The sequence below is a fragment of the Lemur catta genome, chromosome 16 (assembly GCF_020740605.2).
Source record: "Lemur catta isolate mLemCat1 chromosome 16, mLemCat1.pri, whole genome shotgun sequence".
Classification (NCBI taxonomy): Eukaryota; Metazoa; Chordata; class Mammalia; order Primates; family Lemuridae; genus Lemur; species Lemur catta.
The window spans coordinates 18,550,975-18,695,153 of record NC_059143.1 but is presented as its reverse complement, the minus strand read 5'-3'; the positions used below and the strand labels follow the sequence as shown (position 1 = coordinate 18,695,153).

At 36.6% G+C, this 144,179-nt stretch overlaps 2 protein-coding genes and 1 non-coding gene across 9 annotated transcripts; 1 reads left to right on the top strand and 2 right to left on the bottom strand.

Moving 5' to 3' along the window:
• Positions 1-11,650: 11,650 nt before the first annotated feature.
• LOC123622023 lies at positions 11,651-11,758 on the bottom strand. Its single transcript, XR_006729387.1, has one exon. It is a non-coding gene; the product is annotated as a U6 spliceosomal RNA (small nuclear RNA).
• Positions 11,759-24,539: 12,781 nt separating this feature from the next.
• PSMA8 (proteasome 20S subunit alpha 8) lies at positions 24,540-49,363 on the bottom strand. Of its 3 annotated transcripts, none has more exons than XM_045527366.1 (7): positions 49,154-49,363; positions 43,571-43,697; positions 40,789-40,913; positions 33,051-33,173; positions 31,327-31,446; positions 31,148-31,210; positions 24,540-25,034 (listed from the first exon to the last, which is right to left on the bottom strand). In XM_045527366.1, the coding sequence occupies exons 1-7, from the start codon at positions 49,253-49,255 to the stop codon at positions 24,942-24,944; spliced, it is 753 nt and encodes a 250-aa protein (XP_045383322.1). In that variant the 5' UTR covers positions 49,256-49,363; the 3' UTR covers positions 24,540-24,941. The 3 variants fall into 3 exon arrangements, with proteins under 3 accessions (XP_045383322.1, XP_045383321.1, XP_045383323.1); XM_045527365.1 differs by having other exon boundaries at positions 24,942-25,034; positions 40,789-40,931; positions 49,154-49,255; XM_045527367.1 differs by having other exon boundaries at positions 24,942-25,034; positions 43,685-43,697; positions 49,154-49,255.
• A 14,806-nt stretch (positions 49,364-64,169) lies between these two features.
• Positions 64,170-129,270, top strand: SS18 (SS18 subunit of BAF chromatin remodeling complex). 5 transcript variants are annotated; one of them, XM_045527968.1, is made up of 11 exons: positions 64,170-64,571; positions 67,409-67,485; positions 75,879-75,963; positions 93,235-93,388; positions 99,187-99,408; positions 112,994-113,161; positions 113,809-113,913; positions 116,716-116,808; positions 117,516-117,638; positions 119,845-119,978; positions 127,474-129,270. In XM_045527968.1, exons 1-11 carry the CDS (start codon positions 64,503-64,505, stop codon positions 127,498-127,500), a joined length of 1,257 nt encoding a protein of 418 aa, XP_045383924.1. In that variant the 5' UTR covers positions 64,170-64,502; the 3' UTR covers positions 127,501-129,270. The 5 variants fall into 5 exon arrangements, with proteins under 5 accessions (XP_045383924.1, XP_045383925.1, XP_045383927.1 ...); XM_045527969.1 differs by lacking the exon at positions 116,716-116,808; XM_045527970.1 differs by lacking the exons at positions 64,170-64,571; positions 67,409-67,485 and adding an exon at positions 68,704-68,754.
• The last annotated feature ends 14,909 nt before the right edge of the window (positions 129,271-144,179 follow it).

Sequence of the window (144,179 nt, the reverse complement as noted above, 5' to 3'; positions counted from 1 at the left end):
TATTTTCCTTTTAAGTACTTCATGAAGTGGTTCTGTTAAGTTGAACAGTTATGGTTCTTCTTGAAAGAGGCAGTTGTCTGTACTTTGAAATGTTATTGGTGTCTAAACATCCTACAACTTCGATAATTCATTCTTTCACAATTTCTACATCACTGAACAGCTTCCCTTTTTTCTATAAATTGCTTCAGTGGCATTATTTCCAGGTCTTACTGCTGCTTCAAAGAATTGTCTTTGCTTTTGCTTTGCATCTTTTAATTTCTGCAATACAACCTTTCGTGCCTCTCCCTCCAATTTAAAATATTTATGGTCCTTATGAGTGTTATAATGCTGATGAGCAACTGAATTTCTTTAATGTTGATGTCATAGTACCACAAAGCAAGCAAATCATCTTATCTTTAGCAGAAACATGATAATATTGCAATTCCCAATCCTCATTAAAAAATCTGTTTTCTTCCTTCAGCATTCTCTGTCTTCTTTGACACGATAGGCTGTTAAGCAGGAAAAATTAAAAAATACCGTTGAGCTGTGCAACTAGTCATACATATCACTTCAAACAGAACACAGTGCACCACTGTCAAAAGCTGATAACAGACTGGCATACTTGACCCCCATAAACTCTCACCAACCAGCCTAGAGCAGTACTGGCACCAGTCAGGTGGGGGAAATTAGAACTAAATCATGAGCATAGCAGCCATCAATTTAGCCCTTATGGCTTACTAATGTTCTAATTGTGCCAGTCAGTCTGGGAGGATTATTTCATTGAAATTATTTTATTCTTTGGTATTTTAAATATGTCATTTTAAAAATAAAGATATAAAAGAAACAAAAACATATTAATAAAAATAAAAGGATTTATTCTGTAAAATTTGGATTTAGTCAAAAGGCCACATGGCTTCAAAAATTTGGATTTAGACTTCAGGACCTAGAAGGCCACAAGTTCCCCACGCCTGACCTGGTCCTTATTCTGTGGCCTTGGACTGAAACTTCCAGGCTACAAAATACTATATACCTAGTTGACATTGAGCTAATGAAAGCCCTCTTAGGCATAGTTACTCAATAAGTAACAAATCCACATGTCAGAATTATCATCCAGCCTACATTTCTCTATATTCAAAGTCTAACTTCCCCAACTCAATTATGAGGCTCATCTACTCTTACTATTAATTAAAGTCTATAACGTGACTTCTTAGATTCCATAGGTAGTTTTCTAAAATTACGTATTAACATGGTTGGTCATGTATTTAAATAATATTTGGGGGGTATAATTTTTCTTGAGACAGAGTCTCACTCTGTTGCCTGGGCTAGAGTGCTGTGGCATCAGCCTAACTCGCAGCAACCTCAAACTCCTGGGGGGCTCAAGGAATCCTCCTGCCTCAGCCTCCCGAGTAACTGGGACTACAGGCATGTGCCACCAGGTTTGGCTAATTTTTTCTATATATTTTTATTTGTCCAGTTAATTTCTTTCTATTTTTAGTAGAGACAGGGTCTCGCTCTTGCTCAGGCTGGTCTCGAACTCCTGGGCTCAAATGATTCACCCGCCTCCACCTCCCAGAGTGCTAGGATTACAGATGTGAGCCACCACTCCTGGCCTTGGGGTTATAATTTGGCAAAACCTATCGAAATGTTACTATTTAAGCCAACAATTTCACTTCCAGCAATTTATCCTATAAAAACTCATGTTTACAATATTGCACAGAAGACGTTTATTATAGGTCGGTCGTGGTGGCTCACACCTGTAATCCTAGCAATCTGGGAGGCCAAGGTGGGAGGATCATTTGAGTTCAGGAGTTCAAGACCTCCTTGAGCAAGAGCAAGACCCCATTTCTACTAAAAAAAAATAGAAACAAATTAGCTGGACAACTAAAAATATACAGAAAAAAATTAGCCAGTCATGGTAGCGCATGCCTGTAGTCCCAGCTATTCGGGAGGCTGAGGCAGCAGGATCGCTTGAGCTCCAGAGTCTGAAGTTGCTGTGAGCTAGGCTGATGCCACAGCACTCTAGCCCAGGCAGCAGAGCAAGACTCTGTCTCAAAAAAAAATGATGTTTATTATAAAGCATCATTTGTAACAGTAGAAAGTACTGCAAACAGTATCAATACCCATGAATAGGAAAGTGGTCAAAAAAGGACCACATGTAGTTGAAAAATGAGGAAAATTTACAGGTACTAACATGAAAAGGATACCATAAAATTCTTACTACTCTGAAGTGGGGATTACATTTTAGTAATTTTTTACATGAGATTTTTACTGCTTTTATAAGCAGAATAAGTAAAGAAATCAAAACTCAACACACTAATAGGGGTGATGGCCCTCAGAATCCCTTAGGAGCTGCAGTCCTATTGCCCCCTACTCTCCACACATTTGCCTGCATTCAAATACTTAAGGGCCTTCTCTGTGCCAAACAATTTACTAGGCCCTAGGAATAACAAAGTTAGTGACATAGCGTCCCTGCCTCTGTGGAACTTATAATCAAAAAGAAAAACGACAATGATAAAATGTGAGAGTACTATGGGGGAGAGTACAGCATGCAAGTGGGAACACATAATAGGAGAACCTAACCTAGCCTTTGAGGGACAGCAGCAGGAAAGGACCACCAGCACTTTCTCCTGAGGGATGACTGTCAATAGAATAATGCCACTGCCACTCCATTGCTGACTCCACAGCTTTTGGAATCCAAACAATGGATGATGTATGGTGAGCAATGAAGAGAACAGCCTCTCATTTCAGGAAGCCCAGCAGCAAGCACTGTGACAACTGTGGAGCTGATGATCACATACATTGTATCCCTTTGCTAAATAAAGCTAGAGTGGAAACAAAGAATTTATCCAGGGAGCGGTTCAGGAGTTTGAGGAGGAGAATGCAAATCTATGCCCTGTCTCAGAATGAAAAACAACCTCAACTGCTTCATAAGTAACTTTTACACACTTTTTTTTTTCTTTTTTTTTGAGACAGAGTCTCGCTCTGTTGCCAGGGCTAGAGTGAGTGCCTTGGCGTCAGCCTAGCTCACAGCAACCTCAAACTCCTGAGCTCAAGCGATCCTCCTGTCTCAGCCTCCTGAGTAGCTGGGACTACAAGCATGGGCCACCATGCCTGGCTAATTTTTTCTATGTATATTTTTAGCTGTCCATATAATTTCTTTCTATTTTTAGTAGAGACGGGGTCTCGCTCTTGCTCAGGCTGGTCTCGAACTCCTGAACTCAAACAATCCGCCCATAATGCGCCCACCTCGGCCTCCCAGAGTGCTAGGATTACAGGCCTGAGCCACTGCGCCTGGCCAACTTTCACACACTTTTGTACAGTATGACAGTCATGGAGAATTTATCCAATTTATGATATAAAAGTCCTTGCTCTTCATTCTCAAATGAGTAGCAGAAGAGATGAAGAATACCAAAAATAGAAAGGAACACAGTTTGGTCTAAAATCCCATGTTTACAAAAAAGATTGAATAAATTACCAAAAACCCTTCATTTCCTCACAGTGCCCCCTCGACCCAGTTCTTATTTCAAGCCCCTGCTCCCTAGAAAAACCTGTCATGCATATGTATTATTTTTTAAAAAAATCAGTTCTGTTCATAGAGAAAACTAAAGAGAAGTAAAATATTTAAAAGTATTCATTACCTTGGAAAATGAAGAACATATGTAATGTAAGCACTCTTAAGTAATCAACTGCTAATCCAAAGTACACAAAAGAAATAGTACAAGATTCATAACCTTTTTTAAAAAGTTACTTTGATCAGTGTTTCCATTTCATTCTTTAATTACTGGTTCTCTTTTCTGCACCAGCAAGGGCACAAATGTCTTAGTATACTCTTCTGCCATACATCAGCTGAAATTCCTCAAAGCAGCCTCTTTACAACACCTTCCCACCTCCTCTGTAACTAACAATTCCTAAAAACAAATTATCTTCTCTCTTTTGTGCGGATTTCTCTGTAGTTAACAACATAACATGTTTCAGTATAGTGCTACAAACTAACTTAGGCTGTGGTTCTAGTTTGCTGCTATTTAACTTCTGCAAATTTCAGTTTTTGTTTCTTGGTACATAAAATGAAAGATTAGGCACTAAAATTCTCTAAGTAATCTTTTAGCACTGATATTCAAAGGGGCATTTTGTACACACACAAGTAAATGGTAAGCACAGTGCTGTGGAAAGAGTTAAAACAGACCTGGATTCAAATCTCCTCTGACACCTATGGGTTGCCTGGTATTTGGCAAATTACTTACCCTTGGAGACCTCTTTCCTAATTTGCTACCTGCCTATTATGACCAATGAATAAAAGAACATATAAAAAGTGCCTACCACAGTAAGTCCTCACTCAGTAAGTGATTCATTCCCACTTAACAGCAAGTTTTCACTCTTGTCAGTTCTATCTTAACACTTTGTTTCTAGACAAAGTTCAGCGGCTAGACAGTAGGGGGTAATTTCAAACACATTTATAACTACTTTATAAGAATATATGCAGAATGACAACTTAGAACTGTCCACAATGTTCATGACCAAATACATTAGTTACAAAAAGAGCCCCTGTCATTTTGCTAGGGAATAACAATCTTTTGAACCAATGCTTCTACCTCTTTACCATCTTTGTAGGTCAGAGGTCCAATTACTGCTAAGCAAAATTATAATAGAAGACAGATTCCAAGAGACTTTCAGTTGAGAAAAGAAGGTAGAACACTCAAAAATCATCCTGCATATTTACAACATGTGAATTATTACAAAACAAGACCTTTACGTAAATCATGAAAAACAGTCCAAGAGAGGAGTAAGCCCTAGGATAGGTAGTTAAGTAATTGAGGACTCACTAACAGTAGCATTCACACATAGATTCAATTGCAAATATAACAACTGCATGGCTCTGATCTATTCGTGAACTCTGGCAATTGTTCCCAGTGAGAGGGATTCTTCTAATTGAAAGTTCCAATCATTACATATCTCAAGATTGCGCAGGAAGCAGCATTATTCGTTTCTGATACTAGAAAGCAGTAGACTTATTCTGGCTTGCTTACATTTTAAAATCTCTGAGTTTTAACACACAAGAACTTTCAAAATACACTTTTTTAAAACCATCATAATCTAAATGTGTGGAAATAACACTGTATAAACTGGTCCATTCTCCGCAGGAAAATAGACTTCAGCTATACCCTATCTCCCCCAAGTAGGAGCCAGTGCCTCAAAGGCCCTCCTGAATATGCGGCTCCAGCTTTCAATGTGTCCTTTAGGTGAAATGATGCTTTCCTTAAATACGAAAAGAAAAACTATGCAGTGATGACACAAAAATTGTAAAGCCAAATCACTGCACAATACGCTGCTTCCTGAAAGCTTAATGCAAAATCAAGATTATGAAAGGTTCCCCTGGCTCAGTGTTTTAGAGCTACCAGCAAGGAGCAAGCCGGGGCTGCGACGTTTCCCGTCACCACTGGCTGGACCGACAGATAGGGCTGGAAGTGTGATCAACATACCTGGAGGAAGCTGCAAATTAGCAGGCAAATGGATTGTTGTGGCGTTGGGGGTTTTCACGGTGACTATCTGAGGAGCAGGCAGCCTGGGGCCGCTGCTGAGTTTAGGAGGAGCACTGACAGGAGCCACTTTGGTCACCAGGGTCCCCACGGGGGACCGCAGGGGCTGGGAAGCCGTGGACTCCACGCAGACGCCGACAGGCGCCTTAGTCACGGCGCCCAGGGCCACCGGAGCGCTCTCCACCCGCGCCGGCAGAGCCCCGGCGGGGGCCATGGTCACGGTCCCAGGGGCGCTCACGCCAGCGCGCGGAGCGGTGCCGGCCGGGTCGGTGAGGCCGGCGGGCATCCCCCGGGGGATCAGCGGCAGCTGCGGCGCTGCCGTTCCGGGGGCAGAGGTGAGGAGAGGCTTGGGAAACGGCAGCCGACTCCAGTGCACTTCGGGCTCCACAGCATCGCTGGGGAAAGGCGCAAGGACCGCGGCAGGGAAGTCAGTGCAGGGCGCCGGCTGGACGGCAGGACCCGCACGTCCCGGACCGTCCTCCCATCCGCGCGAGCCGGGGCTGCCCCCGGCGGCTTCCTCAGAGGCGCTCACACGTGCGCCGGCTCAGCCCGGCGCCTCAGCCTGGGGTCCCGCTGCGGGGGAGTCTGGCCGCTGGGCTCCCGAAAACGCGTCGCTCCCAACCTCGGAGCCTAACTCTACGCAGCGCCTCCCCCGCCAGAAATTTCAAAACTACAAACCTAGGGCGCCCAAAGACCCCTACGCGCGCTCTGCACAGCCCCGCCGCGCGGCCACGCCAGCCATGTTTATATAGCCACGCGGAGACCTCGCGCACGCGCACAGGCCGCCGCCGCCGCCCCGGGCTTCCCCGGAATCCGGCCGTCTGATTGGCCACGGAGCGGAACTGTACCCGTGACGTCACTAGGGATGGCGCCAGAGGGCATTAAAATATTCCCCAGAATGGGGAGGAAGGAGAAGCGGATTACCAAAACCTATCACGCGGGGAAGGGGATAGACTGCACTTGGAGAACTGCAGCATCCGCGTTCGTGTCCTTGGTATCCCCAGTTGTGTGTTCTTCGGCAAGCTGGGACTAGACTGTCTCCAGGCTTCTTTTATTTGTTGAGTCTCACTGTGTTGTCCCAGGTAGAGTGCAGTGGCGTCATCGTAGCTCACCACCACCTCCAACTCCTGGGCTCAAGCGTCCTCCTGCCTCAGCCTCCCGAGTAGCTGGGACTACAGATGGTACTACGCGCGCACCTCCACGTCCGCGAGTTTTTTTCTCTTTTTAGTAGAGGTGGGGTCTCGCTCTTGCTCATGCTGGTCTCAAACTCCTGACCTCGAGTGATCCTCCCGTCTCAGCCTCCCACAGTGCTCGATTACAGGCGTGAGCCACTGCGCCCGGTCCAGGCTTCTATTTTTTAAGGAACAATGGGGAGAACTGATTTGGGGGGAGGGTCACTCAGTAATAATTCAATCACAGTTTTTCACTGTTCTTCTGTGGGCTTCCCTCCAAAGTGTCGCTAAAATTACCATTGATTGCAGTTGACATTGTGAAAATCAGAATGGTGTATATTTTGTATTCTGCCAAATATGCCTATTTTCATATTTTAGAGTTGAACTGCCTAAAATCATAAGGGGAAAATTGTTTCTTCAGTGCTGCTATAAATGTCTCTGTCTCTTCTAAACTTATTAAAATTGTCTGCATGACTATCTTCTTCCAAACTAGGGCAGTGCCTTTTGATAACATACCAACATCCTCCAATTCTGGTACTGAGATCTTAAGTGCGATCCTGGGTATTCTTTGAATAAATGAAACGTGTTGAACGAATAAGTAACACAGTGCAATATGGAAAGCTTGCCGGTTGGTGAGCTAGTCAGAAAAGACGCCTTGATTTCAGGTTAATGTCACAATATTGTATATTTTTGTAGGAGCCAACAGTAAACTGAAGGAGATTTTACAAGTAGGCAGGTGTAATGGTCTGAATGTTTGTGTTCCCTCAAAGTTTGTATGTTGAAATCTTCGTCCCCACGTTGATAGTATTAGGAGGTGGGGCCTTTGGGATGTGATTAGACCATAAGGGCGGTGCCCTCATGAATGTGATTAGCCCTTATAAAAGAGACCCCACTCACCACCAAAAATAACTACGTGAGATGTTAATTAGCCTGATTTAATCATCCCAATCATCCATGATATATATTAAAATATCACATTGTACTTCATAAGTATATACAATTTTTTTTCAGTTAAAAATAAATAATATTTTTTTTAAAAGAAAGCAAGCCCGGGTCCTAGTTCATGGAGAGGCCACTGTGTTGGTGCTCTGGGACTTGGACCCTAGCTCGAGCTAGCCAAAAAAAAAAAGGAAAGCAAGCCCAGAGAGATCCCACTCTCTGTCCACTGTGTGACTTCACAACCTCTGTAACTGTGAGAAATAAATTTCCATTGTTTATAAGGTACCTGGCCTGTAGTACTTTGTCAGAGCAGCCCAAATGGACTGAGACAGCAGGCAACTTGACCTTCACAGCCCTTACTTTTCTCCCTCCCTGTAAACTACAAGTGACAGGATCTAGGGAAGTCCCGGTACTCGCTACCTATGCCGTCTTCCATTCTCAACCAGTCCAAATAAATCGAAAACCCATCTCATGACCCAAATCGATTGCAGCCTCTCCTTTTCTATGATGACTTCTCTGATTATTTACCTTCTAGTCAATGCCTCAAAATGGAGTTGGGGAGAGGAAAACTAAATTTATTGAGCACCTCCTGTGTGCTAGTCACTAAGAAATGCATTTCATTTTTCCTTTTCTGTTCTTTTTTTTTTTTCCAAACAACCCCTTCGTGTTACTCACTTAAAAACTGCAGTTTAAAAAGTAATTTATCCAACAGGCTGGAATTCAGACCAGTCAGTATGTTGCCAAAGTACATCTCTTTCTTTAATTCCACAAATGTCTGATTTATCATATACCCCACTCTGCCCCTGGCAAAAATGCCTTGAGCATAAAAGATATCTAATGAGTATTTGCTAAGTGGATGAATTGATTTCAGCTATGCAGCATTTTCAGTGAAGCAACATGGTGTAGTGGATTTGAATCTTAGATCTGCTCTTCACCAGCTGGGCAAATTGTTTAGTCTTGATTTTTCTCTCTCCATATAGTATAGTTCAATAAATACTAGTGGAAGGAAAGCTCAAAGTTTGTTCTGAGAACTCTCCCTTTCTAAATTTCCATTAGACCCCACCCCCAACTCACATTCTTTGTTTGGATATGTAATTAACTTCAATCAAGTTACTAAGAGGCTTGGTTGGGGAACTATACTTTCTCGTTAAGTTAACCTTGTACATTTTTCTTATAAACATTTACGTTTGCTGTATAATTTGTCTCACCGATGGGAATTTTAATTTTCTAGTTCTAAAGAATGTACTCCTCCCTCTCAGCACTGGTAACCACTGTGAATTTGGAGTTTAGTAATAATTATGTTTACATTAAAAACTTAATAAAACAGGATATGCATGGGGGGCAAAATAATGTGTTTTATCTCACTGTAAAAAAAAAGGGAAAATGAAGGAAGCAAGTAATAATTTGATTTTATGTTTATTTGTTAAAATATTTATAAAATTAAAGATGTTGAAAAATACACACTTACCTGCTAAATAAAGGAATGTCATTAAATATGCCATTACATTTCCAAATATTTGGTCCACCAATTCAGGTAATGAAACAAAACTGTGAACAAATATAAAATTTATATTTCTAATATTTCACTATTTTGCATACACAAGAACACAATTTAACTTGGCCAAAACCAAAGGCTAAAGTTACAGATATTGAATGCACAATGTAAATTATTCTTGTTGTCCTTCTGATTGTCTAAGTACTCAAAGTCTCTTCAGAAAATGAATCAGAGTACTACTCTGTAGAATTTGAAAAGGAAGACTGTGAAAAGATTTGCTGAAAAAAAAAATCTGCTTAGGCTAAGATGGCTATCACCTCAGTTTCAAAGTAATTCAGAAACAAATGCCTTCAAGTTCTGTACTCTTGAACATGGTCCACTAATTGAGTGTTTTTACATCAGAGCATTTAAATACTGTTTTTGCTATAAAACACTCCTACAATATAAGATTCACTCTCTGTCTTTCCTTTTCTCCTAAAGGAATGTGGCTTAAATTCTTCAAAAGTTTTGACTTCATAAGTGCTTTCCATTTTTTATGTCTCCATTAAAGGTTTAATAAAGTCTGTGTTACTTCTTAAAATTTTTAGTATTTAAAAAAAATACTCAGGCCGGGCATGGTGCTCACACCTGTATTATGAGCCCTTTGGGAGGCTGAAGCAGGAGGGTTACTTGAGACCAGGAGTTCAAGACCAGGCTGGGCAACATAGCCCCCACCCCCCACCCCATCTCTACAAAAATGGAAAAATGCCAAATGTGGTAGTAGTCCCAGCTACTGGGGAGGCTGAACCAGGAGAATTGTGTGTGCACAGGAGTTCAAGGCTGCAGTTCAAGTGTGCCACTGCACTCCAGTCTTGGCAACAGAGTGAGACCCTGTCTATTAAAAAGAAAAAAAGTAATACTCAGAAAAAATGCATACAACTGAAAGGTCCAGTCCAAATATAAGAGATCCATTCTCACTATGAAATACTAATCAGCCAGTAAGATTTACATTTTTGGAGGTACATATATCGACGTGGAAAAAAAGATGTTACAAGATTGGATGTAAAGTATGATTCCATTTTTGGGAAATAAAACACTTTTAAACCAATTAATAGATAAATGCTCAGAAGAAAATTAGAAGACTATACACAAAACTATTAACAAAGGGCATCTCTATTTGGAGACATTCTAAGTGATAATTTTCTATTTGTGTCTCTGTATTTTCTAACTTTTCTGCAATGAATGTGTACTATTTGAATAATCCATAATTAACTCCAGCTTTTCCTTAAAATATGTATTCTTAGTGACAACTGAAATCTGTGTCCCAGTCTTTTCTACGTAGCACCCAAGAAACTTCACTGGACATCATGAAGCTGAGCAAATATGGTAGCCTGCCAAAGCTATGCCAAGCAGAAGCTTATTACAAACACTGCTTTAACCTAAGAAGATAGGCTGTTTTCTAAGTGTGAATAATCATTTCCTTTCATTTCATACTAAGTGTAGAAAATGTATTAGGGCTGACCAAGCAGCCGTAATCCCAGAAATAATATTTAATTTCTATAAGATTCTGCAAATACTGAACTTTGTATTATAGTACTCATTTCCTTAAATTATATATTTTCAAAAGCTCTTCCTCCCCACCTCCCTTAAGTCATTCATTCACATAACATGTATTTATTGAGTGCTAACTATGTGCTTGGCAGTAAAGAATACATAAAATTAAAAAAGACAAAAATCTCCATCCAAGTGAATCATACATTCCATTGGAAAGAGACAAAATGAAAAACTAAATTATGTGCTGTATTAGGTGATTATAAGTGTCATGGAAAAAGGAGATAAACTATACCACAGAAAATACCGTTGATGTGTGGAGGAAGGAAGAAATGGAAGGCAGCAAAATTATTAATACAAAGGCCCCTCTAGGCCTCTATAAGGATTTTGTCTTTTACCCTGAGTGAAATAAAGGCATTGGGAGATTTTGAGCAGCAAAGAGACATTATTTAACTTTTTGGTTTTTGGGTTTTTTTTGAGACAATGTTTCGCTCTGTCATCTTAGGTAGAGTGTTGAGGCATCATCATAGCTCACTGCAACCTCAAACTCCTGAGCTCAAGCAATCCTCCTGCCTCAGCTTCCCGAGTAGCTATGACTTCCAGGCATGTGCCCCCATGCCCAGCTAATTTTTCTATTTTTTGTTGTGACAAGGTCTCACTCTTGTGTGAATAGCCCAAGAGAGCAAGGATAGTAGTAGCAAGACCATTTAAGGAGACTACAGGAAAATCTAGGTGAGAAATAATAGTGACTTAGACCAAGATGATAGTGGTGGAAGTGATGAAAAATGGTCCAATTCTGGGGATATTTTGACAGTAGAGCCAACAGATTTTCCTGATACATTGAGCATGAGATATGAAAGAGAGGAGTTAAGGATGACTGAAAGGTTTTGGGCCAGAGCAAACTGGAAGAATGAGATGCAATTAATTGAAATAGGAAAGACTGCTGTGGGGGTTGGAAAATCAGGTGCTCAATTTAGGATTTTTTTTTTCCATCTTAAGGAAAAAATATGCAACACTTCATGGATTGTCATGTCATCCTTGCGCAGGGGCCATGCTAATCTTCTCTGTATCATTCCACTTTTTAGTATATGTGCTTCAGAAGCGAGCACGAGGATATTTTGATTTGAAATGCTTACTTGATATCCAAATATGTGTGGAGTAGGCAGCTGGATATATAAGCCTCGAGTTCAATAAAGAGTTGCAGGCTGTTTATATACATATATATAAACATATATATATACACACACACATATATTTGCCAGCATACAGATAGTTTAGAGTGCCATGGTACGATCATAGCTTACTGTAGCTTGAACTCCTGGACTCAAACAATCCTCCCATGTCACCCTCCAGAGGTGTTGGGATTACAGCCATGAACCACTGCACCCTGCGCTGTAGGTGGTATTTTTTTTTTTTTTTTTTTGAGACAGAGTCTCCCTGTGTTGCCCGGGCTAGAGTGAGTGCCGTGGCATCAGCCTAGCCCACAGCAACCTCAAACTCCTGGGCTTAAGCGATCCTACTGCCTCAGCCTCCCGAGTAGCTGGGACTACAGGCATGTGCCACCATGCCCGGCTAATTTTTTCTATATAGATTTTTAGCTGTCCAAATCATTTCTTTCTATTTTTGGTAGAGACGGGGTCTCACTCTTGCTCAGGCTGGTCTCGAACTCCTGACCTCGAGTGATCCACCCGCCTGGGCCTCCCGGAGTGCTAGGATTACAGGCGTGAGCCACCGCGCCCGGCCTGTAGGTGGTATTTTTAAAGCCACTGACGGCTCAAAAAGCTCATGGAGGAAAGGAGTATAAGTGGGGAATGGAAAAGACCAGCATGCTGGGTACTGTCATGTTAAAGGTCAGGTTGATAAGGAGGACCCAGCACTCAAAGATAGTGAAAATACCCTCATTGATAAGAGGAAAATCAGGAGAGCGTGGCATCCTGGAAGCCCAAAAGTGACTGAAATTCAGATGGAGAGAGTGATCCACTGTATCAAATGCAGCGGATAGGGCAAGTAAAATGAAGATTGGTGAGTGCCCATTAGAGATAGCAACACAATGTGGAGGTTATTGGTAACCTTGACAAGAGAAGTCAGTGAAATGTGGTGTAAGGTTTTTTGGATTGGCTGGCGCCAGAGAAAGAAAGACAAGCAGAGCTGAATGGGGTAAGCGACGAGGCTTTATTGGGGCGCTCCCGGGCGAGGATCATGGGCCCTGAGAGAGGCCTGAGAAGTCGCATTGCCCAGAAGTTTTGAGTGGGCTTATATACGTTTTTAGGACTGGGGGTGGGGGTTTTTTTGGCAGGAAGATTTATGGTGGGGAGAGCAAGGAATTTTCCGTTGCAGTTTTAGGGTGGGTATTGAGAAATAGGAGGGGCCCATGGTACGTGTGGACTCTAGGAACTGAGACCCTTATCAGAGTGACTATCCGGGTGTGGTCATCCTTTAACTTAGCTGGGCCTTGCAGGCATTGTTCTCGGAAGGTCTGGTGGGCTTCTTCTTTATCCATTAGGGAGGGGAGGGGTGCCTGCCACCACTCTTACATGTGGGGCTTAATTAGAGTATATTCAAGAAAGAATAAGAGGTAAGGGTTTTTGAAGACTGTGAAGTTGTAATGCAAAGAAGAGTAGAAAAATGTTGCAGTAACGGGAAGGGATGAGGTCAAGAAAGAGATCTTCTTTACAGTAACAGCATACTTAAATGCTGATGGCAGTGATTCAGTAGGTAGGGAAAATTGCTGATAAAGGAATTAAGAGGGGAGATTTGTTGGAGCCATGTCCTTGAAGGTAAAAAGGGATGGGATCTAGTGCACACGTAAGGGGGCTGAGCTTTGATAAGAGCCATAGGCCATTCACCTATGGCAACAGAAGGGAAGGGGGAGTTCTCGGCCACAGATACAAGTAGGTGGATATTTGTGGTAGTGGGAACTTGTGTAAATTCTCTTCTAATCATTCTCCCTTCCTCCAATCCAATCCGTGTCCCTCACTATTTCTAAGACAATCTTTCTAATATGCAAATCTAATTATGTAAACTCTCTCACCACTTTTTATTAATAATATCCTCCCATTACCCACAGGATATAATCTCAGATAGTTAGCATGGGATACAAGATTCATTATGAACTGGCAGCTGCTAAATTGTCCATGCAGTCCTACTCTGCCATGTACTCATTGTCATCATTAGGAACTATAGGAATTTCCCAAATGTCCCAAGCTCTCTTTCTCAATTTCATGTCTTTGATTTTTTTTTTTTTTTTTTTTTTTTGAGACAGAATCTCGCTCTGTTGCCTGGGCTAGAGTGCCCTGGCATCAGCCCAGCTCACAGCAACCTCAAACTCCTGGGCTCAAGTGATTCTCCTGCCTCAGCCTCCTGAGAAGCTGGGACTACAGGCGTGCACCACCACACCCAGCTAATTTTCCTATTTCTAGTAAAGATAGAGTCTCACTCTTGCTCAGGCTGGTCTTGAACTCCTGAACTCAAGTGATGGTCCCACCTCAGCCTCCCAGAGTGCTAGGACTGTAGGTGTGAGCCACCACACCCGGACTGAAACCCATGGATTTGGAGGGCAGACGGTATCTCATCTTCAAACCTGCTTTTCTTTCTCTAATCCCTATTTCAATGATTTACATCAACCTCTTTCCAGTTACCCAAGATGTAAAATTAAGAATTTTTCAACCTCCTTCCAGTTACCCAAGATGTAAAATTAAGAATTGATCTTGGCCAGGCGCAGTGGCTCACGCCTATAATCCTAGCACTCTGGGAAGCTAAGGTGGGGGGATTGCTTGCACTCAGGAGTTGAACAGCCTGAGCAAGAGCGAGACCTTGTCTCTACCAAAAATATTAGTAGAAAAATTAGTCGGGCATCTTGGCGCATGCCTGTAGTCCCAGCTACTTGGGAGGCTGAGGCAGGAGGATCACTTGAGCCCAGGAGTTTGAGGTTGCAGTAAGCTGTGATGATGACACTTCACTCTACCCAGGGTGACAGAGGGAGATCTTGTTTCAAACAACAACAAAAAAACTGACCTTGAGTTTTCCCTGTTTTTTTATTTTATTTTATTTTATTCATTTATTTATTTTTTTGAGACAGAGTCTCACTTTGTTTCCCGAGCTAGAGTGCTGTGGCATCAGCCTAGCTCACAGCAACCTCAAACTCCTGGGCTCAAGCAATCCTCCTGCCTCAGCCTCCCAAGTAGCTGGGATTACAGGCATGCACCACCATGCCCGGCTAATTTTTCTATATATATTTTTAGATGTCCATATAATTTCTTTCTATTTTTAGTAGAAACGGGGTCTCGCTCTTGCTCAGGCTGGTCTCAAACTCCTGAGCTCAAATGATTCACCCGCCTTGGCCTTCCAGAGTGCTAGGATTACAGGCATGAGCCACCACACCCAGCCTTGTTTTTTTTTTCTTTTTCTTTTTCTTTTCTTTTAATTTTTTTTCTAGTTGATTCAGCAGGTGAGTTGTTGCACACTGAGTTTTCCCGATTTTTTACCTGTTCCAGTCAGTCATTAGATTCTGTCAATCCTGTAATCAAATCTATAATAGCCCTGGAATCCATCAGCCTCTCTCATTGCCATTGTCACTCTCTTAATTCACACCCCAGTGCTCACTTTAGTTATCCTAACTGGGCTCCCTCCATGCCTCCAGCTTTGCTCCTCTTCTGTTCTATTCTCTAGTCTACAATCAGAGAGATTTTTATTTAAAATGTTTCTTTAACATTAATATTGTAATTATTATCATAATTCTTTGACCTGGGATTATTATTCTTTCTTATTGAAAGGGGCCTAAAAAAATTCTAATTTTTAGAAATTGGAATCTTATTATAATTCCATCATTGTGGCTGAATTCTGACTGTTGCATATTACTTTCTAATTCTTGTCTATTATATGCTTGTAAAGTGCATGAAGAAGTTTGTATATAATTTAGAACTTAATTTTACCTAAATAATTTTCCATATCTAAACATTTAAATCAGGCTGCTAGGTAGATAGCGAGGGATTCCGGTTCTCCTAAGGACGAAAATGGGTGCTGTTGCCTTGTTGCAATTGCGCCACCTGGGAAGAAGGACAAGGGTGGGCCTCAGGCCCCCACCTTGGTCCTGCACCACCCTAATCCTCTCCTGAGAGACTGCCATACCTGGGGGAGGAGGGAATACCCTAGGAATCTGCCAATCAATTTAGTCTGCACCAGCTGCAAAAGAGGACACTCTAGGCCATGGGCCATGCCACGTAGGTACCATAGAGTCTAGAAATTGACCTAGAACAGCCCACTTGTGTAGTAAGACTCAGGTCATGCAAATCCCAACTGCCCAATCAAAGTGGTTCCATGGTGACGTCTAAGCCACAGGGAGGTTCCAATCTGATCACTACAAAAGAAGACTCAGACCATAACCAATCTCCTTTATTCGCCCCTTCCTTTTGCTTTTCTTTTTCTGGGACAATGGGTCGGTCGTCATCTGTGACATATTGCCATGCTCTGTAAACCTATATCTTGCTCTTGTTTTATAATCCTATCTTTATCCCCTCAATAAATCTCATTTTTGTGCTCACCTTACTTTGGTGCGTCTGGTCATTCTGCCATGAGTGTGCAAAGAACTGACATTTCAGACTGAAACCTGACAAGGTTGCTTGTATAATTCCATATCTCTAAAACGTCTTCATAATTATAATTTTATACATAACATTTATTAAACAAGAATACATAATTGTTTGCATATGTAATTGCAAATTGTGATAAATGCTATGAATGAAAAGAAGAAGAATAATGAAGGAACTAATTTAGATACGGAGCTAGGGAAATGTTCTGGGAATTTCAAAAATACTTCTGAGACTGGTTAGAGTAAGCTAGGGGGACAGTGGCCTGAAGAATATCGGAGGGGCAGAGAGGGGCCTGATTCTTCAGGCTTAAAGCAGGTGTGATGTGCAAATGAAAACAATTGAAAAATTTTAAGCAGGAGTAATGTGAATTTATTTACATTTTTCAGCTTTTAATTTTGAAATAATTTCAAATTTAGGGAAGAGTTGCAAGGAATACTACTTACAACTTTCATTTACCCTTCATCCAGATTCACTGATTTTTAACATTTTGATTTGTTTCATCATTTACTCTAGCTCTCTTTCTGTGTATGTATGTATATAAATACAAACATATATGTATGTATGTACTCATGTATGTACTCATACACATACACATGCTTGATCCTCATTATTTGCAGATTCTGTATTTGTGAATCCCCCTACTTGCTAAAATTTATTTGTAACCCCCAAATCAATACTTGAAGCACTTTTGCTTTCATAGACATGAGAAGAGCAACAAAAATTTGAGTGGCCCAACCTGCACCTTTCCAGCTGAGTTTGACTAAGGAACACTCTGCCTCTTGTTTCAGCTCTCCTGCTGTAAACAAGTGTTCTTTTTGCAGTCTAATTAGTGCCACATTCTTCACATTTTTGTGCCTTTTGTTGGTGATTTTCCTGTTTACAATGGCCCCCAGACATGGTGCTCAAGAGCTGTCTAGTGTATAAGAAAGGGGCACTTAGAGAGAAAATACACACTTTAGAGAAGATTTTTTTCAGGCAGGAGTTACAGTGCTGTTGGCTGTGAGTCCAATGTTAATGAATTAACAATATATATTACATAAGATGGTTTTTTTTTTTTTTTTTGAGACAGAGTCTCACTCTGTTGCCCAGGCTAGAGTGAGTGCCGTGGCGTCAGCCTAACTCACAGCAACCTCATACTCCTGGGCTTAAGTGATCCTACTGCCTCAGCCTCCCAAGTAGCTGGGACAACAGACATGTGCCACCATGCCCGGCTAATTTTTTCTATATATTTTTAGTTGACCAGATAATTTCTTTCTATTTTTAGTAGAGACGGGGTCTCGCTCTTGCTCAGGCTGGTTTCGAACTCCTGACCTCGAGTGATCCACCCGCCTCAGCCTCCCAGAGTGCTAGGATTACAGGCGTGAGCCACCGCGCCCGGCCATAAGATGGTTTTAAACAGAAATAAGGTTTCGTATTGATAGATGGACAAAACTGTTATGACTAGAGGCTCGTAGGAACCTAACCTTGTATTTCCTCTACGAGCAATGGGTCAGTATTTGCTAACTCAGTGTTGGCGGCAAATTTATGGAATATAACTACCTCAAGTAATGAGAACTAACTATATATACACTTTTTTTCCTGAACAATTTTTAAGTAAGTTGCAGACACGCCCCTAAATATTTCAATGTATACTTAAAATAAGGACATTCACTTTCATAATCACAGTACAATTAACAAAATTAGGAAATTTAATATTGATACAGCAATTTAGTCAATAGATCTTAAATCAAAGATCTTTTTCAATTTTTGCCAATTGTCCCAATAATGTCCTTTATAGAAAATTTTTTCTAGTCCAGGGACCAATTCAGAATCATGCATTGCATATAGATATAGATGCTCTTTAGTTTCCTGTAATCTTGAACATTTCCTCAGCCTATATTCCCTTTTCATGATATTGGCATTTTTTTTCACTTTTTTTTTTTTTGAGACAGAGTCTCCCTTTGTTGTCCAGGCTAGAGTGAGTGCCATGGCATCAGCCTAGCTCACAGCAACCTCAAACTCCTGGGCTTAAGCGATCCTCCTGCCTCAGCCTCCTGAGTAGCTGGGACTACAGGCATGTGCCACCATGCCCGGCTAATTTTTCTATATATATTTTTAGCTGTCCAGATAATTTCTTTCTATTTTTAGTAGAGATGGGATCTTGCTCTTGCTCAGGATGGTCTTGAACTCCTGAGCTCAAATGATCCACCGTTTCAGCCTCCCAGAGAGCTAGGATTACAGGCGTGAGCCACCGCACCTGGCCCCATCTCTATTTATCAGTATGGATTCACATGTTCTTTTTTAATCAGTGGGTTATAAGCAAATATTATCATGATTTATTTTGATTCTCAAATTGTCCCTGATTTGGACAGTAGACTCTCCTTTAAGTTGTCTCCTGTATCCTTTTGACGTAGCCACATCATTTTCTGAGTGACTTAACATTCTAAAAGATCATTCTAATTCTAATTGTTATATGGAGAATGGACTTAAGGAGGCGAAAAAAAAAAAAAGAAAGAAAGAGACTAGTTAGATGGCTCTTTCAGCAGGACAATTGAGAGATGAGGGTGGCTTGAAATTAAGTGGTAAAGATAGATACGGAAAAAGTGGGCAGATTTGATGTATTTTAGAGGTAAAATCTGTGGATCTTAGTGGCAGATTGAGTAAAGTAACTGAGGGAGTGAAGTGTTATGAATCTTTCTCACATTTCTAGCTTAAGAACTTGGGTAGATGGTGATTTCATTGATTTCATTCACAGTAATGGGAAAGATTGGAGATAGAACAGTTCTGATGGGAAAGATCAAGAAAGAGTTCAAGTTTAAGAAAGATCAAATAGACCTTGAAAGTGAAATGTGGTCTAGGTTTTATGTTACCTTTATACTTGGACTTCCTGGCACGGAAAGATTATACCTGAAGTAATGGAACTGGGTATTAACACTGATGATGAGAAGGTACGGTAAAGACAGAAGAACCCATATTAAACCTCAGCCCTTAGCAGTACTATAGGAAAAGAAGTCAATAAGGGGAACTAGAGAAGTAGCAGAGGCCGCAGAGATAGTTAAAAACAACCAAAAGGGGAGCAGTCAGGAAGCCAAGATAAAAATGCTTGACTAGATGAAATGCTGACAGATCAGTAAGATTTCAATTTTGTCTCTTCTGGAATGATTATGATGACAGGGATCTTTTATTGTTTTTCACTCTATATCCCTATAGCCTGGAACAGGGCCTGGCCTATAGTAGGTGCTTAATAAATGTTTGTTGACTAAATTAATGAATTAGTAGATCATGTGTTTTGTAGTATTGTTGCATTGATTAGATATAATGCCAGAAAGATGTTGAAAAATAACAGTGATATGCTTTCTCTTCTTGATATAATAGTTCCTCAAACGGTTTAATTGTTTGATGTTTGCCTCTCTAAAAGAAAAATTTGATGTTTCTTTCATGAGCAAAAACTTTCTATGGCCCCACTCAACCCCCCACCCTATCCCCGTAATGCCTCAAGAGTAAAACCCTAATGTAGAAGTCCTGTCATGATGTGGCCCTACTTGGTGTCACTCTGGCTACCCCTCTTCCCACGCCAATCTCCTTGTGATACCATGCTTCTCTTGTAAGGCAAAGAAGTAGAGGAAGTTTTTCGCAGAGAAGGCTTCTTTGACCCTCTATCCAACAAAAGTCTTCCACTTATATTTCTATTTTTCTCCTTGCATATTCATTACTTCCCTGTCTTCCAAGAGACTCTAAGTTCCTTGACATAACAACTTTTTATTTTACCATTTAATTTGCAGTTTCCTGGGCAACATAGCAAGATCCCATTTCTAGAAAAAACAAAAGAGAAAAATTAGCCAGGCAAGGTAGGAGTATCTCTTGAGCTCAGGAGTTTGAAGCTGCAGTGAGCTGTGATTGCACCATTGTACTCCAGCCTGGGCAACAGAGCAAGACCCTGTCTCCTAAAAACAAAACAAAACCAAAAAAAAAAAAACAAAAGATGAGAGAGTAAGAAAGAGAATTTTAGGTGTTAGGGGATGCTCAAATAGTTGGTAAAGCATTGTTTCTGGGTTGTGTATGTGAGTGTTTTTCCAGAAGAGATTGGGATATGAGTCAGCGGATTGAGTAAGAAAGATTCACTCTCACCCAATGTGGGTGGATCATCTCAGGACCATTGCCCTGATTTGTCATGAAACTTCAGCAGGATTACCCACCATTGCTTTTGCACCATCAGTGGAAATGTCCATAAAATGAAAAAAGCAAACATCTTAGTATTATGTAATAAAGACCTCCATGTACCTCATAAATGGACTCAGATACCCAGGGGTAGACAGAGCACATGTTGATAACCACTACAGTAAACACAACTGCTTTACTTTGTTTTTTTTTTTTTTGTTTGTTTGTTTGTTCATTTTTAGAGACAGGGTCACACTCTGTTGCCCAAGCTAGAGTTCAGTGGCATGATCATAGCTCGCTGTAATCTTCAACTCCTGGGCTCAAATGTTATTTTACTGTTTAACTTGCAGTTTCTGACTCAATATTGTGAGGTTTTGTGGTAACTAGGTGAAAACCTCTCACCCACCATCACCTCTCTTTTATTTTTTCCCAAGTATTCCTCCCCAGAGATGCTTCTGTATTTTCTAAGTATGAACAAGTTTTTAATTATGCCTTCTCTTTATTGTCAAGTAATTCCAGCAAATGTATTACATTTATTTAATTACATTGTTAGCTGATAAAGTGTGATCAATTCCTTCCTTCCTTCCTTCCCTCCCTCCCCCACTCTCTTTTTCCTTTCTTTCCTTACTTTCTTCTTCTTTTTTTTCTTCTTCTTCTTTTTCTTCTTCTTCTTTTTTTTTTTTTGAGACAGAGTCTCACTCTGTTGCCTGGGCTAGAGTGAGTGCCGTGGCGTCAGCCTAGCTCACAGCAATCTCAAACTCCTGGGCTTAAGCGATCCTCCTGCCTCAGCCTCCCGAGTAGCTGGGATTACAGGCATGCACCACCATGCCCGGCTAATTTTTTCTATATATATTTTAGTTGTCCAGATAATTTCTTTCTATTTTTAGTAGAGACAGGGTCTCGCTCTTGCTCAGGTTGGTCTCAAACTCCTGACCTCGAGCGATCCACCCTCCTCGGCCTCCCAGAGTGCTAGGATTACAGGTGTGAGCCACCGCGCCGGCCTGATTTTTTAATTTTTATTTTTAGTAGAGACAGGGTCTTGCTATGTTGCCCAGGCTGGTCTTGAACTCCTGGCCTCAAGTGAACCTCCCACCTCAGCCCCCCAAAGTGCTGGGATTATAGGTATAAGCCACTGCACTTGGCTGAAGAGGGAAATTTTACTATAAAGAATTGTTAGCTAGTATAAGATGGTTAATGACTAAAAAGAGTAGGACTCTAAGGCATCCACAAGTAGCAGGTGCAAAAAGGCACATACTCCCTCTAAATGGAGAGTGGACAATAAAAGAACCAAGGTCAAAGAGAGGGTCATTTCCCAGGGCTGAGATTCAGACCTCTCAAAGACAGCAGGGGACTTGCACTGGCTGTCAATGTGAAGAAACTTGCCAGAGAGAACAGCTCATTGCCATAGATAAAGCCACTGAATGTGGGGAAAGCGTGGCCTGAGGGGTAAGTGCACTGAGTGATAATAACGGAGTACCGGAATCCAGAAGCCAAGTACCTGCTGCTGAGCTCTACAGAATCACTTCGGCGCCCTCTATTGACCAAGTTTAGCATTTCACCAGCGAGTCAAAGAGAAACGTTTTCAGGTCAGGGTCCAGCTCTGATACGACTCTTTCACTTTTTTTGGAAATTATAGTTATTTTTCATTTTTCAAAATGAAATGTTTTTCATACTTAAAAAAATTTATGAAATATTATAAAATGTTGGTAACGTGTGCTAGTTATGACGTTTTTATCTCTCAGTTACAAATCTACCTCCTTTTGCCCTCCTTTGTGCTGTCAAGGTATCTGTTTCAGCAGGGGTCAAAGGTCTGCTCCCAGCTTCTAGGCAAAGCTGCCAGGGAGGGGTTGTAGTGGCCTCACCCAATCACACATCTGCCCTCCTTGGCCCTGAGCAATGTGATTGAGACCTGGGGGTACAGGATCTGGCCTGTGGGCCTGTCCCTGGGTCCCCAAAGATCAATCCCTGACCATGCCGGGGAGAAGCGTGCTGGTCCTGAGTTGCCCACGGGGTGCCCCAGCAGGTTTGATGTCCCTCCGCCTTGGGGCATGCCTGCATCAGGGAGCAGCACCCGGGAGGGCCAGTGGGCAGGGAGCTCACAGCCTGAGCATCCCTCAGTCCGCTGGAGGACCCCCAGAGGAAAGGTCTGAGTTCCATTCTCTGTGGAAGCCGTGGTGTGGTGGCTCTGTTACCTCTCTCGCTGCAGGTGGGGGAGCGGAAGGGGAGGAAAAGAGTCTGGGTGGAGGAAAGCTAGCACTCTGGTCATTTCTGGCTCTCTCTCCAGAAGGCAGCCCTTCCAGAATGTCAAGACTCTGGGGTCATGCAGATCCCGCGGACCCACCGAACCCCTGTGTCTCCTGCAGTCTGGGCTGGAGTTGGGAAATGTTGGTGTGGGAACAATCGAGATGAAAACTTGGGAGGACAAAGGTGCCTGGTGGGTGGAGAATTGGCACCTCCTGTCTTGGCTCAGGTCTGCGGTAATGGGAAGTGACCCCGAGGGCACTGGCTGCCTGGTGCTTGGTCCCCATGAAGCTCCCAGTTCACTGGCGGCAGCAACTTTCCAGCTTGTGAGGGTAGAACTCTCCGGCAGCTCGGGAGCCCCCTGACTGCCACAGACTTCGGGGAGGGAGAAACAAGCCGCTCCACCTACCCTGCTCGCTGGACTCTGAGCCTCTTGGGGCTGTATCTCTCCCAGTATCCTGCTCCTTCATGTTCTGGGCGCTTTCTTCCCACACTCGAGGACTCAGGAACCTCCTGGAACCATCACTGTGGTTGCTCCACTGGCTGCTCTGTTGGAGTTTCTCCAGGCCCTGGTTTTCATCTCGTTTAAATTTTTCTTTTTTTGGAGAAAAGAGTCTCACTCCATCACTCTGGCTACAGTGCAGTGGCATCATCATAGCTCACTGCAACCTCAAATTCCTGGGCTCAAGCGATCCTTCTGCCTCAGCCTCCTGAGTAGTTGGGATTACAGGCAGGTACCACTGCACCTGGCCACAACCACATGCTTTAGATGATGTGTCCCTTTTCCCCCTAGATAGGAAATATGGAGATCCACAGAGCTGGGCTGTGATTTTGAAGAAAGCTATTAACATTATATCTTTTTTTAGCCAAATCCATCCAGAGGTGTAGAATGTCCTGTCCTTAGGATCTGAGGTGGAGATTGGGAGGCAGGGAGGTCTCACTCCCTTCTTTTGCTTCTGGAAAGCTAAGCAGGGCCAGCCCAGGATCAGGGAACAAGTATTTGGCTTTGATTCTAAGCTTTAGAAAGAAGAGGTATGGGGAGTCACAAAATTCCATGGCTCCAGTGAAACTAGGAAGGCAATTAGAGCTGTACATTCAGGCCGAGAAAATGCCCATAGTCTCTACATATGAGGAAACGAAGTGCAGCAGCAGCAGGCCAGGAATTTGATCCAAGATGAACACCAGTGCGGCAGCCCTGTAAAGACTTTATATCTCTTAAAACTCTGACTCTGCTCTTTCCTTTACCCTCTCGTCAAAGCGCTACAACTATCAGTGGCTGAGAGCCTCTTATGATAGCTGCTAACCCATGCTGATTGTTTTCTTTACCATCTCCCTAAGCTTTCCATTCCTCTGCAAAAACTCAACCTCTCTCCTCCTTTTCAAAAAGAACATTAGAAAAAGAAAGACAAAGCTCTAAAATAATAAAGTATATGGGCTTTTGTTTTTATGCCTATTAATGTCCTCTGTTTTCAAAAACATAAACTCATTACAGGCATGAAGCACGTCCCTTTCATGGGCCATTTGTATTAAATTCTCTCTGTGGGCAGGGATCACTTTTTCTATTTCCCTTGTTCCTCCCAGTAAGCCTAGCACAATGTCAAGCACTCAGATATTTCATGGAACATGTAACAAAGCTAACATTCTGGACATATCTGAGATAAAATAAAAACTCTAAACTAAAAATTACATGTATTTATTTCCTTGTTTTCATATAGCATCCTTGTAATATGCCCTTATAAGCTCTTACCACACTGTAATAGCCTGTTTGGATTAGCCTTTAATATTTGTTCTGTAAACAAAACATTTCAATTTACAAAATGAAAAAGGTAAAATAAATATGACAAAATATTTAAACATGAAGGCAGCTCTAACAAAATTTTGAGAATTCACCAGTACAAGGATGTTTCTGTTATTCATCGAGAAATGCAGCTCAATATTATATTTGGTTTATTTTGGAATAGTTATCTCTTTGACAGTCAATACTCAAGCCACCAAATTATTAATTTTTTAAAATTAAAATTTTTTTCTTAATTAAATGTGCATATATGAAGAAAAGTAACACATTGGTCAAGTTATATAGTCTCAGGCTTATGTGGAATTATGACTGCTTTCAACAATTACTGAAATCTCCTTTCAAAGAAAATCTGCACACTAACCCATGTTTGACTATGTAACAGAATGAAGACAGATGCAAATCTGACATTCTCAAAACAGCGCACAACTAATAAATGTAATGCTGCAAAGTAACTTACTTCCTCCAAAACTTCACTAAACAATTCCAAGCAGTACAACAAAACACTAAAACTCCCAGTGGTCATCTTAAGAATTAGATAGACTTCTTTGATTTTTTCTTCTCTGCTTCTTCCTTTTCCTTTTCTATTTTAGTTACTTGTAATTCAATTTCTTTAGCGCTGAACATCTGAAAAGAGAAAAAATTTTAAAGAACAAATTTTCATTACACCAATAACATTGAAATATTTACAATACGAAGAAATCTAATATTTTATTCTATTTTTTTAAGGCTGGTCAAGTGAAGTAGTGGGAGTGTTAATATTTTATAAGTTTATATTTTCTGTCTATAACTTTATATTTTATAGCTTCAAATATACAATGCAATGTTTTAAAAGGTTCAAAAGCAACATGCTTGTAACACTTATGGTCAAAACCAGACCTCCGAAATGTCCACTATCATTGTGCTAAAAAGGAAAGCAGGACAAAATGTGATACTGCATTGTATTAATATATCCTATATATGCATATAACTCTAAAAACATTTTTTAATGCAAAGCCTATTTCTATTCATGAGCAAATAATCCATCACTGAACTCCTCTGATCCCATCATACTGTGTGATTCTCTGACAGGGTTTAACTGTTTTATTGGCCCATAGAACAGTCAAAAGAGGTGGGAAGGATGATTTACACTGCTTTGTTTATGTCTCCTTCACTAAGTAGGAAGCAAAAAGAGTTTTTATTTTCTAGGAATTGGCTATGTATTTTGCTTTTCTGTTGTACTGCTTACAACTATGTCCAAGATTACATGATTGCGGCTATAAGACTATTTCATTGAAGTTAAGATGTATATAGGGACACCTAAGTTTAATGATCTTAATACTGAAAAGAGATATCTATGAACCTGATAAATGAATAACCAACTTTATGGGAAGGCATATTTTCAATGATGTTAGAGATAGACGGGATTTTAGCAATTAGTCCATCACCAGATTTTACATATAAGGAAACTGAGATTCACAGAGTTAAATTATTTGGCCGAAGATTAAAGAGGGATTGAAAATTAGGAGCTCTGACTCTTGTTTCAACTCCAGAATTCTTATTTCACTAATAAGATGTGTGTCAGAAAATCTGTATTTGTCAACAATCTATGTAAAAGATACCTGAACATTTTATGAAGTGAATTTACCCATCAAGCAATTACTGGGAGTGCCGTGGGCTCTGAAAATAAAATGGAATAATATAGCTCTTGCCTGCCATTAGGGAGTCCACAGCTTAGTGGAAAAAACAGACATATAAATAGATTGTTACATTATAACAAAAACCTGAATAAAGTGATGTGACATTACCTGGGGAAGAGTCAAAGAGCCTTCTTAAAATTAGGTCCAGTGTAGTGAACATGTTGAAATTAAGGAGATAGCCAACTACATCAAACTAACTCCAGTGCTACATGCACATAATTATGAAAAATCAAATGGCACTAAAAGCTTATAATGAAATATAGTGGTCCCTTGCTCTACCCACCCCACATCACCTCCAATCCTTAATTTACTATTCACAAGCAACCACATTCAACTATTCTAACTGTTCCCTTTGGTGTCACCTTTATATTTCAAAGTATTAGGCTTTTACTGCTATTTCTTTCTTTATTTCATTTCAGATATTATCCACTGACTTCCTAGTATTACGTGTCTTCCTGATCCCCACCCTACTCCATCTCTGCTGTTTTGAAACTTCTTGATGAAACACCTATATGCACCCTGCTGAGTACTTGGTGATTCGTGTCCTACAGTTCTAGGAAATTTTCTTATATTATTTCCTTGATAATTTTTATTCTCATATGTTTTCTTTCTTCATTACAGGCTGGGCCTTATATGCTGATCTTCCAACTGATTTTTTTCTTTTTTCTTTTTTTTAGGGGCTGGCAACAACTGATCTTTTTTTATTGTTCATCTCTAGACATCATGTTTTTTTTTTTTTTTTCTGGGTGATTTCCTTATTTTCTTTTCTTTTTTTTTTTTTTTTTGAGACAGTGTGTCGCTTTGTTGCCCTGGCTAGAGTGAGTGCCATGGCGTCAGCCTAGCTCACAGCAACCTCAAACTCCTGGGCTTAAGCGATCCTACTGCCTCAGCCTCCCGAGTAGCTGGGACTACAGGCATGCGCCACCATGCCCGGATAATTTTTTCTATATATATTTTAGTTGGCCAGATAATTTCTTTCTATTTTTAGTAGAGACGGGGTCTCGCTCTTGCTCAGGCTGGTCTCGAACTCCTGACCTCGAGCGATCCACCCACCTCGGCCTCCCAGAGTGCTAGGATTACAGGCGTGAGCCACCACGCCCGGCCCTTATTTTCTTTTTAATTCTAAACTTTTAATTCTGGACATTATATTCTGGATTTCCAAGAGCACTTTGGATTCTCTGAATGTCTCATTTTTTATATTCCTCTCATCTCTCTGAGGTTATTAATCACAAGTTTTACTGTTGTTTTAGATTTCCTCTGGGTTCTGTAATGCTGCAATGTCTCTATAATTGTTAAGTCCTTTTTTTTGTGTGTGTTGAGACAGGGTCTTGCTATGTTGCCCGGGTAGACTGCAGTGGTGTCATCAAAGTGATCCTCCTACCTCAGCCTCCCAAGTAGCTGGGACTACAGGCATGTGCCACCACACTTGGCTAATTTTTTATTTTTTTTAGAGATAGGGTCTCACTGTGTTGCTCAGGCTGGTCTTCAACTCTTAGCCTCAAGTGATCCTTCTGCCTCAACCTCCCAAAGTGCTAAGATTATAGGCCTGAACCACCATGCCTGGTCTATTGTTAAGTCCTTTTTCTCTCTGTTTTAGTTTACTTTTCATAATATCTAGAGATCCTTGGTGAAACTTTTATAGTTATATTTAAGAGTAAGGCACTGAAAAGTCAATTGAAAGCTCTACATATATAGCAGGGGAAACTTACCCTTGTACAACACGGGAGTTAGGGACAGTGACTCCTATGTAGTCAAAAATCTGAGGATAACTTTTGACTCCCCCAAAACTTAAGTACTAACAACTCACTTCTGACCAGAGGCCTTACTGATAACAATAAATTTTGTATTAACACATATTTTGTATGTTGTATGTATTACATACTGTATTCTTACAATAAAGCTAGAGAAAAATATTAAGAAAATCATAAGGAAGAGAAAATACATTTATAGTACTATACTATATTTATCAATACTGTAAGTTTTATGTTATCTGTTTACAAGATGAATTGTCTCTCTGAAATGATGGGTGACTGCAGACCTCAACCTACAGTACATATCAAGCAATTCACCTTTTTCTTGTAATGTCATGACTTTTCTCTGCTTCTTGGGAGCACTTTCAGGATCACTAGTGGAACTTTGTATGGGTCTCATGGCGTTATTCAAGGTTTATGGTATTGTATTAAACATGATGAAAAAGACATTAGAACTCTAAGAGATCGCTTTTGACTGTGATACACAATTTACTGGAGAGATGAACTGTTCACACAGAGATGATCAGCGTCACATGGTGTTTTAAGTGGATAATCATAACAGTTGAGCTCACTGCAATAGCAACAGAAGGTGGCTATGAAATTATTTAATATTATGTATTGTATTATTATAGTTAATTTTATGTAGCTATGACTTAATACTGCATCTTTACACTTGTTTATATTTGTCTCAATTGCAAATCGTATCATGTATTGTCTGTTAAGTGTTTGTATGTGTAAGTTTTCACAAATTTTCAACTTTGCTTAATAGGTCTGTGTATATTTTCTGGTAGTAAATGATAAAACAGACTAGTATCTACATTTTTTTGCATTCATGACATATTTTTTTTTCTTTTTTTTTTTAGACAGAGTCTCACTCTATTGCCCGGGATAGAGTGCCGTGGCATCAGCCTAGCTCATAGCAAGCTCAAACTCCTGAGCTCAAGCGATCCTACTGCCTCAGCCTCCTGAGCAGCTGGGACTACAGGCATGCACCATCATGCCCGGCTAACTTTATATATATATATTTTTAGCTGTCCATATAATTTCTTTCTATTTTTAGTAGAGATGGGGTCTCACTCTTGCTCAGGGTGGTCTCGAACTCTTGAGCTCAAACGATCTGCCCGCTTTGGCCTCCCAGAGTGCTAGGATTACAGGCATGAGCCACCACACCCGGCCTCATCTTGAAATTTGATCCCCAGTATTGGAGGTGGGCCTGGGTGGAGGTATTTTGGTTATGGGGGAAGATCCCTCGTGAATGGCTTGGTGTCATTCTCAAGGGAATGAGTGAGTTCTCACTCGTAGCTCCCATGAGAACTGGTTGTTGAAAAGAGCCTGGCATCTCCTCCTCTTTCTCTTGCTTCTGGTTTCTCACCCTGTGATCTCTGCACACACGGGCTCCCCTTTGCCTTCTGCCATGAGTGGAAGTAACCTGAATTCCTCCCCAGAAACAGATGCTGGTGTCATGCTTCTTGGACAGCCTGGAGAACTATGAGCCAAATAAACCTCTTCTCTTTATAAATTACTCAGCCTCAGGTATTCCTTTATAACACCACAAATGGACTCAGACAGCGGACCCCAAACCTTTTGGTACCAGGGACTGGTTTCATGGAAGACAATTTTTCCATGGACTGGTGGGGGGGGATGGTTTCGGGATGATTCAAACACATTACATTTATTGTGTACTTTATTACATTGTAATATCTCATGGCTATTTCATATACTTATTACAACAGCCCTTTGATGTAGTTATTGTCAGCTTCATTTTGTACACAAGAAAACTGAAAACTGAATATAAGAATAACTTGCTCAAGGTCATGCTGTTAAACAAATATATCTGTGGGAACTTAAAAGCCAGGTCTACGCAAATCTAAACTTAAAACACAGGTCTACTATTTCCAAAGCATGTGTCCTATTCACTACCCAGACTACCCTGAAAGACTATGTGGAATGATAATATAACACTGCTGCCAGTACACATACCATTCTACCACTCGTAAGTAAAAATATACCTATAACTCTGTGTTTGTGTGTATTTATGTCTATACATGTGTGTACATGTGTATGTGATGGGTCTAAAGAAGCACTTGTGGCCTCAGTGGTTTCTGTGCCCCTATGGTGTTGCTGCCTCTGTCCCTGGGCCCTCGGCAGCTGGCCTAGTACCCCTCTCCACACTCCATGCTTAGCACCCTATTATTTATGTGGGGTTGGCAGAGGCAGACTCTATTGCCCTGTCCCCATTTCTCTTATTTATTATTCTGCTGCTATCTTATCCTCATATCATATCTGTTGGTTAAATAATAAAAGCCAAGAAGTGGTGTCAAAACAACGATGACCAAAAACAAAAACAAAAAAACCCGCATTGTTCCACAAAGCATTAATTTTGGCACTATTTCTCCTTGAAATATTTTCCTTCAAACCAAAGAAAAGGTAAATGTAAAACAATCTTTTAAATATATTTTTAATATAGTTTCTCATGCTTTGAGTGATTGCGCACAATCTCAGCTAAAGAAAGCTAGTGGCAAACTATACTTTACAGTTGTACCTGATGAACAATAGTGAAGCACATTTCAAATGCTCTGTCAACGAGCAATGAGTCCTCTAACAAAATTATTTCGAATAATTTATTTTTTGGTCCAGCCGTGTTAACCCGTAATGGCTGACAAAAGGTATGCAAATCAGAGTTAGACTTGCCAGAAAGAAATATAGAAAGGCTATCGTGCTAGGAATTAAAGTTTAAGCCTTAGAGAAGCTCAAAGCACATTCAAAAGAAAAGTAAAGAAAATAGATAAAAACCAGTAGACAAACAGAAACGGAGAGGTCCTTTGACATAATGAAGGATAACATTATGTCAGAAGCCTGGAGGGCCACCATTATTTAAAAATGGCAGCTGAATGACACTAGCTGAAAGCATATCTTGATTTTAGAAGATCTGCAAAGACAAGAAGAGTAAGTGCTCTCTATATAATGCCAGGAATGAAATTCCACAGAGAATATGCTATACTGAGCACCCTCTAGGACTGACTCAGTAGGGATTCCTACTAAGAGAAATGTATACAAAATGGGTACACCTATATAGAAATCTCAGCACCTGTAGGTCTTTACAAAAGGATAGGATTTATTAACTGCTAACCATAAGCACATATAAATGAATATTAGCTTACAGAAATAAAATAGAAATAATCATGGTGTCAACTGATGCCAATGGATGTTTCATGGTTATAATGAAGATTCACAGGTATTATCAACATTTTAACTTTTGTCAAAACACTTTGTAATACAGATAGTTTTTCTGCTTTGGATAATGACTTACCTTCAAAGGTTGATTTCTTCTTATTATAGCAAGTTCAATGTTTTTTCCACCAGACTGGACAACCTAATGTAGAACAAGTACAATGTGAGAATTACTTTAGCAGATTTTGTGTTTAATAAACAAAAATGGATGAGAAAAAAAATCATGCTCTTCTGTATATGCTTTATTAGATCACTTACTTCTAGCAAAGCTCTTATTGCTAATTTGATAGCTTCATCGTCATCTGCTATCGCATCTTCTGTGTAATTCTTTTCCAGAAATTCTCGAACAGTTTTAGCACTTCGGCCTATTGCATTTGCCTTCAAAAATTAAAGATAATTATTAAAATCATTGCAATATGGATGAATTTATGGTTACTAAGTGAAGTTTAGGGGTTTGGGGTTTACTCCAGTATTCCTTAACAGAATTACAAAATGAAAATTGTAGATTTGAAAACTTAGCAAACATTTCATCAGCTCATTTGGTTACTGTATGAATAATTTATAATGGTGGCATGATTTAAACATTTTTTTATTTCAATATATTTAGGGGGTACAAGTGGTTTTTTGATACATGGATGACTGCACAGTGCTGAAGTCAGGGCTTTCAGTGTAACTGTTACTAAATGGCATACATTGTACCCAATTGGTAATTTTTGATTCTTTACCCTTCCACCTTCTGACTCTCCACAGTCTATTATACCACTCTGTATGACTTAGCTCCCATTTATAAGTGAGTATATGTGGTATTTGTTTTTCCATTCCTGAGATACTTCACTGAGGATTATGGCTTCCAGTTCTATCCAAGTTCTGTGAAAGACATTATTTCATCCTCTTATGGCTGAGTAGTATTCCACGGTATACATATACCACATTTTCTTTATCCACTCATCAGCTGACTCATCAGCTGATTCCTTATCTTTCCAATTGTGAACTGTGTTGCAATAAATATATAAGTGCATGTGTCTTTTTGATATAATGACTTCTTTACCTTTAGGTAGAAACTCATAGTGGGATGGCTAGATCGAATGGTAGGTCTACTTTTAGTTCTCTGAGGAGTCTTCATACTGTTTTCCATAGAGGCTGTACTAGTTGACATTTCCACCAACAGCATGTAAGCATTCCCTTTTCACTGCATTTGTGTCAGCATCTACTGCTTTTTAAATTTTTAATAATGGCCATTCTGACAGGGCCTTACCCCTGTCTCATTGTGGTTTTAATTTACATTTCCCTGATAATTAGTGATGATGACTATTTTTTCATATGTTCCATGGCCATTTACATATCTTCTTTTGAAGAATGTTCATGTTTTTTGCTCTCTTTTTAATGGAGTTGTTTTTTTCTTGCTGATTTGTTTGAGTTCCTTGTAGATCCTGAATATTAGTCTTTTGTCAGATATATAATTTGCAAATATTTTCTCCCATTCTGTAGGCTATTTTCTTTCTTTTTTGTTTTTGAGACAGAGTCTCGCTCTATTCCCCGGACTAGAGTGCCGTGGCATCAGCCTAGCTCACAGCAACCTCAAACTCCTGGAGTTAAGCGATCCTACTGTCTCAGCCTCCCGAGTAGCTGGGATTACAGGCATGTGCCACCACGCCCTGCTAATTTTTTCTCTGTATATTTTTAGTTGTCTAGTTGTCCAGATAATTACTTTCTACTTTTAGTAGAGATGGGGTCTCGCTCTTGCTCAGGCTGGTTTTGAACTCCTGAGCTCAAATGATCCAACGACCTCGGCCTCCCAGAGTGCTAGGACTATAGGCGTGAGCCACTGCACCCGGCCCATGATCAGTATTTTATGAGGATGGCGGTGATCAGTATTTTAATGCAACAAAATTTTGTCATGTGCCTGACAGCAATAAAGAATTTGCTGTGAATACATTTACTCAACTTCTAAAAATATACATATTAACAAATTTCTGACTCACCTTCCAAGCATGATAAGTACCAGAAGGATCTGTCTGATATAATCTTGGGATACCATCATCATCAAAACCTACAATTAAGGCAGAAATACCAAAAGGTCTTCGTCCATTGCTCTGGGTATATTTCTGAAAAATAAAATATATTTTTAGTATAACACTATTATTAGGTTGGTTCAAAAGTAATTGTGGTTTTAGCATTGCTGACATTTGCCGTTTGATATAGGAATACATTCTTAAATAAATGTGGTTATGTTATGCATCATTTTAATGCACATTTCTCACTTTACATTTTTTTTTTGCTAATGACATATTATTTGCTACTTTATATTTATTTTAGACTATGGAAATGATGTTAGACAAAAAGCAAATTCGAGTGATTTTCTTATTTGAGTTCAAAATGGATCGTAAAGTAGCAGAGACAACTTGCAACACCAACGCATTCGGCCCAGGAACTGCTAACGAATGTACAGTGCAGTGGTGGTTCAAGAATTTTTGCGAAGGAGACGAGACGCTTGAAGATGAGGAGTGCAGTGGCCGGCCATCAAAAGTTGACAATGACCAATTGAGAGCAATCATTGAAGCTGATCCTCTTATAACTACATGAGCAATTGCCAAAGAACTCAGCGTTGACCATCCTAAGGTCATTTGGCATTTGAAACAAATTGGAAAGGTAAAAAAGCTCAGTAAGTGGGTGCCTCATGAGCTGTCTGAAAATCAAAAAAATCATGGTTTTGAAGCGTCATCTTCTCTTATTGTATGCAATAACAACAAATCATTTCTCGACCAAATTGTGACGTGCGACAAAAAGTGTATTTTATGCGACAACAAGTGATGACCAGCTCAGTGGCTGGACTGAGAAGAAGCTCCAAAGCACTTCCCAAAGCCAAACTTGCACCAAAAAAAGGTCATGGTCACTGTTTGGTGGTCTGCTGCCAGTCTGATCCACTACAGCTTTCTGAACCTCGGAGAAACCATTCCGACTGAGAAGTATGCCCAGCAAATCCACGAGATGCACTGAAAACTTCAAAGCCTGCAGCTGGCATTGCTCAATAGAAAGGGCCCAATTCTTCTCCATGACAACGTCCATCCACAGGTCACACAACGGCTTCAAAAGTTGAACGAATTGAGCTATGAAGTTTTGCCTCATCCGCCATATTCACCTGACCTCTTGCCAGCTGACCGCCACTTCTTCATGCATCTTGACAACTTTTTGCAGGGAAAACGCTTCCACAACCAGTGGGATGCAGAATATGCTTTCCAAGAGTTCGTCGAATCCCAAAGCATGGATTTTTACGCTATAGGAATAAACAAACTTATCTCTCATTGACAAAAATGTGTTGATTGTAATGGTTCCTCTTTTGATTAATAAAAATGTGTTTAAACCTGGCTATAATGATTTAAAATTCACAGTCCAAAACTGCAATTACTTTTGCACCAACCTAATACTTATCAAATGAAAGCTTCTAATGATAAATGAAGCATTGCTGCCAAAATGATCTACTTTCCTGATTCTTATTCTATGTATATTAAAGACTTTTTTCCTGACCCTTTCTGGACTAGCCTCAATTCATCATGAAAATTTTTAAAACTTAAGCTGTACAGTCTATAAAATAATATCACAAGTTTGTTTATACATGGTCTCAAAATTGTTTTCTTGTTGCTTTGTATATATTTTGGTAATATAACTAGATCATAATCTCCCTAATATAGCAGAGAACTGTATATTTATGCCATACCATTTTTGTTCTCAGTAAAGGTGATTTCAATGAGCTATGCTTTGGAAACATGTCCTTGGCTTACCTTGAGGGACACTGCAATTATTACTACTATTATCAAGTATTCTTACTTGATACTATTATTATCAAGTATATTATGTTAATTATATACTAAGTTATCTCTATTTAAAAACTCAAGTAAGACAATTCTTTCGGCCGGGCAAGGGGCTAAAGCCTGTAATTCTAGCAATCTGGGAGGCTGAGGCAGGAGGATTGCTTGAGGTCAGGTGTTGGAGAGCAGCCTGAACAAGAATGACATCCCATTTCTACCAAAACCAGAAAAAATTAGCAAGGTGTGGTGGTATGTGACTGTAGTCCCAGCTACTTGGGAGGTAGAGGCAGGAGGATCACTTGAGCCTAGGAGTTTGAGGTTGCAGTAATCTGTGGTGATGCCACTGCATCCTAGCCAGGTGACAGAACAATACTGTCTCAAAAAAAAAAAAAAAAAAAAAGACAATTTTTTCAATCCCAAGACAGGACAACTTTTCTTTCTCTTGAAGAAAAACATGCTTTTTCCTCACAGACAATGGGTCAGTAGAAACCAAATGTATGGCTTTTTGCTTTAGTACCAGGGAACTTCCTGGATTTGTGCTCCAAGAAGTGGAATTCACACTGAGTCTGGTACCCCTAGAAGTCATCCAAAGTAGCAACCCCAACAGAAAGGCAAGGACGAAATTTGTAGGCAATTTTATATGGCTGTACATAACTTTGTATATAACTCTGTGGCTTAAAGTAACTTTATACTAGCTTTCTTCCTGGTCTTATCTATGTATCATATCTATTTTATTTTTCAATTTTATTATATGCATTTTTAAAAGTTCATATATGTTTTTAATTGACACAATTATTGTATATATTTATGAAGCACAGAGTGCTATTTTGATAAATGTATACAAGGTGTAATGATTAATTAAGAGTAAGTAGCACATTTATCACCTCAGACATTTATCATTTCTTTGTGTTGGGAACATTCAAAATTCTCTCTTCTAGTTTGAAAACATATGATAAAAAAATTGTTAACTATAGTCATCCTACAGTGCTATACAGAACACTAGAACTTATTCCTCTTATCTAGGTATAATTTTATATCCTTTAACAGTTCTTTCCCTATTCTCCCTCTACCCTCCCATCCCAGCCTATAACCAGTAAGTACTCTATTCTCTACTTCTACAAGCACAACTTTTTTAGCTCCCACATATGAGTGAGAACATGAGGCATTGGTCTTTCTGTGGCTGACTTATTTCACTTAACATAATGCCCTCCAAGTTTATCCATGTTGTTGCAAATAGTAGGATTTTTTTTTTTTTTTTTGAGATAAGCTCTCACCCTGTTATCTAGGCTGGAGTGTAGTGGCAAGATCATAGCTCACAGCAGCCTAAAACTTCTGGGCTTAAGCAATCCTCCTGCCTCAGCCTCCCAAGTAGCTGGAACTACAGGCAGGTACCACCATGCCTGGCTATTTAAACTTTTTTTTTTTGCAGAGACACAGTCTCACTGTGTTGCCCAGGGTGGTCTCAATCCCCTGGTCTCAGGTCATACTCCTGCCTCGGCCTCCCAAAGTACTGGGATTACATGCATGAGCCACCATGTCCTGCTGGGATTTCATTCTTTTTTCATGGCTGAATAGCATTCTATTTTTATCTATGTCACAATTTCTTTATCCATTTATCTGTTGATGCTCACTTAGGTTGATTCCATATCTTGGCTTTTGTGAATAGTGCTGTGATAATTATGAGGATGCATACATCTCTTTGATATACTGATTTCCTTTCCTTTTAACACATACCCAGTTTATCTATGTCACAATTTCTTTATCCATTTATCTGTTGATGCTCACTTAGGTTGATTCCATATCTTGGCTATTGTGAATAGTGCTGTGATAATTATGAGGATGCATACATCTCTTTGATATACTGATTTCCTTTCCTTTTAACACATACCCAGTAGTAGAATTGCTGAATCTTATGGTCGTTTTATTTTTAGTTTGTTAAGGAACTTCCATACTGTTTTCCATAAAGGCCGTACTAATTTACATTTCTATCAACAGTGTATAAGAGTTCCTCTTTCCCTGCATCCTTGCCACTGTTGATTTAAATCTGATGCAAGAACAAGTCTTGTGGGATAGTCATTTTTACAATTTTATGGAATAGCTTTTTAAGACTTTTTGCTACAGATGAGTCTTTAGGGTGTTGGGTGGGTATGGTGCATTGGCTTTAGTTATGGGTGGATTCAGTATTGTGGCCTCCATCCAGTTTATTCAGCTATAATCCTCATCAGTGAGGTCCACAATTGCCTCAGTGGCCTAAGCTGTGGGAGTTTGTGATGGCAGTGGCATGGTATTACTGGGAGCACCGAGCTGGTTGTCTGGCTAATCACATGCAACTGTGGAGGATGATCAAGAGGCTGCCCACTGGTCTCTCTAGAAAGGTAGTGGCTGCTGCCAAATGGATACAAGACTGGGTGTGCATGGGGCCAGTAGTGAGGGGCAGCCCTGCAGTGATCTGTCTAGGGAGAATAGGTCACTGGTGGATCTGCTATTGGGCCTGCTGTGAATGTGCATGGGTGAGGCAAATCTAGGCGACTCTGCAGTAGTACATGGTTGGGGAGCGGCACCATAGAACCAGATGTGAGGACGAATGTGGTATGCAAGGGTGCGGTGGTGCCAGTAGGCTCTGCAGAAATGTGTGAGGCAGTCAGGGCCCTTGCAGCACTGGCTTTTGGGCTATGTGAGCAGGATCGGTGAGCTGACAGGTTGTACAACATAGGTGCATGCAACCAAGATGGCCAGCTGGACACTGGTTGGCTTCTTTGCTATTCAGGTCCACACATCCCGTGAGTGGGTAGTTTCCCATGTGGGTTCTGACACTGGGGTCTCAGTCATTCCATCTGGCCTAGGCTCCAGGCAGCTGAGATCATAGTGCTGTAGGCACCAGTGTAAATCTGGCTGAATGAGGGCAGGGCCTCATGGATGGGGAGGTTAAGCCATTAATGACTATTCCCAGGGCAGGACACATTCCAGTAGTGGGTCCAACTACAAGATGGCATTGAGCCATAGCAGCTTAGGTTGCAGGGGTGAGGGGTGTTCAAGGTGGGCTCCTACTCTTGACACAATGCAGCTGTGTAAACTCCCACCTAGTCTCCAAACTGGACTTGTGGCTTGTGAGGACTGGGAAACGCTCCTTGCAGTGAGGACTGCTGGCATTTGTGGCAGCACTGGGGGCTTCTGAGAATCTCCTGTTTACTCCAAGCTGATGATCCTGGAGGGGAGTCAGCGTGGCAGAGGCAGAATGCCTCACTCTCCTCTCTACTGTGTTATTCTGGGCTTCCATATTCCATAGAAATTCCACCACTCTGCTGGTGCTCTCCAGTATATTTCTTCCACCACTCTAGTCAAAATATAGCTGTTCATTGATTTTTTTCAGTTCCTTTTTGTGGGTAGGACGAGTGCCAGGCAACTCCTAGTCATCTTGCTGATATAACTCTATTATATTATACGTATTTTTATCAGTCACTTCAAAATTTGAATGCAAATAGGCTATGAACATAAACTCTTAAAGAATATGGTTTATGTCTCAATTTCTTTGTTCTTCCTAATATTCCTCATTCACACATAGGTATGAAGTAAATGCTTTGTAAATATACCTTAGAGGAGAGACCATTTTATTTCACTTGCTTAATTAACCATGTTCTTTTTTAAATAAAAAAGTAATACATGGACAGGATTAAAATAATTTAAAAGCATAAAAGGTGCACATGAGATATCTATAGTGGACCCCATAGCCCCAGGTCCCCCACTGCAATGGCAATCCCAATGTCACAGACTTATGACTATGTTTCTATAAACAGCCTTGATATTTCTAGAAGGAAATCTAAAAACTACAATTGGGACCCTTACATATACAATGTTCTGCACCTTATTTTTTGGTGGATGACTTTTTAACAAATGGGAAAATCAAAGCAAATAAAATAGAAAAAGAGAATAATATCAAAATATTGGGCTTTCTTGCAACATGAATTAACAAATTTTTTAAAAAAGGGTAATTTTGTTATAACACAATCAGTTAAAACTTTAATATATAGAATATATAATGGGTTTAAACAAATGGTAAAATCTGTGCCAACAAGTGTTCTACCTGGTTGCAATATCTTACTCCATAATGCAAATCAACAAAGTAGGTATTATTTTAATGCTGATTTTATAAATAAGAAAACTGAAGCTAAAATAGGTGAAATAGTTTGCCCAAGGTGCTAAGAAGTAGCAAAATCAGGATTCAAACCCCCAAAATCTGGCTCCTGCAGGCACACTCTTAACCATTCGAGTGCCTGTCAAAAGAAAAGATAGTTTATACTAGGAGAAATGAAAACAGCAAACAAACGTGGAAAAAAATTCAACCTCACTGCTAATTATAAAACACAAATTAAAACAACTATTATAGTACTATGTGATACTTATTTGTAAAATAAAAGAAAAATGAAAAACCCTATATTGATGATTCTTCAGGGATACATTTATGCATTGCTAGTTGCACAATAAAAATTGGCTCAATCTTTCTAAGCAATTTAGCTACATATAAAGAGTCTTAACACCAATTATAATCTTTAATCCAGTAAGCCAATACTAAAAATTAATTTAACAACATAATTCAAAAAATAAAAACAAAAGCTGTGACAAAGATAGAATAATATTATTAGATTTCCAGAGAGAAAGAGAGAGAAAGGAAAAATAAAAGAAACTGGAAACAATGTAACTAAATTATCAGATAGCAACTAGAAATAGTATTATAGAGCTAGTAAGAATAACTCTAAAGACAACATTGCCATATGCAAAGTACATAAGTGAAAAAATAATAAATGTATACAAGATTACAACTTAATGTTAAGCCATGTATCTATGCAGGGATTAAGAAGAAACCATAGCTAAACCTGATCAGTTATGTTTAGGTTTTGCCTTAGTCTATTTTGTGCTGTTATACCAGAATACCTGAGACTGGGTAATTTATAAAGAACAGAGGTTTATTTCTTACAGTTAGGGAGGTTAGGAAGTCCAAGATCAAGAAGCCCACACCTAGCTAGGGCTTTGGTGCTGTGTCATCCTAGCACCAAAAGGCAAGAGAGCAGGTGTAAAGGCAAGAGAGTGTGACAGAGAGCAAGAGATTGAATTTGTAGCCTCAAGTCCTTTTATCATCAGTATTAATCCATTCAAGAGGGTGGATCTCTCATGACCTAAACACTTCCAATTAGGTACCACCTCCCACCACTGTGGCATTAGGGATTAAGTTTCCAACACATGCTTTTTGGCGGACATATTCAAACCATAGCAGATTTGTAGGTAAAAGAATAATTGGTGTATCTTTGGAAAACATTTAAAGAGTGTTTCTTATTAATGTATCTCCAGAAAACCCCTTTAAAAGATTAGATTTATCAGCCTGGCATGATAGCTCATATCTGCAATCCCAGCACTTTGGGAGGCCTAGGCATGAGGATTGCTTGAGGCCGGGAGTTCAAGACCAGCCTCATGTCTATAAGAAACCAATTAAAAAAAAAAATTAGCTGAACATGGTGTTGTGTGTCTGTAGTCCCAGCTACTTGGGAGGCTGAGCCTAGGAGATAATCTGAGCCCAGGATTTGGAGGTCACAGTGAGCTGTGATCACACCACTGCACTCCAGCCCAGGCAACACAACGAGATGCTGTCTCAAAGATTAAAAAAAAAAAAAAAAATTAGACCTACTGTTCTTTTAAATTTAAATATAATTCCTAGAATTAATACTGATCGAGATTTCTAGTAGTTAAATCAATACATTCTACTGGAATAAGAGTGTGAGTATAAAATAAGTGTGAGAAATAATAAGAAATTTAATAGATTTAATAGACCAAATAGTTGGAGTAATTGTAGTATTTCTATGGTGGGACTTATAATGATGAAAAATGAGAAAACTCGAAGAAGTCTATTAGACTATGAGCTTACCTGCTTTAAAGTTGCTATGAAGCGAGTTATATATTCTACAGTAACCGGGTCCTCCACTGTAAGCTTATGGCTCTGACACTCCACTCGGGCTCTGTTTATTACTACTCTGGCATCAGCAGTCAGTCCTATAAAAATAATCAAAATTTTACAAAAATGTATTTTTTCAATACATTTTTCTTTGTCAAATGGGTTTTAGTCCCCATGAAATATTTCTTATTGAACCTTTTTTTTCTCAATACATGCTCATTATACAGGATTTGTAAAATTAAGTGTCACTTGTCCTACCTTCTGATTTATTTCATGTAAGACTTCATTTGATGCATTCTTACTTAATTTTTAAAGAAAATGATTTTAAAGAATAATGGTTTAAGGCCGGGCGTGGTGGGCCATGCCTGTAATCCTAGCATTTTGGGAGGCCAAGGCAGGCGGATTGTTTGAGCTCAGGAGTTCGAGACCAGCCTCAGCAAGAGCGAGACCCTGTCTCTACTAAAAATAGAGAGAAATTATATGGACAGCTAAAAATATATATAGAAAAATTAGCTGGGCATGGTGGCACATGCCTGTAGTCCCAGCTACTTGGGAGGCTGAGGCAGTAGGATCACTTGAGCCCAGGAGTTTGAGGTCGCTGTGAGCTAGGCTGATGCCACGGCACTCTAGCCTGGGCAACAGAGCGAGACTCTGTCTCAAAAAAAATTAAAATAAAAAAATAAAGAATAATGGTTTAAACACTAATAGTAAGCTGGATTTCTTATGAAAACAGAACCATTACTTCATTATTAAACATATCCACTGAATTCAAACTGCATTCGACACAACTGTGAAATGTCACTTCTCAGTTTTTTGTCTAAAATTAAGGGTTTGAAAATCAAGTCCGTTTACTTTAAGTAGTTAAAAGTAGCCATGTAGCAGCCTGCTTTGCTGCTTAGATATTTCTTCCACTAGATAACCTAATTTGTCATCCTTAAATTCTGCCTTCCGTAAATCCCTAGAGCATGAATACAGTTCAGCCAAGTTTTTTCTTGCTTTATAACAAGGATAACCTTTGCTCTAGTGTCCAAAACTTTATTCCTCAGTTCCATTAGAGACCTAATCAGAATGGCCTTTATTGTCCATATCAACGTTCTGGTCACAACCACTTAAGTAATCTCTAAGAAGATTTAGAATTGCCCCACAGCACTCCTCTTCTGCGTCTTTACCAGAATTGCCCTCAGTGCTCCATTTATGGCTTTTTCCAGTATTCACTTCAACACTGTTCCAGCCTCTACCTATTACCCAGTTCCAAGCCACTTTCACATTTTTAGTTATTTGTTACACAAACAGCTCCACTTCTTGGCAACAATTTTCTGTCTTATTCCATTTTATGTTGCTATAACAGAATCCTATAACAAACAGGATAATATATGCAGAAGTTTATTGAGCTCATGGTTCTGAGGGCTGGGAAGCCCAAAAGCATCACACTGGCAACTGACGAGGATCAAGTGATCCTCTCGCCTCAGCCTCCTGAGTAGCTGGGACTATAGTCACATACCATTGTATTGGCTTGATTGAGGTTTTTAAGCTACAATATAAAATTTTAGTTTAAAAAAAACACAATTAGAAAATGAGCAAAAAAATGACATGAGACATGTTTTATTCACTGTACAGATGCAAATAAGTACCTGAAAATGTGTTCAACATCACCAGTCAGGAAGAAAATATAAATTATATCCACAATTAGATATCACTATATACCTATAAGAATGTCTAAAATAAAAAATAGTAACAACACCAAATGCTGCTGAGGATGCAGAGAAAATGAATTGCTCATACATTTCTAGAGGGAATTTAAAATAGCATAACCACTCTGGAATACAATTTGGCAGTGTTTCATAAAACTAAATATGGATTACCATACAATCCAGCAATGGCACTCTTAGAAATTTATCCCAGAGAAAGGAAATCGTATGTTCACACAAAAACCTATATACAAAAGTTCACAGAAGCTTTATTTGTAATAGCCAAATGTCCTTCAATGAGAGAGTTAACAAACTGTGGTGTACTCATAACATGGAATACTACTCAGCAATTAAAAAAATGGGCTGCTGATACTTGAAACAATTTGGATAAACTGTAAGGGAATTATGCTGAATAAAAAAGGCCATTCTGAAAAGGTTATATATCATACGACTTTATCCATATAACATTCTCAAAATGTTATAGACAGAGAGAATAGATACTGGTTTCCAGAGATTAAAGATGGGGAGAAGGAATAGTATGAAGTAGCCTTGTCATGATGGAAGAGTTGTATATCCTGACTGTAGTGATGGCTACATGAATCTGCACGAGATAAATGAAATAAAACCAAACACATGCACATACACATGCATGAATGCATGTAAAACTGGTAAAATTTGGACTACATGAATGTCAATTTACTGGTTTTGAAGATGTTACCATTAAGGGAAAGTTGGTAAAAGCAGACTTCCCCGTATTTTGGTAACTTCTGAATCTATAATTATTTCAAATAAAAAGTTTTTAAAAGAAAACAGCTACCTAAAGTTTTAAGTAAGGTAATGTAATATATATCTTTTAACATTTATGCTTTATCAAAAGCTCATTATCAGAAATTATAGTTTACAAATTTGAGATTTTCCTTTAAAAAAATAGGGTACATACTGCTTTTAGTAAGAAATGAAGTATAACTACACGTTGTATAAATATAGCACAACTGCAGCAGTGAGGCCAGTTGTATCGCCCTACCACACTAAGATACTACGCATCATTATTGTAGGTCCATAAGTACCTGCAAAAGCCATGCAGACGTGGTCATCAAGGGCACAAATCTTCCTTACAGTTCTTTCATCTTGAAGCTTCGCAACAGATTTTTTTTCTACTCCAAGCACAACTATATTGGTACCTCGAATTCCAACCTGTCAAGTCATTTAAGAAAACATAATCAGTTGTCAGTTTAAAGTATAAAATCAAGTTATTCTAAAATTCTAAAATCAAGTTATTCATGACTTAGAGGAAAAGGCTCATCTTTAAACATTCAATAAAAATGAGAAAAGTAGACATCTAGGGAAACAGCTGCATAGGTACGGGCATGCTGGAAGTTCATTCCCCAAACTCAAAGCAGAAAAGACAAATAGAAATTACAAAGAAAATACCAGTGCTGAAACTACATGAGTGTCCTAATCTCACATAACATACCTGAAAAAGTGCTATCTACAACAGTAAGTCCTCACTTAATGTCATTGATAGGTTCTTGGAAACTGTGGCTATAGGTGAAACAACATATAACAAAATCAATTTTACCACAGGCAAATCGATATAAATAAGAGTTAAGTTCCTATGAAATATTTCTGGTCACAAAAACATCACCTAACATCTAAATAAAGACCCCAAACACTTCTAATATTAAACATTGAAATAAATGTGAACTATACATACATTTGAGCAAGATTAATAAAAACAAGTAAGATAATTATTTACCCAATTTTTGGTGAATCAGTGAGTGACGGCTGTCACAGTGGTGGTGGGTTAAACCAAGGAAGGTTTTCAAAGCAAAATAGTAAGGAGCACATCCTACCACCATGCAGTTCAAAAACCAAATATGATGAGCTCCCTGAGTGCTTTTGTACTGCATTGTTTATTGTTCTCATTTGTATTATACTTTATTTTATTATACAATTATTTGTATTCATTCATTCATTTTCCAGCCTGCTTATCCCAGTTCAGGGTTGTGGGTGGCCAAAGCCTATCCCAAAAGCTCAGGGTATAAGGTGGAAACCAACCCTGGATAGGACACCATTCCATTGTAGGGTGGGTTCACACACCCACACCCACAATCACTCAGATTGGGACAATTCAGCCATGTCAATTATCCTAACATATATATCTTTAGTATGTGGGAGGAAGTTGGAGTACTCGAAAAAACTCCTACAGACATGGGGAGAACAGCAAACTCCATAAAGACAGGGGTCTTGAATGGGAATTGATTTTTTTCCATCATAAACATTATAACAAAATGACGTTAAATAAAATGACATTATTTGAGGATCTGCTGTGCAGTATGATATGAACCAAAATGGAAGAATATGCTAGGAATCCATGTGGTTTCCTCATAGCATGGGTAGTACTTGGATTTTCTAACCTTTAGAACTGTGAGAAACAAACTTCTGTTGTTTATAAGGTATCAGTGGTCAAATCCAGAAACAGAGGCATCATCTTTGATTCCTCCCTCTGCAGTACCTCTTACTCACTCTGCCATCACCATCCAATAATCATCAAATTGTATAAACTCTATTGCTAACGTTTCTCTGGAATCTGCCTTATTTCCATTTCTGCCCCAACGCCTGGTAAAATCTATTAATAGTATCATATTTTCACAGACTCCTAACTGTTCTCCCTGCTTCTACTCTTGACTTCATCCAATTTGCTGACCACAATGTAGCCTGAGAAATCTTTGGAAAATAAAAAAAGACAATCTGAATGTGGCATACTCCTACTTAAAACTTGAATAGGTAGGGACAATTTCTCACCAAGCAAACCAACACAGCCCAGGGCTATATGTGGGACAATGGATGGAGGGACTGTAATATTCACTCTTCGTCCTTCTGCAGAGAGGCTAAGGCACAGAGGCTTTCTCTGTACAGAAAAAGTATGGCCACCATGAACTCTGGACTCACATCTCAACAGTTCTCTCAGAGTAGTAGGAAAGCTACCACTGTCTCATTAGAAAAGTCTTAAGGGTAGACTTATATCAGCTAGATTTGAGTTACATGCTCATTGAAGTGGCCAGGCGAATAGAAACTATGAATGATCCTACCTGGGTCATGTGAGTACCTCCGTGGTTGGACGTATGAATGACGACAGTCAAAACTCTTCAAGGCCTCTTACTCCCTCGGGACAAAGTATATTCTCATTTACATGGTTTAAAGGCATTCCATACGATCTGGCACCAGTTTCTAACTTCACCTCTTCCTATTTTTCCATTGCTTCAGCAATGCCAAATGCCTTTCAGTTCATAGAATATAGCTGTCTTTTGCTACTTGTCTTCCCATAAGCTACTTCCTTTGTTTAAAATACTCTTCACTCCTTCCTCTTCTTCACTAGACTATCTTTCATCTTTCAGGTGTCCACTTAAATATTACTTTTTCACGGGGACTTCACTGACACCTAGAGTTCCCACAATGCTCCATGTCTTCCCATTATAATACTCATTTAGGCCTTGTTAGGACTATTTACTTAATCATCTAACTTTCTTGCTATATAGGTAAGCTCTCTGTGGACAGGGATTGGGTCTATCTTGTTCATAATGAAACCGTATGGCCCATCACCATGTTTGGCATATGTAAGTGTTCGACAAAAATGTCTTGAAATGACAAATGAATGCACAGGAAGAACCATAGATGAAATTGAAGGAAAATGAGAAAACAATAGAATAGTAAGCAATAATAGCTACAAAGCATTAAGTACTTTCTGCGAACCAGATTCTGTGTAAGATGCTTAACATGTACCATTACCTCATTTGACTCTCACATCAACCCCATGAAGCAGGTGTTTTTTGATGACCATTTTACCACTAAAGAAATCGAAGCTTAGAGAAGTTAATTGTCTTAATGACACATATCTGGTTTCCACATTCATGATAATGACAGCTAACTAATATACAAATATTTACTGAACAAATTTCCTGGTACAATGCAAACAACAGAGGCTTTGGAACTAGAAAAATCTGAGCATGAATATGGATTCCATCACTTTCTAGCTAGGTACTTTTAGCAAGTATGAAAGCTTTCGAATCATAGTTTCACATATATAAAAAGGGGATTAAATATTGTCTTTGATGCTAGATAATCTACATAAAATGCTTGGTAAAAGTAGTACTTAAATGTTACTTCTTCCCTAGGTCCCTCCATTATATACCGTGTGCTAGAAATACAAGAAAGAATTATGCCATCTAAATCCTCAAAGATCTTACTATCCTGTTGGTACAAGAGGATTTATTTATTTATTTACTTATTTTTGGCAGGACTACAAGTAATTTTTATTTTATTCTACTTTCTGTATTTTCCATGTTGGTTTGAGATTATGAAATATGCTTGAAATTAAAGAGAATATGAGGCTAAATAGTAAATACTATACAATACTCTGTGGTACAGATTATGAATTCAGAAGAAAAAGATCCATGATGACTGGAATGGATCAGAGAAGGCTCTGTGATAAAGAAAAAATGTGCAGAGATTCTTAAAGCCTAAATAAGATGTAAAGTAGCAGAAAGAAAGGTGTTGTCCCCTCTCCCATGTCAATAGGCAGAAGCTTCTATTAGTGAAACTAGGAAGCCATATACATGGAAGACTGATGCTAGACTGTGGAGCTGAGATTTGATAAAGTAGGAAATATGGAGCCAATAACAGTTTGGGGTCAGGGAAAGGACAGAATGAGGAATGATAACAAATCTTATCTTTTTCATGGGAATATTGTAAAGGATTCAGCTTTTTCTCTAAGAAGAAAGGTATTGCATCTCCAAAATGTTATTCAAACATATTTTGCATTTATAGAAAAGGGAACTAAAGCAAAAAAATAACAGACCTCTTGTCTCACTTCATGCTATAAGATAATCAAGAAGGAAGCAGAACTTAAGGCCTCTAACTGTGGCCCATATAACTTTTTATATTACTAAATAATATCACAGCTACATATTGGTCAAAACTGGCCAACTTTGGCTTATTTATAATTCATCATATCAATGGCCATTTATATACAGACTATTTGGTGACATATTTTAATAAGTGCCATTAAAAACTTTACCCTATGTAAAAGGTCATAACACCCTCAAGGAAACACAATGAATAACTCCATGCAAACATGCAAATTATAATTTCAGAATCCTGAGACAAAAGTGTCTCATCTTTCCAATGTATCTTTAAAAATGCCCACTATAGGTATTTTTATATCCTTACCCTGTTACCGCTCATTACAAAGGAACTATCAATCAGTTCTATAGCACTCTTAAAACATGTTAAATGAGCCAATGTGGTTTCTTATTACACCCCAGTCTTCTCCCATTACTCCCTTTATTTTAGGCTCTAAAACTTGGGCATTATTTTCTAACCATATGCTACATGCCATGCTGGGGATTATATAACTTTTTGTTTTTATCAAAATGGTACCCTTTTGGTTTAAGCTACATCAGGCTTTCCTTAAATTTATAATTCTAAAAAAATTACCTATAAAACAGAAATGAAACAAATGGGCCCAGTTAAATAGAAAAATACTTTAAAAATGATCTTTCTAGTTTTTTTTAACCACTTTACATTTGATAGATTTATAATGAAAGTGAATTATTTCCTACCATAACAAAGTTGGTAAGGAAAGTGAGAGAAAATACAGACACTGCTAGACTTAAAAATGTATGGTGTATTCTCATAGCTACTGTCTCAATTTCCAAAATACACAACAAACATGCTCATGAAATTTGAGAGATAAAAAAATAACTTGGATCCTTTTGAATTCACAGGCTACGACTTGGAAGATCTGGGGTAACAGATCTTGGGTCACTAGGGCACTTTTGTCCTTTTAAATTTTTAAAAATCACTAGGATTATTGAATGTAGTTAAAATTTGGCAGCAGTATTACTGCTACCCTGAGTATTTAAAAGTTTTTCTGTAATGTGGATACATAAGTCTATAAAGTAGGTTATAATCTCTCAAGGAACTTTGAGTATTACTTAAAGACAAAAAAAGTGGCAAAAAAGTGGAAATTCTTGGGCTTTTGAGTCTCTAAAAGGCTGTCAAATACTGGGACAATTATTTTGAATGGGAGTGTTTGAATTAGCATTTTTAATCGTTTCTTTGTCAACAAGGATTTAATTTTATATTAATTTAGTCCATACTTCAGGGGCAGGCATGATCAGTTTTATCATAACTGTTATTAAACAATAGTTCTCCACATGAAGAAACTCTTAACTTTTCATGAGTCTGTGAACTCCTGAAGAACTGGGCCATGAGCATTCGAATAGGCTGTTACAGGTTAGAAGTCTTTTCTTTCCCTACTGTCAGACACAGCATTAATATCTCTTGTGGAGTCAAGGCTACAACACTTTCTTCCCGCCACGCCCCGCCACGCCCCGTTTTGTGTCTGTAGCTGTTGTTAAAACAACGGCGATTGTACAGTAGAAACCGATGAAACCTACCAACTTTTACTCCACCACTTCCAGCCCAAATCTCAAAAGCAGCATTTCCCTAAATAAAAGGGACGGAGCAATTTTCACAAGTGGGGGACTCTCCTGGCTCCCCAGGCTGAAGCGGTGAGCTGGGGCAGTACGGTAACAACTGAAACCTGCCAAGGAACAGGGGCGATAGTCTGGAAGTTGCTCGCTCACCGCAGTGGATCCTTTTTTCACCGCCTCCTGTGCATATTCCACCTGAAAAAGGTGTCCGTCTGGGGAGAAGACAGTGATAGCTCTGTCGTACCGAGACGCCATGCCGCAGGACTACGAGGATTCCCACCGAGCCTCCAACTACCACAGCTGAGGCCGCTGATAGGGCCGCTTACGCCACCACGTGCTGCCGCCCGGAAGTGCCAGCACACGTGGTGCAAGCTGCCTCCCGGAAGTGCTCGCGCCTGTCTGACCCCAGTGGTGCATCCCAGTTTTCCCACCGCGGTGTTCCCCCAGGGGCGATGTCAGGTCACTCGGGTTAAAAAAATGATATCACAGATTAGGGCTTCAGGATGAAGTCTTAGTAGGATATTTTTGTTATGGCATACCTGTTAGAAAAACTGTGGTAAGTTAAATTTCCATTCCTTCCCTTTGCTTTCACATTCTAAATTTTCGTACTCTCTCTCTTCAGGTTATCTTTTCTTATTTGAAGCTAAAGAAGGAAAATTACAATTATGAAAGTAGTATTGCTTTCTCCATTTTCTACCTTGTAAGCAAAATAGAGCAGATGAGTAAATGGTCCATCAAACTAATGCTAATGATGTGAATTAAGATAATAGTGTTTTAATTGAAGATATTTTGTAAAAGCCCATATTATGAAACTTAAAAGATGTCTGATAATTTAGGTATACCAGAAACTCTGTGTAACCTGGTACATTACTACCTGTGAAATGAGTCTGTCTCTTTGTCCTCATCAATAAAATGGGAATATTTAAAAATCTGCAGCAGGCTGGGCAGGGTGGCTTACGCCTGTAATCCTAGCACTCTGGGAGGCCGAGGTGGGCGGATTGTTTGAGCTCAGGAGTTTGAGACTAGCTTGAGCAAGAGCGAGACCCTGTCTCTACTAAAAATAGAAAGAAATTATATGGACAGCTAAAAAATACATGTGTAGAAAAATTAGCCGGGCATGGTGGCGCATGCCTGTAGTCCCAGCTACTCGGGAGGCTGAGGCAGGAGGATTGCTTGAGCCCAGGAGTTTGAGGTTGCTGTGAGCTGGGCTGACACCACGGCACTCTAGCCTGGGCAACAGAGTGAGACTCTGTCTCAAAAAAAAAAAAAAAAAGTCTGTAGCAAAGTGTTCTGAGGTTAAAATGTGTTTATAGGCACAATAACTTAAAATGGTGCCTGGTGGGTATGAATGGCCAGGTAAATTTAGCTATTATTACTTTCCATGTATTGTTTAATATACGCTGTTTTCCACTGGGGAACATTTTTTTAGCTGTTTAAAAATTTATATGTAATAATTATATTTGTGGGAAACATAATACTGTTTTGATACATACAATGTATAGTGATCAGATCAGGGTAATTAACATATCCATCATTTCAAACATTTATCATTTCTTTGTGTTGGGAACATTGAATATCTTCCTTCTAGCTATTTGAAACGACGTAATACATTACTGTTAACTATAGTCATCCTACAGTGGTATAGAACACTAGAACTTATTCCTCCTATCTAGCTGTAATTTTGTATCCTTTAACAAATATCTCCCTGTTCATTCCCCTCTACCATTCCCAACCTCTAGTATCATCTGTTCTACTTTTTACTTCTATGACATCAACTTTTCTAAGCTTCCACATATGAATGAGAACATGTGGTGTTTAACTTTCTGTTCTGGCTTATTGTACTTAACGTAATGTCTTCCAGTTCCATCCATGTTGCTGTGAATGACAGGATTTTGTTCTTTTTTATGGTTGAATAGTCTTGCATTGGATATGTAAACCACATTTCCTTTGTCCATTCATCTCTTATTGGACACCAAGGTTGATTCCATATCTTGGCTATTGTGAATAGTGCTGCAATAAACATAGGGATACAGATGTCTCTTTGATAAAATGATTTCATTTTCCTTGGATAAATTACCAATAGTGTCATTGTTGGATCTTATGGTAGTCCTGTTTGTAGTTTTTAACGAACGTCTATATGATTCTCCATAGTGACTATACTAGTTTATATTCCCAGCAACAATGTGAAGAGTTCCCTTTTCTCCACAATTTCACCAGCATTTATTTTTTGTCTTCTTAATAATAGCCATCCTAACTGGGATAAGAGGATACCTGATTGTGGTTTTGATTTACATTTCCCTGATGATTAGTAATGTTGAGCTTTTTAAAAAATATATTTGTTGGCCATTTGTATGTCTTCTGAGAAATGTGTCTATTCAGATTGCCCATTCTTCAATTGGATTGTTTGTCCTTTTGCTGTTGGGATGTTTGAGTTTCTTATATATTCTGGATACAAATCCCCTGTCAGATGAATACTTTGCAAATATTTTCGCCCATTCTGGGGTTTTCTTTTCACTTTGTTGATTATTTCCTTTGCTGTGGAGAAGCATTTTAGTTTGATTATAATCCCATTTGTTTATTTTCGCTTTTGTTGCCTCTGCTTTTGAGGTCTTATGTATATAGCCTTTTTCTAGACCATTGTCCTGAAGTGTTTCTCATGTTTTCTTCTAAGTAGAGTTATAGTTTGGGGTCTTACAATTAGGTTTTTGGTCCATTTTGAGTTGATTTCTATATAGGGTGAGAGGTGTGGGTTGAGTTTTATTTTACTGCATATGGAAATCTAGTTTTCCCAGCACCATTTATTGAACCGTCATTTCCCCAATGAGTGTTCTTAGCATCTTTGTCAAAAATCAGTTGGCTGTAGATATGTGGATTAATTTCTGGGTTCTATATTCTGTTCCTTTGGTCTATGTCTGTTTTTATGCCAGTACCATGCTGTTTTGGTTACTATAGCTTTGTAGTATATTTTGAAATCAGGCAGTGTACTGCCTCCAGCTTTGTTCTTTTTTTTTTTTTTTTTTTTGAGACAGAGTCTCACTTTGTTGCACAGGCTAGAGTGAGTGCCGTGGCATCAGCCTAGCTCACAGCAACCTCAAACTGCTGGGCTGAAGCGATCCTACTGCCTCAGCCTCCCTAGTAGCTGGGACTACAGGCATGTGTCACCATGCCCGGCTAATTTTTTCTATATATATATTTTTAGTTGTCCAGATAATTTATTTCTATTTTTTTTAGTAGGATGGGGTCTCGCTCAGGCTGGTCTCGAACTCCCGACCTCGAGCGATCCACCTGCCTCGGCCTCCCAGAGAGCTAGGATTACAGGCATGAGCCACTGCGCCCGGCCCAGCTTTGTTCTTTTTGCTTAGGATTGCTTTTGATATTTGGAGTATTTTGTGGTTCCATACAAATTTTAAGATTTTTTTCCTATTTTTGTGAAGAATGTCATTGCTATTTTGATAGGGATTACATAGAATCTGTAGATGCTTTGGATGGTCTGGTTACTTTAATATTATTTCTTCATATCCTTAAATATGGGGTGTCTTTTCATTTGTTTATATTCTCTTCAATTTCTTTGATCAGTGTTTTGTAGTTTTCCTTGTAGAGGTCTTTCACCTCCTTCATTAAATTTATTCCTAAGTATAGCTATTCTAAATGGGATTCCCTTCTTGATTTCTTCTTCAGCTAGTTCATTGTTCGTGTATAGAAACACTACAGATTTTTGTGTGTTTATTTGTATCTTGCAGCTTTACTATATTCATTTATCAGTTTTAAGAGTTTTTTTTTGTTTTTTTTTTTGAGACAGAGTCTCGCTCTGTTGCCCAGGCTAAAGTGCTGTGGCGTCAGCCTAGCTCACAGCAACCTCAAACTCCTGGGCTCAAGCAATCCTCCTGCCTCAGCCTCCTGTGTAGCTGGGACTACAGGCATATGCTGTCATGCCCGGCTAATATTTTCTATATATATTTTTAGTTGTCCATATAATTTCTTTCTATTTTTAGTAGAGATGGGGTCTTGCTCTTGCTCAGGCTGGTCTCGAACTCCTGACCTCGAGTGATCCTCCTGCCTCAGCCTCCCAGAGTGCTAGGATTACAGGCGTGAGCCACTGTGCCCGGCCTAAACCAATTGTCATTGTTATATTAATAATACTAAGACAGTACTTGCCTATTTGACTGTGTGGACATTTGCATTGACAGTGCAAAGGTGATGGTGGGTAAAACTACTAAAGCATTAGCATGAATCAAGGCAGTAGCACCAAACTTGTACTATGGGTGATTGGGACCGGAAGTGTTTCAGATTTCATTTTTTTCCCCAGATTTTGGGATATTTGCATGTACATAATGAGATGTCTTGGGAATGAGGACCCAAGTCTAAACATGAAATTCACTTATGTTTCATTACACCTGATACACATAGCCTGAATGTAATTTCATATATTTTTGATAATTTTGTGCATGAAACAAAGTTTGTGTACACTGAGCCATCAGAAAGCAAAGGTGTCACTACCTCAGCCACCCATGTGGACAATCTATGGTTGTTTGGCACCACCGTCATTCCTGACTCTGATTTTATAGGCTGCCAATAAACAATCTTTTCCTTACACTTATTCACAATGAGTACTTAACAGTAAAAAGTATGACATATCATTAATACAGTGAAAAAATACTGTGTTCAGGGTAACTACGCAGCACAGTAGCATCATCAGAATGCCTGTATCAGCTGTTAAACAACAAAAACAAGCAACAGCACACTTTTCAGTCTCCATCTATGATGCTGTGTTTTCATTAAAACATTACTATGACTACATTTTATTTTATTAGGTGAGCATAAACATAAGAAGCAGTTGAGGGACCAGAAAGGGGGTCCTCTGGGGATGAGGAAGCTTTTTAAAATGTTTCCTCCAGAGTCATCTGTCTCATTAACAACCATTTTGTCTTAGAAGTCTCTCTGATTTTATAAACTGACATGCTATTCTAGTCCTTAAGTAAGCCCCTCACACATTTTCACCATGTCGTCTATAGGCACTTTTTTTGCAGTGTTAACAACGTTATCTTCATTGTTGGTATTATCCTGATTACCTTGATTCAAAACCATTTTGGCTATTTTACCATCAGTCAATGAATGAACAACTGGAGCTTCATTATCAATGTTAAAAATTTCTTCAGTATCCATTTCTTCCAGCTTAGTGACAGAGTCTGAAGGTATAAGGAGGTCTGACATCTTTTCTTTTCTCACTTGACCTGTGGAATCCTTCAAAGTCACCACCTTGTTCATCATTATCATTGAGTCACAGGCCAGAGGTTGTGCCAGGCATGCGTAACTGTGCTTTTAGTCCCTATGTTCCTACCACTGGCAATAGCACATATGGCATCTTTCATGCTAAAGTTCTTTTGAAAACCTTCCACACCCACATCTCTGTTCATTATTGTTGGCATGCTGTTCAAGAAGGTGTTTTCATATTTAATCTTCATTAATGTAAAGATACCCTTGTCAGATGGCTGGATTAATGAAGTCATATTTGGGGGAAAGTACATGGCATAAACATTATTTTGATGAGAACTTCACCTGGAGGATGAGCAGAACAGTTATCAAGGAGTGACAAAATCTTGCAATCATCATCCAGTCCAACTTCCCTGTAGTGAACACAAGCCATAGTACAAAATATTTGTGAAACCAATCAGAAAATATGTCCCTGGTGATCTATGCCTTTTTGTTAACATAACAATGGACTGGTGAGAATTCACTCCTTGAAAACAGCAAGGACGCAAACTTTTGCCTATCACAGCAAGTTTTCACTTAATGTGTGCTACATTAGCACATCCTAGCACGGTTATTCTGTCCTTGGCATCCTTAATTCCTGTAGGGGCTATCTCATCAGCTGTAGTCAGTGTCTTTCTGGGGCAATAACGCCAAAACAGTAATGTTTCATGAGCATTATAGACTTGTTCTTGCATCAGATTTAAATCAACAGTGACCTTGGCAAACTCATCAATGACTTTCTCGGCTGCTTTGCGATCAGCAGATACTTTATCAATACAAATCTTTAAACATTTAATGCCATGTCTCTTCTTGAATTTCTTCAACAGGCCTGTTGAATATTCACAGTTCCTTTCAATGTTCATTTCATCCTGATAGATCTTTGCTTGTTTCTTGATCACCATACCAAGAGACATGTGTTCAGTACACTCTTTCAGTATACAACTGAGATCTTCATTTTTAGCTTTATGCAGTGTTTTTCTATTTTTATTAACTTCTGTTCATCGCTTCTAGCAGCATAGAACTTCAACAGTGTATTCTTCTGTCTCTTCAGATTATGTATGGTGGTTATTCTAATGCCATACTCTTTTGTAATACATTTCACACTTACACTACTGTCCAGTTTTTTTTCAAAACTTTTTGGACTGTAGATAAACATAAATGCCTCCTCTTCTTGACATTTTCAATACTATCTTTACACTACAGAGCAGAGAATAAGCAAAAAAAAAATATATATATATATAGTCGTGCACATAGATCTTGTCCCCATGTGAGGCATTGTGGGGAACCTGCTGTTAGCGCATCTGGCCTGCACATGTGCAACTTTATTCTTTGTGGGCGTGCTGGTGTGGGAGTCTGGGTGTGCACAGAAAAGATATGTCACAGCTGAAGGTGGGTGAGAGGACCTTTTTTTGCTTGGGGATGCTGAATAGACTAAATGTGGTACGTCTTTGTTTTGACTGTGACATGAGGTCAGGTGTGGAATTTTCTACTTATGTCAGTGCTCAAAAAGTTTTGGATTTTGGAGCGTTTAAGATTTTGGATTTTTGTATTAGGGAGTTCAATCTGTAGTCACTAGGCACTCATGAAAAAAGAGCCAATTTAATTTTAGCGTGTCATTGGATAAGCAGTAAATTATTAATTATATTAAGTTTTGACACTTGAGTGCCTATTTTTTTGTTATTCAGAATGACAAAATGGAAAGTAAACACAAAGCACCTTTATTGTATGCAAAGTAAGATGATTAGCTTGAAACAAAGCATTGATGTAAATCTGAAAGCTGAACCAGACCACTTTCTCATGGAACACCGTCTGTACTTGAAAGAATGACTGACAAACTGTGGTTATTTAGAGTTAGATATTTCTGCAGGCATTTGAAAATATTTCAAACAAAAAAACCCGACAACAGATAACAGATTTTATTTGTTTCCAAGGAGAAAATTCAAGCTTTTAAGTAAAAATTAGAATTTTTGAAGACCTTTATTCATCACCATGAACATGACAACTTCTAAATAATTAAAGACTTTACTGATGAGATTGATGGTGATATTAACAAATTTGGTTTTTGATATAGTACATTTGGAAGATATGTGTAACTCCATAAACCAGTCAATAAATAACCAAAGCATGGTAGAGAATTATGAATCAGTAAAGAAGATGTTCAAATATATAGACCAATGTATTTTAATGTAACTCCTAAAATTTCACTGATATGATTTTAGATTACACATTTTAACTTTAAGAAACTATCATTTTTGGCCAGGCACGGTGGCTCATGCCTGTAATCCTAGCACTCTGGGAGGCTGAGGCAGGCGAATCGTTTGAGCTCAGGAGTTCGAGACCAGCCTGAGCAAGAGCGAGACCCCGTCTCTACTAAAAATAGAAAGAAATTAGCTGGACAACTAAAAATATGTAGAAAAAGTTAGTTGGGCGTGATAGCCCATGCCTGTAGTCCCAGCTACTCGGGAGGCTGAGGCAGAAGGATTGCTTGAGCCCAGGAGTTTGAGGTTGCTGTGAGCTAGGCTGATGCCACGGCACTCTAGTCTGGGCAACAGAGTGAGACTCTCTCAAAAAAAACAAACTATCATTTTTGAGTGTTGGTCTAGTATGAAAGACTATCCAATGATTTGCAATCATTGAATGATTGATCTGAAGTGATCTAAAAAGGCTATTTAAATAATACTTTTCTCTTTCCTAATATATATCTTTGGGAGGCTAGATCTTTTCCCCCTATGTTTCAACTAAAATAGCATATGGCAACAGTTCGAATGTAGAAGCAGCTATGAGAATCTAGCTGTATTCCATTAAGCCAGACATTGAAGAGATTTGTAATGTCTCTGTTCACTATTTTTCTTTAATTTTAGAAAATACAGGTTTTTTAAAATAAAAATATATTAAATGTGTCAGTATGTAATAAGTTTATTTCTTCATAAATTAATAAGTAATTTCTCATATAGTAAGTATTGATAGATGTAACCCACATAAAAAGAAAAGCTCTGTGAGGTCTTTTTCTATAAAAAGTTTTGGGTTGGAGATTTTTCAATGAGTATACTTTTAAGCCAAATAAAGACACGTCCTATGAATCTGGCCTTTTCAGAGATCTGCCTAACAGGTCAAATAGTGAGACATCTCTAGGGATGCAGCTTTCTTGTTGTTAATTCCCAACCTGTTCTTTCCCGTCTAGTGACTGGTATACTGCTGATTTTTACAAATACTATGGTTGTGTGTCTGCTAGTTTTGAAGCATCCCATGGAGCTTGGGAGAGGTGGATGGGTGTAGGGCAAGTTAAAAAGCCACAGAGCTCTCTGTGCTTACTGAGCTTCAGCCATTTTCTTAAATATACACTGCCTTTTCAGGCCTTTGGTTAATTTTGGATTTCTGTAAAAATTTATTTCAACTTTTTTTCCCCAGTTTTCTTGTTGCTTTTATGGATGATTGGATTTTCCGAAGTGAAATGAAATCCTGACCTTCACCATTTAGGAAGTGCTTCTCAATTTCTGCCTTCTTCTTTTTTTTCTTTTTCTTTCTTTTTTTTTTTTTTTTTGTGAGACAGGGTCTCACTCTGACACTCAGGCTAGAGTGCAGTGGCATCATCAATCATAGCTCACTGCAAACTCTAATTCTTAGGCTCAAGCAATCCTCCTGCCTTAGGCTCTTGAGTTGGTGGGACTATAGGCACACACCACCACGCCTGGTTAATTTTTCTGTTTTTTGTAGAGATGAGGTGAGGTCTCACTCTTGCTCAAGCTGGTCTTGAACTCCTGTCCTGAAGCAATCCTCCTGCCTCAGCCTCCCAAAGTGCTGTGGTTACAGGTGTGAGCCACAGTGCCTGGCCTTAATTTCTGCCAGTTGTATTTAGTGTAATTGTCAATATGCTTGGCTTGAAATCTGTTATCTTATTTTTCATGTGTCTGTCTCATTTTTTCTTAATTTTTTTATTTTCCTACCTTTTCTTGAGTTATTTGAATACTTTTTTAGCATTTTGTTTTATTTTCCATATCTAATTAATAGCTATATCAGTTTTATTTTTAAGTATGATTTCTTTCTTTTATTATATTGATGTCATCTTTTTGTCCCTGGAGGTCCCTTGCACCTTTTTAGAAGTCTAGGAGGTTAAAGGTATTTTTGTGATGATAATAGGTTTTTCTTTGTCTTTTTAATTCCATTTTCTCTTATTAATAGACAGTGGAGTTTTCTAAAGGCTACACGATGTGTGATGATATCATTGTCCTTACAAGTAATGGAGTCTCTGCTTGTGTTTAAGTTTCCAAGTTTTAATTTTTAATTAGGTAAATATTGAGAGCTGTAACTCACTTATACAAAGGGTCTTTGAGACACACAATAATTTTTTAGAGTGCAAAGAGTTTCTGAGACATGTTTGACAACCAAAGCTCTTGGGATTTGTAATATGCAATATTTGTCTCATCATAGTATATTTATAAATAGCATTCTACCATTTTATTTAAGATATAAGAACCTTACAACAGTGCAATTTTTCCTCAGTCCTTTGTGCTGGTTTTATCATATATTTTATCATTTATCATATATTTTATCTCTATATAATCTGTTATATATATCATATATTTTATCTCTACATAACTGTTATAATCTCTAAAATATTGTGGTATTATTTTTCTTTTAAAGAAAACATATAAATGTGATTGTTAGGTTATTTTTAATATTATTATGTGTACATATATATTTTGGTTTGTCATTTATTTAATAATTTATCACTATTTTATTGCATATTGTCTACTTCAAACATAAATGTTATATTAGAGAACAACATTATATTCATTTCCTATTGTTCTTCTAACAAATTACCACAAATTTAGTGGCTTATAAGAACAAATATTTATTGTCTTGTAGTTTTGGAGGTTAAAAGTCTGAAATAGGTCTCATTGCACTAAAATCAAGGTGTTAGCAAAGCTAGCAATGGCTGCTGGTCGAGTCTTTCTCAAGATGGTATTTTTCTGATTTCTGACTCTTCAGCTGTACTGTTTCCCATTTAAGGAAGGACCCTTGTGATTTCACTGGGCCCATCTGGATAATTCAGGTTAATATTCATATCTTAAAGTCAGTTGATTAACCACCTTAGTTCCATATAAAACCTTAATTCCACTTTGCCAGTGTAACCTAACATAATCAGAGGTTCCAGTGATTAGGAGGTGGGTCATCTTGGTGAGGATGAAAACATTCTGCTTACCACAGATAGTAGTAAGCAGATAGTGTATTATAATCCTCTCTAAAATAAATTGTGAAATAGTTCAAGATCATTTATATTCTTTTACCAAGGGCAGAGTATCTGCACATCATGCACAAGGGCAGAGAACATGCTAAATGAGAAAAAAGAACATTTGATATCTAAATTATGGCCAGAAATTTTTCCAAGGGTAGGCTTCACTATCTAGTACTTTTGATCATTTCCAGTCTTGAAATGTGCATTTTCTCCTTATTATATTATTATATACAAATCTTATCCTCGTTTAGTAATTTATAATATCCCATGTGTTTTAAAATATTTTATCTGTTAAAATTAGGGCAATCTTAATTAAAGAATCTAATGTAAGATAATCACTAGCACAGTGGCTAGTGCATAATAAATACTAAATAAATAATTAAACACCTTATTATTTCTAATAGCTTTTTAGATAGGGCAGCTGTTTTTCAGGAAGGCAAGCGAGGTATAGAAATGACCTGTCTAGTGTTATGCTATCAATAGGTAGAAGAGTTGGGAGCTCCAAACCTGTGCATTTTTCCTAGTGAGGTAAGTTTGGATAGAGCTTTTTCCATAGGAACTAATTTTTTTTTCTCTACAACTTCCAAGTCATACATAAGGAACTAATTTTTTTTAAAAAGCAATACTTTTCTATATCACTAAACTCCAAAATATAACTCATTTAGTTCATTCTTACTCAATGTTTGATTCTGTAAGAAGAGATGAAAATGCCTCGGATAGGCTTTAATATACTCTACTTTGAATATAATCTTTTAGAGTATCAAAAATAAAAGTCTTTTATGAAGAATTGGCAAAGGTGATTTGTTTTTGCCTAGAATGATGATTATATAAATATATAGATGTATGCTGCTGTCTTTATAGTCTTGAAATCTGTGGAAGCCACAACTCAAATTGACTCATCAAATGCCACAGAGACCGTGAGCAGAAATATTTTGAAAGATATTACCTGAGGGGTTTTGCTTTGAGCCCAATTATGAGCAGACAGACTTGGTCTACGCCTTACCAATGTATTCTAAGAATTTATGGCAGCACAGGGGCTTAAAATATCAGTAGGCTTGGTAGTAAAGATATTTTATTAATTATAAAACAATAAGTTTTAAAGAATTGCTTGTATGAAAGCAAAGTTATCTCAGTTATCTGTACATGCATGATATATATCTGTGGGTTAAGAGAATTTTTAATGCCATGGTTACATAGTTTCACTAAATATTTAACATGCAAAGGGTTGTCCGGAAAGTATCCAGCCATTGTTAATATAACGAGAATGGTTACATGGCTGGATACTTTCCAGAGAGCCCCGGTATTTCAGAAGCATTTGAATTTATCAGTTCATTAATATATATTTAAAGAATACAAACAAATTACTATGAAACAATTTAAAAATGAAAGCATTTGGAAATCAAACATGGATAGCTTTCTTATTTTATTTTTTAACCTTTTATTTTTGGTTAGATCCATCTACTTTACATTTAATAGTGTGACTAATCAAAAATTTACTGTTCACACAGATTATTTTACTTATTCTGAGCCACTGTATATATTCTATTAGGATTATTCCAGAAAACCTTCCATCTCTTGGTTGTGTGACCTCCGTTTCTTGTTTAGATGTCTCAATCCAAGAGCAGTGTAAATAATGCGACTGATTTTTCTGGTTGGAGAGATGGTTGCCTGAGTAGCTTATTTTTAAATCCCAGAGTCATTTCACAGACTTAGGCCAACTGTCCATATTCATTCTCCATTTCTTCCTTAACTAAATGCTGGGGACTCTATTCTCCTTTCCTTCCAACTCTGCTACCATTCAACCATTCAACCTACCTTGGGATTCCTCTCAAAACTAATGGTGAAGTAAGATTATGTTCCTCTAAATACCACCTAGCTTAGGATTCTTAAAGTTAGAAAGGCTCCAACATTTTAAGAAAGTTCCTCCAGGCTTCCTTCTTCCTTCTGAATTGTCTACTTTTCCAGATCAGGTTAAGTGAGTTTTAGCAAGTGCTATAGTTTGGATATTTGTCGTTCCCCACCCCCTCCCCCCCACCTTCCCCGCCTCAGACCTCATGTTGAAATTTGATCCTCAGTGTTGGACGTGGGACCTAATTTGAGGTGTTTGGGTCTTTGGGGCAGATCCCTCATAAGTAGATTAATGCCCTCCCTGATGGTGAGGAAGAGTGAGTTCTTATTAGTTCCCTCCAGAGCCAGTTCTTAGAAAGAGCTTAGCACTTCCCCTTTGGTGCTCTCTTCCCCTCCTCTCTCACCATGTGACCTGTGCACATGGCAGCTCCCCTTTGCCTTCTGCTGTGAGTGGAAGCAGCCTGAAGCCCTCACCAGATACAGGTGCCAGTGTCATCCTTCTTGTACTGTCTGCGGAACTGTGAGCTAAATAAACTTTTCTTTATAAATTATACAGCCTCGGGTATTCCTTCATAGAAACACAAATGGACTAAGGCAGCAAGGAAGCTTGAGGGTGAGGTAGGGTTCTTTTTACGTGTTTTCTCTCAGAGAGATCATTTGTATTTCTGGCTGGTCCTTTAGATCAGTGCTTTCTTTCTTTTGAGACAGAGTCTCACTCTGTTGCCTGGGCTAGAGTGCCATGGCATCAGCCTAGCTCACAGCAACCTCAAACTCCTGGGCTCAAGCAATCCTGCCTCAGCCTCCCAAGTAGCTGGGACTACAGGCATGCACCACCATGCCCGGCTAATTTTTTCTATATATTTTTAGTTGTCCAGCTAATTTCTTTCTATTTTTTTAGTAGACGGGGTCTTGCTCTTGCTCAGGCTGGTCTCAAACTCCTGAGCTCAAATGATCCACCCGCCTCGGCCTCCCAGGTGTAAGATCAGTGCTTTCTGATTTTATGTGATGGAAAACAGATACATAGAAAATAATAGTATTTTTATGGTGTTCATGGTATTACAGAAAGACTGTGGTTATCCATGCCTGAAGGCTTTGGCTACCTTAGGCCCCACCATGCTAGTCTGTAGGAATAAACATCTCAGGCAGACCTGTAACCTATTCTCAGTGGATTTCCCTTTCCCACTACTGGGAAGCTGCAATTTAAACAAAGGGAGCTATCTTCTGGTGCTTTCCTGGAATGGGAGTCCTCTTAGACTACTTTTGTTTTTTCTCTGGGATATGGAAATTCAGACAACTATTCCTATTGGTTCATGTTGTTCTTTAAGATTTCTGTACTGTCTGCCAAGTGGACAGAACTGGAACAGTAGGACTATTTAAGATTCATTTTTCTTACTGAAATATTGTTCTTAACTGCTGAGTACTAAGGTACTTTTGTATAAACATCAAGACATGCCTGTGCATGCCAGGTGGTGGATACATAGTTTTAGTGGACAAGAATTGGTTTCTGTTCTGAATTCAATGTTTTTCCAATTTGATGCAATTACATTGAGTCCAAATATACCAGAGTGTTTTCTTTTAGGCTTAGGATAGTAAAAGACAAATGCCTAAGAATAACTACTATTAGTAGAAGTATTAACTGTCTTCCTTTATTCTTAGGATGGTTTGAGTCTTTCTATCCTTTAGGTCTCAGTTTAAATATAATTGAGACTTTCCATGCTAACTCATGTAAGTGCCCTTGTCATCCTCTCTTAGTCCCTTGCTTGCTAGTCTTTCTTAGGACTTTACATACATACATATTTATTTGTTTCTAGTATGTAAACCCTATTAGAATATAAGCTCCTTAAGAGCAGGTTTCATGTCCAGCTTGTTGCCTAGCACAAAGAATGTATCCAAATTTGCTTAATGAATGAAACTCATGACCTTTTTGTACAAATCATTTATTTGAAACAAATTTTAAAAGTATGTATTTTTCTTTTTCTAATTTATTTTATATCTAAACTGAGGTATTCAGTTTTGAGTCTCATTAATGTTGAGTAACATTTTATGTAAACTTTCCGTGTTATATGGAAGTCTAAATTTACATAATCATTAAAAACCGCACAGCAGCACATTACCTACATTTGCCTATGTTCCTTTCATAATTTTGAAACTTTGGCTTTTTCCCTTACTTGAAGTCTGGCAGCTTGGGCCTAATTTACATGCCACCAAGTATCTAACTGGAAAAGAAGAAAGTGAGGGTGCCCTGTATCAAAACTTAATTCCGAAGATCCAAATTGAAGAAATCGACCCACTTTTCTGCTAAGGGTTTGTCCTAAGAGGCGAGCTCTTCTCCTCTGGCGGCTCTGGCCAAGTTGGCCGACGGCCCCTGAGTAGTGGACACAGCTTTCGTGTCCCGAATTTTGGGTCACAGTTACTTTCCGATTGTGAGGCACGATTTAGTGTGCGTTCGGGACCGCGGACTCGGAGGTGCGCATGTGGGGCGTAGCCGAGCCATTTAAACCAGCGAATCCGCGTTCATCCTTCGCCTCCTGCCTTTTCTCGGTAGATGCTCCACGGATTTGCGCGAACTCCCGAGTCTTGACCTTCCTCCTCCTCTCTCCAGGCTGCTCGGGCAACTCGGGGCAGCCGCTTCCCAGGAGGCGTGAGGATGAAGTTGGGAAAACTGAACTAGGTCGACGACAGAGCGCCGAAACTCGGTTCCAGGGGCGCTTCCGAGCGCCGGGGAGCGGGGCAAGTTGCACCGCGCGGAGGGGGCGGGCGGCTCGGGCCGCTCGCATTTCCTGTGACAGGGGCTGCCCCAGCCTCTCCCTCTCCCGCGGCGGCGGGACCATTTCCTGAATCGCCGAAGCGGAGGGAGGACGGGGCGCGGCGCTACCATTAGCGTAAAGGGACGGGGGGTGCAGATAAGGAGAGTGGGAGCGTTCCCGGGGCAGACAAGTACGAGGAAGCTCTACCGAGGCTGGGCTCCCCCCCACCCAGGCCGAAACGAGACTTCTGTGGGCCGGAATTCCTCCTTGAGGCCAGGCCAGCCGACTGTCCGCCCGGCCCTGGAGCATCCCCCCTGCCCGCATTCCCGAGGTGGTTCCGCCCGAGAGGCCGGCGTCTTTCCCCCAGTGCGCCGTTCACCCGGAGCGCCCGGGACTTGCCGATAGTGGGGACGGCGGCAACATGTCCGTGGCGTTCGCAGCCCCGAGGCAGCGAGGCAAGGGGGAGATCACTCCCGCTGCGATCCAGAAGGTGAACCCTCGCGGGCCCGGGGATGCCAGGCCCATCCCGCCTCCGGGCGAGACTCCGGGGGCAGGGCCGGGCGCGGAGGCGGAGGCGGGCCTGCTGGGAAGCGGCCGTGGGGGAACCCAAGCCGCGGGCTGTGCCTGAGTGGGTGGCGGAAGAGGACGAACCGGTTTTTTCACGGAGTCCTTCGCGCGTTTAGGCTTTTTCCTAATAGGCACAAAAGCCCAAACAACCGCCGCCTGATTTCTCTAGGGATGGGGCGGCGTTCGGGCGGCGGCCGCGCGGGGCAGGGCCGTGGGTCAGGGCCCGGGGCCCCGCGCGCCGCTCCCGAGTGACTTTGGCGGCGCCGCGCCCCGCCCCGCCCCGCCCCGCGCGCGGCGGCTGCTCGGGGCAGTCCCGACCTCGCGCCCTGGCAGACGGAGGGAAGTCCCAGCGCCGGTCGCCGCCCCGAAAACTCTGGCCGAGTTGGGGAGCTCTCGGGAGAACTTGGGGGACGCTACAGGGAACCTCAGTAGAGTCTGAGGGTCGGTGAGGAAGAACCCCATTGACTTAGACGTTCCACCCGGACCCCCCTTCGGCATCACTCCTTACTCATTTACATCTGCAGCAAGCATTTATTGAGCACCTATGCTAGGCGCTGAGGCTGCTGTGATGAGCCACGGCCCCGCCTTCCTGGAGCTTGCAGTCTAGTGGTGGAGACAGTCGTCACCAATTCTATAAGTCCCCACACACAGGGCGCAGCGTCCTTTTCAGAGGGTAGTGCTGCCGCGGTCGTTGCCAGTGGGAACACAAAGGTTCTTTATTGACCTCTACCCCTTGTTGCCTACGAGCAAGGCAGTATTCTAAAAGTTACTTGTTAAATTTAGCAATTTAAGTATTTTTGCTTTGTTTTACGCACAGGAGCAAGGACGAAAATAGAAAAAAAGTCAACTTTTAGTACCACTCAGGGCATCTAGATTATGTTAATCGGTTTCTGTTTACTGTCAGGTTCTTTGGAGTGTGGCATTTGACATTTGCCCAACTGTTGCTTTATTTTATGAACAAACGGGCTTGGCAGTGCCTGGAAATGCAGTGTTTTCATGTAGTGCACTGGACTAAGTCTGCAGCCTGGCAAACAGTTCCTAGTACACACGAACGCAAAACATGTTTCTGGAGGGGTTCACTGTTTTTATTTCTGAGCTAGAGAAAAGTCCTGAGTTTTTCTTCTTTTCTATAAAGTTTTTCTTACATAAGTCCTAAAATATTTATCATGGGTGATTAATTCAGAGAATGCTGATCAGTTATTTTTCATCCTCAGATGAGAAGAGAAAAATGGATTCCACATTAGGGGCCTCATTCTACAGTGTGAGAGATTGGTAGTAGATATGAGACATATTCTATTGGCGAATTTCGTTAGGTTGAGAAGATGCGTTGTGAAATCGTTAGGTTGGAGATTGGATTAATGCATTTTAAGGACAATTTCTTTTTGTCCTCTGATGACTATATTTAAGAAATAAGTGTACTAATTAGAAGGGCATGCTAATATTTTTTCCCAGCAAGTGAGAATTACGATTCATGTGCAGAAAAATAGTCATAGTTAATGTTAAGTGGATCTTCGTTTTTCATTAAGAATTAATTAACTAAATTTATTGGGATAGGATGATTATGGTATTGTGCCCAATACTTTTATTGAATACTGGTAGGGTAAGGCAGATGCAGGAGGAGCATCTCCTGTCCTTTGATCTTACGGCCAAATCTGAGCCCCTGAAAACTTTAAGTGGTTTGCTCAGGCTAGCAAAGCTAAGACTAACTGACCTTTTAATTGCTACGATCAGTATTCTTTCCTTAGTGCCACTTTACTTAGATGAATTATTTAACCCTTAAAGCCAAGATTGCTTTGAAGTATTATAAGATGATAGAATGATCAATGTTTTTATTTTTAAACTTTTGAGACAATTGTGAGGTAAACTCAATGTCTGTGATTATTATACATGCATAGAAATTATCGTATTTTATTATTATGCTATATTTGTAGAACCACAAAACCATACTGTTGGAAACTTGGCAGCCACCTCATCAAGCCTCCTGGGGTGCAGTTTTCATGTATTTACTGGATAAGGACAGAATTTTTCTTTATTACTACAAAGTGTTAGAATGATGCACACAATTTGGACTCTTAACTTTTAGTCTTAACTGGCTAAAGCATCTATTACAGATATCAGAGGTAATTATATGTTTGAATATAAAAGAAATTCAAATTTTCCCTTCTGGGTCTCAGATAATAATTCAGAGAAAGAATAAATGGAATAGAGATATTATAAGATTGTTGATTAAACATGGTGTCATTTCAAAGGTATAAAATAAGATTTTCCATGGTAAGCTGTAGTATGTATAAAAAAGACCCAAGTAGATTGAGTTTTTGTGTAGCTGAAACATTTCTAGAAATGTGAAGGAAGAAAAATGTTAATTATTGAAAGTATGGTCCATATGAACTGTGCATGGCATATTTTTATAATATAAGAGATTTAAACAGTTTAGTATGTAATAAAGTTTTTTGTGAGAGAACTAAGTCACTAATCTTCCTTTAAATTATGTTTGTTATTAAAATGAATTTAAATATATTTTGTAGCAGCAGGTAGCAACATTAACAAAGTAATTTTAAGGGAATTTTATTTTTTATGTTTCTGTGTTTTGTGTAATGATTTCATAATATGCAATGATTGATTTGGGGTAACAGTATTTTGTTAGGGGATCCACTTTAGGGTTCTTCTACAAGCAGCATTTACTAATGCCGTTCCTCCTTGTTTTCTAGTTTTTTATTTGATAAATTAGATTTACAATAAACTTTTTCTAATTTTTTTCAGATGTTGGATGAAAATAACCATCTTATTCAGTGTATAATGGACTATCAGAATAAAGGAAAGACCTCAGAGTGTTCTCAGTAAGACTGATATGAAATTTTTTTTTGTATTCATTTTTTCTGTATTTCTTAAATTTTTTATTTTTTAATAGCAGCTTTATTAAGATATAATTTATATACCGTACAATTCATCTCTTTTAAAGTATACAATTCCGTGTTTTTAGTATATTCATAGAGTTGTGCTATCAACTTAATCAATTTTAGAACATTTTTTATCATCCTAAAAAGAAACCATACCCATTAGCAGTCACTCCTCACCCCTTCATCCCTCACCCCCTGACAACCACTAATCTACTTTCTGTGTAGATTTGCCTATCGTGATGTTTCATATAAATAAATTCATACAGTATGTGGTCTGTTTTGACTGACTTTTTTTTTCCACTTAGCATAATGTTTCCAAGGTTCATACGTGTTGAAGCATGTATCAGTACTGCATTCCTTTTTATTGCCAAGTAATCTGCCATTGTACAGCTATACCACATTTTATTTATCCATCAGTTACGGACATTTGGGTTGTTTGTATGTCTCGGGTATTATGGATGATACTTCTATGAACATTTGTGTACAAGTTTTTGTGTGACTTTTCTCGATTTTCAGATTTTCAAAAGGAAAATTGGGAGGGAGGTGGGTGTCATTTTTTTTCTTATACTTCTCACCTTGCATTGTAAAATAATGACTTCCAATTTGTGTATAATCTGATCTGTGGAAAAGTTAGCTTTTCATATATTAGGATATTTAGTAGCATTCATATATGTGGTTGAGAAAGCAAAGTTTATATCTAATACATGGAGAATTGATTATCATTCTTAGGGACCAGACTTTCTTATTTTGAAGTGATGTGTCTGATGTAGTAGAATAAGTTCACTATTTTATCAAAAGTCTTTAGGACAGCACTGTCCAGTAGAAATACAAATGTGAGCCATATATATAATTTTAAATTTTCTAGTAGACACAGTAAACAAGTAAAAAGAAGCAGGTGAAATTAATATTGTGTTTTATTTAACCCATTATTTCCAAAACAGTATCATTTCAATATATAACAAATATAAAAATATTAATGAGATATTCTGCATTTCTTTTTTTTATACTAAGTCTTCAAAGTCTATTGTGTGTCTTAGTATAATAACACATCTCATTTTGGATTAGCCACATTTCATTGCGTCCAGTGGCTGCTGTTTGGACAATGCAGCTCTAGAATATAGTCATCTCTTGGTATCCATGGGAGATTGGTTCTGGGACCCACCTGGGTATACCAAAATCCACAGATGCTCAAGTTCCTGATATACAATGGTATAGTATTTGCATATCACCTACATATATCCTTCTGTATACTTTCAATCATCTTTGGATTACTTATATTACCAAATACAATGTTAATGCTATGTAAATAGTTGTTACACTGTATTGTTGAGGGAATAATGACAAGAGAAAAGTGTACATGTTCAATATAGATTGCAACCACCCTTTTTTTATTTTTTTGTATTTTTGATTGGTGGTTGGTTGAACCCATAGATAGAGAGGACCAGCTGTATTTTATCCTCACTGTTGTTTTGGGCACCTCTATCTTTCCTAGAGATCTCACTGGTCTATTCTCAGGCAGATAATTCCCAGCAACCCTGGCTCTTGCTTTGCTTAGTTTTCATGCTGTGCTGGTCTCTTGCTATCATTTGAGTTACTCTTTATTTAACTTCAAGTCTCCATTACTTTTTCTTTTTTCCTTTATTAAAAATTATTCTTTTAAATTAAAACAGTCATATGGTTATTGTAAAAAAAAAAAAGTCATAAAGTATAAAAGTCTGTAGAGATAAGTCACATTTTATATCCTACTATCTTATATCCTTTCCCTCTACAGGGGTAACTGCTTTTAATGCTTTAAGTATGTATCTTTTCAAACGTTTTTTGGGTACATTTACATATATACATTCATACCTTTGTAAATACATGTATATAGATATTGTTTTTTTTTTTTTTTTTTTTTTTTTGAGACAGAGTGTCACTTTGTTGCCCGGGCTAGAGTGAGTGCCGTGGCATCAGCCTAGCTCACAGCAACCTCAGACTCCTGGGCTTAAGCGATCCTACTGCCTCAGCCTCCCTAGTAGCTGGGACTACAGGCATGAGCCACCATGCCCGGCTAATTTTTTTGTATATATATTTTTAGTTGGCCAGATAATTTCTTTCTATTTTTAGTAGAGACGGGGTCTCACTCTTGCTCAGGCTGGTCTCGAACTCCTGACCTCGAGCGATCCACCCGCCTCGGCCTCCCAGAGCTAGGATTACAGGCGTGAGCCACCGCGCCCGGCCTGTGGCAGTTTTTATATATGGAATTAATGGGTCAGAAATCATGCTGAATTGCCAAATTATCCTGCAAAAAGATTGCATTGGTTTGCTTTCCCCCAACCAACCAGATTTTCAGAGTCCTGGTTTTCAACCACCTCTGCCATAGTAGCCATCTTTAAAAAATTTTTGCACATCTGATTGGTGAAAAGTGGTATCTTTTTAAAAAACTTTTTGTTTTGAAATAATTTCACACTTAACAAAAAAGTTTCAAAGATAGTACAAGAAATCGCTGTGTACCCGTCATTGAAATTTCTCAAATGAAAATCATCATATTAGCCCACTTGCTTTATCATTCATTTCTTCCCCATATTGTTTTTCTGAAACATTTGAGAATAATTGTAGATACGATTCCCTCTTGCTTCTAATAAGCTCAGTGTGTATTTCCTAAAAACAAGCACATATTCTTAAATTACCAGAGTATTATTGTTAAAATTAAGAATGCAATACTATTATCTAATCTTTAGAGTGTTTTGAATGTTGCCAGTTGTCCTGTTAGTGTGTGTTTTCTGGTCCAGGGTCCAATACAGAATCTAATGTTGCATTTAGTTGTCATGTCTCTTCAGTATAATTTAATCTGGAACTGTTCCTTGGTATTTTGTTTCTTTTGTTTTTTATTTTTCACCTTTCATGATGTTGACATTGTTGAAGAGTACAGACCAGTTATTTTGTGGAATGTCCCTCATTTAGAATTTCACTGGCATTTCCCCATGATTAAGTTCATGTAATGCACTTTTGGCAGGAGTACCACAGATGTGATGTTGTATCCTTCTCAATGCTTCCTTAGTAGGCATACAATAGCAGTTTGTCCCAATTTTGGTGATAACTTTGATCACTTAAAGTGGTGCCTGCCAGTTTGTCCACCATAAAGTTACTTTTTTTCCCCTTTATAATTCATATGTATCTTATAGGGAAGATACCTTGAAACACACATATGCTGTTTCTCACATTTCAACACATTGGTTTAACATCTACCAATGATTTTTGCATGAAATAGTTATTACTGTGGTGGTTGCCAAATGGTGACTAAATCCATCATTCCTTCTACTTTAATTTGAATCCTACCGTAAGGAAGAAATTTCTCCTCCTCTGCCCTCATTCATTCTTTCATTCATTTTTATATCTGAATGGACTTTCACATTCTTACTATATTCTCTGGGTTACACTGTTACCCTATTACTTATTTTCTTTCTCTAATTGACCTAGATTTGGCCACTGGGAGCCCCTCAAGCTGGCTTCTTAGTATGTCTTCATTATTTTTGAGCATTTTCTTATTTTCTTGTACCACAAAATGTTCCAGGTTCATTTTGACTTTTTCCTGTGCAAGTCTGGAATCGCCCATGTCTCCAAGCCCTAGTTCTTTTTTTGAAGAGAAAAGATATATATATAGAGAGATATTTAGAAACTATATCTGAGTGTTAGGTTCTTATTGTCTAATCTCTCGTATGTTTGCATTTTATATGACCATTTCCATTTATGTATATTGTTTCTTTGATAAATCTTGTCTATATATTTGGAAATATTCTTTAAAAAAAGTAACTAGCTGGTCTATTTCTTCAGTTTAACTATGAATAATTGTCAGTGATAGGGAAATCATTACCTCAAGTCAGCCATGGAATGACAGAACTTAGAGGCACTGATTATTATAGAATGCAGTCATTTACCACATAACAGCCTTTTGGTCAACAATGGACTGCAGTGGTGGTCCCATAAGATTATAATACCATATTTTTACTGTACCTTTTCAGTGTTTAGATAATTTTAGATACACAAATACTTACCATTATATTATAGTTGCCAACAACATTAAGTACAGTAATAAGCTGTACAGGTTTGTAGTTTAGGAGCAGTAGGCTATAGGTGTTTAGTAGGCTATACCATCTAGGTTTGTGTAAGTACTCTTGATGATGTTTGCACGATGAGGATGATGTGCCTGATGATGCATCTCTCAGAAAGTATCCCCATCATTAAGCAATATGACCGTTAATTATTTTCACCTATGGCTTTTAAGAACCCTGGATAGAGTGAAGGTGTTTTATAGCATAGGACAGATTCAGTTTCTTATAGCACCCAGTAAGCAGTACGTGTCACGGATAGTAGATGTTCAACTCTGGAACCAACTTTTCCAACTTGAATCAGCAAAAGTTTATATTCTTTTGTTCTTTATATTTTTAACTTTTTAATGTATATATGATCATTTCCCCCATTCTCTGCATGTTGAATCTGCATAGATCTCATTTTCTCTTATATTTGGTACAAGTGAGGCTTAAATTGACTTAGGTAGAATCTTAAATTTCGCCCTTTATGATGGATTTAATTTCATTCTTAATGTTTTTCAGATATCTTTTCTTTCTCAAGTTATCAGGATTTGTTTGCGAGTAAAAAGAAAAAAATTCCTCCTCTCAATCTTAATGGTCTTGTTTCTCATAGTAGGAGAAGCAAAAGGAAAACAGAGAAACATTAGTAAATGACAGCAATCTGGGAATTGATAGTCTAATATTAATTAAACAATACCTTAAGATGTGATAACTTTGCCTGAAACAGTGTTTTTTAAATTAAAAGTAATTTTATATTCTATATGAAAGCAGTATGTGCATTGTAGAAAATTAGAAAACATAAATATGTAAAAAGAAGAGAATTAGTACTATATTCTTACCACCCAAAGACTTTTCACTGGTAATGCTTTTGTGTATATTGCTCTATCTGCAGACACACCCAGATGCACTCATATATTACACTCATAAAGTCAGTGGTCTGAATCACTTGTAGAGCCTGTGTGCCCAGATCCTGGCTCTTTCCTTTAAATTCTGGTACCATACTTGTGAGAATGTGTTATTGCTCTACTGTGGTGTTTGGTTTGAGCATTTTCTGAATCAATCTATGTTTGCTTAAATCAGCCCTTATTTTTTTTATTTTAAGATGGGTTATTTTAAGGTGGGTTTTATGTATAAAACACTCTGCATAAACATTTTTATTCAGAGTGTTTTATACATAATTCGCAAGCAAAAGTAAGTATTCATTGTAATTTAAGGGAATTTAGGATTAAATTTCTAGTTAGGAAGGTAATTTTGTTCTATAAAAAGTTGTTCCTGATGTGTAACAAATGTACTCTTCATAGCTTCTGGGTAAAGATTTCTTTTTAAAAACGAAATCTGACTTTTTCAGATTAATTGTGTAATTATGTCAATATTATTTAATAGAGGTTATTTGACCTTATTCAAAGTAATTGATGTAGTGACTCTTAGTGAAATCTTTGGGAGGTGAACTGTTTCTTATTTTATAGTTTAATAATCATGGGTATTTGGGAATATATGTCAGTATTTATTAGGACAGTACCATCATCAAACATAAAATACTGAATATATTTTATATCTGCTGCTAGCTTGTAAGACAGTTACCATCATCAAACATAAGATGTTGAGTATGTTTTAATATCTGCCCTTAGGTCATATACTCTTCTTTAATTAAAATATACTATTTTAGAAATAGTAATACATTAAGAAAGTAAACTATTTCAGTGACAAATATAACAATATTTATAGAGTGAAACAATTAAGTTTCTCAGGAAAATATGTATTTAATAACATTTTTATTTCAGTAGGCTCAGCTTAGTCTAGATTCTTCTGGAATATTTGCTGATACCTTTTTAGGTGACCTATGTACACAAACATAAGAGAATATGAATATTTACTACTTTTTTTATTAATGTTCACTTTTGAGCCTGGAATCATCTTAGAATAAGCTTATTTGATGAATGCTGTAAACAAATGCAGTTTTATGGAAAAGAATACCTATTGAAATTAGAAAAGGCCAATTATAATTTTTCATTTTTTACCTACCCTTTTTATATTAGGGAAAATGATTTGGAGGTATTAGAACACTTGAAGAAATTTGAATGGGTTCTGTGGATTAGATAGTATTGTATCAATGGTAATTTTCTTATTTTGATGGTTGTACTCTTGTTATATAAGGGAATAGCCTTGTTTTGGGGAAATCAACACTGAAGTATTAGGAGTAATGCGGTATTATGTCTGCAACTGATTCTCAGATGGTTTTGGAAAAAAATAAGTGTATGTGTTGGTGTGGTTAGAGTCAGAATGGTAAGACAAATGTAGTAAAACACTAACAATTAGGGAATCTGGAAGAAATATATGGGACTTATTTAGTATTCTTGAAACTTTTCTGTAAGTTGAAATTTATTTCAAAATTAAAAATTAAAAAGATTTGATGGGAGAAGATTGAGCCAAATGTCTTAAAATTAAGCTAACTCATAAAAGATACTGCATTTATAGATACTTAAAGCTGCAAGGGACTTTAGAGATCTGTTCTAATTCCATTAGACCTTAAGAGTGTGACAAATTAGATTTCATAGTAGTTTACCACTGGTTTATCAAGTATTAATCAGCATGATACTAAAATTTTTTCTTAAAGGATCATAGATAAACCATGTCTCTTAGTATGGTTTGGTATTTGATTTTTGGTGGGGTGGTTAGTGGTTCTCCATGAATCTCATATCTGAGTATAGTAATTAATACTCAGAAGAAAAGGAAAACTTAAAGGAATAGACTTTGAAATGGGTATGTATTCTAATTAAACATGGCTGGTTGGTTTTTAAAAAATGGGAAGATCCGAAACTCTGTATCTTAAGTTCCATTCAGGATCTCTACAGGATAATGAAATAGTTACAGCTAGTGGTCCCTGTTAGTGCTGTTTGAAGAATTTCAATAACATAATTAACCATTATGAATGATTTTATACAATGTCATAATTATTACTTTGTCCTACTTACGTGAGGATCACTATCAAAAATGTATTAGGTCTGATTGGGCAACATATTGTACATGTGAAGAGGAGCATTAAAAGTCTTATTAGTGGGGAAACTTTATTTTAAGGTCAGTTAGAAATTTTTTTTTTTTCCTAATAAGAAAAAAGCTGTGAAACTAGTTGTTTGTTACATTAAAGAAATAAGTAACAAAGAACAGAATTTCTTTTATGGTGTCTATTTACTTCATTTGGGATCTGAATTAGAGCACTTTATTCAGCTGAATGAAGTTCTTTTTACTTATTTTTATTGCCTTAATTTGTATTTAGTATTTTTAGTAAATGAAATTTTAAGGCAACGTAACAATTTGATGCAGGTTTTAAAGTTTGTATTTACAGGGCTTACTGTATGCATGCAGTGAGACCCAGTACTAGTAATAGGATCACTACTTATATTAATATGTTTTTTTCTGAGTTAATTTTTAAAATTATGAAGAGAAGCTTAGCTAAACTAATTCATAAATAAGGTTACAGTAAGCATACATCATGGTAATAATGAGACTTTATTTTCTTCAAGTTATTCTTTAGTAATGTTGGTGTCCTATCATTTCTTCAATCTCTGTGTTTTAGCATATCTTTTTTTTTTCTGTAGTTGGAGATTACCAGTTCGTTGTCTTTGTTATATATTGAGTCCGTATAGATAGGTAGTATAAACACAGCAGGCATGAGTTGTTGGTCATTGCTGCAGAAATGAGAAGGGAAAAATGTGTGGTTCTTACCTCCATTTCCTACATTTTAGCAGAACATGTTGAGTGCGTTTGAGGTTTTTAACAAAATGAAAATGGCAGAAGGAAAGGGATAAACACATTTCATTGAATTCCTTTATTTTAGTTCCTTTTTAACAAAAACTAAATGTACCGGTATGGAGCTATTACATGTCTCAGTTATTCCATATACTATCTATGCAATCTTGTACAAATTATCAACCTCTCTCAACCTTAGTTTCCTCATCTGTAAAATGGAAAAAAGAGCTCCTACCTCATAGTGTTGGTTTGAGAATTAAATGAGTTATGTAAGCATATAAAACAATTATAACAACATCTAGCACATGGTAAGATCTGTGTGTTCGTTACTATCTTTAAATCTATTATTTATTATTTGGAATTATTTTGCAGAGGAAATAGGAAAAATTGAAGTGCTATTGATGTTCAGGTAACAAATCTTTCATTAAACTTTAGAAATGATTCGAATGTTGTTTGTATTTAGGCAGATAGGAAGAAAATTATTTTTTAATATTGATATTTGTTTTGTTTTAATAGGTATCAGCAGATGTTGCATACAAACTTGGTATACCTTGCTACAATAGCAGATTCTAATCAAAATATGCAGTCTCTTTTACCAGCAGTAAGTACCTTTAAAATAGTGTAAAGTAGACAGTATTTACAGTTATATATGGTATAACATATTTTTGTTGAAATGATTTTTGTGTTTTGTCTAGTAAACCCTGCCTTACTCTGAGAACATGAAAGTATTCTATATTATCTTTTTAAAAAGCTTTGTTTTGCTTTCATATTTAATTTGAATTAATTCACCTAGAATTGATTCCTACCCCGAGGAAGTTATTAATATATTCATTTACCCATCCACTCACCTATTTATTTTAATTTTTATTTGCATGAGAAATTTGTTAATAAATCTGGAGTATTTCACAGTAAATCTCAGACTTCATAAAATTTCACCAGTAAATACTATGCTTCAATGTGCATCTCTAGCAGATAGGACTATTATCCCACTCAGTGAAATTAACTATAATTTTGTAATGTCTTTCAATACCCAAGCTGTTTTCAATTTTTATTAATTATCTAAAAACCCTAAAAGTTTTAAAAGTTGTTTGCCTCAGAATCTGAATAAGGTCCACGTATTGCATTGGTTAATATGTGTCTTAAGTCTCTTTTAATCTGTATCAGTTTATCCATTTAAATCTCCATTTATTTGTTGAAGAAACTGGGTCATATGTTGTGTAGAATTTTTCACATTCTGGATTTGACTGATTATATCCTTATGGTCCTTTAATATGTTCTATCTCTCTTATTTCATGTAAACTGATAATTAGACTGAATTAGCGTTAGGTTGAATTTTTTTGTTAAGAGTATTTCATTGGTGATGTTTTGTATTTCCTATTGTATTATATCAGTTTGGTGGTTCCATTTTTGATAATGTTAAGATTGATCTGTGGGTACAGTTGATACCAGCATCAGTACATTTTAAAGTTCCCTATCTACCTTTCACTTAATGGTTTTTGTAGTCATTGATGCTTGTTGACCAGATCCTTTATTTCATTTTGGGGTCATAGAATGGGGAATTTCTAATTTTACAATTCCTCCTGCATTTGTTAGCCATGATTCTTTAAAAAAAAAAAAACAACTTCTTTTCACCAAATGTTTGGTTATCCTGAAATTGGAGAGTCCGTGTAGGAAAGTCATGATAAAGGCTTGATTCTAACTCTTTGTCAGTTTTCAGAATAGCTAGTTGGTCTCTAGCAACTTATGGAGGTGACCAGTGTTTTTTTTTGTTTTTAATCTGAGCTTACAAATTTTTATATTTTTAATGTGTTTAAATCCTTTGCAATAATTCTTTATGGTGTTCAAATTTTGTTTCTTTGATCAGCGTAAGCCTCTTCATTTGGCTCCTGTGTCCTTCTGATGTGACTCTACTATTCTTTTATAGCTTCTTGGCTTTCAGGATTTGAGAGAGATGCCAGGCTAATTATATTTTCTGCCTTAGAACAGGAATCAGCTATATTTTAAGGAGGTTTTTTTTTTATTAATTTAATGAGAATTGGTATTTAGAGACCATAATTTCGGTACTTGGGGCATTCATTATTACCAAGTTTTCACTGTTTCCAGGCCTTTTTAGTGTGCAGAATTAGTAACACATCTTTAAAGTACACACATCTTCAAAAACAGAAAGAAAATATGGAGTTCTTAGTGATATTTCCACTTCAGGAAAGGATTTTTACTTAGTTTTGATTTTATATACTAGTATCTCCTCCCTCTAATAATCTTGGTTACTTATTGACATTACTGTTGTTGCTCATTTGCTTTATACTGTTATACTATATGTAAAAATACTTCCAATGTAACAGTACCAAAATTACCACTAACAATAAGATGCTTGTCCCTAAGATACATCCCACTCAGGATATTTAATCAGTAAGATTTTTTTGTACTTGAAATAGTTCTTCATGTGGATATTGTCATGAACTTGATTACCAGCTAGGTAGAATTTACTTTGGTGAATAGTGTGAGGAATAGGTTCCATTTCATTTGTTCCCATATGGATAGTTTTCTGTCCCATCTTTATTTATTGGAAAAACAAAACAAAATATCTTTTCTCTGTTTTGTCTTGCCACGTGTGTCACACCAGGTATCTGTATATGTTTGTGTCTTTGTCAGATCTCTTTATTCTGTTCCATTGATCTGTTTTTATAAATTCCACTATTTTGCCATGCTTGATGTATATTAGAGAAGTTCTTATTTGTTATTTTTTCCAAGACTATCTTGGCTAATGGTCCCTTGCATTTCCATATACACTTAAACATCAGTATGTCAAGTTATAGATACACATTGATAATCTTGTTGGGTTGTTTATTGTGATTACCTTGACTCTGAATCTGTTTGGGGTGAATTGATATCTTTACAAAATTGAGTTCCAGATAATGAGAATTGCGTAAATTTTCATTTATTTAATCCTTTAATGTCTGTCAGTGAAGTTTTATGATTTTCTGTGTAAAGGATATACACATCTCTCATTGGACTTATTACTAGGTACTTCATACTTTTTGAGGCCATTTTACATGGTGTCTTTGTTTTTAAGTTTTATTTTCTCAATGCATTTGCTGTTTACGTGAAAATGCAATTGATTTTGAATTTCATAGTCTTTTTCAACTCTTATTTCTAACAGTTTTTCTGTAGATACTTTCAGTTTTCTATATTCAAGATCATATCATTTGTGAATAATGAGTTTTGTTTCTTTCTTGGCAATCCTCATACCTTTTATTTCTTTTTCTTGCCTTACTTTTTCTGGCTAGGACCTCCATCCAGTACATTCCTGAATAGAAGTGATGATAGAGGACATCCTTGTCTTGTTCCTGATCTCAAAGGGAAAGCTTTCACTGTTTGGCCATTAAGTATGATGTTTGCTGTAGTGTTTTGTAGATAACTTTTATCAGATTAAGGAAGTTCCCTTCTGTTTCTGGTGTTCTAAGTAAGAATTTGTTTCTTGAATGGATGTTAAATTTTATCAAATACTTTGATTGCATCAAATGAGATGACCATAAGTTTTTTCTTCTTTAATCTGTTAATGTAAAATGCACTGATTTACTTTTTAATGCTCAATCAGTCTTGCATTCTTATAGTTAACCTACTTGTCATGACCCACTTGGCCATGGTCTTTTTAAAAAGTTGCTATGTTCAGTTTGTTAAAATTTTGATCAGGATTTTTGCATTTTTGTTCATGAGTGTAATTGATCTATAATTTTACTTTCTTATAATGCCTTTGTATGGTTTTTATCTTGAGGTTATGCTGGCTTTATAAAATGAGCTGGAAAATTTTCCCACATTTTCTTGTGTGGAAGAATTTGCATAATATAGCTGTTATATCTTTCTTAAATGACTGGTATAATTCTATAGAAAAACCATCTGGATCTGGAGTTTTCTTTGTGAGAAAGCTTTATTTACTTATTTCTTTAATGGCTATCAGACAATTTATATATTCCTATATTTTATAAATTGCCTATTTTGGTATGTTGTGGTATTTACCATTTTAATAAATTTGAAAATTCATTAGCATGAAATAGAAGTTCATGAAATAAAAGTTCATGAAATAATCTAATCTTTCTAATGTCAACAGGATCTGTAGTGATATTCTTTTTTATTTTTGACATAATTATTTGTGCCTTCTCTTTTAAAATATTGTTTGGTCACTCTTGCCAGGTGTTTACTATATCTGTTTTTTAGTCTTCAAAGAATCAGTTTTTGGCTTGGGTTGCAGCATTTTTCAAACTTTCTGGTTTCAGAAGCCCATTACGTTCTCCAAAATAATTGAGAACTCCAAAGAGCTTAATGTGGGTTATATCTATTAATATAAATTATAAATTTTTCTGTTTTTAAATTAAAACTGATAAATTAAAAAAATTAGTTTACTTAATAACAATAGTAACCTGTTGCATGTTAACATAAATAACATTCTTTTAAAGGAAAAATAACTATCTTTGAGAATAAATTTAGTGAGATAAATGACATCAGTTTATATTTTTGTAAATTTCTTTTAAATGTCTGCCTTAGTAGAAGACAGCTGTATTTTCTTTTTTCTTTTCTTTTTTTTTTCTTTTTTTTTTAATACAGGGTCTTACTCTGTTGCCTGGTCTAGAGTGCAATGGCATCATTATAGCTCACTACAACCTCAAACTCCTGGGCTGAAGAGATCCTCCTGCCTCAGCCTCCCAAGTAGCTGGGACTATAGGCACGTGCAACCACGCCCAGCTAATTTTATTAATTTTTTGTAGGTATAATGTCTTGCTGTTGCCCAGGCTAGTCTAGAACACCTGGCCTCAAGCAGTCCTCCTGCCTCAGCTCCTAAAGTGCACAATTACAAGCATGAGCCACCATGCCTGGCCTACAGCTGTATTTTCATAATCTGCTTCTGAATTCAGTCTGTTGTAATATGTTGTTTTGGTTAAAGTAGAAGAAGAAAATCCAGTGTCACACAGAGGTTTATTTGAGGGAATAATATTTTAATAGCCTTTTCAGATTTTTGTGGATAATCTTGTTTGATATTACAGTATATCTCAACAAGTACTTTTTTTTGAACGTTAGTTGCAGTGTGGAATCTGAAATTATATCGATACATTTTTCCTATTGTGGTACCTTTAAGTCCATTGGTCTCTCTTATACTTTGAATTAGTCTTTTACTCGTGCATAATTTTGTAACATACTTTGATCATTTGGAAAATACAAGTTCACTGAGTTAGGCAGTTCTTCCAAATATTAACATATTTTATGTAATACCAAAGATCACATTTCTTAAAATTATCACTAACCTCTTTAGAAAATTCTCTTAAGTATTGAGATGCCATCTAGCTCAAGGTAGTTGATATATTTGGCACATTTCCAACTCTTGTGTGAAAACTCAGATTTCATATTGGCAACAAGTGCTGTCAGTTGTTTTTCTGGCTCACTATATTCATTTTTTGAGAAAATGTCTGCCAAATACTTAAACCTGGACAAATATAGTTAGCAATTTTTCTTTCAAGTAAAAATGGTGTTCCATGAAAACAGTGTCTAGTTCAACTAGCAACTGTTGTATATTCATATTTCTGTTCTTTTTGCCCTCTTTATAATTGATATTTTATTTTCTTTGCTACTTGAGAAATTGTATGTACTTCTCTATTCTTTTAGTGGTTGCTATATAGATTATATTATAATATATATCTCAGACAAGGCAAGGACCATCAGCTACTTTATGTCCATTCCTTCCTTCAATGACTTATCAATTGTCATGTGTTTTAAATCTCTATATGTTTACCCACAAGTGATAATTATTACTGTTGTCTTTTTTTTTTTTTTTTTTTTGAGATAATGTCTTGCTCTGTCACCAAGGGGAGACTGTAGTGGTGTCATCATAGCTCACTGCAGCCTCAAACTTCTGGGTTCAAGTGATCCTCCCGCCTCAGCCTCCTGACTAGCCGGGACTACAGGAATGCGCCACGATACCTGGCTCATTTTTAAATTTTAGTAGAGATGGGGGTCTTGCTCTTGCTCTTGCTCTTGCTTAGGCTGATCTCGAACTCTTGAGCTCAAGCAGTCCTCCCACCTCAGCCTCCCAGAATTCTAGGATTACAGGCGTGAGCCACTGTGCCCAGCCCCTATCATTACTGTTTATTGTTTAAAGTCAGTATTCATTAGACTCATCCACATGGTTACCATTTCTAAACGGAAAGAGGCATTAGATTCTGGAGTATTTGAAGTAGGACTAACAAGATTTGAGTTACTGAACAGATTTAAAGGGTAGGAGACTGACTGATAATGGTGCCATTCACTACGATGAGTACATAAAAGCATGTCTTTAAAAAATTTTTTTTTTAATTTCAGAATATTATGGGGGTACAAACACTTTTGTTACATATGTTGCCTTTGCACTGCCTGGGTCAGAGCTATAAGCGTGCCCATCCCCTAGAAAGTACACACCACACCCGTTAGTTGTGAATACCTAGCCCCTCTTTCCCCCTTCCCACCTGCTGGACACTCAATGAATGTTACTTTCATATGTGCACATAAGTGTTGCTCAATTAGTATCAATTTGATGGTGAGTACATGTGGTACTTGTTTTTCCATTCTGGTGATACTTCACTTTGAAGAATGGGCTCCAGCTCCATCCAGGAAAATGCAAGAGGTGCTAGATCACCATTGTTTTTTATGGCTGAGTAGAACTCCATGGTATACATATACCACATTTTATTAATCCACTCACATATTGATGGGCACTTGAGTTGTTTTCACATCTTTGCAATTGTGAATTGTGTTGCTATAAACATTTGAATCAAAAAGCATGTCTTAATCTAAAAAGAAGGCTGAAAGCTGATTGGAATTGCCTATCCTATTTTTTACTTAGTTCATTATGAGTTTATTATGAGTTTAAAATATCTCCAATTTAACTGAATATATTTTTTGAATTTTTAATTTATTAAAGGCACTTTGAGTAGTATTCTGTACAAAGAATAAAAGTCTGACTTATTAATAAGAGTTGATTTAGAGTGTGTAGTCTTAAGTTTTATATATTGTTTTTGATTTTGTAAGTTGCATTTTTTTGGTGATGTCATACTTGATGTTTTGATCAACCTTTGGGCAGCACTTAAATTAGCTGTTTCTTCCACAAGCTTTTTAGTAAAAATGATAATAACACTATATTAGTCTTCAGATTCAGTGACTGCTGGCAGAGCATCTGTTAAGGCTGTGGTCCCCAACCCCTGGGCCGCAGACCATTACCCATCCTCGGTCTGTTAGGAACCGAGCTACACATCAGGAGGCAAGTGGCAGTAAGCCAGTGAAGTTTCGTTTGTATTTACAGCCGCTCCCCTTCGCTTGCATCACCCCATAAGTTCCCTCCTGTCAGATCAGCGGTGGCATTAGATTCTCATAGGAGCACAAACCGTGCTGTAAACTGTGCATGTGAGGGATCCAGGTTGTGCACTCCTTATGAGAAAGAACCTAATGCCTGACGATCTGAGGTAGAGCTGAAGTGGCGATGCTAGTGCTGGGGAGCGGCTGCAAATACACATTATCATTAGCAGAGAGGTTTGACTGCGCAATAATCGTAAGGCATTTGACTCATCCTGAAACCATCTCCCGCCCACCGTCTGTGGAAAAACTGTCTCCTGTGAAGCTGTTCCCTGGTGCTAAAAAGATGGGGACCGCTGTGTTAAGGTACTTCATTGACTAAAATTTGATATTATAATAGAATTTCTTTTTTATAGACGTGATCCAAGTAAAGTGAAGGAACACATGCTTAGAGCTTGGAACATTTTGAAGATTAGCAAGGCATAATACAATTGTAAAATTTAACTAAATTTGTAACATAGATAATTTTGATATGGTTAGAACATTAAAAAACTCCAAAAAAAATCATACAGAAACCTCCTCTCACCTGTCTTCCACTTGTTTTTTATGCAAGTAAAAGCAAATGTAAATATATACTTTGCTCTTTTCTATACAAGTAGAACCTTGTCATGTACACTGCGCTATACCTTTTTAATTGTAATTTTTTTTTTTTTTTTTTTTTGAGACAGAGGCTCGCTCTGTTGCCTAGGCTAGTGTGCCGTGGCGTCAGCCTAGCTCACAGCAACCTCAAACTCCTGCGCTCCAGCAATCCTTCTGCCTCAGCCTCCCGAGTAGCTGGGATTATAGGCATGTGCCACCATGCCCGGCTAATTTTTCTATATATGTTTTTAGTTGTCCAGCTAATTTCTTTCTGTTTTCAGTAGAGACGGGGTCTCGCTCTTGCTCAGGCTGGTCTCGAACTCCTGAGCTCAAACAATCCACCTGCCTCAGCCTCCCAGAGTGCTAGGATTACAGGCATGAGCCACCGGCGCCCAGCCTTTAATTGTAATTTTTTAAAAAATGAAAGGATCTATATTCTCATTTAAAGTTATAAAAATAACTTTTCTTAAATATTCACACCATTTTTAGAATGTTTTAAGTGTTTGGTAAACGTGATAATATTTGGTAAGGATGATAATGTTGATTAGTTTCTTCTTTGAAACTTATTCTTTGGCTTCTGTGATAGTTTTTTTCTTTTTTTTTATTTCAGCATATTATGAGGGTACAAAAGTTTAGGTTATGTATATTGCCTAAGCCCTCCCCAACCCCCCAAGTCCGAGCTTCAAGCGATAGTTTTCTTTTTACTAAACTGTCTGGGTGCTCAGCTCATCATCTTTAACATGACCGTCAAATGTTGATATTCTCTTCTTGAGCATTTTCTCACTGTCACATTCTTCCTGAGAGATTTCATCTATACTCCTGGTTTCCCATATTCTCGACTTAGGTTCTATCTATGCGTTGATGGTTTCCAAGTATGGATCTTTTTGCATGAGTGTGAGACATAAATCCAGCTTCCAACTGACATATCCATTTGGATATTTCACAGGCTTCTCAAGACAATACAAACAAACCTTATTTCCCCTCTGTTGTTCCCTGCTGTAAAAAGGGAAAAATGTCTACAGCCAGCATTTTCATATTTCCTATCTCAAGTGAGTAGTGTAAACAGTCCTGTTAGTCAGAAGCATAGTGGTCATAGCAAGAGTTCTTTCTCCCCTTTCTCCTGCTACAGGTTGGTATCCAAGTCTTTTTCTTTCTCTTGTACCTAGCATGGTACTGCACAATAAAAAGTGTCTCATTAAAACATTTTGATATTCAAGACAGGAAGCAAAACTACAGATGCAGTGTCTTTGAAGTGTTTATTTTTATGAGATTCAGTACAAATTAAGGCATCAATATTTATCTGATCTTGAGGTGAGGGAGGCTTTGTTGAGAATAAAAGCAAAGGATTTAATTCCTTTAAAAATGTAGAACAAAACCTTCTTATATATACTAAAAAATTCTATAGTCTAAAGACAACAAATAGTTACACTGTAATAATACATGCTATTTTAGCATGTATTTGAAATAGTAGAAGTGATTAGTTCTGCTGTTGAGACCTGGGGAAAGTTTCACAAAGAAGGTAACCCTGTATTTTGTAGAGGATTGCTCTATGGGGCACATTTTTCTGGATTGATATTACAGGGAGCATTTTACCAGCATTGTTGCCTATCTTTCATATATCTCAGGAAAAAAATCATGTTAACTGTTTGCTGAACAGTATATATAAAATTCAGATGACTAATTTAGTCTAGGTAAGTAAAGAAATTAGTTATCTCTTACTGTAAAGAATAGAAATGTTTGTGTGTGTTAAATTTGTTTTTTTCCCAGAACTGTATTAAAATCAGTGGAATTAGTTTTCAGAGGTACTAGGACACTTAAAGGTTGTCCCTTTGGCATTAATTGAAAAAATAATGTGTCTAGCTGCCCCGTATGAGGAACAGAATTTCTTTTCTGTTAGCTAAGACAAAAAAAATTAAGCAATTCAATGTTATTTTTACAAAAGTACACAAAAGTATATACACAAAGCAATTGATTGAAGCATTGTTTATATTAGCAAAAAAAAAAAAACTAGGAACAAGTGTCAGTATTGAAGATGGGTTAAAAACTATAACAGCTTTTCAATTGAATTCTACACTTTTGAATGAGATCAAGTTGTATACTAATAAAAAATAATGTCTACAGTAGAATAAATAGAAGAAATCACAGGGCCAGGCATGGTGGCTAACACCTATAATCCCAGCACTTTGGGAGGTTGAGGTGGGAGAATCACTTGGGCTCAGGAGTTCAAGACCAGTGTGGGCAACAACATAGTGAGGCCTCATCTCTACAAAAAATTAAAGAATTAGCCTGGTGTGGTGGCATGTATCTGTAGCCTTAGCTACTTGGGCTGCTGAGGTGGGAGGATTGTTTAAGCCCAGGAGTTATAGGTTACAGTGAGCTATGATGATGCCACTACATTCTGGCCTGTGCTACAGAGTGAGCTCCTGTTTCCAAAAAAAAAAAAAAAAAACCTACTGTGACCCTGATTTTAAAAAGTAAATATATGCTATGTATATTTATTATTAAAATGTTTCTGGAGATATGCATTCAAGCTTTGAGATTGGTTCCTATTTGTATTGTTTCTGTTCTTTATAATGATTACACATTACTTTTATAATCTAATTGGTATAGATATAAAAATAATATAAAAAATAAGTGCAAGATTAAACAAATACATTCTGTTTCTTAACAGATGGTATTATTACAACCTTAAGAAAAGCTTAGGGTCCTATCTTGCCATATTTTAGAAGTGGATTTATTTTTGTGTTTTGTTTGAAATATATTCCAGAGAATTCCCCTGTTCAGGGAAGAGTAAGGCATTTATTTTTTGTTATTTAAGATTGCTGTGTGTGAATTTGGAGTGACTTTTTAATAATTAACATCCTCAGAGTTTGTTAGAGATAAAGTATAATGTTGCATTTTTTTGTGGTTGGAATGTTTGCTACTTATAAAATAGAGAAAGGTTGAATTTAGTGAGGAAACTGGTACTAAAACTGAGGGGAGCATAGTTAGTAAATGAATCATTCTGGAGCCTAAGCCCAGAAATTTGGAGAATCATCATACTGTGAAAATAAGTGAGAAATGTTATTAGTTGTAGAAGTTCTGGTCAGGTTTTATGATAGGACTGAGTTCTCTACTAGCTATCTTCTTGGGGGACAAGATGGCATGATGATAATTGATGAGATTGTTAAATTCAGGAAATCAATTGGTAAGGTCTAAAGCCTGCATATGATAGATTCAAGGCTACCCATGATGGTATCCTGAAATTTCTTGTGGGAATGAGTGAAGAATAGAGGGGACCTGTTTCACATACGTGTGGGAGATTGACTTAGGACTAGGAAGTGAGTATGATATTGATGGAGTTTTTGGATCCAGTCTTGTTGACTAACCAAGTCTCTTTCATTTGTATATATAGAAGTTATCTCTTTATCAGCTTCAGAAAGCTTTATTTTTATATATATCCTATTTTGAATAATAATTTATTTTTGAATCTCCTGTTTATTTCTGTATGTCATTTTAGTGCCTCCTTGTGGGGAACTATATTAATGACAGTTATGCTAATGGCAGTTAAAAAGATAAAGGATTATTAAACTAAAAATTATATTTTAGTGATACGTTTATATTCTAAAGAAACATTGAAGATAATTTAATAGAATTATTTATAATTTTGTGTTGAATCATTTAAATTTGAGAGTTTATTAATTTTTGTACTGAATATTAAGTGTCTACTGTTTGTTAGACAGTAGTAGTTAGGTACTTTTGGAACATCAGTGAACAAAACAGACATATTAGGCCGGGCGCGGTGGCTCACGCCTGTAATGCTAGCACTCTGGGAGGCCGAGGTGGGTGAATTGTTTGAGCTCAGGAGTTTGAGACTAGCCTGAGCAAGAGCGAGACCTCCTCTCTACTAAAAATAGAAAGAAATTATATGGACAGCTAAAAGTATATATATAGAAAAAATTAGCCAGGCATGGTGGCACATGCCTGTAGTCCCAGCTACTCAGGAGGCTGAGGCAGGAGGATCGCTTGAGCCCAGGAGTTTGAGGTTGCAGTGAGCTAGGCTGATGCCACAGCACTCTAGTCCGGGCAACAGAGTGAGATGCTGTCTCAAAAAAAACAAAACAAACAAAAAAAACCAAACATATTTCTACTTTCTTGGGCTTCATGTACTGTCAGGCAAGACAAGTATAATAAGTAAATAAATCATATAGCATGTTGGATGATAAGAGCTATGGAAAGGGAAAACAGAGCAGGACCAGGTATATTGGGAATGCATGGTGTTGGGGATGGAATCTGCAATATGAAATAGAGTGGTTAGCGTAGGTTTCGTTGAGAAGGTGATGTTTGAGCGAAGACTTGAGGAAGAGTGTTTTAGGCAGATGAAGCAAGTAGTGGAAAGTTTCTTAGATGAAACTATTCCTGCCTTGTTCAAGGAACAACATGAAGGTTGTTGTGGCTAGAGCAGAATAAATTAAGTTAAGGAGGTGATGTGTGGACAAGATCATACAGGGCTATTGTAAGGACTTTGGCTTTTACTCTGAAATTGGAAGCTATCCGAATACTTTGAGCAGAAGCATCAATTGATATAACACAAACTAATTCTGAATACTATGTGGAGAATTAATATAGAGTAGCATGGATCAAAGCAGAGGGAATACAGTTAGGAGGCTACTGTAATAATCAAAATGAGAGGTATGAGTTGGCTCGCATGAGGGTAGTAGACGAAGGAGGTGGTAGTAGAAGTGGTCAAATTCTGGGTATATTTTAAAGATAGAGCCTAAAGCTATGCTGAAAATTGGATGTAGGGAGGGGGGATGAGAAAAAGAGAAGTGTTAGGGATGACTTCATGGTTTTTGGCAGAGCAACTAGAATGGGAGAATTCACATCACTGAGACTATGGATAAGGCAATTTGAGGGTGGGGACAATATCAGGAATTCATGTCTGATGGACTTCCAAATGGAGATGGGAAGGTGAAAGAAGCAATTTTGACACTTAAAAAACATTATGAAAGTTGACAGAAAGATACTGGCCCCTAATTTAAATTTGAAGTGTTGTATAGGATCATTTTTCATTTAATAAATGTTTATCGACTACCTCTATTTGATACTAGATGACTGGGGGCTCCAGTAATGAGCAAATATAGTCATGGACCAATCCTTACAGAACTTAATATATAGCAGGGAAGACAGACACTAAGTAATTACAAAAACACATTTGAAATTACCACTATAGTAAGCTCTGTGAAGACCGTCTGGAACTGTGGGATGAGACGGTGGGGGCCTTATCATTCTGCTGATCAGGGAAGAAGTAACATTTTAGATATAATTCGCATATAGTAAAATTCATCCATTTTAAGTGTATAGATGTATGAGTTTTGACAAATCCGTTTAACCACCACCACAGTCAAGATTTATCATCCCAAATCAGTGCTATCATCCCAAAAAAGTTTTCTAAATGTCCCCTTTCTGCCCATTTTTAAATTGGGTTCTCTCTTTTTTTAAATTAATGATATGTAGGAGTTCTGTGTTCTCAAACAAGCCTTTTGTTGGCTATATACATTGAGAATATCTTCTTCCAGTTTGAATATTGCCCTTTTATTCTGTTAATGGTGATGAGCACAATTTCTAATTTAAATGAGGTCCAATTTATCAATCTTGTTTTTAAATTGGTAATTCTTTCTGTGTCCTGTTTAAGAAGTAGTTTCCTATGACAAGGTCATGAAGATATGCATATATTTTCTTCTAACAGGTTTTTTATTCATTGTGCATTGCAAATTAAATTTGTGTGTGATCTGAGCTAGGAGTCAAGGTTCATTTTTGTTCATATGATATTCAGTTGATCCAGTACTATTTATTGGAAAGATCATTTTTTAAGCATTGAATGTAAATTGTTCTAACTGTAAGTGTGGGTTGTTTCTCAACTCTCTATTCTGTTCTCTTGGTCTATTTGTCTATGCTTGCACTGACCACATCTTAATTATTGTAGCTTATAATAAATCTTGATATTTGGTAGTGTTCTTCAAGATTGTACTAGCTATTCTATGTCCTTTGCATTTCCATTTAAATTTTAGAATCAGCTTGTGAATTTCTACAAAAAGCCTGCTGGGATTTTGATTGGGATTGCATGGAATCTCTAGGTCAACATCAGGGAAACTGATTATCTTCACAATATTAAATCTTCCAGTGAAAATGACACAGTTCTTCATTTAGTAGACTCTCTAATTTCTCTCAACAGTGTTCCAGTATAGAGGTATCACAGAGCTCTTGTTAGGTTTATTCCTGGTGATTTGATTTTTTTAGATGCCATTGTGCAATGAGTTTTGAAATTTCACTTTCTAATTGCTTGTTGGAAATAAATAGAAACGTTGATTTTTATATATTGACCTTGTATCCAGTTACCTTGCTATATTCATTTATTCTAATAGTTTTTATAGGTTTTCTGTGTACTCAATCATGTCATCAGCAAATAATGACAATTATAAGTCTTCTTTTCCAATGGTTATTTCTTTTTGCTTTTTCTATTTTATTTTTATTCTTTATACCATTAATTTGTTTGCTAGTTTATTTATTTTGTTGGATACAAGTGGTGTTGATGGATATTCTTATCCTATTCCTGAATTCAAGGGGAAAGAGTCCAATATTTTCATTAGTAAGATGACATTGGCTGTAAAATTTTTATACATTAGTTTTTTTTCTTTTTTTGAGACAGGGTCTCTGTTGCTCTGGCTAGAATGCATTGTCATCTGTGACTTCAAACTCCTGGGCTCAAGTGATCCTCCTGCCTCAGCCTCCTGGGCAGCTGGGATTACAGGCGCGTGCCACCATGCCCGGCTTAATTTTATATTTTTTGTAGAGACGGAGTGTCACTCTTGCTCAGGCTAGTCTTGAACTCCTGACCTCAAGCAGTCCTCTTGCCTAGGCCTCCCAAAGTGCTAGGCGTGAGCCACCATGCCCAGCCTATATATTAGGTTTATTAGGTTAAGAATGCTCCTTCTATTTTTAATTTTTGAAAGTTTTTATTATGAATGGGTATTGAATTTTATCATATTCTTTTTCTTAATCTATTGAGATGATTATATGGATTTTACTTTGATAATTTGGTGAATTACGTTGATTAATTTTCAAAAGTGAAATCAGTTTGCATTCCTGGAGTAGCAAACTTTCTTGGTTATAATGTATTATCTTTTTAATAAGTCTGGATTTGCTTTGATAAAATTTTGTTTAGTGTTTTTGTATCTGTATTCTTGAAAGATATATTGGCCTATAGTTTTCCTTCTTGTAATGTTCTTATCAGATTTTAGTGACCTCATGAAGAATTGGGAATTGATCACCCTGGTTTTTTGTTTCCTGAAAGATTGTATATGATTGGTGTTAGATATTATTTATTCTTTAATGGTTTAGAAGAATTCCCTAGTGAAGCCACCTGAGTCAGGAGATTTCTTCAGGGAAGATTAGAAATTATGGATTCAAATTCTCTAACAGAATTTTTCAGATTTTCTTATTCTTTGTGTCAGTTTCTGTAAGCTCTATTTTTCAAAGAATTTGTTTCATCTAAATTATCAAATGCATTGTCATAAAGTTGTTCTTAATGTCCTCTTACTGTGTTCTTAATGTTTATAGGGTATGTACTGATGCCCTTACCCCCTTTTAATTTCTCCAAAATTTGAATATTCTCTTTTCTTGATTATTCCTACTAGGGGTTATCAATTATTAAAATTCTCAAAGAATTAGCTTTTGGCTTTCTTAATTTTCTTTATTTTCTTTATTCTTTTTATTTATTTATTTTTTCTTTTGAGACAGGGTCTCACTTTGTTGCCTGGGATAGAATGCAGTGGTGTGATCATAGTTCACTACAACCTCAAACTCCTGGGCTCAAGTGATCCTCCTACCTCAGCCTCCCAAGTGGCTAGGAGTACAGGTGCATGTCACCATCCCCAGCTAATTTTTTAATTTTTTGTAAAGATGGGGGTCTCCCTGTGTTGTCCAGGTTGGTCTTGAACTCCTGGTCTCAAGTGAGCCTCCTGTCTCGGCCTCCCATCCCAGAGTTCTAGGATTACAGGTGTAAGCCACCACACCTGGCCTAAATTTATACTTTTAACACTTGCTGAAAAATACAAGCACCTTTTGACAATTTAACTTCATTTAGCTTGCTGTCTTTTGTGTTAGTCTAGTTTTATATTTTATACTTCTACATATGTTTAAGCCAAACAAATCATTGTTACTATTGTTTTAAAGCCAATATTAATTTATATTTAGCTACATATATTTACTTTCCCATTCCTCTCCATTAACTACTCCAGTTCTGTGCTTCCATGTGAGGTCATTTTCTTTTAGTTTGATGTATTCCTCTAACAAGTTCTCTTACCTTTTTGTTCATCTGAAACTATTTTTACTTTATCTTCACATGAAGAATATTTTCTCTTAGCACCGAATTCTAGCTTGATTGGTTTATTTTCATATTTTCTTTTTTTGTCTTAGATTTTTAGAGATGTCATTTTATTATCCTCTATTTCCATTATTTCTCCAAACCTGGGTGACCTTGACCCTCTTCTGTATGAAAACAAAAATCCTTCCTCCTATATTCTTGTCCAAATTTGCTATTAAAAATTCATTTTTCGCTCTCAGTAGTGAGGTCATTTTTTTTACAGTTTAACTAATAAAACATCATTAGTTGCTGTTGCCATGATGATAAATAAAAAGGTTAATTAAAAGTAAGGTATGTGACACTGAGTTGACTTTCTGTGTGTGTGAAAACTTAACAGGTTATTAAGTGTTTAAAGAATACAAGTTGGATAAAAAAATTAAGATGAGAATTGAAGAAAAAATAAAGAGCAGCTATTATCTGGATTTAGTAGTAAAGAAATTAAAATTCTGATTTTTGAATGGGTGCTATTAGAGTAGCACTTGGTTGTTTTTTAGATGTTTGTGATTAACTGATTGATGATTTGAGTGTTGACATGTAATGGCTAAAGAGCATTGTATATCTATATTAAGTATGCCAGAGAGAATTGTGTTCAGAAAGTCTGGAAAGGTACACAGTAATTAAATGACCATCTAAAAATGTGGGAGGAAGAGAACCACTGACAATATAGGAATTGGTATTAGATTTCGAACATGGAAGTAGAGAAAGAAGACAGGTAGATTTGTAAAGAATAAAGCCTCCCTCCTGCAGGATTAAAAATGGGGGTTTGGAAAGAAACTAACCATTTGCTTTTGCTACCAAAATAACCCTAAGAAGAGAGCCAGGTGTTGCAGTCCATCTTATATTTATGTTTTTCCTTTCACCCTTTTGTGAACTCTCAAGGTTAGTCAGTGGTTTTCTTCAAAATTTCATTAGGAAATTTGCCAAAGGCATCCTTTTGAGGCAGCTGTCTCTGTACCCTTGGAGGCCATCAGTAACGTTTCCAATCTATAGCAGTAATCGGCACAAAAATGTTGAACTGAACTATTGTCTATGTTTTGAAACATTCCTCTGCTGCCACTATTCCCCCCCACCCCAAACAATATAAAATATATCACATTTTGGGACTTAATGGCTCTTCTAGTTGTTATTCTGACTTTTCAGATAAAATCTATGATTAATAATAAACATATCCAAATAATAATGAAAGGAGACTTAATTTCTTTAACACAATTTAAATCATAACAATAGACACATTAGAAATTTTCTATATAAATAAAGGAGAATTCTTTTTGTATAGAATGTTAAAATTTTTATTTTCAGTATTGAGATTTTATAAAGTAAAATATACTTTAAAATTTTGGGTATTAAATATGTTATTATATTAAGTTCATGATTAAAATGCATTAGAGAAAATTGAAATGCATTTGTGTTTTTATTCCTATGCAGTTTAATAATATCAGCAACTGTTATACCATATGCATCTTTAATATATTAGTCTAACTGTTTCTCTTGTTTTACTAAACTGTGTTCTTTCAGCCACCCACACAGAATATGCCTATGGGTCCTGGAGGGATGAATCAGAGCGGCCCTCCCCCACCTCCACGCTCTCACAACATGCCTTCAGATGGAATGGTAGGTGGGGGTCCTCCTGCACCACACATGCAGAACCAGATGAACGGCCAGATGCCTGGTAAGTTTTTCTCCTCTAAGACATTAACACCAGAGTTGCTTAGCAACTGAAACGACATGGGGGCTCAAGGGATACTAGATTGTTGATGACAAAACTGCTTTGAATGCCCCCGAGTACAGGCTCTCTTAGAGTTTGTTAGCTACAGAGCTACGTGACCTGTATTCAGTGTTTATCAGGCTGCCCTTGGGCTTTGATGTAGCTGACACACAGCATTCCTCTGATGAACAGAACTGGCTAAATTTAGTCTGTCTGAAACTATGCAATACAGTTGGTTAGAAGCTTTTTGGAAAAAAAAAGGCATTATGCCATGGCTTAAGAATTAAAATTTGTTTTTAAAAAAAGTACTGTAATATTTCCCTGAGTTTTTATTTACTTAAAAATTGATTGATCTCAGAAACAGTATCAGTGGGAAAAACACATGGGGGAAAAGAAACATACAGTCTCTAAAGGGCTAGTGTATTTAGTATTTTTCTCGTTGATATTATTGAAGCTGATTTTAGATTTGTTTGAATGCATATGTTTGTAGCAAAACATAAAAATGGGAATTGATTTTTAAAGCAAAATTAAAAGCTGAAAAATAATGTGAGCTTTCTTATACAGTGAGCCATTTCCTTTTCATTTATCCATTTTAAGTTTGGAGTCAACTGGAATATCTTTAGCCCATTGGATGTTTATTTAGTTACCTTTTGCTGGTTTGAATTTTTAGTCTAAAAAGTATCTTTAAACTATTTTGTTTTTGTAACAACAGCAACAACCCATACCCATAATTTTTGGTGGAGTATTCTCTACATTTAACATGAGCATATTTTTACTTTTTAAAAACAAAAGTTGTTTTCATTAACAAAAAGAAACAATTAGCAATAATGGAAGCAAATTAAAATAACAGAACAATTTATTATTAAAACTAGTGATTAGAGGCCAGGCGTGGTGGCTCACGCCTGTAATCCCGGTGCTTTGGGAGGCAGAGGCAGGTGGATCACTTGAGCTCTGGAGTTTGAGGCTGCAGTGAGCTCTGATCTGGCCACTGCACTCCAGCCTGGGCAGCAAAGCAAGACCCTGTCTCTAAAAAAAAAAAAAATTAGTAATTAGCATCCTTAAGATAGTGTTCTTTTCTAGCTGATTGTGTTGTTTGATAGTATTGGTGTCCAAAGATGAGCATAATAAAAAAAAACAAGAGCACAGATTGACGTATGACTGATCTTGTAGGAGGGCAGTGGTATTCTGGTGGCTGTCTCCTATTTCCTTCTAAGGCTTGCAACATTGAGGGCTCACACTCACTGTGGAAGACATAACTACTTTTCAGTTTATAGTCAGATTGTAGTCAGGAGAAACTTTCTTGCCAAATCCACATTTAGCTCACCAGAACACATTGTTTTTAGAACTGGAAAGGTATTGCTAGTGCAGGTTAGCTAGTTAGGAGTTTTGTGACTTTTCATGGTGGTACCTTTAATTAAGATTTTGACTTGTCTTCTCTATATAACATTCAAGCTTGAGGCTGAAGAAGCATTTGAGCAGCAATGCAGTTACTGTTAACATAACATTCTGTGTTTTGTGTAAGGCTATCTGGAGTAGTTATATATTTTTATAAGCCAGAGATTATGAACCAGTTATGACCTAGGTTGTCCAGAATACTGTAGAGCTTCCAAAACAATCGTTGAGCTTCTCCTGACGATACTTAATGAAGTTATAGTTAGGTGTACAAGAAATTGGAAGGCCAATAACTTATATTTATTTGTTCCTTGTACCATTTACCCAGCGTTTTTATGCACACAGATTTGCATCATGGCTCTTTATTTCCTATTTTAGTTTTGTTTTTAATATTTCACTTTATAATCTCAGTTTCAGAGATACTTGTTTGATCTTGGTCAAATAACCTCTAAGTCTCAAGTTCTTTTTTAAAATAAATTAATGGATTTTTTGAAAACTAGATAATACCTGCCTGTGAAGCCAAAATCAAAAGGTATTACAGGGTATACAGCCAGACTCTTAGTTCCAGAGTGGCATTGGTTTCTAGTTATTCATCAGGAGATACTCTATGTACAAAAATGCATGTATGTATTTGTTTTTCTTTAAAAAACACAAATAGTAGCACCCATTAAACAGTGTTTTATGTCTTTTCTTTCTCTTTTAAAGATAATCTTGGAGGCCATCATTATATTCAGTATTTAAAGGGCTATCTTATTGGTGACTGCATTACATTCTTTTTTATGGGTATACTTTAATTTATTTGAACATTTCTCTTAATGATGAAAATATAGGTTTTTAGCCTTTTGATATTACAAATTATGCTGCCATGAATATGCCTGTAAGTATATATAATGCATATACATATATATTTTTTTCATCCCTACACAGATGCACCCAAATACTTGTGTATCTGTGGGATAAATTCCTAGAACTGAAATTGCTAAATTAAAGATATATATGCATTTTAAAATTTGATAGTTATTGCCAAATTGCACACCACAGTAACAGAGTATTAATTTTAGCAGTATGTTTTAAACCTTGAAAAGTTTTCTTTTGCACATTAGTGTTTTTTTTTTTTTCCTCAGGTTGATGATCTCCCTTTAGCATTTCTTAAAAGATGAGTCTGGTGGTGATGAATTCTCTAAGCTTTTGTTTGTCTGGGAAAGACTTTATCTTTCCTTCATATCTGAATAATAATTTTGCTGGGTGTAATATTCTTGGAAGACAGTTTTTTTTTGTTTTTTTTTTTTCTGTAAGCACTATGAAAATGTCATTTCCACTCCCTCCTGGCCTGTAGGATTTTTATGGAAAAGTCTGTTGCCAGATGAATTGGAGCTCCTTTATATGTTATTTGCTGCTTTTTTTCTTTCTACTTTGAGGATTCTTTCTTTGTTCTTGACTTTTGAGAGTTTGATTATTATATGTCCTGGGATTGTCTTTTTTTTTTTTTTTTTTTAATTAATTAATTTATTTTTTTCCCTGCTCCTCCATGGGTTGGAGGGATAGTCTTTTTTGAGTTGAATCTATTTGGTGTTCTAGGACCTTTCTTGTACCTGGATGTTTATATCTTTATCAAGTTTTGGAAAGTTTTCTGTTACTTCTTTGAATAAGCTTTCCACCCCTTGCTCTTGTTCAGTTTCCTCTTGAACACAGATAATTCGTAGATTTTGTTTTTTGAGCTAATTTTCTATATCTTGTAGGCAGTCTTTTTTCCTTTTTTTTTTTTTTCTTTTTTTCCTCTGCATATTTTCAGATAGCCAGCCTTCAAGCTTACTGATTGTTTTCTCAGTGTGGTTCATTCTGCTGTTGGGAACCTCTAAAGAGTTCTTCAGTTCAGTAAATATATTTCTAAGTTCTAGGATTTGTTTGATTTTTTTAAATTATTATTTCAATCTCTTTGTTAAATTTCTCTGATAAATTTCTGATTTGCTTTTCTGTGTTATCTTAGAGATCACTGAGTTTCCTTAAAACTGCTATTTTGAATTCTTGGTCAGAGACCTCACAAACCAACATTTTGTTAGGGTCAGTCACTGGATTTTTACTTTGTCCTTTTGGGGGGAGGTCATGGTTCCCTGTTTGTTGTTGTTTCTTGTGGGTGTACATCTATGTCTTTGTGTTGAAGGATTAGTTAGTTATTCCAGTTTTCTCTGTCCAGCTTATTTTTGTTTTTATTGAATATATTTGCTAAGCAAATTTTTGCCACTAGGTTGCTGCCATCTTTTCAGCTCTAGATAGTGCCTTAAACTCAGATTCACCTCGGCTCTAGTAAATGGTTGGAGTGCTGCCTGTCCTGAATGGGAGAGGTCCCAAAGGGATTATCTGAGCAGTGTGGAAAGGCTTGGTAGGGGTTTGTGCCCAGGGAACCTGTAGAATGTACCTCCTATAGCATGGGTGCTGCTGAACAGCCATTCTGATTTGGCATCTCCTTTGACCAAGTTTCCAGGGCTGGGGATGGTAGGCTCCCTCCTTTATCTCTGCCTGTCCTCAGGAATATCTCTCCCTTTAGATAGTCATGATGATTCCCATGGACCAAGGAAACCGTAAGTTTCCTGCCAAGGAACTCAAGGATGTGGGGAAGCTAGTTTACTACTTCAGCTTCACTTTTTCCAGTGTAGAAACCATGGGTTGTGGGGAGAGTTCTCCCCTGCCCTTGGTGCCAGGCAGGAAGGTGGGGCAGGGGTGGGAGGGAGAATGTGTTGCAAATATGGAAGTCTGAGTTTCCTACTGTCTTCTCAGAGTTTTCCCACTTCTCTGTCGCCTTGGAAACTGCATCATCCTCATACTTGAGCTCTGGGTTGTTGCTGGTGAAAATTTAGGCACTGTGTATCCATTTTTCGTTTTCTACTGGGGAGAGTGAGGCTAGTTTGCCCCTTTGCCGCCATCTTGGAATCCCAAATTGCTCTATATAGAAATAGTACAGTCAGCCCTCCCTATCTATGGGTTCTATATCTGTGGATTCAACCAACTGTGGATCAGAAATAATAGGGAAAAAACAATTCTGTCTTTACTGAACAGGTACTTTTTTTCTTGTCATTATTCCCTAAACAATACAGTATAACAACTATTTACATAGCATTTACAAATTGTATTGGGTATTGTAAGTAATCTAAAGATGATTAAGTATACGGGAGGATGTGTATGGGTTATGTGCAAATAGCATACCATTTTATACCAGGGACTTGAGCATTCACATATTTTGGAATCTGTGGGAGGTCCTAGAACCAATCCCCCACAGACACTGAGGGACAACTGTGCTTCATTTGAATTGCTGTTTGTCATAACAGATTTCCTTAGGCTTGGTTCCATCCTTGGTTCCCCGTGGAATATAAATAACATTTTTATTCCTTCAGCAGTGTTTGAAGGTGCTTCTTTCTTCTAATATAGTTGGAACAAACTTTTGATTTTTGAGAATCTGGAAGATGAATGTTGGTTCTCGTAGTTTTAATTTGCCTTTTTGTTATAAGTGAAGCAATCAATCTTTTCATGCTTACAAACCTTTTTGTAGTTTGAACTTAATGAACTGAAAGAACTTTATGTCCTTTGCCCATTCTTTTACTGATGGTGGTCTTTTTACTTACTTTATATCTTAAGTAATTAGTTTGGTCTGTGGTATGTGTTGTAATTTTTTCCCCCAATTTATCTTTTTATTGTTTTGGGGTGTTTTTTGGTCATGTTTACATTTTTTATTTTTCTAATTAATATTTTATGGCTCTGGGTTTTCTGGCATACTTAAGAAGGCTTTACTATTCCAAGATTATTTTTAAAATTCTTCTTTTTGAAATTCTTTTATGGTTCCTTGTTTTCTTACTTTTTTCAAGTTTAAATTTTTTATCAATATGGAATTAGTGGAAGGAATGAGATAGCAATCCAATTTGTTATTTTTCCAGATGGCTACCCAGTTGTCACACCACCATTTACTGAATTAGTTTTCTATTGCCCGATACTTAATATCACCATTATTATCATTTACTAAACTATGTATTTGGTTCTATTTTTAGATACTGTTCTGTCTACTCATTTATGTTCTAGTATTTACACTTTTATAATAATTACTCCAACTTTATGATAATGTTTTGCTATCTCATAAAGCTAGTCCTCCATTATTTTTCTTTTTCAGAATGTTTTGGCTTTTCAAAACCATCAGTTTCTTAATCTGTACAATGGGAATAACATCTGTTTCACAGTATTTGCTGTCATTTGTTGCTGTTGATTAAAAACTCAAGTTATTGTTTAGTATTATAATGCAAAAAGATAAAAAGCTTTTTAAAGTACTTTTGTATGGACCATCTGTTTAACTTTCATATTTTGGTTCTGATCATTTTTCTTCAAAGGGCCTAACCATATGCCTATGCAGGGACCTGGACCCAATCAACTCAATATGACAAACAATTCCATGAATATGCCTTCAAGTAGCCATGGATCCATGGGAGGTTACAACCATTCCGTGCCATCATCACAGAGCATGCCAGTACAGAATCAAATGACAATGAGTCAGGGGCAACCAATGGGAAACTATGGCCCCAGACCAAATATGAATATGCAACCAAACCAAGGTAACTAAGCTTCCTGTCTTTCTTGACTAGAATGCTATTATTAGCCTTTGAAAGTAAAACTATTGTATCAAGTTCTTAGCTGATTCATAAAAATGTAAGCTTTAGGTGAGTGAAAATCATGCCCATAAAAAGGTAATGCTGAGTTTGAAACTAGTTTAAATCTCTCTCTTTTTTTTTACATTTAGCTTTAGCTTTTTCAACTTATTTATTTTTATGTCATTTGGGCATTTTTTTGGGGGGGGAGTTCATATTGTTGAATTGTTTTTTAAAGCCAATCAATTAATAAGCAAACACATTTGGTTTAGAGCTAGAAAATTGAGAAAATAATAATTTTATCTTTATAAGTATAACCTCTTAAAGAACATCTACTCTATGGCTCATTTTACTTATTAAGGATGTATTTATATGAATTTCTCTTGATTTATATGGGTGTTTTCTGATACTATGTTTCGACATTGAAAGGTAATTCTAAAATAATTTTCTATCAGAATACGCAGCAGAAGGGCTGCTGTACTCTTGTCTTAGAGTGGTGTGAATCCATTAAAATTTATTATCAAGCTCAGAAAATGAAATTGTTATAGTATTTCTCTTTTAAGTATTCTGTGAATGATAACTAAAAGCCAGTAAGTGGCGCTCTGTTCTGCTAATTGTCTTTAAAACATTCGGCATATTGCCAGCTTAAAGCTATTTCAATTACAAAATGTGGTGAGGTTAAGAGCATAAGATAGAATGAAATGTATTTGTAATAACATTTCCTAGATTTTTATTGTAAAAAACAAATCACTGAAATGTACTCAGATAAAGGAAGTTAATGTTAATCTGTTGATAATTATTTATGAAGTAATATAATTTTAAAATGTTAATACAGATATTTGTAATTTTGATGATACACTGAAAATAAAGGAATATAATAAAATAAATTGTTACTCAATCAGTGTAGCAAGCACACAACTCAAGCACACAACTAGTGCTTGTCTCATTTTTTTTAACACCAAATTATTTAGTGCCCATGGTGGAAATTTTTTATTTTCTTTTTATTAGGTCAATTAAAGTTTCAGAACAACAGCAAGACCCAGTCAGTGCTAGATTAGAAAGGAGTTCAGGTGTTTCTCCATACATTTTGGTTACCAGGAGTGAGAGAGCAAGAAAATTGATAATGATTCTGACAGCAACTACAGTTACGATGGCACACTTCTTAGAAACTTACCATAGTTAAGAAAAGGCATGGTGTGCACAGAAATGGATGTTGCTGCAGCATGGTATGATACAATAGCATAAGATTTGAAGAAGAAGAAATAATGCATACAGCAGTGTGCATAAATAAAATAGTTATTAGTTTTGGAGAAAAGTGTTCAGGTGTTTATAGATATTTTTTGTCCTAAACTTAGGGACCAACTATTTAACAAATGTTATATTTTGTGAGAATGTATAGGTTTTTCTTTTATTATATAGTGCAGTAATTATATTACTTTTGCTTGTTCTCATAATTTATGAATTTCCAGTAGAAAATAGAGACTATGTAAAAAATAACTATGTAAAGATCTGATTTGAAGAAGTAAAAGACACTTTCAAAAAGAAAGTAGGGTGAAAATCATTGAGGAAATTTTCATTGCTTTAAACATCTCTTCAAGGACAAATGAAAAAATTTTCATTTAAATTTTGCTATTTCAGACGACATGAGGCATGTTCAGGGTGGTATGGCCATAGACTAAATTTTGGTATTTCAGAAACAAAAGAATACCACAGAAAATTATAGTCTCAAAAAAAAAAAAAAAAGGAAGGTATACAATGTTCTGGCAGCATCCAATATTTTAATCATATGAATTCCTTGTAAAAGTATTTTAATGACAGGGGTAATGTTGCACACCTGTAATCGTAGCACTCTGGGAGGCGGAAGCGAGAGGATTGCTTGAGGTCAGGAGTTCGAGACCAGCCTCAGCAAGAGTGAGACCCCATCTCTACTAAAAATAGAAAAAATTAGCCAGGTGTGGTGGCACATGTCTGTAGTCCCAGCTATTCGGGAGGCTGAGACAGGAGGACCATTTGAGCCCAGGAGTTTGAGGTTGCTGTTAGGTAGGCTGATGCCATAGCACCCTACTCAGGGCAATGGAGTGAGACTCTGTCTCACAAAAGAAACAAAAAGACAAAAACAGAATTTTACTAATTATATATTCAAATATAAAAAATTTTACAAATTGTCATATTTGTGTTAAAGAATGTATTTCAGACTGGGCATGGTGGCTCACGCCTATAATCCTAGCACTCTGGGAGGCCAAGATGCGAGGAGTGCGAGACCAGCCTGAGTAAGAGCGAGACCCCATCTCTACTAAAAGTAGAAAAAAATTAGCCAGGTGTGGTGACATGTGCCTGTTGGCCAAGCTATTCAGGAGGCTGAGGCTGGAGAATTGCTTGAGCCCAAGAGTTTGAGGCTGCAGTGAGCTATGATGACACCACTGTACTCTACCCAGGGTGACAGAGTGAGAACAAACATCTTTGTGCCTATATCTTTGAGTAATTGTGCAAGGTTTTTGTAGGATAAATTCCAGAGATAGAGTTGTTAGGATAAAATATATGGATAATGAAAAAAAAAAAGAACGTATCTCACAAATTCCGTGTATGTAATTCTTCAGACTTGGATTCAAGTGTTGTCCCTGTAGCTTACTGTACGTGGGACATTTGACCAAATTACTTAATTTCTCTAAGTAAGATTAAATGAAGTGATGCATGTAAAAATCCTGACTCAGTAATTGTTTGCATAATTTATGTAAAATCTGTCGGTCAGAATAATCAAAGATTTTTAAAAAACTGAACACAAAAAAATTTGAGATTGGTTTATCAGCTTTGTCTTATTTCAGCATCTAGTTTTTTTCTGGTTTTAGCTTTGTTTGAATAGTATTAAGAAAGTCTTAATTCATTTAGCCAAATTGTAAAGGATAATACTTTAAAATTATCATGTGTTCTATTAGTGTGCTCTTTGGTTAGACTGATCTAGAAACTTGACATTAGAAAAGTAGGACCTTTTTCTTTCAGTACCTAAATTGACCACATTCGTTATGTAAGTATGAAGAGCAAAGAGTATGTATTGTCACACCTTGGAGTGTTATATTTCTTCTTATTATTATACAATGGATTATTATCTCGTAAGAGATGTACCAAGCAGAGGTGCTTGAGATAAGTCTAGCATTTAATTGTGCATATGGCTTGTGGTTGTGTTTGCTATCAATATATGTAGATCTTCATTTTTTTTTTTTTTTAGACCGAGTCTCACTCTGTTGCCCAGGCTAGAGTGCCGTGGTGAATCTGAAGGGGTTCTTTATAGATTATAGATCAAGGCTATTCACCTAACGTGACTTTCACACGTGAAAACATTTTGTTAGTTTTAGGAGATAGGAATTTAACTTTGAAAATGGTTCGTTTTGTGGCAGGATTTTGAAAATGGTAATATTATTTTTATAAAAAATATAACTATTTCCTAATTATATTAGAACTTTGATCCAGCATTTGCTAAATTATGGTCCAGATAGATTTTAATAATTATTGGTAAAATAATAATTGGTAAAATTATTTTAAAAATTGCTGGTAAATTATTGTAGAAGATTCAGCATGCTTATTAGGATATTAAAAGGTCTGAGAAGTTTTATAGTAAAGAAATTGATTTGCTTTTAATTAATATGATTACAATACATCATGGGGCTCTTTTTCTTTTCTTTTTTGACATATTACCTACCAAAAGTAAGAGCTAATATTTAGTGAATGCCCTTTAGTGCCAGGCACTGTATTGAAATGTTTTATATGTCATCTTTAATTTAATTCTCAAAACATCCTTGAGATAGTAGTACTATTATTATTATTCTCATTCCATGCATGAGGAAACAGATATCTTATGGAAATACAAGCAGGCCTCGCTTTGTACAGTTCTGATATGCGTGAATTTCATTTACCACAGTTTAGTTAAGTAACACCTGTTCCCCCAACACCACCATTCAAATTTCTCTTACCATGGTATATTAACGGAGTAATTGCATAAAGTACAAACTTAGCTGTTATCTGTTCAGTCCACATATCACTATGTAAGTAACAGATGCCTGTCACAATTAGTGACCATTCATGCCACTTTTAGATTTTTTCAGTGATTGGTCACTGTTTATCTGTCAGTTCATGCACGTATAACAAAGCTTGTAATGGTGTTGCTTCCTTTGCTCCCAACAATAAACCTATATGACATTTTACAAACTTGTATAATTGAAAGAGGAACTTTGGCCAACAAAGATAAAAATGTAACAAAGAAATGAAAAGTGATAGTGCTGGAAATGAAATCCATATCCAGTGTAAGTAGAATTACAGAAGAAATTGCTGACCATGGGAATGTTGACACTGCTGCTATTTGAGAGAATCTAGATATGCACTGCAGGTGCTTAATGAAGGCAAACTCATTGATACAAATGAGAAAAGTGATTGTGATGAAAAAGATGAAGATGTTTCAGAGAAAGTGAGACTGGCAAAACACTTCACATTAAAGAAATTCTTGGAGATATTTCACAACATTGAAAGTGCAAAGGAAAAAATGTTGGAAGTTAATCCAAACATATTCCTTCTGAGTATGACAATTTGCTAAGCTAAGGAAAAGATGCTCACTCTCAACTGTCAGTGATAATATTAGTAGAAGGGAACCACTGTTCAAACAACTCTTGATAAGATTTTTACAAAGAATTAAAACACTTTACTTATTTTTTATTTTTTAGAGACAGTCTCGCTATATTGCCCAGGCTGGCCTCAAGCGATCCTCCCACCTCAACCTCCCAAATAGCTAGGATTATAGGTGCGAGCCACCATGCCTGGCCTTAAAACACCTTCATTGTTTTTAATGTTTTAAATTATAGTGAACTAAATTTTTTTTTCATTTCCCTGTGCATTTGTAACTGACAGTTATAGAGTTTTTAATATTTTGACAAAAATTTTTAAAGGCCATGGGATAATGTCCCATTAATTATTATTCTTTTGTATGATTTCAGCTTTCATGGTCATTTATTCAGCCCCATACTAGTATATAAAGTGAATACTGTCTATAAAGTTTTGTAGAATACATTTTGGGAAATGCTGTTAAGTTCCTAACTTTATATAAATGTTATCAGCTTAGGAGCTTCCTATTTCTTTTAAGAACCCATATGAGATACAAATAGGTCTGATAATGATAAACATTATGCAAAGAAATATGCAGAGTAAGAGGAAAGAGAAAAATGCAATCTGTATGCTATTTTAGGATGGTGAGCAGACACCTGGAAAAAGTGTTGCACAGGCAGAAGGACTAGCAAGCAAGAGCCCTGTGGCTAGAGCATACTTGGTACATCTGAAGTATAGCAAAGAGACCATTTCTAATTGGAGCTGAGTGAGTGAAGAAGGGGAGTCATAAGGTCCAAGGAATAGTTGAAGGCTAGACCTTGAAAGACCTTATATTGTAGCCCATAAGGATTTTAGATTTTATTCTGAGGGAGAGGGGATACTGCTGGAAAGTTTTGAGCACTGGAATAATATGATCTGAATGTATGTTTCAAAAAGATACCTTTGGCAGCTGTATGCAAAACAGTTGAACAGCAGCGAAGCAGGGAAACCTGTTAGAAGGCTCTTGCTGTATTTGAGTAAGAGATGGTGGTGACTTTGAATAGTGTGATAGCTATGGAGGTAATGCAAAGTAGTCAGTTTGGGATATTTACCTTTTTTTTTGTTTGTTTTTTGAGAGAGGGTCTCAGTCTGTTGGACAGGCTGGAGTACAGTGGTGTGATCAAAGCTTACTGCAGCTTTGAGCTCCTGGGCTCAAGCAGTCCTCCTGCCTCAGCCTCTCTAGTAGCTAGGACTACAGGTGTACACCACCATGCCTGGCTAATTTTTTTCTCTCTTTTGTAGAGACAAGGTCTTACTATGTTGCCCAGGCTTTTACCATATATTTTGAAGGTAGAGCTGGTGTGATATCTAGGATTTGCTGATAGATTGGATGTGGAGTACAGGAGGACAGAGTTAAGGATGACTTCAAAGTCAAAGTAATTGGATGAATGGTGTTGCCATTACTGAAATTAAGAATCTGGGGGAACAGCTGAGGAGTTTGGCTTTGCACCTATTAAATTTGAGTGACCTATTATTATCGAAGTGTGGATGTCTCAAGAAGACAGTTGGGTATATTAGTTTGGAGTTAAGGGGAGAGGTCAGGGTATTTAAAGTCATGGTATTGAAAGAGGTCACTTAAGAAGTGAATAAAGGTAGTAAGAAAAAAGGTCCGAAGATTCAGTCCAGGAGCCCTCCAACATTTTGACATTGGGAACATGAAGGACTCCTCCTGTAAGACTGAGCAGGAGCAGCCTGTTGAATTAGGGGGGCAGCCAAGAGAGTGTAAAATCATAGAAGCTAAGTGAACAAAGTGTTCTAAAACTGAGAGAATTATTAACTGTATCAAAGTTTGCTGATTGGTCAAGTAAGATGAGAATTGAAAACCAGCCTTTGGAATGATTGATCAAGATGATGGGTATTTTTGGTGGATGGATGGGGGCAAAAGCCTGACTGGAAAATGTTCATGAGAAAAAGGGAAGAAAAGAAGTGGTAACAGTGAGTTAGGACAGTTCTTTCCCATTATTTTTTGATATAGGAAAACAAAAATGGGTTCATAGGTAGAGGAAGATGTAAGGTCCAGAAAGATTTTTTTTAGAGATGGAAAGATAGTAAATCGTATTTATATATTGATTGGAATGAATAATTAGAGAGGAGAAATTGATGAAGCAAGAGAAGGGGGCAAGAAAGGGACAATTGCAAGAGCAATGTATTTGAGGAGTTCGAAGTCACAATCCCTAACACCACCCTCACCTCTGGTACCAACTGTAAGAGTTCAGCCAACTGTGAAGTTAAAGGGGACAGTCTCCAAGACTGGCCTCACTAACACCAATTGCAAGTTTGGGAGTTCTCAAAACCACCCTCAGGTTTGATAATTTACTGGAAGGACTCATAGAACTTGCTGAATGCTGTTACTCTCACAGTTAAGATTTATTACAGGGAAAGGATACAGTTTAACATCAGCCAAGAGAAGAAGCCCATAGGGCAGGATCAAAAATTTCAAGTACAACATAGAAAATTTATAAATGAAGAACTTCAAATATTTTATTTTATAGAAGTGTCATGTTTGATCCCTATCGCGGGTTTGAATAAATGAGAATTATGTGTACTCTCATCTTTCTTTACTGTTAAAATTGGTCAGTGTATGAAATATTGTTAATATTACAAGTTTGGATCATAGTTTTAAGTATATTGTAGCCATTACATTGTAGTTCAGACTAGATATTTTGTTATAACTGATCAGTATTGCTAACAATGGATGAGTTTTTCAAGGATGTAAATTTTCCCCAATAACATTTTTCTGGTTATGAGAATAACTAATATTTAATATGAAAAACCTGGAAAATATAAAAAAATAGAGCATAAAATAAAAATCACCTCAAATTTTGCTATGTAAGTTAATTACTGGATAGACAAGTCCACTTAAGTATAGTAGCCTATACTTAGGATCCTCATAGCAGCAGTTTGAGTACTTACAATTACAAATTATTTGTAAATATGTGTTTAATTATTTTTCTCTAGACTCTTCTAGTTCCATGAAGTCAGGAACTGTGTCTTGTTTTGTTCACTACTTTATTCTATATGTCTACTGACTGATTAGCTAGATATATATCCTCCTGCCAAAACAAATTAGAAAACCAGCATCCTTCTAAGTGATATTGTCATCCATCAGCTGTCATTTCAGGAATGAAACAAAGAAGGCCTCGTTGGTTACTGTTGACAATATAGATGACTGTCAGGTATACCAAGACCTTTTGGGTTTGGGAAACAAAATCCAGGTGGTTTTCAGTTTAGTAAATTATAAAATTTAGCTTCATTATTTTAAAACTTTTCTATTTTGAAATAATGATAGGTTACTGGAAGTTACCAAGGTATTATACAGTAGTGTGCCCTTCCCCCAGTGATTTCTAATCCCTAGTAACCACTATTATATTTTCTCCATTTCTATCATTTTGTCATTTTGAGAATATTGTGTAAATGAAATCATACAGTATGTGACCTTTTGAGATTGACTTTTTTCATTTAACATAACTAATACTCTTGAGTTCTAGCCAAGTTGTGGTATGTCTCAATAGTTTATTCTTTTTTATTGCTGAGTAGTATTCCATGGTATAGGTATACCATAGTTTGTTTAGCCATTCACTTTTTAAGGGACGTTTTGGCTTTTTCCAGTTTTTGTTTTTACAAGTAAAGGTGCTACAAACAATTGTATACATGTACATGATTTTTATTTGGACATAGGTTTCATTTCTTTGGATTAAATACTTAGGGATACAATTGTTGGATCATATGGTAAGTTTTAACGGATTATATTTTAACAAATATCCCAAGTCATGCATATTTCCCTTAGATTTTTCTGGGCAGGACAATCTTCTGTGCCAGACAGTTCATAACTTTTAGCTTTCATACTAAGTAACACAAAGCTAGATGTTCTAATGTAGCCCATCTCCTTGGCTTTCTACCGGGCAGGTTAAAGTCTTTATTCACAACAGTTGTCACTTGGGCCACATAAATGTAGTGCTTTTGGAGTTCAGTTCATCCTACAATATATAAGTGTCTTTATGATTTATTATTATGATATAGTATAGTTGAAACTATTTAAGAGGGATCATTTTAAGGAAGTTGTCTAATATCCTAGCTTTTTATTTTGCTGGGTTTATTAAGCCACAACACATCCCTTTTCTATTTCTCAGTCCCCAGAAAGCTAAATACATAATCTGGTTCCCAGACTAGTTTGTAAATATGCCTGTAATTTAAAATTATGTCGTGGAGAAATCCATTATTTATTAACTCAGACTAGTGATATTTTGAGGTGGGTAATTGTGGGGGCCTGTCCTGTGGAATATTTAGCAGTATTTCCGTCCTCTACCCACTAGGTGGCAGTGGCAACTCCCACCCCCCTAGTTGGAACCAACAATGTCTCCAGACTTTGGTAAATGTCCCCTGGGGCACAAAATTGCCCATGATTGAGAATCACAGCTTAAAGAAGTGGTTAATGTGAATAACTGCATATACAGATGGTTTGTGTCACTAAAGAAACAAATGACATTAACAAAACTTAGTGATACTATTGTTTTAATACTTTTATGAGAGTTTCTCTAAATGAAAAATTTTATATGTTAATGAGCTGCTATTCTTTTCAATAGCTAGAAACATGGTTCCCATTTTTCATTGGTTGCTAGGAAACTTAGCTAAGTTTGTGCTTAGTTGCAATGACTTTACTAAGCTGGGGTAATCACCCTACATTTTCTTAGTTACTTGGCTCTTGTTCTTTTATCCTTGGTGTTATATATACACATGTTATTATGAGTTACTTAAATTCTTAATGTGGACAGGTGTACAATTTAGGTAAGTAAAGAATCCTATTCCTTTTAAATGGTAATTTAAACATAGTAGGTCAGCTAATTGAGTTTGTTGTAATACAGGGATATTTCTCTTACAAATACCTTCAAATAAGAGTATAAATGTTTCAGGTTGAGATTGAGTGGTTAAGGAACAAGTAGTAAAGTGTGAGCAGTAAAGGATGAAATATGAACATGAAAATAGGCACGGGGAGGGTAATATCTATGTAATTTCCTGGTCTAGTTCTTATTACAACATATAGGTAGAGTGGAGAAATTTCTTGTATTTAATGATTTTTATCTTGCAGTGATAGAGATATACATAACTCTTTTGTGGGAGATGATGACATGGGAGAAGTATGATTTGACTTTGGAAAGGAGGTATACATAGTGGTTAAGAGCAGGGGCTTTAGAATTCTCTGCATTTAGTAGCTAGGCAACCTTGGGTAAGAGCCTTAATATTTGTAAGGCTTAAATTTTCTTGTTTATAAAATAAAGTTGATATACTACTTGTTTCATGGGAGAGGGGAGAATAAGGAATACGTATAAAGCTCTTAGTTTACTGCCTGGCTCATAATAAATGCTCATTAAATGTTAGCTATCATTTTAACCATATTATTAATATTTAATGATTAATGATAATGTTTATGAAGTTTCAGTGTACTGGTTTACATCTGAAGATATGACTATATGTGTGTATGTGGATGTATGTTGCGTATATATAGAATGTTTTTAAAGTTACATCATTCAAAATTCTTCACAGATTAATTAAAACAATGTTTTCTTTATAGCTGAGTCTTAAAAAATTATTTTTGGTCTAATTGTAAGTCACTATATATGGTGACAATGCCCATCTTTGTATTACCATGGCTTCTGGCCTGGTGTACATAATAGATACTGAGTAAATTTGATTTTTTTTTTTTTTTTTTTTTGAGTCAGAGTCTCTCTTTGTTGCCCGGGCTAGAGTGAGTGCCGTGGCGTCAGCCTAGCTCACAGCAACCTCAGACTCCTGGGCTTAAGCGATCCTCCTGCCTCAGCCTCCCGAGTAGCTGGGACTATAGGCATGTGCCACCATGCTCGGCTAATTTTTTCTATATATATTTTTAGTTGGCCAGATAATTTCTTTCTATTTTTAGTAGAGACGGGGTCTCGCTCAGGCTGGTCTCGAACTCCTGACCTTGAGCGATCCACCCGCCTCGGCCTCCCAGAGTGCTAGGATTACAGGCGTGAGGCACCGCGCCCGGCCTAGTAAATTTGATTTTGACTTAAAAAAAAATCCTTCCTTTTGACCACTGACTTAAGATAAAAACTAAGTGTTAACCATGTCATTGATGCAAATCCAATAATGTAAAATATGGTAATTTGGATATATTTTGCATGTGTTTAAAATAAAGGACATTGTTTCATGGAGTATCTATTAGGGTATAAAACTCAAAATGGGAAGAAATAATGTGGTTATGATGAGTGTTTGTAATATGTCCTTGCAAAATACTTGCAAAAATATATTCTAGGTAATTAAGACATTAATATGGTTTTCACATGTGTATTACACTTTGTAGTACATCTTAACATCAAAATGGTTTATGTAAAAGATGAAAAAAACCTTTAAGCATGTAATGTGTGATGCCATTGTTTGTAGAAAATGGTTATAATAGATTCTTTTTTTAAAGTTATTTCACTGTGTAGTACAAATTTTTAGAATGTATTTTGGGGTAACCTTTTGAGATTTAGCACTCTTATTTCCATTAGTGTCTCAAGAGACATACATTGCCAGTGTAGCGTATTTCATTATCATAAGGAAAATAATATGCTTCCTAAACAAGCAGAATTGAAGTCATAAAGTCATAATTTTTTTTTTCTTTAATGGATAAGGCTTCAAGGAAAATGATGAAAAGTACCTTGTATTAGTAGTGCTCGCTGACTCCATTCTTTCTCTGGTTTTAGGCTTGATTCTGAATGATGTCGGGATCCTCAGAGGGAGGGAAGTGACAGAGAATAAAAGAAGGGTGGTAATTGAGCTCTTTGGGATTGGAACTGCTGACAGTCCCAAAAGAAAAAGCATAAGTGGCATGGTCTTTTCTATCTAGGGCTTAAGCTACAATTACTTTTCTCCTTCAGAGCAAAGCTTAGAATTTTTTGTTATGTATTTTTTTCTCTTGGCTATTAATGGTTTTACTTTCTTTTGAATTTTGGTTCCAATGCGTATTATATGCTTTAGTTGTGTAGTTACCTTCTGTTAAGATGAGATCTTTAGACAGTGTTGGAGAAGACAAGGTAAAACCTTCATTTGCTGAAAATGAATTACATAAATGCTCAATCATGTTGCCTATTAAATTATAAATGTTAATATTCAATACTTTGGTATACATAAAATATATTTTTAAATTGTAACCATAATTAAACTAGTGTTTTAGAACTTCTTTATTGCAAAGTTTGCTTCTGAACGATGAAATTTGAGTTTATTTTTGAGTAGAGACCATGGAAAATAGTAGAACAAATATGCTTTGAAATCAAATTTGAGGTTCGTCTAGTTCCCAGTTGATATCTGTTAGTTGTATAATCTTGGTCTTTGGATTCCTTTGCTAAAAACTTGAAAATTAGGATCCTTACCCCTGGTAGTTGTTAGTAGTTGATAGAAAGTGACTGTGAATGCGTGTAACTGGCAGTGTAGATGTGCATTCAATGTTAAGTTCTCTTCCCCTCCACACTTGACTGAGCCACCTTGACTCTACTATTAAGAATTTATTTCCTTGTTGAAAGAAAGGCCCCAGAGTAACTTTGGAGAGGCTTATGTTCATAATGTAAAATTAGAAGAAAAAAAGAATTTGAAGAGAAGTAGATGCCCAGAAGAAGGCGAATAGAAGAAAAGGTTAGCTCTGATAAAGGTGTTCTTCAGATAAAACAGTTCTTCAGATTGGAAACAAGATGAAGTCTTCCTGCTTACATTGTTGCTGCGGTTGTATGTCAATAATATATGTAAAGAGGTGGGCTTGTATTTTTGTTTATTTAAATTATTTTATAGTGAGCTTTTGGCTCATCTGCAATTTTCCCTGTAAAAATTTTCCAGACTCTCTAGTCTTTGCCTTTTGCACTTTCTTCATAAATTATCCCCAAGTCAGTCAAGGGGGAGTATGGAGCTATATAAGCAGTAAATTGTGAGATGCCTCATACATACTTCTGAGACAGTAATGGTTATAATGGCAGAATGATGAGCACCCCATACCAAAACTGGCCCACTGAACCTCTAAGGAGGTGCTTACATTGTTAGATGGCAGCATGGGACTTTATGGCTGTTGATTATTTCGTGTGATATATTTTTACTATTGCTAGTATGATACTATAGCAGTGGTAGTTTGGCTATGCTGGTATTACTTACTTTGGAAACTGCATAGTTCAGATTTCTGAGCCTACAGCTTATTGCAGTTCTCTGTCTAGGTGTTTTTAGGGTATTTTTGTTGTGTATATCTTTTAACTTCATAAGAAGCACTATAGCCCTTTGATTTCAAAAAGACCTTTGTAGTTTATAATTCTTGTAATTGGGAAAGGAAAAGAAGAACTTTAAAATTTTATCTCCAAATTAAAGTTTATGAAATTCTACCAATGTAAGCATATTAAATGTTTGTATAGTTTACCCATCTATCATTATATAATTAATGAGTATAGGAAAAGAGAACAAAGTGGAAATCTAGAAATTTGGTTTCTTTCCCTTGGTTTGGCTATTCATAGGCTGTGTGATTTTTGTGAAATTTGCTTTTGTTATGTATTCTAGTGTAGCATAAGGACTTTATATCTTTTCTAGAAAGATTGTATAGATAAATATTATATAGTACATAATGGAAAATATATACATTCAGGATGTTCATATATATTGCATTTATTTTGTCTTAAAAAAATGACTAAGAATACTATTCCAGTGGATTTCAAATTAACTACCATGGATTGGTTGTTTTCTTTTGTTTGCAGATTATTTTAGGCATATGAGCTTTAATTCAAAGACTTGTTTTTATTAATATTATTTGAAATCAGATTTTATTGCATTTAATTATGTATTTTGGGGAGTATACGATAAAAGATGCTCATATTTTTCTTAAGATGTTAAAATTATATACAAAAGATTTTATGTGTATGATGTTGTGTCTTGCTTTCAGGTCCAATGATGCATCAGCAGCCTCCTTCTCAGCAATACAATATGCCACAGGGAGGTGGGCAGCATTACCAAGGACAGCAGCCACCTATGGGAATGATGGGACAAGTTAACCAGGGCAATCATATGATGGGTCAGAGACAGATTCCTCCCTATAGACCACCTCAGCAGGGTAAGATTCCGTTTGGAAAATTTTCTACTTAATGTAAATAACAGTAATTGAAAGGCTTTAAATTTTGATGATCTTTTCATCTAGGCAAAGTTAGGATTTTTTGTTTCTTCTTTTTTTTTTTTTTTGGTGTAAAAGGGGATATAGTAGGTACAAAGGGTCACAAGGTAGATAGGAACTTCCTGGTGTACAATTTTCTCTTACCTGTTATTTTCTGGGAAAAGGATATGTGAAAATTTTGTATCAAAAGCTCACTAATTCACAGCAGAAAATACCATTTTGTTTTTGATAAATTACTAAATATATATTCAAAAACTCAGTTTTATTTCAGAGAACTCTAATATCAAAATCAGAAGGAAATTAATTTTCTACCAGTTTGAACCTCTTTTTAAGATGTTGCTGTTTCTTTATCTGAGTTGATATTTGATGTTGCATGGATGGTCTTTATTTTAGTAAATGTAATATGTGGAGATGCTGTGTGTGTATGTGTATGTGTGAATATATCAATAATTAAAAGTATCTAAAATGCCAAAACATGGGAAGGGAATCTACAGCTGAGAAATAATCTCTCATAACATCAAATTAGAAAGAAAGCCTTTGATGACATAGAGAACAAATTATTTACATCTTGACTGGTTGTGGTTTTTCAGGCCCACCACAGCAGTACTCAGGCCAGGAAGACTATTATGGGGACCAATACAGTCATGGTGGACAAGGTCCTCCAGAAGGCATGAACCAGCAATATTACCCTGATGGTAATCTCGCCTAATGTTAACTTTCCCATTTTATACCCCTGCCCAATATTAATATAGAGAACTATATAAAACATTTTAATTGAGGATGAATAAACTAACAACCTTTCTTCTAAATTTAGAAACACTTCAGTACTCTAAAGTACCAATGATAGCACTAGTTTATAATCTAATTCAGAGTATATTTTGTGTAACTATTCTGATAGTACCATCAGGAATCACGTTCTATCTTTGGAACCCTTACACAAAAGAGAATCCTTTTATATTTAGGGTTGTTCATTTGAACCAAACCAAATGTTATGATTTACTTTTTTTTTTAACAGCAGCTTTATTGAGTTATAACTCACATATCATAAAGTTGACTCATTAGTTTACTTTTATGCACTGTATAAATATATAGAGAATATAGAGCTTGAGTATTTTTCTAAGTCTTGTCATTTTAATTAATGTTGCATACTTCTTAGCAAACTATAGTTTACATTCGCGTTTGCATTTGAGAAAAGTTTTGGAGGCTGAATTGTATCCGTAATACAGCTATCCAGAGATTTAGTAGAATGGGAAAGATGATTGGAAACCAGATTTTTAGTTATTTAGTTAGTGAGTTTTTTTAAAGCGAGAAAGTAGCTTATGAAAAAGTATTCAATAAAGATGTACTGCATTTTAAGAAAATCTAAATAGTAATAATTCAAGCATATAAGTAGGTTTCCATTGCATAATTCTTTCACTTTTTCTGTATGTTTGAAAATTTTATACAGTGTCCAGGAAAAAGTAATCAAACATACATTACAAAATGATTTGTATTGTTATGAAAGGATATGCCAAAGGTTTATTTCTATAGTAAGCTCTTTTGGTGTAAATGTAAATTAACAAACAGAGAAACTAAGAAACTTAAAGCTAAAGTAATAGCCATTGATGAAAAGCCAGTTAAGCCAGCAACAAGATATAATTTGGTATATTTGAAAAATCATTTTGCCTATTATTTTTTATCATTATGTAAAACATGAAGGTACATCCATATTCAAGGCCATTTGTTTTTACTGGAGAGGCTGTGACTACAGGGGCAGAGCAAATAACTGTCAAATTTTACATACACTAAATGTTTATTAGTGATAATGATGACATGTATGGATAATTCTGTTTAGAATACTATGTATTTTTTTAATCTCAGATTTTCTTTCCCTGAATTCAGAATATTGTGTTTCTTTCTTTTTCCTTTTACATGTAGACGTGGTATTATGATTTTTTTAAGTTAAAAACTTTAGTAATTTATAGTAGACTATAGATATCTTAAAGAGGTGAAATCTACTTCATTAAATTATATATATTAAGAAGTCTGCTGAAAATAAATGATTATTTTGCTTATTTAATTTTTAAATATATTTTAAATAATTGAGTTGAACTTGACATTGTTATTTTGGTCCTTGACTATCTCCTGAAATGTGAAATTTGTATTGTTCTAAGTATGACCCTTCTAGTCAGAATAGATAGGTTTTTTTGGGAAACATCAAAACATCATTTTACTACATTAGTGGATTTTTACTTAAATGATATCATTTTTGCCTAGATGTGTATTAATTTATGTCTGACATTTACATAGAGTATTCTACTTATATCAACAATTAATTTTCTTAAATAGATTTGGATATTTTCTCTCATGTCCAGATATTTATGCCAGTAAATATGTTGATTAGGAGTTTGCAAACTTCTATAGGGGACTGTATAGCAAATATTTAAGTCTTTGTGGGCCAGATGATCCTGATCGCAACTGCTGAACTCTTATTGTAACATGAAAGCAGCTATAGACAATACTTAATGAATGGGCATGACCATATTCCAGTAAAACTTTCTTTACAAAAACAGGCCACTGGTCTTATGAAGAAGACTAAAGGCCATAGTTTGCTAATCCTTGATGTAGATATTTATGGGGTGGTTTGGAACATTTGAATACTAGAGCACTGAGTGTAATATTTATTTGTAACTATATTCCTACTTCCATAAATAGGCATTCTGTAAAATTTAGTTCGGATTTTAGCTAACTGAAAGGTTATTTCTGACATTTTCTTAGTGAAACTTAGTTAAAAAGGTGGGAATATTATTATTCATTAAAGTCCAGTTATCTTGCAGGTAAAATTTATTATGCCTTAAAACTAAAGGTATACTCTAACATTGAGTACATTGGTAATTTTATGAAAGTATATGTTTATGATACTTGAGGCATTTCTCAAATAGTAGCAATAAAATATATTTTTTTACATCTGAAAATACTTTGAGGTATATATATACTTTATGCAAGTGAATGTTAGAATGTGAAAAATTTGTTTCAGTTTCTTTCAGGGGAAAAAAATTTACGGAGCTCTTTTATATTTTGCATTGTTTTTAGCATATGCTGTGGAATTGGAGACCTGCAGAACAGGTGTTTGACAAAATATGATAATTGCTTTCTTTGTTCATTCTAATTTAATTTAAGTTATTTACATGTGAAAGACCTAAATGCTTTTATTCTCTCCTTTTTTTTTAAATGGAAGATAAAGTTTTCCCCCCTCAATGAAGGATTATCATATTTAAGACAATAAGTGTAATGTTTCTAAAACTACTGCTTTTTGCTTTTAAAAAAATTTGCACGTTATCTCAATATGAAAACAGTCACATTGGTAAATCTTTGGCTAATGCAATTGAAATTATTATTTTTTATGTATTTCCATTTCTTTTTCTTTTTTTCAATTTTATCTGAAAGTTTAAATATTTTTAGGGTTTTCACTCAGTGGCCATTAACGTTTCTTCCTGTCTCTTGTCGAATTGATGTAGGTCATAATGATTACGGTTATCAGCAACCGTCGTATCCTGAACAAGGCTACGATAGGCCTTATGAGGATTCCTCACAACATTACTACGAAGGAGGTATCTATATACCTTCACACACATACGCATATATATCCCCTTCCACGGGAATGAAAATTCTTGCATAAGACAACTTCTACCCATGCAAAGCTCTTGTAGAATTCTAGTTGCTGGCTGTCTTGAAAGTTACAGGGAGCCCAGAACAACCAAAATAATTTCCTTACAAATATTTAAAGTGTATAACCGTGACTTGCCATTTCTAACAACAATAAAAAGACTAAAACATTTAAAGATAATTTTTTCCTCAGTGGAAATTTTCTATTTGAACATAAATCCATTGATCCAATTTTTTTTTCTCATGTGTTTACATATGTATAATTTTACATATAAGTATAGTGCCTTTAGGAAACAGCTTGCTGATTTTGTGTAGCTAGTCTGTGCTCTTGTAGCTGTCTTTAATTTTGTCTTTTTTATTTTATTTAGCATAGTCATGATCTTATGACTGTGATGTTCCAGTAAATGTAATGCTCGTATGGCAGAGACGCTGAAAATGCTGCAGTTCAACCTTGCAAAATTGGCTTTAACTGCAGTTTGTTTGGCCGAAATCCTTCTGTTTGGTTTGAGTTTTTTCTTTGTTTTGTTAACTTTTAAAAATCAATATGGCATTTCATTTTGTTCTTGTGTTGTTGGCTATGCATCTTAGAGGGAAAAAAGTTAATTAAGCAAACTTCTCAGTTCTTTTTTCCTCTTCTTCAATTATCCTGTAGGAAATTCACAATACGGCCAACAGCAAGATGCTTACCAAGGACCACCTCCACAACAGGGATATCCACCCCAGCAACAGCAGTACCCAGGGCAGCAAGGTTACCCGGGACAGCAACAGGGCTATGGTAATAGTTTATTGTAGTTTATTTTTGTCACCAAAAATATGATTACTGTTTTCAAATATGGAAGTGGATATTTAGTATTTGTTTTTCCAAGAATTATTACTTTTGAAAATTCACAGTTTTAGCCCAGTCTGCTATTATAGTGTATATTTAAAATGTTGCTTTTAGACAAACTAGTAATCCATTTAAAAAGAACCGTAAACTAGAGATGGTTCATTGACCAAAAGTAAGGTGTAAAGTCATTTGAAAGACAAGAAAAATGAATTCTCGGACCTATTTGGCATTCATGACCAGCCAGTAGCTTTGTATGTGCTTAGAAAACTGATGATTGGGTAATTATTAGCCATATGTATATAATCCGCTTAGCATATTTGTTTTTAAAAACTAATGATAGTTACTCCAAAAAATAACATTGACTTTTTGAGAACCAGTGAAGAGATCTGTTTAGAATGCATAAAGAAAATGTTTTTGTCATTCTCTAGTTAAATGGCAATATAAATATCCATAGGGGTAAATTTATTGTAGTTGTGTATCATACAGAGTTTAGGGGAAGTATAACCATATTTTCCTATTGTATACTCACTATAATATCTGCTACCTGAATATCTCACTTTAGGTATGAGATAGGGAGTGGGGAATGATGAGGGCCTGATATTTCAGTCTTAAATTTCAGGCTACTATAACCATTTTAGATATGGGAAAATATAGTTTTAACAACAGAGAAGTAGCTACTTATTAATATTGACTCCATCTCTTGATAACATGCTCTCTTTTTCACATCATAATGTCTTATTATTATTAGCTATTGATAAAAGCCCTTTTATTACCGTGGGCACCTCTGTCTACCTATGATAGCAAATCTAAGAACCCAGGTCAGGCTGAAATTCTCTTGTCCCTTCAACATATGAAACTGAGATATTGGAAATCAGGTATTTTTCCAAAAAAAGATAAGTTTCCTAATTCTAGATATGACTTTAGAAATATTCCATGGATTTCTTCTTTTCACAAAGGTTCTTTCCTCACCTTCCCAAATGGCATTTGTCTTTCATAACTATTTAGTACTTGTACTTTGAAGAAATAGAAATTCTGGTTTTATTGCATTTGCATGAAGACAAATATATGACTAAATCAGGTAATTTCATTGACAATAGAAATATTTTCACATGGAAGAGAGGGTGAAAGAAAGTTGATTAATTTTTGGTTTAAGTAGTTAAATACTGTTCTGTTAAACACCAGGAATCCTAAAGGAGAAATTCCCATTTTGTTTATCCATAGGCTTCAGTTGTCAAACTTTCTTCTAATAGAAAATTTAAAGTTTTAGTAATTGAACATATAATAAATAAATAATAGACTGATAGAATTTATTTAAACTTGAAAATTTTTTGTTCTTGACACTTCCCTCTGCAATGAGTGTTTTTATGGCAGGTTTTGAATGGCTGTGGTAGAAAACATTTAAGTGTCAAAGCTTTTCAGCTTAGGCTTTATAAAGCATTCTTTACAATAGGCAGTAGAGTTTATGAAACAGACATTATTTGTTTAGCAAACCAAATTAGTCCCTTGCCAACTCTGGAATTTGAAATCATTTTTATGGGTAAAGTGTTAAAGGTGATTGGTTCTCAGAATGTAACTTTTGAATCAAGTTTTTTCACATGCAACCTGTGGCTTTACTTTCTATTTTAAAATATTGTGGTAATAAATTTATCAGTATAGAGTATAGCCATATGACTCTTTTGGTGATGGACAATGTGAATTTAGACTCATGCAGTTGTAAATATCATTGATTCCCACACTTTATTCAGAAATTATTTTAGTATTTTTCTTTAAATCTGTCTCTTGCCTTTTCTTTTGCTTCTTGTTTGTACTGGTTAACTCTCCAATAGATATACTGATTGATTTTCTTATCAAAATGGAGTTAACCTGCTTTATAACTCCCTGCGTCTTTTTATAACCATTTTGACATACAAATTTTGTAATGGCCAGGGCATATTATAGTAGTTACACTGCAGTAGCATTACACTATTTTTACTCTTATTATAACCATTGAAATTTATTTCAAAAAGCGTTTGAGAAAATCATGGTACCAAACTATCTTTTTTAGTTTAGATATAAAAATATAGTAACTTCTATCTCTAGTTTTAGATCCTTTCCTTAGTTCTAGAGATTTATTATATTTTTATGTGGGCTTCTGTTTGTGTTAATTATTTTGCAGGTCCTTCACAGGGTGGTCCAGGTCCTCAATATCCTAACTACCCGCAGGGACAAGGTCAGCAGTATGGGGGGTATAGACCAACACAGCCTGGACCACCACAGCCACCCCAGCAGAGGCCTTACGGATATGACCAGGTAAGTTATTTGATTCCAGCTGCGGAATTGCCACGTTGTTTGTTCACTCTTGATTAGGTTAACTCCCCCCCCCCTCCCCCCCCGGCCCCAAGCCTCATTTTTCCCTCTTCTTGTTTGTGGCACATTTGTTAACAGAAAGTATATTACTTTTAAGTCTCCTTCATAGAATGCTAGCACAGTCGATCGTAGTTAACTCTATCATATAAAACATGTCTTAAGACACCAGCATATTCTCTCTCTCTCTCTCTCTCTCTCTTTGATCTTTAACCTCAGACACACTTTCTTTAACTATTTCTGTGATCCTTCCTCATGTTTATTGCTAAAAACTTTGCCTTGACCTACTGAGAAATGGAGTCCACTTGTGTCAGTGCTTTATTTTGCTCTCTCCTTAACTTCAACATGTCCACCACACTTGCCTTCACACCCAAAATATCTCATCTCTTTAAATTCAGACTTCCCATTCTGTTACCTCCTTCCACACACAAATCTATCATCTCAAGTGTTATTTCTCTCCTTTTTCCTTCTACCTTCAAATATGTAGAAGTGTAGCTTATCCTAAGATGATTGTATTCCGTTGAACCTAGTATTCATTTAAGTTTCTTCCTTTTGTCATTAAACTCCTCAGACTTATAATCTGTGCCACAGTCATTATTTTATGAGTGTCCTCATATATACTCTGAATTATTATGGAAATGATTTGTGATTGTGACACTTCCTTTAGATTGGTTTCAGGTTTGTCTAAGCTTTTCATTGAGGGTATTCTAGTCTGTTCACCACTTAAGCTATCTAAAATAGGTTAGTGTTAACATGCAACTGTCTTAAATATTCAGTGTTCCAGGGTCAATGTGGATGATGTGATTTGAGGAAGAACTCAGATGCAGTGATAAATAGAATTTGAGGCATGAGTAATTCTTTTATCAACCGTCTCTCAAGCCTACAACTCCCTTGTATTGACACTTCTTATTTAAGGCAAAGGAGATACAATAGACTTAAACTAAAAGGGTAAGGGCAGATGAGTAATATCTTTTAAAAACATGCTAGAACCAAATCAGAGGATCAGTCAGAGGTTCTATTAAGTTTTAGATGTAAACTAAGTCTTTGCTAGTGAGTATTTAAAGGCAAGATTCCTGAGCAGATAAAATTTAGGCTTATTCTAATCCACAAATGAACTTTTTAAAAAGTAAGATTCTAGTCATATGTTCACTCATTCAACAAATACTTACTATTAATAATTCTCTACATGTATTTGATACTACAGTAGGTCCTAGAGAGGTAAAACAAACACAGTCCTTATGACTGATGGAGCATCCAGCTATCTTGATATTCTTTAACCTTACTTTAGCATTTGGCACATACTCCTTTTTCATTTTTAAATGGTCTTGAGCTTCTATATTACAGAATTATTTCATTGCCTTGTATTTACAGCGATTTCACTCTTTATTTTTACTGGTTTCTTGTCTTTTACCCAAATATCAATCCTGACTCTGTGTTTTTCTTAGTCTGTGAATCATTCTTCCATATATTTTCAGTATTCTTAGCCGTTATTTCTCAACCCAACTTCAGCTCTTTTTTTACGACTGTATACAGAACATTTTTCTTTGGATGTCTTGCCATTCCCTCAGCTTTCACATGTTGTGTATTAAACTGACTGTTTTTCTTTCTAAGTCATTTCTAAATCTCCTAAGCTATCAAATCATTCATTAAACAAATGTTTATTAAGCAACAATTATGTGCTAAGTACCATGCTAAGATTGGGGATATATTAGGAAATAAGAGACATAGACTCTGCCTTTGTGAGCTTAAGTCTAGATGGGGTACAGACAAGTAAACATATAATAAATATAGTGCAATGAGTACTTGGATGAAGAAAGCAAAGATTTATGTGGAAGGAGCTTCCAACCCAGATATTGAAAAAATCTTACTAGGAAAGTATTTTATAAGTGTGAGGGGAGGAGTTGATATTAGCCATAAAGAAGAGTATTCACAGGGGACTAGTATTAAGATGTATGGTTCAGTAAAGCAGAAGCATGGGAAGAAGCAAGACTGAAGAGGTATATTGGAGTTAGATTAGGAAGCCTCTTCCAATCCATATAAGGGGACTTGGCCTTTATCCTGACATAAGTGCAGAGCCACGAAGGGTTTTATGCAATGTATATAAAGAATTTAGCAGTGGCTGGCACTTGGGAGCTATGTTAGATAAACGATTTACTTCTCTTTTTATCATAATTACTCCACTCTCTAATGTTTCTCAGGAATTTTGGTACTATACTGTGGATAAGCACCAGGGTGTTTCGGTACTTGCCAGCCACATCTCCTTCCCCACTAGAAAAGAACATGAGGAGGGCCATTTTAGCTACTCTGGTGTCAGTAGTCTTTCCACATTGATCTAATGTTTCATCTTATCTTTCTCTCTCTACCTGAACACCTGTTGATCTCTTTATTTTAGGAAAAGTAGTTTATTCACCTCTTGAAGATGGTTAGGGCAATGGAAAACCAATGTAGATCCTTAAATCCAATAGAAATATAGTTATAGTGGTAGTTTAGGCAGATTAATCTTTTAGGCAGTGTGCAGGATAAATTAAAAGGGGAAAAATTGATAAAGCCTTGTTAGGATGCTTCTCCATCAGTCTTCCCTATCTCAGTAAACAACAGCTCAGTTCTTCCAGTTCCTCAGGCTAAAGACCTGGAGTTATCCTTGACTCCCCTCTTTGCAAATCAAACACACAATCAGCATATCTCATTATCTCTTCCTTCAAAATATTAAGGTTGTTAAATGTGAAATGTCCGATTTCCTTAAGACTAAGTTTGACAGTTGATATCTCTGACATTTCACTTTGACACTTCTTGTTTTATTTTTAGTGTGAAGGAATATCCTCAGTCTTTCAAACGCATGTTTTGGCTTGTGATTATCTTTCAGATTTTTTTCTATTAGAGCAATTTTTGTGAAACCTTGGATAAGTTAAAAATTTGTGTTAGTTTTGAATATGAGTTCCACCATGGAACGAATGCAGCATAGACAGCTTGAAATATCAACAAAGTGTCTGGGAAGGATGTGGGAAATGAACACATAGTACGTTGATGGTTTGAGAAGTTCCGTGCTGGTGGTTTTAATCTTGAAAGGAGCCATGTGGGTTACCTGAGACCATGGTGGATAATGATGAGCTGAAAGCTATAGGAAGCGAATCCATCTCAACCTATGTGTGAATTAGCAGCAAGGTTTGATGTTACTATTCCAACAATACTGGACCATTTGAAACAAATTGGCAAGGTAAAGAAGCTGGATAGATGGGTTCTATAGAAGATAGAAGCTGGATTAAATGAGCATCAGAAGAGAAATCGTCTCAAAGCTTGCCTTTCTTTGCTGTCATGATATAAAGTTGAACCATTTCTATACCATATTGTTACGTGTGATGAAAAATGGATTCTTTTTGACAATTACAAGCGTTTGGCACAACTGTTGGATAAAGATGAAGTGCCAGAACACGGCCTAAAACCAAATATTCATCAAAAAAAGCTAATAGTGTCTGTTTGATGGTCCAGTGCTGGTATTATCCACTACAGCTTCACGAAACCTGGTCAGTAGACTACAGTGGATGTCTACTGCAACCAGTTGGACAAAATGATGAAATGCTTGTGATTAAGCAGCCGAGGTTGGTCAATAGAGACAGGCCAATCCTCTTGCAAGACAACACTTAACCACCTGTGGCACAAACAATGCGCTGAAACTACAGAGGCTGGACTTGGAAACTCTGTGTCATCCGCTGTATTCACCAGACCTTACACCAGCTGACAACCACTTCTTCCAGGCTTTGGACCACTTCTTGTAAGGAAAAATGTTCAATTCTCAACAAGCTGTGGAAAATACCTTTTGCTATTTCATCGCCACTCGCTTTCCAAGCTTCTTCGCTGCTGGCATAAACAAACTACAGTTAAGATGGTAAAACTGTGTGGATAGTTCAGGCACGTACTTTGACTAATTGTACTGCTTCTTGTTTGAGATACAATAAACTACACTTTTGATTCAAAATCGGACATTTCACATTTAATGATATATCTGGTATCTAGCCATTTTTTCATAATCTGCTGTCACCCAAGTCAGAATCACAACTATTGTTCGTCTGGGCTGTTGAAATAGCCTCCTTTTTGGTTTTCCTGATTTTATCCTACCTCCTCCACAGGACAGGCTCCTCATTGAAGGACCCAGAGTAATGTTTTAAAAACATAAGTCAGATTATGCCACCTCTCTGGTCAAAACCATGTGGTGACTTCAGTCTCAGAGTAAAAACCATACCTTATGATCGCCTATAAGGCCATATGTGATTTATGTTCCCACCGCCTATCCTACCCTGTCTTTGTGTATTTATATTCCAACCACTCACTGTCCACATTCACTCTGCTTCAGTGACATCTGCCTATTTGCTGTTCCTTATACACATCAAGCAAGTTTCTACCTCAGAACGTTTGTGTTTGCTGTTCCATCTTATGTCTGAAACTCTTCTTTGGATGCCTGTAATTCTTCCTGCCCCCTTTTTTTCAAATCTCTGCTCAGATGTCACCAAACTGTATCCTGGAGTCCTTCACTGACCACCTCTGTAAAGTAGTAATACCCTCCATTACATCATTCTTTTTCCCTACCTTTATATTTTTTCAGCAGCTTTATTATTTGCATACAATAAATTGCACATAATAAAAGTGTGAAATTTGGTGTATTTTGACATGTGCGTACACCCATGAAGCCATCATCAAAGTCAAAATAATGAAGGATCTCTCATGCCCGAAAGTTTTCCCTGTGCCCCTTCGAAATCCCTCTTTTTGCCACATCCCCTCCCTGGATGACCACTGATCTGCTTTCTGTCCCTGTAGATTAGTTTATATTTTTCAGAATTTTATATAAATGGAATCACATAGTATACAGTTTCTTATGTGGCTTTTTTGGCTTGCTATAATTGTTTTGACATTTATTCATGATTATATAAACAATTCTTTATTGCTAAGTAGTGTTCCATTATATGGCTATACCACATTTGTTTATTCATTGATTTACAGATGGACATTTGGGTTCCCGTTCTGGGCTCTTACAGATAAAGTACTATGAACATTCATGTACAAGTCCCTGTGGACATATGCTTTCATTTTTCTTGGGTAAATACCTAGGAGTGGAATGGCTGGATCATATGTGTGTGTATATTTAACTAAGAAACTGCCAAACTGTTTTCTGAAGTAGTTGTACCATTTCACATTCCCACCAGCAGTGTATAAGAGTTCCAGTTCTCCCATATTCTTGCTAACTCCTTCCCAACACGTGGTATGAATCAATCTTTTCAATTTTAGCTATTCTAATCGGTGTGTTATGATACCTTGTGATTTTAATTAGCATATCCCCAAGAACCAATGATGTTGACCATCTTATCGTGCTTACTTGCCATCTGTGTTTCTTTTCTGACGTGTCTAAGTCTTTTGCTCATTTTTAAATTGTGTTTATTTTCTTATTATTGAATATTAAGAGATTTTTATATATTTTGGATACAAGTTCTTTATCAGGTATATGATTTACATGTATTTTCCTCCAGTCTGTTATTTGATTCTCTTAATAGTGTCTTTCAAAGAGAGGAAAGTTTAAATTTTGATGCAGTTCAGTTTATCAGTTTTTTCTTTTATGGATTATGCTTTTGGTAGCATATGTAAAGAATCTTTACGAGCTAACTGAAGGTCACAAAGATTTTCACCTATGCTTTCTTCTAGAAGTTTTATATCATTTATATTTGCAACTCACTTTCGTTGTTTGCATCTAATTTTATACGTTCAGTGGGGGAGCATTTCCCTCCAGCATTGAGACTCACTGGTTTTTAATTCTAAAAGGCCTCTCTCATGTCCTCTCTTATTTAAGTGTCATAACAAACAAATGTATGAATTAATGTAGCCGTTAACGGAAGGGAGATTGCAATCCAGAGATGTAGATATTACTCCCCCGCCTTATGGGTGAATATACTGAGTCTCAAAGAGCTTTTTAAAGACTCAAATAGAAAGCACTTAAACTCAGCCATAGTATTTAGATAATCTAATAATGGGATAGTAAGCTCCAGTATGTAAGCATTAATTTTCTTTCTTATTTTAAACTTTTTATACTGGAAATCTTTAAATAAATACAAAAAAGAGAGTGTAGTATAATTAACACCTGTGTATCCATCACCCAGCTTCATCAGTTTATCAACATTTTGCCAATGTTGTTTTATCTACCTAGCTGCACTATTTTTTTTCTTTTTATGGTATTTTAAAGCAAATCTTAGATGTGATACATTTTACCCATAAATACTTCAAGATGAGCATTGACTTTAAATTTGGCTAAATATAACTGTGTAAAGTATATTAATGTAAAACACCCTAACTCTATTTAATTCATTATTCCATTATGTATGTGGTGACATTCAACAGATTATTACTACATCGACTTCTGTGGAAATATAAATTCTTGGGATACTGTTTCTTATGGTACAGAAATATTTCAACTAGAATATTTTTTTGAGTCATATTAATATGACTGGGAGGGGGAAATTTAGCTAAAAGAAACAAGTAACTAATTATATGCTTCCAGTGAATACTGGTTTTCAAAAATAGGCACTTTTATGAATCTATTTTAAACCCATTGAAGAATTTTTTAACTAAATGTCTATTTTCTAGTATGTTCTCCTTTTTTTCTACCTTCCTTCTTCTGTTTTAAAGGAAAGGAAGTTCCTTCTCTTCTTCTCCAAAAGCTAACCTGAACAGATGTCTACTGGACATTATTTGCCTCCCTCATAGAGTTTTGCTACTTCATCTTGTCTTTTGTATCTGCATTCTCTTTTTCTCTCCCATCCTGTCAGCCTATCGGTCTACAAGTCTAACTAATTAAAGACAAAGGAAACAAAACAAATTTTCCTTGATTTTATGTCCTTCCGTCTATCTGAATACCTTTGGAGACACTTTGACCTCAGGGAAAGGCTCAAATTTTTTATCATGGACAGAAGGGTCTTTACCTTTCACCTCCCAATTGCCTTTATATTTTCACTTGCCACTTATTCCAAATACCTTTGAGGTTAATTCATAATAGTAATTATAATAAGCTAAATACAAAGCTGTCACATCAGCATATTATTTATACACTTATGTATACCACATCAGAGTTTAGAACTAGAACTTATCACTCATTCTTGCTCAATTCAGTTCAACAAAATTCACCAAACATTTGCATTCTCGCTATGTGACAGGTATTATTAGTCTAGGCTCACTTGCTAATCCCTAGCATGTTTTGGACTATGAGATCCATTTGCAACTGGATATAATATCAGAAGAAATTACACAGTGATACTTTTTACCTAAATACATAAAAATTTTTGTTTGTTATAAGTGCAGGTGCTTTTGTAGTATGACAATATTTAAAATGATTTGTGTGTAATTTTCAGTGCCAAACTATTATGGTCAAACTATTATCTAATTATATTTTTAATTTGTCTTTTAGGGACAGTATGGAAATTACCAGCAGTGAAAAGTACTTACATTCCAATAGCCAATATCTATTAGCAGCCATATTGTCACCTCAGCACTGTGGACACCTCCCTGTGAAGAGATCCTTCCATTCCATCTAGTTTTTGGAAAAACCTTGTGGATAAGTGGCTGTTTCATCAATAAGCAGCCTTTGTGGTTTAGTTGTAAAAGGCTTTAGTAGCTCAAAAATACTCTTGATTTCACATTTCTACTCTAGATGGCAACATTGGACAGAAAATGCAATGACATAACCAATTTGCAATGATTTCAGAACTGTGTTTCAAATGGACTGTTACAGACTGAAAGGTGTGAACAGCTTTGTATGTTTATGAAGGTTAAGGGAATTTAATACTTTTCCACAGATTTTTTTGTAAGGGGAAGAGGGAAATGTACACTTTTTACAGCAGCAATATTTTGTATATTATGTTTATTTCATGTGGTGAATATGCAAGGCGGTACACTGCGCACTGGACAGAATCAGAAATCCTCTGTTAATGTGGACGGGAGCATGGTAGATGCTTGATTGTTTTGGTCTCAAAATGGTGTACCATAAAGATAAAGGTGAGAGAAGACAAAGCACACCATATGTCCACTGTTCTGTTCTTATAGAGGAAATTCAAATCCCTTTTATCTATTAGATAATCAAGGGCACTGTGATACAGTTTTGAGTAAAAAGACATTTTTAAAAAGCCTTCCAGTTTTGTGGATTAAAACCTTTTTATAAAGATCATTTATAATACTGTTTTAAAATGTGAGGCAATAAGAATTACTTTATGTTGGATCTGAAGAATCTTTGGTAACGGTTTCATATAAATAAAGTGGTAATCCTCTCCTAAAATAGCAATAACTGAAAATGAAAGTATTAATTTTACCTTGTTTGAATAATCAGGGAACCTAGTAAGTGATATCAAAGCATTTTATAAATGATATCAAAGAAGAGTCAACATTAATCCAGTAATTTTATTTTTTAACATTAGAAGGATAATTGGTTATGTAAACAAAATAGTTCAGGAGACTTTACAAACCTTTGTTTCAACTTTCTTAACTGGAAATAATGGCATTTATAAAGGGACGCTTTTATGTTTATCCCTTTTTTATATTGGTTAATATAACACACAGAGATGTTTAGGAAAATGCTTATTGATGAGGTTTATTCTGTCTGTTATAAAAGCACAGAGGTTGCATTCTAGATCACCTTGTTTATTAGCATAGCATGTTTAATCATTATTTGAGGTTGTCCTGTGCCTGATTATTTTAGCTAAATTCAGGGATATTGCATTGGGCAGGAAGGCATGCATTGAAAATTTTCTAACCACAGTTATTTAAGCATAATCTGAAAACATCTAGCCCAAAGGTAAGTTACTATTTTCATCACAGTTGCCTATGCCCAGGGAATAAGATATATTCTTTATAATTGAATTCCTTTTTCCCACTTCTAACTGGAAACAAAACAGAAGGGGTACCATAAATTTGAATAAGCAGAATATACTGTTCTCAACATACTATAATCAAAAGGAGGAATTTCAGTGTGTCTCTCTGTATATGAGAGAGAGAGTGAGTGAGTGTGTGTGTGTGTTTCAAGGTCAGAATTGTTTTTTTTTCAACTCGGTCAGTAGAAAATGGACATCAAGTTTGGACAGATAAAGCATGGACAGCCTTATTGTGATTGAAATGCTTACAGGTTCTGTGCCAATTTTCCACCACTGTGTACTTTGTTGCTATTTAAAACTGTATCAGCTCTAACGGAAGAATAAATTATTTGTGATTTTAATTTTCTCATTTGTTTCTTTAAATTAGATCTTTTTGGCTGTCTTGTTTTGTCTGGAGATTATGCTGTGGGTTTTTATATAAGTTAGTCCGGTATAAGCAGACTATATTTGTATTCTAGGACTTTATCAAAATTCTCTTGCCATGCCCAAGTTAATTAGAATTAACTGTTCAGTAATCAGCATGTTGTGTAGGCTGTTTGTTACAGAATTCTTTCTCTGAAAATGAAGTCCATGAGGCTATAATCAAGATGACTGAATTAGATAAATGAGTTGAGGAGACAAAATTGTACTGAACCCAACCTGGTATAGATACGTTATCTCATTTGAAATAAGCTCAACTGACATTAAGAAATAATTTGTCTTGCCAACCCATCTTCTGTTGTCTTATTCTCCTTTTAATGGAAACTAAAATTGCAATTTTAATAAGCAGAATTTCCTCCAGGACTTTGTTCCTGGAGACTAGTGCATTTGCAAGGTTTAATTGTTTTATAACAGTCCTATTTCGTAAAAGTTTTTAATTGGTGGTGACAAAAATTACCTTACTCCTTTGATACCTAGTAAGAAGAATAACTTTACCAGTAGCTGTCTACTAAATTTGACATTTCCATACAGACTGTATGTTCTACAAGTAAAATTTTCATTTTATCAAAATGTTATTTTAATGCATAAATAACATACTATCCCATAAAATTCCAGAAGCAAAATATTACTAAGAAAAGAGCAGGGTGATTATTAATAAACATTTCAAAATATTTAAGTGTGCTAGCTTTGTTGTTTGAGACTATGTTAGTATTATTCTGTAGCATTATTCAGGTGGCATGTTGTTTTTATTTTTAAAAATTTTTAATGGAATTTTTAAACATACACACCAAAGTGGAAAAAATGGGTTTAGTGAGCCCCCATGTAGCAGTAACCCAATTTATCTGCTTAGCAACTCATGGTCAGTCTTTGTCCACACACTGAGCCACAAATTGAGGCTAACACTATGTTATTTAATCTCTGTTTCAGTAAGGATCTCTAAAAGATAAGTACATAAAAAAAAATACCTCGAACCTTAAAGACTCTTCCTGCTCCTGAACTTTTGTATTTTCAATGTTAACACTGAATTAGAAACCATCTCAGAATCTGTACTTATAGATCACTGCTTTTCCTTTAATTTAAAAAAGTCATTCTTGTTAAATAAAAGATTGACAGAAATACATTATACCAAAGGTGAACAGTTTTCATAATTCCATCCCTTAAAAGTAACAGTTATTAGAGGTTTGGTACATTTCTTCCTTCTTGATTTTACATGCATAAGCCAACATATATTCTTTGGGGTTTTTAAAACAAAAATGGAATTATACTGTATACCATTTTGCAACTTTCTTTTGTTTTTTTAAACTTAGAAATATGTTTAGTGCTTCTTGTTCCTTTGTTGCCTCTAATTTTTTTACTGTTGCAAAAACAAAGCTTTCATAAATTATCTTGTAGGGCTTTTCGTATGCTGTTGGGGTATTTCTATACAGTAAATTTCTAATGTTAGGTGTAAGGTTATGGACGTGTGAAAAAGTGTCACCCTCAAAGGCATATCCTTTTCAACACATTTTTTAACCTTGTTAGTTTTTGCAGTTCTAGTAGATTTTTTAAAATGTTATCTTTGAATTTAATTTGAATTACCTTTGATTTGTAAATTGAGCATCATTTTAAATGCTTAATGACACTTTTTTTTTTTGCTGTGAGATGCCTTTTAATGTCCTTTGTCCATTTTTCTGGTGGGATGTCTGTTGTGTAAGAGAGATGAATTACTATATATACACACATATAAAATTATATATGGCCCTGTATGCACATATTAATCCTTTGTCTCTTCTGTCCATTATTTTTTAACTTTGCTTATGATGTCTTTCACTATTAAAGTTTTAAGATTTTATATAAAATTTATGACTTGTGATCTCCCTAACTTGCAAATTTATAAAATATTCCTCATATTTGCTTCTGATTTTATAGAATTTATTGTACATGATATGATTTGGGCATTAACTTTTCTCCTATATGGATAACCAGTTGTTTAAACATCATTTATTGAATAAAGCATTTTTCTTCCAGTGATTTGAGAAGCCAGTGTATTTGTTTTATTTAAAAGCTTAATTATAGTTAAGGTATGTTTTATTCGTTTCAAAGACTAGTTAGATCCACTTAAATGTAATGACTTAATTTAATTGGCGTAAAGTTGTGAGTTGTTTCCCCCCCCTTCCAGTCCCCCACGTGGTGTGTTTTTATTGGTTAAAAGTTATCTACAAAGTTATAAACAATGACTGGCTTCTTGATAGTAAGAGAATTATTGAAATGTGTTTTTGTATAGAATGACTAGAACCTTTTAGAGATTTTTGCGTTTTGAAATTTACAAGCTCTTTAATTTTTGTGCCCTGCTAATTATCCCTGTAGCTGCCCCAAAATATCTATTTGATTACTAAGAAAAAACTTAAGAAATCAGTAGAAAATCTCATTTTACTGTTTACAAATCCAAGTCTCAGAAATAGACAATGCAATATAATTTTCATGAATTCAATAAAGACCTATAAATAGGGTTACCATGTAATTTATTGCTCAATCTGGGAAACTTTTGAGAAGGGAAAGGAGGTAGTTATACACACACATGCATACATGTATATGTATAAACACAAATACATGTGTGTTTATGTACACATGCATATTATGTGTATATTTGTGTGTCATATACATATGCATTATGTTATCTATATGGATGAATATATGTATGTTTTAATCTTTTTCCTGGTAGAGATCTATAGTTAGATATATGAGTGATGAATTTGTGTTTGGTTCTATACACACACAAAAAACACACATTTGTGTTTGGTTCTATACACACAAACACATACTTTTTAGAGACAGGATCTCGTTCTGTTTCTCAGGCCATGGAGTGCAGTGGTGCCATGATAGCTCATTGCAACCCTGAATTCCTGGGCTCAAGCGATCCTCCTACTTCAGCCTCCTGAATAGTAGTAGCAGGGACTATAGGCACGTGCCACCCACACCCACCTAGCTTTTAAAATTTTCTGTTGAGACAGGGTCTCAGTATGTTGCCCAGGCTGGTCTTGAACTCCTGGCCCCTCAAGTGATCCTCCCACCTCAGCCTCCCAAAGTGTTAGGGTTACAGGCATGAGCCACCGCACCTGGCCCAGGCTATAATTTTTTAACTGTGAAACATACAAGTAGTTTCTCATGATACAGTACATTAAAAACATTAATATTAAAATAAGTGAATAAGAAATCCTGACTATTCTGAGAGGTTGTCATCATTTTTGGTCTCTGCACGGATTACTGATTATCTGCCATTATTTTTTCTTTTAAAAGTAGCCCCCATGTTTTGGATGGGTGCATGGCTGTCTACCTAGAGACATTTATTAATAATATCTCCTCTGCAGTTTGATGTGGTCATAACTTTAAATTCAGTCTGGGGGATGTGAACCGAAGTGTGTAGCTTCTAGACCACATTCTTAAGTATGCCCTATTCTCTCTTTTCCATTTCCCATGGGCTGGAACTTGACATATTATTGGGCAGCTTTGACCTTATAGATATAAAAATAATCCAGAGAATGGCAGTGCAAGTAGATAGAATCAAAAGTCCCTTCAAAATGGGCTCCTGAAGCCTCCTCCTGTACAGCCTATCAACTTGGAGCAGCAAAGCCTCTACTCTAGTCATGTAATGGAGGCTAGTTCATACTACCTTATGACATGTTCTCTCTGAAATATTTTTTAGGAATGACGAGTATATTGTGTCTAGTTTACTTCATAATCATTCAGTTCATATCTTGACTAATGAAGTAGGTCAGAATTCTTGAAGATTAGCCTCTGCTTTCCATCACTTGAATGAATTGGAATGTCACATAACTATAGATTTAGTTAATTGGAAAGTATTGGTAAAAACAGACTTTATAATCTTTTTGGCATCTGTAATTATAAACTTTTTTCCTAACCCCACCCCCTGTTTTTTAATATAAATTTTTACTTATTCTGGGCATTGTGTAAGTAAGACCTCATAAAATCTCTTGGGTTTTTAACTTTATTGTGCCTTCTATCACTTTAGTTTGTGTTTTGGTTTTTCTCTCTCTAACACTTTCTTGCTGTTTTCTTAGTTTCATGGCTTTCACTATATGATGTGTGTACTTCGATTCTAGTTTCTCTGCCATCTTTTCTTTGGGGAACAAAAAAGATGTACCAAAAGTATTTTGATTTCACCCCAATAGCAGTTCTTATTATTCAGCTTGAGTCAGATGTAAAGAGCGTTATGTCTGTAGGAGGTGTAACTACAGGATGTCCCAAAAGTCTCCATACCAAGGAAAAATTTTGTAATAAGTATTTTGTAAATACAGATACATTTAGCTACAATTTCCCATTTTTCCTATGTAAGACAACTTTTGGGACACCCTGTTTATTAGCTGTGCAAATGATATTTAGGAATAGTGTTTTTTTTGTGTACTATTCAATCATGTGATCAAATTTTGTAAGTTTTCAGGACTCCTGATATCAGTGGACCAAAATATCGTTTACAGCTATCAAGGATTCTACCTTCTTTTCTATCTATATGATTATACTATGGAATTATATCTATTAATGCTTAGTAAATGAAGAGCAGCAAGGAAGTGTGATTGTGGTTTTCTTTCCAGTACTAATATTCTATCCAAAGAAATCCTATTTCCTATTCATTAATTTCAGTATTCCATTCTTTCCCAAGATCTTGCTGCACAGCAAGCTTTCATACTTCAAGCACTACATGTTAGTGCTCAGTCCTCATTCCCACATAAACACAACCATTTTGAAAACATGAACTGATATTAATTACCCCCTTGGCACCAAAAAGTCAGGATTTCCTGATGCGGCACGCTAATGTAAAATGCATTAGCACAAATGCTGGCTCCAAGGGGTAATACTCTCTAAATAAACACAGCGATGTTTTTTTTTTTTATTCACGACTCTTGGGCTATTCTGAAAGACATTCATCCTCCACACCCCCCAAAAGCATTTTGAGTTTTAATAAGTTATAGCTGGATTTTCATCAGAAGGAATTGAATTCCAAGCTGCAAATTAGTGGCACTTAACTCTTTTTGGTTCTGTGAAATAGAATCTACCCAAATGTTCCAGTGACTAAATGGCTTTGAACTATAATTTGCAATAGTCTATTGGAATATAATAACAGTTTATGGTTAATCATTAGGATCACTAAGAATGTGTGTTTCTCATTTTTACTTGATAATTTCTTTAAAAATAGAATAAGAACATCAGTTACTTAAGGTCAGAAAGTATGAGATTTTTATGTTTGTTTTGGTGTGTATGTTTATTTGAATATTCCATGTAGAAGATCAAGAAGGCATTATTGCATGGTTTGATGTACCCTCTGCAAACACATAATACTGCTACTGCTACTACTAGTAGGAAAAAACTGAGAGAATTAAACTAGAGATAGCCAGGCTCAAACAAACTAAGCATCTCTGTGGACCAAAGTGGAATAAAAATGCAAATTGGTAAGGCTGAAGCCATGGGTGTCCTGGGTTCTGAGTCTAGAAGCTGGTAGTGGTCCCTGAGAAATTGGTTCCTATGGAGTAATAGAGACTAAAACCACTACACAAGATCAGATGCTGGAGCCAGGTTTGAAACTTTAAGGCAGAGGCTAGAATGAGAGTCTCTCCCACTTTTCCCCCTTGTAAAAGAGAGCTTTAAAGAAAGCTTGCTGCATGCCAGCCACTGCCTAGGGCTTTATTTTGAGGAAGCTGGACATAACAATGCTAGAAAATACATATTTAGCCTCTTGATGTAGACCTGAACCAAGCTATTTTGAAGCTTAGTTTTATTTTATTTATTTATTTATTTTTGAGACAGAGTCTCACTTTGTTGCCCAGGCTAGAGTGCCATGGCATCAGCCTAGCTCACAGCAACCTCAAACTCCTGGGCTCAAGCGATCCTTCTGCCTCAGCCTCCCGAGTAGCTGGGACTACAGGCATGAGCCACCATGCCCGGATAATTTTTTTCTATATATTTTTAGTTGTCCAGCTAATTTCTTTCTATTTTTAGTAGAGACGGGATCTCGCTCTTGCTCAGGCTGGTCTCGAACTCCTGAGCTCAAATGATCCGCCCGCATTGGCCTCCCAGAGTGCTAGGATTACAGGCATGAGCCACCACGCCCAGCCTGAAATTTTATATAAAAGTCTGATGGATTTTAAAATATGTATGTTTAGGATGTCCAAAGAGATGATCCATTCATCCACATAGATTCTCAGATGTGAAATTATAAAACAAAAACAAATAAAATAACAGGTACATATAAAAACTATTTTAAAATCTTCTAAGTAAAAGTAAAGTAATTGAACAAGCTTAATTGGCATAAACTATAGGCTAGCCACAATTGAAGAGGAAATTTTTTTTTTAATTTCAGCATATTACGGGGGTAGAAATGTTTAAAGAGGAAATTTTTGAATTAGATGAAGGTAGGAGAAATTGTCCCATACCATGGCACCAAGAAACAAAAGGATTTTTCAAAAAATATTTGAAGGAACAATTAAGACATATGAGAACGAGTGCAGAGGTTTAATATGGGAACTCCAGAAGAAGGAAATGGAGGCAGTGGCAGAAAAGCAAGATATAAAACAATAAAGGCTGACAGCTTTTCACAGCTGAGTCTATGAATACACAGATTATAACTTCACCATTCTCCAATCGGGGCAAGTAAAAATGAATCGAATACATATCCAGACACATTATACTGGTGTTCAGGAAAGAAAAAAATCTAAAAGCTGCCTGAAAGAAATTACCTCTAAAGAAAAGAAATTTAGACAGAATTCTCTGCAATGGTCAAAAGATATGCGAATTAAGTCCTGAGGGAAAATAAATCAGTCTAACTGTTATACCCAGCTAAACTATAATTCTAAAGTGAAGGCAAAATAAAACACTTTCAGGCTAACAATGACCAAGAGAATTCATCATCCATAGAAGGTGTACTTCAGAAAAAAAAATAATTCAGAAGAAAGGTGTAGGATATAAAAAAAGATTACATAAAATTTGTCAAATATAATTATTGATAGGAAACAATAACTTTTACTAACAATTACTTTTTTGGGTGTGAGGAAAAGGTAAAGTTAAATGTGACAGATTGGTTGCATTAATGACCTCAAGTTTTTACCCCTCTGTAAGTCTATGTCCCTTGGTCATGTGATTTAGCAGTTCCTCTCTGAAGGAGCAGAGCTGATTTTCCTGTCCCTTGATTGTGTGTTTGGCCATATGACTTGCTTTAGCCAATAGGATGTTAGTGGATGTGACTCATATGGAAGTTTGTAAAAGCGCTTGTGCAGTTCTGCTTCCACTCTTGTACCTCTGCCTTTGCCATGGGAATCTGCCCAGGCCAACCTGGAGGGATGTGGGAGATGTGGGGCAAAGCCAAGTTGACAAGCTGACCCCCAACCAGAATCAACAGAGCCACATAGCCAACCAGCCAGCTGAATGCAGTTGCATAAGCAAATCTATCACAGATCAGCTGGACTCTGCAGGCTCTTATAGTAAATAAATGTTTATTGTTGAACAAGCCTCTGGGGGGGGTGTTTCTTTGTTATGCAGCATTACTGTAGCAATAAATAGCTGACACAATAAGATACAATAACAAGATAGGAAACATGATAAATGAATAGATTATAGCATGTTAAGTAGTTGTCATGATCAGAATAGGAATACTGGAAAACTTTAGACTTTGTTGGGAAATTTTCAGGTAAAATAATAAGGATAATGTTAAAAGTATTAATATAAAAATTGTGAATTAGGTGTAAAATAATAAGGGTAATATATTAGGTATATAATATGTAAGTAGAATAATAAGGGTAATGTTAAAAGTATTAATATAAAAAATTGTGAATATAAAAAAATAAGTCATTAAAAGAAGTCAAAAACTATTCAGAAATTTAGAGCCAGAAAAGAGAGGAAGAGGAAAAAGAAGGAGAAGAAACAGAGAAAATGTACTCATCCAATGGAAGGAAAGAAGAAAGAAGTGGGAAAAGTAGTTAAAAAATATAAAAGAAGATGATAGAATTACATCTAAATACATCAGTAGTCACAATAAATGGAAGCAGATTAAACTCACTTATTGAAAGATAGATTGGACAGAACCAAACTTCTGCTTATAAAGAGATATTACTAAAATATAAAAAAATGTAGAAATAGGTATAGGTATATTAATATCAAAGTATAATTTAAAGCAAAAATCATTAATAAGAGTAAAGAAGGATCCTAAGTAATAATAAATAAAAAATAATTTAATATATAATTTTGGATTATTTAAAGCCAAAACAGAATTACAAGCAGAAATTTTAAATTCCAAAATTATAATGGATTTTAGTCCACCTTTAGCAGAAACGCAGTTTACACAGACAAAACACATTAATAAAGGTATAGAAAAGTGTTAATAGAAATACAATATCAGTTCCATATGTGATTTAAACATTTCTAGTAACTACATTTTAAAAGATGTAGAACAATTTTATCTTAATAATATATTTTATTTAACCCAATATATCTGAAATGCTGTTTCAACATGTAAATTCGTGAGAGCTTGTACACCGTTTTTTCCATAGTAATTCTTAGAAATCTGGTTTGTATTTTATCCCTACAGCACATCGCTAGCCGTGTTCCTAGTGTTCAGTAGCCACATTTGGCAGTGAATGTGGCATGTTGGTTAGCTCTGATGAGAAAATCTAATCAATAAATACAGAATCCTGTACCTGACAGAATATACATCCAAGTACATGTAATACTCTAAAAAATGCATTTCATGCTAATTCATAAAAGTCTGATCAAAATTCAAAGGATCAATATTAAATCATTTCCTTTACAGCAGTATAGTGTACAGCAGTATAGTAGTATGTTCAACATGTACTAAGCAGCTTGTAGTTAAAGAGAAAATCAGCAGAAATCTAGAAAATTTAGAAATGAGCTACAAATAAATGAGCATAAAACTTGTATTTATCATTAACAATAATATATTGTACACTTAAAAATTTAAGAGGGAGAAAAAAACATGAGATGCTAATAAAACAGTTCTTAGAAGTAAATTGATAGCTTTAAATGCTTTTTACTTAAAAACAAAAAAGACCAAAATTCAACTCAGGAATATAGATGAGGAATTCAGAATCAAATGCAGATAAAACTAAAACATTAGGAAGAATTTTGAAGGAGATAATAAAGAGCAGATATTAATAAAATTTAAAAATTAGAGGATCACCAAAAAGAGCCCAAATTTGGTTAATTAATTAATTAATTAATTTATTTTATATACCCACTCCCTCCTCCCCCTCCCATCTGCCCAACACCTGATGAATGTTATTCCTATATGTCCACTTAGGTGTTGATCAGTTAAAACCGATTTGGTGGGGAGTACATGTGATGCCTATTTTTCCATTCTTGGTATACTTAGTAGAATGGATTCCAGCTCTATCCAGGATAATACAAGAGGTGCTAGATCACCATTGTTTCTTGTAGCTGAACAGTACTCCATGGTATACATATACCACATTTTATTAATCCACTCATGTATTGATGGGCACCAAAGTTGGTTTTTTAAATTTATTTTTAAAATAAATTGATGAAGAAAAGTTGTTAAGGCACAGGTGTCTTTATATGTTTGAGCTGCCATAACAAATTACCATAGACTGGGTGGCTTATAAAGAACAGCAATTTATTTCTCACGTTCTGGAGGCTGGGAAATCCAAGATCAAGGCACAGGTAGATTTGGTGCCTGGTCAGGGCTTGTTTCCTGATTCACAGATGGGACCTTCTTGTGTCCTCACATAGCAGAAAGGGGGAGGGAGCCCTAGGGGATCTCTTTTATAAGGGCACAGTCCCATCCATGAGGGAACCCTCGTGACCTAATCACCTCCCAAAGACACCACCTTCTAATACTATCGCCTTACTGATTAGAATTCAACATGCGAATTTTGGGAAAACACATTGAGACTATAGCATTCTGTCCCTGGCACCCCCAAATCCATGTCCTCATGTGCAAAATTCATTCCAGCCCACTAGCCCCCAAGGTCTTAACTCATTCCAGCACCAACATTAAATTCTAAGTCCAAAGTGTCTTCTAAATATCATCTAAATCAGATAAAGGTGAGACTCAAGGTACAATGTATCCTGAGACAAATTGCTCTCCGGATGTGAACCTGTGAAATCAAACAAGTTATGTATTTCCAAAATACAATGGTGGGATTGGCATAGAATAGACATTCCCATATCGAAAGGGAGAAATGAGGAAGAAGAAAGGGATAACAGGTCTTAAGCAAGTTTCAAACCCAACAAACAGGACAAGCAACTTAAAATTCCCAGAAAAATCTTCTTTTACTGAAAATCCTGCCTTCTAACACACCGGGGCAGGGATTGGGCCCCTGCCCACAGTGCAACTCTGTAAGGTTATAGTCAGGCTATAGTTGGGTGCCTGCAGCTCTCCTAGGCTGGAATTGCATGCCGGTGGCTATGCCAGCCTGAGGTTGCAGGGGTGACAGTTTTCATAAGCAGTTTTAGGGAGGGAAAAGGGAATATGACTACCTGTGTACTATATATTCTGAATATTTGCTAAAAGTATAGCATGAATGAGTTGAATGGGAAGCCTGATTAATATCACAAAATATAAATAGCTGTGATGTACAATGTGATCTCTGGTCCTTTTGGAAGCCATGACTAGATTTAGGAATCAAACAATGAATTCTTTAATCATCTATAGCTCATTTATTAATTTCCTCACTTCCCAAAGGGAGTCAATTGTCTACTGCTGGTCATTCAGTGCCTAGAATAATGCCTAATGTGTAATGGGAATACCATAAATATTGGTTGGAAAAATGAGTATCGGAAATGTGGGTTATTACTTAAGATGTATACAGATATTTAAGATTCAAGTATTGGAAATGAAACAATAAAATAGATGTGCTAGAGGTAAAAGTTAGGGCTTTAACCTAGGTCCACAGTGCCTTAGCCACAATTCCAAGATCCTACCCTGTCCTGAGGTCATTTGGCTGCCAAACCTGGCCTGACCTATGGTGAGGTCATTGACAGCCTGTCTTTATCTGACTTGGATTCCCCTGGGGGTGCCATGTAATACTGTCTTTGCACACATCTGGCCCCAGGAGGTAGGGTACGGGATGGTGAACCTGTACAAATGTCTATCCTTACCTGCCTAATAGGATACATTTCATTCTGAGCAGGCCAGGAGTAGTTGTCTGGTCACGCTGGTGATTTGTTAATGAATTACACCAGTGCAATAATTTTATGCTTATAAAATGATAAACATAGCTAACTTTGTCCTATTTCTCCTTGTTAATTAAAAAAAAAAAGGTCTCCTTAGTGAAGTATATTTTGTGGGAATGCAGATGGAATGATGAGATTGATGACATTTTCTCTCCTTGGTCTCGGTCGTTCTCTGGTCTGTGCCCAGAGCTAAACCATTAGAATCCTACTTGCTAGGAAAGCATGTCCTGTTTTACTCTTACACCAATATCGCTGACTGTATGATACATATAATGATCTTACCGTCATGAACTTCCTTCTGCCTCTCCTCACATCACTCTCGCAGCCTTGGCTACGTGCCAGTCCTACCTTAACAATGCTCCTTCTATTTCCCAGTGTTTTTCTCCCCCTCTACATAAGCCTCCCCAACAATCTGTTACATTCCAAATGGCTTTCCTTACTGCATAGTATTCACTCAACCATGTTCGATCAAGCCGCCTGTTAAACCTTTCGAACATTTTAGGGCTGCTAAGAATTTCCAAGTTCCTCTGGTAGACAGTTCCCTTCCTTTAGGGGTGATGCATGGCTTCTGGTCTGGCGTCTGTAATTATTAGTGATAATTTCTCCTCTTCTACACAAAATAGATAGCAAGAGCTCCTTGGTAAGCATGCGAGGCATTTATGTACACTCATACTTGGGCTAATGCGTCCATCGATAAGGTTGCCACAATGGGGAAAAGAAAATGTATGGAAATCCAGGCTGAAAAGAATAGCCATACTGTATCAACTCATATTTGGAAACTCAGATCAAAAATTATCTTCTGAAAGAAATACCCCCTTAGTTCGAATTAAATATGCTGTATTTCATCTAATCTAAGATCCATTTAGTTCACATTTTAGTATCTTTGAAATTGGGAAGTTTTCCCTTTCTTTATAACACATAAAATAGTGATATGTCTTACTCTTACAATTAATAGTGCTTTGGACTAAATGAATTACAATATAAATGTTTTCGAAAGTACACCATATTATTTTCATCATTTTTATTTTCTTAATAGACTAAAGTTTCTTAGAGTTGTAATAATCTGAATACTAAAACACCTATAATTTAAAAACTGTATCTTTTAAAAATAAGTACACTATATTATCTTTTGTTTAATCATTTCCCCTATTGCAGAATATTTGCTGTTCAATGGAAATTCTTATTATCAATATTGCTAAGGCAAACATCTTTGTATGTGTGTATACTATTAGTCCATTTTGTGTTGCTATAAAGGAACACCCGGGGCTGGGTAATTTATAAAGAAAAGAAATTTATTTGGCTTGTGGTTCTGCAGGCTGTACAATAGCACCAGTTTCTGCTTCTGATGAGGGATTCAGGGGGCTTCCAATCAAGGTGGAAGGTGATGGGGGAGCAGGCGTGTCACATGGTGAGAGAAGGACCAAGAGAGAGAGGAGGTGATGCCAGGCTCTTTTAAACAATCCGGTTTTGGGTGAACTAACAAAGTGAGAACTCACTCATTACTGAGAGGAGGGCACCAAGCCATTCCTGAGAGATCTGCCCCCAAGACCAAAACACCTCCCACGGGGTCCCACCTCCAACACTGGGGAATCAAATTTCAACGTGAGATTTAGAGAGGCCAAACAGCCAAACCCCTTATCAGTATGCTTATTCTGAGAGTCAATATAGCAGAGTGGTTAAGGGTATACAATTTGGGGTCAGACTGCCTGGGTTTGAATCTTGCTTTCTTAGTTCCATCACTAACTAGTTATGAAATTCAGCAACAACTGAATCTCTCTGTGCTACAGTTGCTATATTGCTAACTAGAGATTATAACATACTTGCCTACCTCAGGGTTGTTATAAGGACTAAATGAGTTAATATACATATATTACTCAAAATGTTATTACATGTTAATACATTAGATATAGTAGTGCCTGGCACGTGGTAAGGGCTAAATAAGTGTACAGTATTATTATTTGGGGTTATTTCTTCAACATAGATTCCTAGAAGTGGGATTATCTTGTCAAAGGATACAAATATTTTCCTTCTTTTAAAGAAACCAGATTACCGTAGAAGATATAAACATTTTCTAAGGCTCTGGATAAATACTGCCACAGTTCTTTCCAATGAGATTATGTTAATTTACACTCCTAGAATAAATTGAGTATATATTATCCCACCCTTGTCAATTTTTAGCATTTTAAAAAAGTAAATCTTTGTTTATCTTACAGATAAAAATGGTAGTTTATTCTAATATTTATTTCTTGGGTTATTAGTATGGGTTAAATTCAGTATTTCTTGTACGTTAGCCATTTGCATTTCCTTATTTATTCATATCTGCCTATTTATCTGTTGCTTAATGGCTTTAAAGGGTTCCTTATATATTTAGATAAGCTCAAGAGATATTAAGTTGTACTATTATAATATAGTTATTTGGAAGTGAATTATGTAATGAGTTATACTTTAAAAGTATAATAGTTTTCATTTTGGCCTTTTATATGTATATAAACTTGTTCCTCTGATGTAGGCAAGTATATCTACTTTGTTGCTTGAAAACTTTTAAACAACCTCTTTTAAACAACCAGCTTTAACTTTTAACTTTCACTTATATGTTCTTTGTTTTATAATGTTCAGGTTTTTTAATGTATAACTTTAATCTGTAATTTTCTTAATAAGATATTTTTTCTTAAATAGTTTATCAGTTTAACTGACACATTTATTGACTAATTAATTGCTCTTAAAGATATTTTTTAAGCAATACATGCTAATTTTGGAAAAATTAGAAAATATCAGAAAAGCATAAAGAAGAAAAGTAAAACTGTCCATAATTCCACTACCTAGCGATCCCCATTGTTAACATTTTGGAGTTCTTCCCTCCTTTTTCTCCCCTTTACATGATGTCATTCTGTTTTTGTTGCTGCTTCCTTTACCATATATTAGAGTCTTTTTCTGGGGTATTTATCTTGTTTCATAGTTCTATCTTTGCCAAAAACCCCACCCCTTTAACTGTTTCAGGTTTAAAGTGTGTTTTCATGTAAAGAGGTCACACATGTCTCCTGGTTCTCAAACATGCTGTTCCCACCTGTTTCAGGGCCTTTGCTTGTGCTTTTACCTTAGGCGTCTGCATAGCTCTCTCCGCTCTCACCTCTTCTGGTCTGTGCACAATGACACCTCGTGAGTATGATTTTCCCTGACCACCCATTTAAAAACAGCAGCCTCTTCCCCCGGGAGCTCACTATTCCTCTTCTTCATTTTTTTTTTTCAAGTTCTTATGATCAGCTCATGTACTATGTATATAAACTTGTGATACATACACATGTACATACAGACACACACACACACACACACACACACACAAATATCTTGAGTTTTATTTATTGCCTGTTTCTCTCCACTAGAGTGTAGGCTTCATGAGGACAGGGATTTTGTTTTCCTTGGCATGCAGTTACAGTCTCACGGTTCTAAAGGCTGTGAAGTCCAAAATCAAGGCTCTAGCAGATTTGGTGTCTGGTGAAGACTTGCTCTCTGCAAGACACCAAGATGGTGCCTCCTTGCTGTGTCCTCACATGGTGGAGGGGAAAAGGGATGAACTTGCTCCCTCGAGCCCTTTTATAAGGGCACTAATCCCATAAATGAGAGTAGAGCCCTCATG

Bases quoted from the DNA above. Each gene is read 5' to 3' on its own strand.
- SS18 (XM_045527968.1), top strand. From the start codon at position 64,503: ATGTCCGTGGCGTTCGCAGCCCCGAGGCAGCGAGGCAAGGGGGAGATC. The intron at 64,572-67,408 runs GTGAACCCTCGC...AATTTTTTTCAG, and splicing joins CTCCCGCTGCGATCCAGAAG to ATGTTGGATGAAAATAACCA. The intron at 99,409-112,993 runs GTAACTAAGCTT...TCTTGCTTTCAG, and splicing joins GAATATGCAACCAAACCAAG to GTCCAATGATGCATCAGCAG.
- PSMA8 (XM_045527365.1), bottom strand. From the start codon at position 49,255: ATGGCGTCTCGGTACGACAGAGCTATCACTGTCTTCTCCCCAGACGGA. The intron at 33,174-40,788 runs GTAAGCTCATAG...TTTATTTTTCAG, and splicing joins TCATAGCAACTTTAAAGCAG to AAATATACCCAGAGCAATGG. The intron at 31,211-31,326 runs GTAAGTGATCTA...GTTCTACATTAG, and splicing joins CAATAAGAGCTTTGCTAGAA to GTTGTCCAGTCTGGTGGAAA.